Source organism: Lethenteron reissneri, chromosome 46 (genome assembly GCF_015708825.2).
Source record: "Lethenteron reissneri isolate LAM-NWPU_2019-01 chromosome 46, ASM1570882v1, whole genome shotgun sequence".
Lineage (NCBI taxonomy): Eukaryota > Metazoa > Chordata > Hyperoartia > Petromyzontiformes > Petromyzontidae > Lethenteron > Lethenteron reissneri.
In genome coordinates, this window is record NC_083824.1 from 5,209,238 (window position 1) to 5,353,416 (window position 144,179).

The following is a 144,179-nucleotide window of genomic DNA, read 5'->3' on the forward strand; positions in this document are numbered from 1 at the left end:
ATGCAGTTCATACTTGCAAACAGCACGATCTTTTGTGGCTGCTGTGTACATACTCTTTTGTTCTTTCGATAAAGTCACATAGGTATAAAATGAAATATATTTAATCACGACGTTTCGATTGCAACACAAGCAATCATCATCAGGTGGGAAAACCACATCAAGAACATGTTTTGCTGAAGTGGGAGAGATAGTGTGTGCTGTGTACAGTTTTTATTTAATTTAAAGGTAACTCATTTGGAAAACAATATGAACAATTAATTTGCTAAAGCCTTGGTTATGCTGTTTTGGTGACGGATTTTTCTTTAGAAAATCATCACAATGGGTAATCAATGTCAATATAAATCCGCGTGTGTCACCCTCAGCCAGAGATCGCGTTGTCTTGCCACGCCTCGAGCCAATGGTTGGAAATTCCACGTTTCCCTTGGCAGGGGACAGTCCATCCATGGCATGACCATGAGGCAATTGATTCTTACGCACAGATACACAGCGTGGAACTTGTGCGTGTAATTATGTACTTTGTTTTTTTACAATTTGCATGCCAGGTTGCTTGCAGGCAATGTAGAGTGTAACAGCGTTGTTGAGAATCAATTGATTTGACCATTTGCCACACGCGATGTGTGGGCTGTATCTGAAGAATCAAATACCGATAAATGACGTCACGCACCTGGGGGGGGGGTCAGACATTTGTGACGATGTGTGACGAGGAGGGGGGGGGGGGGTTTGAGAAATGTGACGTCACATCAAAATGCGCAACTTTAAATAAATATAAACAACACGTTCTACTGAATTAAATAGACTTTTTGATCAATGTTTTCTCCTACAACATCAGAGTGCAGCGCCACATTAAATACGCACTACAATGACAATCGTTTAAAGCGATTTGAAGCATGTTTTATTTTGGGGGGGGGGCAGGGCAGAGTTTTGTAACGTCATATTTGAGAGGGGGGGGGTCTGACTTTTTGTGACGCCGTGTGACGAGGGGGGGGGGGTCAAAAATCGTCCAAAATCGAGTGACGTCATTTATGGACGGCCCCAGACAAGAATTGAGGAATGAACTGGAACACGGTTGCAAGTCAGCGAGGTGAGATGCAAAGGGCAGAACGCCATACTTCCGAATAGGAGCGACTTTTCCCATCGTAGAGGGAGAGCCGATAAGAATTGTGTGGAGGTGTGCGATTCTCATCCTCTCCAGCAACGCGACGTAAAGTTGCGTGGTTCAAATGCCTTAGACGTTTATTAGTCTCCTAGAATTACACTCAGGAATCTCGAAACACTACAAGTTAACTATTATTCAAGTATACGACCCAACGAGAAGCCACAATGAGGAATAAATAAAACACATGCTTGAGGAATAACCCGATCACTCAAATGACAGCATCGTAACGGGGCGACTGGACTGCAAAATAATGGTGCAAGAGACAAGAAGAGGCTGATTGGTAAATGTGACCTTGGTGATTGCGGATTAGGAGAGGTTGAGTGGTCTACTCGACTTTGCAGCAAGCGCAGCAGGCGTTCAAATGATGATTATTACCTTTAATTTAAAAATAAAGGATCTCGGGAAAGAGACGTGCAGACGCCAAATTGGTGACTTTAGGAACGACGTGAACTTTATTCTAACGGTCAAACCCCCAGGAACGACAAAAATGTCTCTGACCTCAACACATTTAACACGAGAAGCGACCACAGTTTGGCTCGATACAAGTTGCAATGCAGCATAGCCGCAGAGAGCACAACTAATTGATGCTGTAGTTAACACGTCAAATGTGCGTATGTACGTTAAATCTCTTTCTCGTCGTATGTAGCCGACCGTGCTAATCGGAGGTGAAGGGCACATCACTGATTTTTAGATTAAATCTAGACAGATTAAAATGCTTAACGGATCAAATCTATTAAACTGATGCCATCACTTTAAATAATTGATTGACCGGAACGGCAATGGATATAGTGCGTTGAAGGTCATAGTAAAGGTCAGAACGCAAAGGTTGTCAGCGTTTTCGGTACACTCATCGGGTACTGAAAGTGAGATTTTTCGACTTCGCAACAAACGGTTTCCAAATTTCACTCAACTCAAGTCGCGTCTGACAATGGCCTTTGCAGTGACAGAAGTGGCTGAGGCGTGTGTGTCTGTGTGTTAATGTGTGACGATTAATGGGGGCTCTGGACGGGTGCGAGGGGCTGGTAACCCCTCCACCTTCAATTAATTACCACTAAACCACGACCATAAAATTCAATAAATAAGCTTGTGCCGGAGGCCCCGCGGGGACATGCGTCTATGATGTCTCTTGGCCAAATCCCATTTGGCGGAGCCAGGAGACTGAACCCTTACCCTCGGGGCTCCTCCAGAAACAACAAAAAACCACTACGTGTGGCCACGTGGAATGTTCGAACGCTCACTGCGGAGGATAGGCTGCCACTCCTCTGTCAGGAGCTGGAACGGTACCGCCTGGATCTCTGTGGTATCCAGGAGGTCCGGTGGACCGGCTCTGGCTCCTGCCACCATGAGGGGTGGACAGTCCTCTACTCGGGGCAGGAGACTGCCAAACAACAGGGTGTGGCTCTTCTTCTGAATACAATAATGAAGGGGGCGTGGCAGTGAGGTGTGGGAAGCTGTAAGTCCCAGACTACTTTGGACTCGCCTTCCCATCAACCAGAGGTGAGGAGTGGTGGTCGTGATTACTTATGCCCCCACTGAAGACGAACATCCGTGGAAGGATGCAGGGAAGGCCGATGAGTCAGATGCCTTTTATGACCTCCTGTCACATGTGCTAGCTAAAGTGGCCCCTCGGGATAGAGTCATCTTGTTGGTTGACTTCAATGCCTGAGTTAGTCATGATGCTGGTACCTGGTCTAGAGTGATTGGAAGGCATGGGCCAGATCAGCTCAATAACAACGGCAGGAGGCTGCTAGTTTTTTGTGCAGCCCATGGGCTTGTCATTACCAACACGCTGTTCCGGCATCGGCACATCCACACCACATCATGATTGCATGCCGGGTCCAAGCAAGAACATCTGCTGGACTACATAGTGACGGAACAGCGGATGCGGGCCCATGTCCTTGACACGAGGACCTACAGTGGAGCTGATCTGCCCACTGACCATCGACTTGTCATCTGTAAGATGCGCCTGCCATTCTTCCACTCCGGTCGTGGGTGTACACCCAGGATCCCATTCAAACCCTTAATGGCATGGTCTCAGCGAGCTGATGAAAGTTGCAAGCGAGAATTTCATAATCGCTTGCGGCTGGGGATGGCATCGTCCCCCACTCATCCTGATGTCGAGGGGTGGCTAAAGCACAGCAAGTTGGCACAGTAGGGGGCACAGGTGGTGCATCAGCCAGTCGTCTCAGTCAGTCGACCTGTGGCATCTGGGTCTGCCCCATGACCTCCTGCCAGCGGGCGTTCGACACTTCACGTGGCCTCAAGGTGCACATAGCCTGGCACAAGCGTCGTGGTGATGTCACCGCCACTTAGTGGCGAATGGCGGTTGTTGTTGTTGAGTGACGATAATCTGAACGGGTCCTGGGCCTCTGCTAGGTCGACTCAGCCTCCAATGAGTACCTGGTGCGGTGTGTAAACATTGCCACTGGGGAGACAAAGGGCGGTCGGGCGTGGTGCTGGCCACCCACCCCCTCGTGTGTCGTGCCAGCCTTCATAGGTGCTCGCTAACAGCACTTGCCCCAGCAGTCTGTTAAGGCTATATTGGGGATCGTTGTCTTTGTCACCTAAATATATTTGAAAATCCTATACGGTGCTTGGTAAGAAAAAGCTTCCACTCCCCCCTCGCTCTAATCGTCCCATTCCCTGATCGAGAGTCGCCGTGGTCGTAGATGTCAAACCGGCATGAGTTCAAATCCCAGTCGGGGCTTGTCTCAACACATCATCAATCCGGGGTCAATAAAGCGAACGCAACATCACGGGACGTCAACGTCAAGGGACGTTGGCCCACCGGATGAACTGACAAACCTGCTTGGGGTTCATCTTCTTGGTTCTTTCGGTAAAGTCACGTAGAAGGGAAACAATAAAATAATAAAATAAAAAATTTTTAATCATTTTATTGTTTCCCTTTTACGTGACTTTACCGAAAGAACCAAGAATATGAATCCCTGCAGTCACGAAAGCTTTAAATCGAAACTGCTTGGGGTTGTCACGTGTTTGGGCTTGATCTGGGCAGTCCGAACATAGAAATTTGTGTTCGGTGACAGAAATGGATTTGCATCTAGATCTAGTTCCCGCAACCGGTTTCGTGTTGAACTGTATTGTATTGCAGAAGACTGCATACTTTTTATAGACATCGGCTGGCTGAGAAAAGTGCCTGGGCTTGGTGAGTGAGAGAGAAAGGAAAGCCTCGCCCTACCTATTGGAATGTGGAATTTCTGGTCTGCCCATCGAGGGGAGCAGGAAGACGCTTTGATTTGATGTTCATATGGAAACCGGAGTGTGTTGGGTTCATTTGAGATGAATATTAATCAAAACTGACATTTCCTCTTTCAACCTGTGACCAAATCACCCGCCACGTGAGTAATCTTATCAGCCCTCGGAAGCTAATGATGATTTTTTTAGTCTGGAAAATCAGACCGGGCTCCAGGGTCATCTTAATCCATGAGCCCCAGACCAGATATCTCGCTGGTCGGTACCACCAGCAGGGGCATCATTTTCGTGGCTGCATTTTAATCGCCGCAAGTACAGAATGTTGAACTTTTTTCACACCGTACGCAGCCGTGGTGCGGTGGAAGGACAACAAACTAAACGAAAAAAGCTGTTCAAGAGGAATGAGGTTTCAACGTCGATTTCAAGTATGTGGCCCAATCGCAGTAAATTAATGATTCGCCGTATAGCGGACATCACCACCTGAAGACGGAAGCTTGTGCTGCCTCCGAAACGTCGTGATTTTTATTTTATTTTACTTTTTAATGTTTTTACCTACGTGACTTTACCGAAAAAACCTAAGAATATGAATAAGACTGAAGTTTTGCTACCTCGGGCGGCATAGGGGGCCGTCCATAAATGACGTCACGCACCTGGGGGGGGGGGTCAGACATTTGTGACGATGTGTGACGAGGGGGGGGGGGGGGTGAGAAACGTGACGTCACGTCAAAATGCGCAACTTTAAATAGATATAGACAACACGTTCTACTTAATTAAATAGACTTTTTGATAAATGTTTTCTCCTACAACATCCGAGTGCAGCGCCACATTAAATACGCACTACAATGACAATAGTTTAAAGCGATTTGAAGCATGTTTCATTTTGGGGGGGGGGGCATAGCTTTGTGACGTCATATTTGAGGGGGGGGGGGGTCTGACTTTTTATGACGCCATGTGACGATGGGAGGGGGGAAGGTCAAAAAATCGTCCAAAATCGCGTGACGTCATTTATGGCCCATGGACGACCGCAGACAAAGGGAGTGAGGCTCAGAAGAGCTGTTGAGTGGAGGGCCACCATCACAGTGACTCCCCGCTCGGGAGAGTGAACTCGGATGGGCCAAAGGGACATCTGATGGCCCAGGTGCCCTATCCCAAGCACCCCGCTGGAGCCGGCCCTGCTCGAGGGAGCTTTGTGCCACCGACGCACGCCCCAGGGTGGTCGTAGGCAGGAGCGCACGGGGCTTTGCTAATAGTTGTGGACCACAGAGGGCAGTGCATAAGAATGCATTTTTATTGTACATGGTGGTCCAGATGTCTTGTGACCCGCTCATTAAATCCCTAAAAGGCTAAATCGTAATCTTTTTTTAAGAGTAAGGTTTATTTAAAACGGAAATGAATATTCAAATAGAAAATGTTCGGGGTCGATTAATTGGGGGGGAAAAAGGGGGGAGGTCACAGGACATCTGGACCAGCCTGTACTGGACTCTAAGTTTTTTCCTTAAAGTCACGTAGGTAAAAAAATTAAATTAAAATTAATAAAAAATAAAATAATAAAAATCTGTGATTTTTATTATTTTATTTAAAATTAATAAAAATCAGTGATTTTTATTATTTTATTTTTATTAATTTTTATTTCATTTTTTTTTACCTACGTGACTTTACCGAAAAAACTAAGAGTATGAATCATTGCAGTCACGAAAGCTTCAAATCTAGAAGCCTGTACTGTACTTCGCTTCTATGCTCCTACATCGATGCTCCCCGCTTTCACCAACCGGCACTTTACCAGCCGTGCTGAAGCATAGCTACAGAAGATATCCCACGACCCATCCAGCAGTGGTTTGAACCATGGGGGAGCCACGTGTACCTTGTAAGTGTACCATGAGCCTAAAGCGCCCTTAGGAGGAAGCCCTACCCTGCACTAACTCACCGAAACGTCCAAAACTCCCCTGAGTTTCGGGGACGCAAATGTCGCTTTGCGGTCGTAATTATACATCGTGTGTGGGGTGGGAATTTCTGGTGGCTCAGGGCAGTCGAAACTGCTTCAGGGAGACAGAGCCGAGTCACCCGTTCTGTGATTCTCCGGCGTAACGAGTGGACTGGTCTCAGCCTGCTGTTCCATCGTGACCTGGACGAGGGCCGGCTCGTGTCAATCCACTGCTGGATGACGATGAGCTCCCTACGTCTACCGGGGGAGAGAGGGAGAGAGGATGACCAACCCTCCACGGATTTGCCGGGAGTCTTTGAAAGCAATCTGGAGATTTGAATAGAGGGGATTTAAAAGATATATATATTATTGGTTTTTTCGGTAGTCACGTAGAAGGAAAATAATAAAATAAAATATTTTATTATTTCCCTTCTACGTGGTTCTTTCGGTAAAGTCACGTAGACGGGAAATAATAAAAAAATATATTTTATAAATAAAAATATTTTATATATTTTATAAATAAAAATATTTTATATTTTATTATTTCCCTTCTACGTGACTTTACCGAAAGAACCAAGAATATGAATCCCTGCAGTCACAAAAGCTTTAAATCAAAATATATATGTTCAAACATCTCGAGAAATAGTTTAGTCAAAGTTGGTAATCCAGTTGAGGGGTAGATTTTACCCTACCTCACTCACCACGCTGGTCTGTGCAAGGTTGGTGGAGGTGGGGGGGGTCTAAGTTTGCAGAACAAGACCAGGGTGTTGCTGCAATGCCCTCTAGTCGCCAGAACGCCCTCATTACACGTGTCCTTCTACGCGTGGTCATCATAAGAATTGGGGCTGAACGATTAATCGATTTCAAATCGAAATCGCAATTTGAAAAAATGCGATCAGCAAATCGCAAAGGCTGCGATTTTTTGAGATTTGAAAAGTCCTGTTACTTTCTTATTGGAATTGTTTAATTTTTTATTATTATTACTTTTTTTTATTTAACTTAACAATTGTTCTATATGTTTGTTCTATTTCAATTAAAACATTTTAATAAATACATGTTGGAAGCAATTCATATCTATTAAGTTATCATCCTTGCATTAGAATATGTCGAGCAGTTCATATTTTGATGGTACCACGTGGTCATGCTCCATCACATGTTTTAAATCTATTACACAGTGGAAATTTAACTGAAGCTTGACTTCAAAAAATTGTAATCGCAAATCAAATCGCAATATCTGTCAGAAAAATCGCAATTAGACATTTCCCCCAAATCGTTCAGCCCTAATAAGAATCTCTCTTTATCCTGGAAAAATCCGATGAGCTATGAAGCTCTTTTCAACTGATGTTCAGTAGGTGTCGGGTCAGAAAGTGATTGCTCAACCCATCCAAGCAGCACCATCCATGCTTACTAGCCAGGCCATAAACCTGCTTAGCTGCCGATAGGTGACGATATCCAACATGAGGTGTATTCCCGGTGATGGGGCATTGCTGCCATTTCACTGGAACAAACTAAATTCCTATTGATATGCAAATTATTTTGTTAAGGCGCACCTTCCCGCTCCAATCTAGCTTAAATAGACGCTCCAAGCCTGGGGCGTGTCATTCAGACGCTGTCTTCCCGACAGACCTGTTTCTTCACCTGAGGACGGCTGCTTGCGTTGTGGCCGAAACGTCGTGAGAATTATTTCATTATGTTTTATTTTTATTATTTTATTACTTCCCTTCTACGTGACTTTACCGAAAGAACCACGAAGATGAATCTCCGCAGTCACGAAAGCTTTAAATCGAAAAAAAAAGATCTGTTGCTAATGTACAGTTTTGTATTATAATCTTATCGACTGCTGGATTAAGTTGTTTCCCACATGCTCTCCTTCGGCTGCTATTGCAGTCACCAACCTCGTCCATCGGACCATATCCTTTCTGGCAACGTGCTTGCTTCTCAAGTCAGTATGTTGAACTTCTATCGCACCCCACATAGCCAACCATGCTAATCGGAGGTGCATTTGGTTTGTGTTTGTTAGCTGGCTGCATGTGTTCATCTTGCTGTCCCCCAGATATTTAAAAGCAGGCATCTTTACAAACTCAAATGAGCACTTTAAGTGTTTTGGTTCCAGTTGATTTGCTCGTGCCCACGCTCCTGATCCATAGGACACGGCTGTATGAACGATGAATTCCATCCCACAGGGCACACAACTTTAAAACAGGGATATAGTTATTAGAATGTATCGACTTTCCCAAAACCAAACCAACAAAGAATTACTGTCATTCAAGGTATTTTTTTAGGTTATACAGGTTTATTGGTTCGCGAAAGCCCTACGTGTTAAAAAATAATTTCTGCAAAGCAAAACGTGGCTGTGTGAAGCAGGTAATGTTGCAGTTGGCGCGAGTGGTTGCTTGGTGTGGTGAGCACTTTTTAAATCCTTTATATTAAGTTCGCTTGCTTGCTTAGGACCGTGCAAATCTTTCGGTCGTTTTTTAACACACTTCCCGTGATCCAATCGAGCTGACATTTTCCACCCAGACTCGTTGTGCGTGACAATTAATGTTCGTGAATTTTTTCCCCCAAAATTTTACACTTTTTAGGACAAAAATATTATATTTAATTACCAATTGCTTAATGGTGCAATGCAATCATCTGACCCATAGGTGGCAGCCATCTCAAGCCAGAGGACGAGAGGACTCTAGCCGCCACGCATATAAAGGATTTATAGTGAAAAACTTTGTTTTTACGGGTTAATTTTGTTTAGACCTCGGCACTTTTCTGGGAATTTCCCTCCCACCCCCCCCCCCCTGGGTTTGACCGTGGAGCTGTCATTTAAACGTTTCTCTTTCGTGTGGGTTGAGAGAGATAAGCCAGCAGCTGGCAGGCAAGCTGGGTGTCTTTAAAAAGGCCGTTTGGGGTTGGTGCCTCAGTCAGCCAGGTGTCTCAGCGCTCAATCCACAGCCGAAATGTCATGATGGATACTGTACACGTAATTCACATGCACTTTGGATTTTCACGGTTATTGCCTCCGTCTCCCTCCGTCTCCCTATCCCTCCCCCTCCGTCTCCCTTATCCGCCCCACGCCCATCCACTTTGGACACCATGGGTGTGTGCTGTCATTTGTGAGCAGGCTGAGACGATTTAATCGCGACTCGAGAACCCGGTTCAATGACGGGTTGCTGAAGCCACTGGAAGCGGTGAACTTTTAAATCGAGATTGAAAACTCGCTTCTTTAGAACGGCCTTTGGTGTTTCGCGTGTTGTCCCACCCTCCCCGCGCACCTCCGATTAGCACGGTTGGCTTCGTACGGTGCAAAAGAAGTTCAATGTCCACACCTGGATTCAAACCGCAGGTCCTCCAGCGATGCCGGCTCCTGGTCTCTGAACCCTGAGCTATATGCGACCACCCAAAGGATACTTCATACTGGTAGGAACGAAGTGAACCAGCCTACAATAGATTATATCGTCCGTCCGTCCAATGTCCCATTAGGTGTAGCAACATCGCCCCCTACTGCAAACACTTGGCAGGACCCTACAAAAACATTTAGACTCAGTGAGGCTTTCCTGGCTAAACAAGTGTAACATTCCCTTATAATTCCCTGAGATAGTTTTTAATTAAACCATTTAACTTCTTGGTTCTTTCGGTAAAGTCACATAGAAGGGAAGCAATAAAATAATAAAAATAAAACATAATAAAGTGGCTGGAAGAGGTACGTAGACGACACTTTTGTCATCTGGCCACATGGCAGGCCTACTCTCGACCAATTTCTCGACCACATCAATTCCATACACCCAGCCATCAGATTCACCATGGAAGTCGAAAAAGATGGCAAGCTACCCTTTTTGGATGTCCTAATCAAAAGGAGACCTGATGGTTCAATGAGCCATTCTGTCTACAGGAAAGCCACCCATACGGATGCTTACTTAAAACCGGATTCCCACCACCATCCATCCCAGAAGAATTCCCTCATCAAGACTCTATATCATAGAGCCCAATGCATCTCCGACCAGGAACACATTGCCAGTGAACTCAAACACGTACGCCAAGCTCTTAAGGCTAATGGTTACTCCGACTACACAATCCGCAAAGCCATCACTCCAACCATCAAGAAGGATCTTGTTGAGGAGCCTTTCAAGACCATCACCTTACCCTACATTGCTGGGGTCACAAAAAAGATCTCCAAAATCCTGATTAAACACAAGATCCAGGTTCGATTCAACACAGTACATAAAATCCGTGATCTGGTACCGTTTGTAAAAGATGTGGTTCCAGACATACAGTACCCTGGCGTCTACAAACTAAGTTGCCTCTGTGGTAGCAGTTACATTGGGGAAACCAAACGACATGTCTCGGACCGCATCCGTGAACATAAAGCAGACTTGAAACACGGTAGGACAAACACCTCAGCCGTGGCAGATCACTGTTACAACTCAGTGGGCTCACATGACATTGACTTCTCCAAGACAGAGGTTCTCTGCAAGCCATCTGGCTATCATGAGAGATTCGTTCATGAGGCGATCCACATATACAAACACAGAGACAATTTTAACCGAGAAGATGGATTCTGGCTTAGCAATCATTGGAAGGACGTAATAAACCATTTCGGATCTTAACTGATTGTGTTCACGTTTACGGTGACTTTCAGACCGCGTTCCACTCACTGGCATTGTATTCTCCGCAGGGAATGGATTCTTTGCTCCGCTGCAAGTTTCCCCCCCACGACTCACCCATTGATACGACGGTCAATGGTCCAGCGTATAATAACAAATAGTATAACATTTATATGCTTAATACAATGTACAAAGTAATATATAGTATCGTAATTGTATAGTAAACATATAGCAGTGTGATACACATTAGGGTGAGTAGAATAATACATAGTGTTATATTAAAATGTATAAGGTATAGGGTGGTTTATAGCAATACAGTATATAATTTAATGTTGGGTTTATCTATGGCAGTATATAGTACGGTGTATGCTCGTGTGATGTAAGAGAATAAAGTTTAGATGGAAGCATATTATATAATTTTTTTACGACGTAGAATTGTAATGTATTACTTGTTGTTAGTAACTCAGCTTATTGTAGAGTATAGTAAGTATACTGATGGTGCTATGCAGTTTATACTTTAGTTTTTTATGTAGTTTATACTTTAGTTTTCTACGTTGTTGTTTAGTAACTGCAGCTACATACTATTAACATTCTTTACCTTTGTTAATGCTACTGCACCCCCCCTTGGTGCTGTTGATCCTGCATAATGCATGGGCATAATATGACTATGAAACCCCCCCCACCCACCTCCTACGCATTTCCCATGAATATGCTAAATTCCTCTTCATATGCACATTCTTTTTGTTAAGGCGCTCTTGCACCTCCAACGCAACGTATATATTAGCTCCTAGCTTGGAAATGTCTCATTCTTCACCTGAGGACGGCTGCTTGCGTTGTGGCCGAAACGTAAAAAAAAAAAGAAAGTGAGAATTATTTTATTTTATTATGTTTTATTTTTATTATTTTATTGCTTCCCTTCTACGTGACTTTACCGAAAGAACCAAAAAGATGGATCCCTGTAGTCACGAAAGCTTTAAATCGAAATTTAAACCATTTAAATTAAAAATTAACTCACAGCGGCCTAAAGCCTAGAACTAGGCCTCAAACTCTCCCTTCGTATCGTACCCCCGCCATTTCATTTTATTATAGCCATTCATTTGTTCGTTCCTACCAGCCCACCCCGCAGGGACCTGTTTATTTATTGCAACAAACTCTGGAGGGAAGGTGATCCGATGAAACCAATAACTGGGATTTGAACTCAAGAAATTCCTGTTGGGAGTTAGAATCTGATTTATCCTGGAGGAATCCGATGAACTATTAAGTTTTTTTTCAGAGATGTTCAGTAGGGGCACGGGGTAAGAACGTTACAACAACAAACAGTATCAAAACACGATAGGAGTTCAAAGAATAGGAAAGGTAAACAAATCACAAAAAAAAACATTTTTATTTTACCAGGTGAAGCCCAGAGGTATTCGCTTTTTTTTTACAAGCGACCTGGTCACAAATGATAGCTCAACGAAGTGGATTATCAAGTGTGCGTTTATAGCAACCACATTTGTGAGTTGAGTGCTTTAACGAATATGCCACCTGGAAGTTCTGAATGGAATTATAAATACGTATTCACACAAAAAAACGGTTTGTCTACGCGTGTGTGTGGAATAATGGGATTGCAACCGGCATCTAAATGATGCCGGCACTGCTCTCAGATACGCAACCCCCAACCCAGTGCTTGAAACTAGCAGTATCAGGTGTTAGGCTCAAACGTAGTTTGTTTATCTAATTTAATCTACGTATATATTTCGATTTAAAGCTTTAGTGACTGCGGGGATTCATATTTTTTGTTCTTTCGGTAAAGTCACGTAGAAGGGAAATAATAAAACAATAAAAATACAAAAATAAAATTCTCACGACGTTTCCATTGCAACACAAGCAATCATCATCAGGTGTGAAACCACAGCAAGAAAATTTGAAATTGTTTTTTTTTTAAACCGCCACTTTTTTCATATTTTCTTGCTGTGGTTTTCAAACCTGATGATTGCTTGTGTTGCAATCGAAACGTCGTGATAATTGTATTGTTTTATTATTATTTTATTATTTCCCTTCTACGTGACTTTACCGAATGAACCAAGAATATGAATAGATTATTTAGTAGCACCTATCTGGCTTACCTCCCCGTCATTCCGGCTATTTCGAGGCCAGCTTAGAGAGGGTTTTATTGTGTATATGTTTATGGAACCTTTTTGCTAGTGTCAGATGAACAAATTGGAATAGGCTTCACCATTTCTGGAAATAAAACAAGTGTTAAGATCTTGATTTAAAGCTTTCGTGACTGCAGGGATTCATATTCTTGGTTCTTTCGGTAAAGTCACGTAGAAGGGAAATAACAAAATAATATTAATATTTTGATTGTTTTATATTAATTTTATTATTTCCCTTCTTCGTGACTTTACTGAAAGAACCAAGAATAAGTGTTAAGATGTTCAGACACCAAATGGATATATCTATTGCAAGGCATCAAGTCTGCGTTAACCACACACTTGTGGCAAAACACGCGAACAAACATGCTCTGATGATATATCAGAGCATTTGTCTTTGAAACTGTTTCCATGAAGACGAATATCTTGTTTTTTTTATATATAATTATGCTGTGCACCACTGACAATGCAGCAACATCGCCAAATCATTTGTTTAGATACAGGAAGGGGGCAAGATTGTTCACTTCATTGTGAACTAAATAAAGCACGTGAGCTCCCAGACGTAGCTGCGATTTAAACTCAACAATCGAGCTCGTATCTTCTTGGTTCTTTCGGTAAAGTCACGTAGAATTGAAATAATAAAAATAAAACATAATAAAATTATGTTTTATTTTTATAATTTAATAATTTTATTATTTCAATTCTACGTGACTTTCCCGAAAGAACCAATAAGATGAATCCCTGCAGTCACGAAAGCTTTAAATCGAAATCGAGCTCGTACTTTGAATCGCACACTGCCATCTGGTGGAATAATTCACAGCGGCCAGCGAGGATCTTTTCCCGGCTCAAAAAGAGCAGCAATGTCCAACCACCCGGAATGAGGTGAGGGGCCGTCCATAAATGACGTCACGCACCGAGGGGGGGGAGGGGGGTCAGACATTTGTGACGAGCAGGGGGGGGGTAGTTGAGAAATGTGACGTCACATCAAAATGCGCAACTTTAAATATAGAAAACACGTTCTACTTAATTAAATAGATTTTTTAATGTTTTCTCCTACAACATCAGAGTGCAGCACCACATTAAATACTCACTACAATGACAATAGTTTAAAGCGATTTGAAGCATGTTTTATTTTCAAAATGGAAATGTTTTTTTTAGGGGGGGGGAGAGCTTTGTGACGTCATATTTGAGGGGGGGTCTGACTTTTTGTGACGTCGTTGTGACGAGGGGGGGGGGGTCAAAAATCGGCCAAAATCACGTGACGTCATTTATGGACAGCCCCTTGCCTAACCATTCTCTCGTCACATTTTGGAAGCTTTGAGCCTGGGTAGTGCTTGGAACGGGCGCCCAATAAGCACGAACCAGGTTGTCATCGATTTCTCGCACCTCCGGTTGGCAACGTACGGTGCAAAAGAAGTTCAATATACGTACATGCATACGCTATTTGGTGGCCAGCAGACAAGACAAAGATTCCCCCCATAGCCGTAACAGACTGTTTGGGCAAGTGCTGTTAGCGAGCACCTATGGAGGCAACGAGGGGGTGGGTGGCCAGCACCACGCCCGACTGCCTTTGTCTCCCCAGTGGCGATGTTTACACACCGCACCAGGTACTCATTTGAGGCTGAGTCGACCTTGGAGAGGCCCAGGACCGGTTCAGATAATCGTCACCGGTGTTGAGCCGTTAGCAGGAATCGAACTCGGGTCGCCGGGTTCGTAGCGCAGCGCGCTGACCACGACGCTGCCGCTCCCCGCCAGTGCAACACAATCAATTGTTCTGTACTTCTATGCTCCTCCAACGCTTACTGCTCCCCCACCTTCACCAGCCCGCAAACGGACCAGCGTGGTGAAGTATGGTCAGATCGTTTCCATGGCAAGACAGTTGTGGGGAGGCCCTCATCCAATCGCAGATGTGTGGGGGTTAAAGATATTGGTGGTTCCGAGATCATCTGTGAAAATAAGTCCCATCCGTGAAATAATAATTACAGATTTACACCGATAATATGATTTTGCCGCGCAACTTTAATCACCAGTGAATTATTTCGCGGACAATAGGCTACATTGGCTGCTTCTGACAGGACAACTTTCAGGTCACTCGTTGTCCATATGCACGAGTAATCCACGAAACATGTGGGAGTAATAGGAGGACGTGGTTGAAGTGTACTATGAGAGCAAAGGATATTTGCTGTTAGCAAGCGCCTATTAAGGCAAAGCCAGCCATAGCAACACGTGAATGAGTGGTGTGGCCAGCTAACACGGTCTCCCAGTGCTGTAGTTTTACACGTCGCACCATTTTAGGCGGAGTTAATCTAGGGGAAGCCCAAGACAGGTTCAAATGCAATGTGCAACTGATGGTTGTACTTGATCGGGAAATGCAACTCCAGGTGTCTGGGATCACAGCACAAACCGTTGCACCACCGCTCCTATGCCAATAAACGCACACGTTCGTTACATTTTAAATTCTTTATTCGAGTAAAAAATATATTGTAAAGTTTACAGTTATCCCTTCACTAAAATCAACATTTGCACTTTTAAAAGCATAGAAGTCAGTGTAAAATATTTTTTTAGTGCACCCAAATTTCAAGCATTTTTCACGGTAGTATCTATTTCAGTTTTAACAAAAGCAGAAAGTTTGAGATGAATGAAAACGAGATTGGAGCAGTAGTCTCGCTTTGCAATGCAAATCGTGAATCCAACACCGCGCTACCGTACTCTCCACATGATAAGACGCACTTCGTTTCAATAATTTTACAGGTTGGTGAGTGCATCATAATCCAGCATGTGGACTGAAACCTGCCACCTGGACATGCAGAGTCACAATTGCACCCAGCTTCAAGTCTACGCGCCACTCTGTCTATGTGCCAGTCGGCCTATGTGCCACTAAATCTGTGTGCCATTCTGTCTACCCGTCAGTCAAAGTGCCACTCCGTCTACGTGCCACCCACCCAGTGCTGCAAACGGATTTTAGAAAGTGCCTGGAGAGAAAACATTTTACTGGTACTGTATACATTCATAAATAATATATATTAAAAATATATATTTTTTACTATAAACAATATATTTTAAAAATATATTATTTACATGTGAAGGCACGGGACTGAGTTCAGCTGATATTCTTACTATCACAGTCCAGAGGTTTTTAGGTTAGATCGCGTAAATATAAATGTGCCTAAATTTCGATTTAAAGCTTTCGTGACTGCAGGGATTCATCTTCTTGGTTCTTTCGGTAAAGTAACGTAGAATGGAAATAATAAAATAATAATAATAAAACATAATAAAATAATTCTCACGACGTTTCGGCCACAAACGCAAGCAGCCGTCCTTCACGTGACTTTACCTAATAAACCAAGAAGTATAAATGTGCCGTTAAATCCGCCACCACCCGACACAAGTAAGGTTCGTCACGGTTTACTCTCCAACACACCGGTGTGCTGTACCCGTAACGAATTGGCATGTTTTTTTTACGTCCCAAACCTTTTTCAGTGGCTGCCAGGTGGTGGCAGGTTTAACGACACATTTGTATTTACGCGATCTAACCCAAAAACCTTTCATGGATATTGGTCGCGAAAGCCTACGTGTTAAACTGACAATCACAGTGTTGAGACTGGCACCATTATGCCCCACTTGTAATGTTATACAATGGTTGTGCCGAGTTTCATATCAGGTACTACAGCCCTCGCAAGCTGTATGATGTCACTGCCGTAGTAATCACCCACATATACATGTTGTTTTACTTAAAACGACCCAACAGTTTTGGGTATCTTCCTGTGCCTCTTTTAATCTGGGGAATACGGTAGCACGGTGATTTAAGGAAAATGCGACCCAAAAATAAACAGCTATTATAATAATCATCATCATAACAATAATAATCATGAGTATATTTGGTAGTCATGTCATTGTCATAGTTCAAGGCATATCTCTTGAAAGTGCCGTTTAACAGCTGGGTTGTAATCTGCCAGTACAGGGGGCGCGATGTTGCTGTGTGTGCACATTTTCCAAATTTGGAAAAATCTACGCCAGCACGCATGACCTACGCGGTTTTTTTGTCGTAAGGTCACGGGATCTTCAATGCCTCCTCTGTGAAGCACAGTGTACAGGGACTCCTCTACTTACGAACAAGTTAGGTTCCCAAAGGTCTGTCCGTAAGTCGATTTGTTCGTAAGTCCAACTTTACTCCTGTCGATTCTAAACACGTTGTAGGGAATGTACACTAAACACGGGGAATGACTTTAAACGTTCTGCAGATGTAGGTGCCACCGCCATCTATTGGGCAGTGGTTGAAATTACGACTCTCGGTCCGAACGGGCAATTGGACATACGGACCAGGTTTGTTCGTATCTCTGAAAGTTCGTAAGTCGAATGTTCGTAAGTAGAGGAATCCCTGTATGCCTTCGGTTAATACACCCGCAGTATTAACCAGGGTGGCCGCCAAGGATCAAACCGCAAAACATTCTGCAGCAAGTGGCGAATGTGCCACTACTTGGCAATGCCACCGCTGCATTGCCACGGAGTAATGTCGCTTTGGCTTACACCTTCATTCACAGAAATTTCAAAGCCAGCCCGAAAAAGTTTCTTCGAATGGAGTCAGCGTTATCTATGGGACATTTTTGCAGTATCAAAATTATGCAAAATAAGAAAAAGGTTTCACCTTTGTTACTTTACAAGGGATTTTACCATTTCTTATTTTTCTTATGTGTGGTTAATGCAGACTTGATGACTTGCAAAAGGTTTCTATTTGGTGTTCGAACATCTTAACACCTGTTGTATTGTCAAAAAGGGTAAAACCTCTACTTATGTAAACCAGCGTTCGTTATCATCGCTAAAGAATGACAAGATTTAAAACAATATGCGGTCTGGTTCCTCTGTTAGCGAGTACGCAGTTCAAATCCTTACTGGGGGCCAACTCAGCCGGTTAATAACTGCAGGTTGATAAAATGAGGACCAAATTGTGGGTAGTCAACAGCTGTCAATCTACAGAGAACTTACCCCCCCCCCCCCCCCCGCTGCCCCATCATGATGAACTTTCAACCTCTGGGTTAGGGTCTCGAATAGAACTGAACACGAGCAATTGCTCGTTTGGGGAGCTAAACGCTTGAGCAAGGCTTTCACTTGAATTATCAATGGGACATTGAGTTGTGCTAAATCTCTCTCTCTATTATTAGGAGGTAGGCAGACCAGCTGATACTGGTAGGGACCTCCTGGTTACACCAGCCCACAGTGGATTATTGTGTCCGTCCGTCCGTCGTGCATCCAAAAATGGGAGGGGTGTCGCTGGGTGGATAGGGAAGGGTGGGGAGGGGCTGGGTGGGGAGGGGAGGGGCTGGGTGGGGAGGGTGGGGAGGGGCTGGGTGGGGGGTGGGAGGGGCTGGTCACCCCATGGTGCCCTTATAAAACTCAACGTTTAACCTACTCACGCCGGCTTGTGCCCACCCTCACAGTCGGCCATATTTCCGGAATACACCACGCCGCCGTTGACCCTGGCCATTGACTGAGCAACTCAACGTTCCTACCAGCTCCCTCCGCAGGACAATGTGTTTATTACACCAGTGGGTAGCTACCAGCAATAGCGATGCCGCACAGGTTGTTGTCATCACGAGCCATGCGCACGTATCCCTTCTCTCCCCATTGGACTCCCCAGCTGCACACGCACACACACGGATAGACAAAGACACAATCACACAATCACATGCAGACGGAGAAGACAAGCACTGTCAGTAGCTATTTACCCCGCACCTCCGATTAGCACGGCTGGCGACGTACGGTGCGAAAGAAATTCGACTTGCGTACATTACAGTCGGTAGGTCACGTAGTGGCAGTGGTGAGGTCAGCACCATACCCAGCCACCTTTGCTTGCTTAATGCGGATGCTTACACTGTGTGCGTGTACAGTATATGTACATTCCTGTTGTCAATCCGCTGCATAATCTGTATTTAGACTGGAGGAACCCGATGAGTTATGAAGCACTTTTTCACAGATGTCCAGTAGAATTTCGATTTAAAGCTTTCGTGACTGCAGGGATTCATCTTCTTGATTCTTTCGGTAAAGTCACGTAGAAGGGACTTTACCGAAAGAACCAAGAAGATGTCCAGTAGTTTCACAGATGTCCTCACTGGCAAGGACAGAGCCCATTTTTCACCCGGGCAACCAGAAAGCGCAGACTTTGGTATTTCTTGACTTATCGCTATAACTAACAAATGACATATATATTTTAAGCATCCACAACTTTTAAAATAAATAACACACGTGCAATTAAGAATGATAATTCCAATAACATTGTTTAAAACTTAAAGCCCTATCAATGATTTCTCATACTGTCTGGGACACTATTCCAATGCCGGTTCGATATTGGAATAGAAGTCACAATTTAATGGTGCGGTACAAAAAAGGTGAAGTTTTACCTTGAGATGATAAACATTTGGGTGAAACAAAAACCGTGACGTATAAACAGGATGAAGGGACTCCGGTTTAGAGGCGTGCGGTCTTTTGTGTAGAGCTAACCGTGCCTCAAGGCAGAGAAGCCTCTCAGAGGCCAATGGCACCCTCAAATGATGAGGGCGGCACAGTGGCGAGATGTTGACTACCTCGTGTGGTATACAGGAGGTCGTGGGTTCAATCCCTACCCTGACACCTGTAAATTTGGAGTTTGCATGTTCTAGATTTGAAGCTTTCGTGACTGCAAGGATTCATATTCTTAGGTTTTTTCGGTAAAGTCACGTAGGTAAAAAAATTTAAATTAATAAAAGTAAAATAAAATAAAAATCACGACGTTTCGGAGGCAACACAAGCGTCCGTCTTCAGGTGGAACCGTCACAGCACGATTGCTGTATCAAGTACTTACTTGATACAGCAAAACGAAACGTCGTGATTTTAATTTTATTTTTATTTTATTTTACTTTTATTAATTTAAATTTTTTACCTACGTGACTTTACCAAAAAAACCTAAGAATATTTGCATGTTCTCCCTGTGGCCACGTAGATTTTTCTTAAGGTCCTCCAGATTTTCCCTCCACATTCGAAACATGCGTTCCGAGTATTTGGCTCATGTAAATTGCCACATAAGCCCACTGTGTTTAGATATAATTTGCGGCCAAGTCGCTTCTGAAAAAGAGCTATATAGCTCAGTGGGCCTGACCTGGTAAAATAAAAAAAAATTGCGTATAGTTTATAGATTAGCACCATTGGCTACGTACGGTGCGAAAGAAGTTCAACATACATACATACTACTGGGCAGTGGAACCCTGGGTAATCAGTGGAATCCTGGGTACTCTGTTTATTACAAAAAATCCTCTCCATTGACCAAATTCGGCACCCACTACAGAGCAGTGTCACCATCCGAGGCGGCGCATAGGGAGGCCTTTCCTCCAGCAGTGGGTTTGACAAAGGGCCATAATTTTAGTTTTAATGTTGTATATACGTTTGCGACGATTTAGTGGCTGCTCTCGCAGCAACACACCTGTTCTTGACGAGCCAGAATTTCTGTCCCTTCTCATCCACACCGTAGCCCACAACCAACACGGCGTGGTTAGTGCTGTGGCTGCACAATTTGTCCTTGTAGATGCCTAGAGGTCAGAGAAAACACCACAACAATAATAGCAGCCGTAACCTCCAGTTTATTTGCACGTACAGCGTTTCCAATATCATTTTTTATGGTTACATTTTTTTCCTCCCCATCCAAATGTGTACAGCCCTTTTGTTAATAAACTGCAGAATGAAGGCCTCTCCCATTCCGTGTCAGTCATGGAGGCAGTTTGGCCATACGTCAAACTGGTCACAGCTGGTAGGTAAAGGGGAAAATTCTGCACTCGTTGAGATATATCTTTCCATTGGCATTAGCGGTGTTCCACTGCACTGCCGCTCCATCCCCGCGCTAGAAGCAGGAAAATGGTGAATACGCAGTTAAAAATAGGTATTCGAGGGGACCAATGTGGAGAAGCCCAAAATGTGACAAAATTAAAGACGAGATTGACTTCCTTCTCAAGGACAGACCCCCATGACGTTCAATTAAAGGCCATCTCTTCCGCCTGGCATTTCCCACAATGGCAAGTTACTTTTCTTTAAACTGTCCCTTCCTCCCCCCAAATATGGAAGCTTCTCTTCTCTCAGATTTTCTTTCCTCATTTAGCATGCAAAGCTTTGAGAGAAGGGGTGGGGGGCAGATCTAGAAACTTGACTTGACGGCATGGTTTGGCACGGTTTGGGCACGTGTCAGGTCCGAGCGGGAACTTTGGCCCACTTGCGCATAAATGAGCACCCACCGGAGATGTAGTACGTGAAGGAGTTGAGGCTGGCGTCGATGGCGACCGACACCGGGCCCACGGAGGCCACGGCGTTCTTGAGGGCCTCCTCGTCCCCTTCGGGAATTTCCACGTAGCCGGTGACCTCCGCGGCCTTGTTCTTGGGGTCGTACTTGCACGTTTCGACCTGTGCGACGCATACACCGCGTATTACAAACACCGTCAGCGTTGCCATTGTAAGCCTTGAGGCTTAATTGATGCAGCAGTCGTGCTGTGACGGTTCCACCTGAAGACGGAAGCTTGTGTTGCCTCCGAAACGTCGTGACTTTTATTTTATTTTACTTTTATTAATTTTAATTTTTTGCCTACGTGACTTTTACCGAAAAAACCTAAGAATATGAATCCTTGCAGTCACGAAAGCTTCAAATCTAGAAGCTTCAAATCTAGCCTTGAGGTGTTTCTGATAGGGGCTCTAGACAGTAGGCTGACAGACCGATCTCTAGAGCAGTGTTCTTCATTGCAAGGCCCGCAGGCCACTTGCAGCCCCTGATGGCCTTTAGTGCGGCCCCTGGCGTTCGGCCCCCGGCAATACACATGTGAAAACACCCTCCCCACCATCGTACTGCTGTCAAACCCAATGTGTGGCGGCCCTCACACTGACATCTTATTGGCAAAAGTCCCCCGCCCCCTCTGAAAGTTAGTGAAGAACACTGCTCTAAACGATAGTGACAAACTGGTCTTTCACGGTGTCTCTAGACCGGTGGTTCTTAACCTGGAGTGCCCACACGCCCTGGGGATGCCAGATGCCATTTCTGAGAACCAAAGGGGTGCAGGCTGCAGTGAAGAACCACTGCTCTAGACAATAGACTTCACTACCTCCAGGCACAGGCTCACCAAACTCCCTCACCTGTCCCTTGTACGGGTACGACTCCTCCGAGTCGATGCCCCCGTTCTTCTTGATGTAGTTGAACGAGCTGATCATGAGTCCTCCATTGCAGCCCTGATTGCCCTCGGCCAAGGAGCAGTCCACCACGTTCTGCTCGCTCAGCGACACGAGCACTCCAGTCTTGCGCTTGTGCTGCCCCTCGAGGGAGCCCGTGGTGCTGAACGAATAGCAAGAGCCGCAGTCGCCCTGCGGATAGACAGGTTCACCCTCTCCGTTCCAACTGATGATCTACGTGTACGTACGTGTACGTACGTCATCAGTTTTTCTTCCCTTTCCGTTGACGTACGCACACGCATAAATGAGCACTTGCCTTCCACTTATGTCATCGGAACGGAAACGAAAGAAAAAAGAAAATCACTTTATTGGTACCGAGGCTCCCACAAGGTCATGCGGGAGGGCGTTTGGCACGGTTTGGCGCCAGCTATCGTAGAGTGCAGTCGTGTCGCTACGGTTCTCTGCGGTGAGTACAGCATCTTTGAAGACAACGGCGCTACTATGCCTCTCTGAATAAAATTAATGCCGAGCCGCTTGCCCGTTCCGAGATTCAACGGTGAACGGGAACAACCCTGCAACCTGCAGATGTCTTGGAGGACTCTGAAAGAGTTAGCAGTGCGGAAAAGTGGAAATGAAAGGACGATGACTCATTGTGACACGGGCTCAGGCACACACATGGCTGAGCCCATGTGCATCATGTTCAAGGGTTATGAGAAAGCAACCTTGTGTCCTCTAGCATTACAATTTTACGTCAATCCACAGATTAACTGATTCATTAACGCTTAGTAATTAACTGCAGATGACAGAGTTCTGCAAAATGTCTGCCGAGGGGTACAGATTTCCGGGAACAAATCACAGTTCTTTATGACCTCCGCTAGCTGTAGGTAGCTAGGGTAAGCAACTTTGACAATTTGAAATGGAACGTCGGAAGCGTTGTAGATGTAATCAAGATGGGGGAAGGGGGAGGGAGGAAGAGGTTGTGAGGGGTGGCACACGTGTGCAGTGAGGAGGAGGGCAGGTTACCAAGGCAGGCCTTGGGTGTGGCACCCACAGATTGGCGATCAAGAGGATGATGACCTATGCTGCATTGCCATGGGCCGTTGTAAGGAAGGCCCAGCACAATTTTTTTACGGGCCAACACTTGTAAGAGCTACATGTTTCCATTCGACTCAGTCCGTTAAAAACAAACAAAAACAGGCTCCACGGTCTGGTTGGTGCTAGCTTGGCCGAGCAAGGCTGCCATGGCACCTCTGGTTTAAACCAACCTGGCCCGATTCATAAAATGGACAGGAACGCTTCCCGGTAGGTTGCGGGAACATGGTAATGTAATAGTAGCGGTAGGTTGTTGGTTGTGTAACATTATCAGGAATGCAGTGAATCTTGGCCACGACAATGACCATTTAGTTTTTTTTTATTCACCGGCACATTCGAGCCATGCCAGTGTGAGGCTCTATTTGGCGTGCCAAGCCAGAGCCAAACTACGATATACTGACCTCATAAGACCATCTGCATCTGGCTTGGGGCCAATCTGACCCAGGGGAAAAGGGCTAATGACGTGTTCATTGCGTGTGACATCACAATCAGTACACCGAAGACAACGACGTCACCGCATCATCCGCACACTTTTCGACGAGTTAATTGTGCTGTGTGTGGCATCAACGGCATAGCTCGGCTTCTGCAGTGGAAAAAACCAAGCGGGCTGATCCTGTGCTGCGCTGCGTTTTTTTTTTTTTTGCTGCACGGGCCCCCGATGCAGCTCGATTGTGCCATGGAGAAAGAGTTGCTTGATCTTGACCTGGACTGGGCGGTACCTGGTTCTTGATGTCGGTGACGTAGCCCTGCTTCCTCCAGTCGACGGACTCGGGGGCCTCAAAGAAGGCGGGCGCCAAGAACGTGGCGCCGCTGGAGGCCTTGCTGGTGCCGTTCCAGCCCCTGAAGCCCAGCATCACCTGCTGGAACTCCTCCCCGGTCTGAACGAGACGCGCGTTCACAGCGAGCGGACATAGATTACCACGACGATAGTTAAAACCGGGTTATCGAGTGTCGTCAGCTTCATGGTTTCAACGTTACTACAGCCCTTTGTCAATCCACTGCTGGGTGAAGGCCTCTCCATTCCGTGTGGGTCCTGACGGTTGTTTGACCATACTTCACCATGCTGGTCAGCACGGGTTGGTGAATGGGTGGGGTTCAGAGGTACAGGACCGGTTTAGACATCACTCACTACTGACGTTAGCCGTAGCTGGTAATCGAACGACGCAGGTCAGCAGGTTTATAATGCAGTGCGCTAACCACATCAGCACCCTTCCTCGTACCATCTCAGCATCAAACTAGTCCCATAATTCCCTGCTCACGTGAGCATTGGGCGTGGCTCATCTTTGTTGTTGGTGCTGAAATACTTTTGGGAATTCCGCATTCCTGTGGTGGGAGCCTGTCTCTCCATAGGGGGAATCAGTGTCAGAGGGATGAGGGACCTGAGTCAACATCTAGATGAAAGGGCGGTCTGCAGAGGGCTCACCATGTCCCCGAAACGGTTCATGCCCATGCGCCAGGTGTGCTTGCCCATGGAGTGCTCCAGGTTGTGCATGGATATCTTCTTGAGGTTCTGCTCCCACACCATCCTCCTCCAGCCCTCCTCATTCTGCAGCAACAGCAGGCATAGCGACACGTCAAGGGATGCGACGCATAAGCAACCAGCACAGTGTTAAGGTATTATGTGGCTTCACAGTTTGGGATTATAGAACGAATAAATATTCGAGACATCACACCGACCGTGGAGGAGAGCTAGTTGGTTTGTGCACCTCAGATTCGCATGGTAGGCTACGTGCAGCGCAATTATGAAACCTCTGACCTGGAATTGTATGCAATGGAGAGGATGAACACCATGGAGATTGATGCCGTGGTGGCAAGATGTTAACTACCTCACCGGCTATGCAGGAGGTTGTGGGTTCAATCCAAACCCTGATGCCTGTATATTTGGAGTTTGCATGTCTCGGTCTCCCCGTGGTCTCGTGGATTATTCTGTAGGTTCTCCAGTTTTTCCCTCCACATTTAGAATCAATGTGCATTCAGACTATTTGGCTATCAATTTCTGAATAGGAGCTATACAGCTCAATGGGTCTTACCTGGTAAAATATAAATAAAATATTTGTTTAGTTTATCTCCGTGGGCATCTCTGAACAAAGAGCTGCTCTACAACGCTCTACAACGCTCGTGCGGTGCGAGCACACGGCCGCGCCATGCGAGCGGCGCCGTGCGTCGTGGTCGCGACCGACCTCGCCGTAGGTCTTGCCGTGGAACTCCTTCCAGGACTCCCACTCGGGCGACAGCTCCGGGTCGAGGAAAGAAGAGGCCACGGCCGCAGAGACCACCGCCACGAGCCCCAGCAAAGCGACGAGCAGCAGCTTCATCTTCGTCGTCTTCCCGTCTCAGAGTCAGAACTGGCTGCAAGGCAGGAGACGGCAACAGAGAGAGGTGAAGGACGTCAATCGCAGCGTTCTCGTGGGTCGTGATGTGGCTGCGTGGCTCTGTATTTAGACCACTCTACTCGCAGTTGGGATCGTGATGTCTCTCTGTCGATGAGGCTAAGACTGGCTAGGGCAATGGCTGTTTCAGTGTTGACACATGGGATGCGGAAAATGGATATATCATGAAGGCCACTGAATGGCGCTTTAATGCGTCTGGGAAGCGTTGCCTACGTGAGATCTTATTGCCCAATGAAAGTAGCAATATAGAGGTCAGAGAGAGGATGCGGAACAAGAGGCAATCAGTGCTTTTATAAAAAAGAGATGACTGCAATGGCTCGGACATCTGTTAAGGATGGATATCACAGAAGTTTTGACGAAAACTGATGGAGTGGAATCTGACACGCGGAGGATGTAAAAGGGAAAGGCCAGCAGCAGATAGGCAGAGAGGAGACATAGACTCGGCACAATGGGACCTAACAATGGCAACAGCAATGGAGGAAAGATCGGGAAGATATTAGAAAAGGTGGGGCGAACTGGTGTTGATAGCACATGTGGAAACGCATCATGCTACCTTGTGAAGACATTTAAGATTTTAAGTTTCGACTTTTAATGCGAGACAGATGGCTCAGTGGTTTAATAATGTCCAGGATAGATCACACGGAGCCATACGCACTGAGATTCTGGGTTCACATCCAGATCGTGATAAAAAATGTAAAACCAGGCTTAAGTGTCGGGAATGTTGATGGCTCAACCTGATAACCTGTGCCAACGTGAAAATGCCTCACATGAATTTGGTTTCTCACATTGCCACGCAAAAAAACAAAAATAAGGTGTACATAAATAAACACTTATGCATCAGCAAACAAACATACATGCACGCACACACTAGACACCAAAACACACTTGCATTTTAATACATATATCATCAGCTATAAGCAACTCATTCGGAATGTACCGGATCTCAGAAGCTTAAAAGGCTTCCCAGTAAACATGCAATGTTGGGCCAATGTTGCCACGTGGTTGGAACCATTGGACCAACGTTTCATGTTTACTGGGCTGTGCCTCGATAATGCTTGGATGGGTGACCAGCATGCATAAACCAGGTGTTCTAGGCTGATGTGGGACTACGTTGTGGACAGCAAAGGGGACTACAGCAAAATGCATTCTTGTACTGTCCTTTTATGTCCCCCCACCCCGTCAATGCTCCCTGCCTTCACCAACCATTGCAACCTCATCTTCCGGGTCACAGTATATGTACGGCTCTTTCCTGTAACGTTCTAACCAAACTTTTAAATCGCTTTCACTTTCCTGCCGTGCCGTTTTCTGGCATCCTCTTTATGCAACTACAGTACATTACGTGTATTCTTAGAGGCCAGACTTTTACTTTTTGTTTTTTTGTTAAAGTTCAGATCTCTGACAGCACTTTTCTCACTTTCATGTTCTTGCCTGCAAAGAAAATGTCCCAGGACAACAAACGTAAGTGAACCAAATTTGTTGATTTGCTTATGGCAGCTTTTTATGTGATACCATCTCCATTATGGGCCTCCTAGTGCCTAAGGGACCGTCCATAAATGACGTCAAGCACTTGGGGGGGGGGGGTGTCAGACATTTGTGACGATGTGTGACGAAGGGGGGGGGGGGTTGAGAAATCTGACGTCACATCAAAATGCGCAATTTTTTCATAAATATAGACATGTTCTACTTAATTAAATAGACTTTTTAATAAATGTTTCTCCTACAACATCAGAGTGCAGCACCACATTAAATACGCACTACAATGACAATAGTTTAAAGCGATTTTAAGCATGTTTTATTTATTTTGGGAGGGGGGGGGGGCAAAGCTTTGTGACATCATATCTGAGGGGGGGTCTGCATTTGTGACGAGGGGGGGGGGGTGTCAAAAATCGTCCAAAATCGCGTGACGTCATTTATGGACGCCCCTAATACAAATTATTTACAAAGAACCTATCTCACTACACGCCCTTCAACCAAAGACTTTGCGTGAAGAGAAACATTCAGTCAAAGCGACGTCTCCAACTCTCTTTCTGTTCCTGACCCATGTGTTTCCTCTTTGCGCAATTGGTGTTCCTCAATAAATCAATCTTTATTTCTACTTGTCAATATCCCTCCTCGATAACTGTGGCATCAGTGCACACTACAGCGGAAGGGGGATGTTACAAGAGGCACAGAGAAACCGGCATGACAAAAGAAACCCATCACGGCCTCAGCGACTAAGAGTGGCCGTCCTATAGAATGACCTGTCCCAACCATGGGAATGTGGAATTTCCTTCACTAGGTCAGGGTAGTCAGTCTCATTCTATGACGCGTAACCTCGCCTCTCCCCACATGCTTCCTTGTGCACTTTTAATGTTGTTCCGCTCTGTTGGCGTCCGTGTTTCTGGTCCGCATGGCATCGTGGGTGATAAAGTGCAACTATTGAAAATGTTAACTCTTCAGACACAAGTTGATGGTCATGATCACATTCAGCTGTTTTCTCTGTGGTCAATGCAAACATGACTCCTTGTAAAAAGGTGTCAGTTTTGTTGCCAGATAAAAGGGTAAAAAAACAATTATCATATTTTTCTACTGGCAAATGAGGTTCCAATGGTGTAAATGCTTACCCCGAGCTCTCATACTCTGATGGTGCATTGTCTTTGAGTTGTGCGCCTTTTGGCGTCATCTGGTCCAACACCAGGTGAGACTAGGCTCTAAGGAAAGCTGTCTCGGGTGCGGACCAATCAACTTCAAGGACAGTGCATACATTATCAGAGTTATGTTTTTTTTGCATTCCGACTGCAGGTATTGTGGTCAATGCAAACATGACTCCTTGTAAAAAAAGGTGTCAGTTTTGTTGCCAGATAAAAAAAAAAACAATTATCATTACCCCGGTTATTTCATTCATGAAATCCCAGTCCACCTTTAACAAGTGCCCTGGGTTTAGTCTGACTGCATCACACACGTCATTGTTGTGCATCTGTGTGAAATCACAACACCTTTGTCAATCCATTGCTGGATGAAGACCTCCCCACGATCACCGCGTCTGCCGAGTGGAATGTTTGACCATACTTCACCACACGTGGTCAGAGCAAGTTCAAGGGGGGAGTCGGCATGGCCTAGGGCTGCTACTTTTCCCCGCAGACCAAACCCACACTCGGTCTCCCAACACACCACTGGGAAAATAAAGTTCAACACAATACCTGTACAAATCTTTACTTGAAGCTTTCGTGACTACAGGAATTCATATTATTGGTTCTTTCTGTAAAGTCACGTAGATAGGTGAATTTACCGAAAGACCCAAGAATATGAATACCTGTACATTACGAGATCTCGATACAATTGAATAAAGTTCAACACAACAATACCGGTACAAGACCTCGGCACAAATCGAATTCCTGCCCACACGAACACAGATGCTGATTCCCTCCCCCAGGACCTGTTCATACTTGTTGGTTCTTTCGGTAAAGTCACGATAGGTACGTAAAGCCAGTTTTTTATTTTATTTTATACCAACGTTGACTTTACCGAAAGAACCAAAGACTATTAATTCCTGCAGTCACGAAAACTTCAGATCAGTTTTTCCACACGCCGGTGATTCCTGATCTTAGCCGAGGTTGGGAAACCAACTCTATCGATTGTGCCACCACCATTCTACCACCACACTTAAGAGTGCGGATTTCAGCGTCGTTCTGAGGTCGTGAATTGAGGGCATCGGAGGAGGAAGGCGAGAGGGGGAGGGACGGATGCAGTTGAATGCGGGGATTTCCAGGCTGCGTTTGTGACTACGCACAACGAATCAGGGTATATATGGATCTACCCAGTAGTATTTGTAGTATTTTATGTTTGTTCTGACTATGTACAACAATCAGGGTATATATGGGTCTACCTAGTAGTATTTGTAGTATTTTATGTTTGTTCTGACTATGTACAACAATCAGGGTATATGTCTCTACCCAGTAGTATTTTGTTTGTTGTGACTATGTACAACAATCATGGTATATGTCTCTACCCAGTAGTATTTTATGTTTGTTCTGACTATGCACAACAATCAGGTTATATGTCTCTACCCAGTAGTATTTAGTTTGTTCTATGTACAACAATCAGGGTATATATGTCTCTACCCAGTAGTATTTGTAGTATTTTATGTTTGTTCCGACTATGTACAACAATCAGGGTATATATGGGTCTACCTAATAGTATTTGTAGTATTTTATGATTGTTGTGAATATGTACAACAATCAGGTTATATGTCTCTACCCAGTAGTATTTTATGTTTGTTATGACTATGTACAACAATCAGGGTATATATGGGTCTACCCAGTAGTATTTGTAGTGTTTGTTGTGAATGCGTGTATTCTGTTTGTGTCTATGGCATTATGTATTGAGTGGTGTTTGATGACAAGTGATGTCTGAAGTAACAAAGCGCTGTGAATGATTATTAAATTATAACGACTGCACTGTACTGCATAAGTTACCAGTCCATCAACTCAAACGAGTGGTTAGTGCTACTTCATATCTGTCAACAGCCCGTCACAAACGCTGCCAATTCCACATTCGCATGGCGCGACCCAGTATTTCCACAAGGACCAGCGCTGTTTTTCTCTTCTCACTTACAGATGCCCATTTGTTTTTTCATTTAAAAAATCATCCCAGGAGAGGCGACAGACCGAGTTAACGCCAAAAAGTGGCTGCAATCTCTACGACCTCGGCATCCACGCAGAGTTGAACTCTGGCCACGCGGCGGGCAGAGTTCGGTCACCCGAGGCCCTCTTTTAACGACCTGGCGCAGTATCTCTCTCTGTCTCTCTCACCTCATCTCACCCCACCCCACTGCAACTTTTACCTGCGGTGGTGGTGGTGGTGGCCGGCAGGGAGAGAGGCGGCGCTGCTGATGCGAGGCGAGCGAGCCTCTTCCTCCTTTATAGAGGCGGGGGATGCCGGCTAAAATCCCCGCCCCGACGTCGCATTGGTCGCCTTCCCACCGCCACCGCCACCCCCCCAACACCGAGTGACTTAACGGGTGGCTGAAAAGAATCGCAAGATCTTGATGGCCAGGACGATGAAGAGGCGAAGATGATGCTCGTTGTAATCACACTATGTTACACAATTTTTGGTGTTCCTGGGTACTAAGTGTTGTTTTTTAATTGGTTATGCCTAAAAAGTCTAGAACATGGTTATTTCCCCCCCACAAACTTTGCTTTTGTGACCAGGACTTAATGTGAACGAAAGACATGCACGCCACGTTTTCTCATTGAAAATAGGTAAATTTCTAAATATCACTGTCCTGGTCACAAAAGCAAAGTTTGTGGGAAATAATAGCCACTTTCTGTACCTTTGAGGCATAAGCAATTAGGAAATAACACTTATGACTCAGGAATAAAAAATATATATATCGTTTGTTACACAGTGATATTAATGGAGTGGATTATTAACTTTGCTTTTGTGTCCTGGTCACAAAAGCAAAGTTTGTGGGGAATAATAGCCACTTTCTGTACTTATGAGGCATAAGCAATTAGGAAATAACACTTACTACCCAGGAACGCGGAAATGGCCAAGGTGTACAAATTGCCTTCCGAATCTCGACGAAAGTTCATGCAGCTCAGGCAGTGGAGTCCCGAGTTCCTCCTGGCCTCCCGCAGCGCTTTGATGGCTTTGGCTGTGGCCGCTTACCCTGATGTCAAGCAAGAAGTCCTCGACTCGTTGATTATGGAGAGAATGCTGGCTTTGGCAAGGGACATGAGGGTTGTTCTACCTGCTTGCAGTCACGAACCGCAGACGTCCCGACGGGCCGCTAGATGCCTGAACGCCCACGAGAACCTACAACGTTGGGCACAGATGGCTGCATGGACCGGGGATCTCAGCCGCGACAGTGAGCCAATAGGTTGGTCACCAACTAAAGTCGTCCACATTCCGGAGGATGCGTCTTCGGAGGGAGACCTCGCGGCGGCTGTTCCTCGCTGGAATCGACGGCGGGGCGATGCTACGTTCCGCGGCGGGGTCACGACTGACCAGCTCGCCGGCTTGCCGTCACCTGCTTCAAGTGTGGACGGTTGGGCCATTTCGCACGGGATTGCCGGTGTCACCCTCGTCCTCCGACTCCGCTGGCTGCATCGACTCCTTCTCCGACGGGCAAACATCCTCCCATACAGGTGAGTCGGTACACATCGGACACCCGGCCAAACTTGTCGCCTCATGCATCTCACATCACGTTGTTCGTTTCACGATTCGGGAACGGTTACTAAAGGTTGGCCTGTTTCGAGAACGCAATGGAAAAAGGTGGCACGTCGCGTAGTCGCGGTGGCCACGGGATCCTCAACAGTACCTGGCTCCATTCAGGGCGTTGATGTTCGCGTCCTCGTCGATACAGGGGCTTCCGCTACTATCATTTCCGATGTGATTTTTCAACTTCTATCCATTCCCGCCTCCTGTGTTCGACCGGCTTTTGAGGCTTGCGTTGCGGCTAATGGGGGTAGCATGGGCATCATTGGCCAAGTAGATGCCCATATTGTGATTGGTGATGTCGCTGTCGGGGCCGGTCCTTATTTCAAGGTGTGCCCTGCTTGCTGGGCACCGACTTTCTTGGGAGGATGCCTGTTAAAATTATTGTAGATTAGGGCTGTTTGAAAATGCCCTCCGGTCGTAAGCTTTATTTTCTTCCGTCCCCGCTCTTGCATTCGTCGCAGTGCGCCGCTGTGCAGGCACTAGCAGACGTTACGGTCGAAATTCCACCAGGTTCACAGATGCTGGTGCCATTGCGTTACCGAAAAGGGATCTGTAACAATGATGCGACAGCCGGGGTCCTTCTGACCCCGTCGAATACGGCGACCCGGAATCTGGCGCTTGTTTGCGCTCAGACGATTGTTCGATCCGGACAGGCACCCATTTTTGCAAGTCCTGAATGGGGGTCCGGATGACGTGGTTGTTCCTGCCGGTACGGTGCTGGCTCATGCCACCACCAACCTTACAGACCACGACATGGGTGTGTCGCGTGGTTTAGTGGGGACAACTCAGTCCGCATCGGCGTCAGATGATCGGTGGATCGCAGAACGGTGTCGGGAGAATATTCGAAATTGGATTTAAATAATATCTGTATAGTGCACACGACGTTGACCCATGTCATTGTCTCAAAAGCATGGCCACAAAAGGAGAAGTGATAACGTTCCACTGTAGTCCACTTCCTCCACAACAGTTTGCGCGATATAACATTTTACACTTCCAGTGTAATGGTATCGTAGTACAAAAGAGATATCCCCGTATAGTCTTAAGATTGTCGGGACAAGTGCTGTTAGCAAGTACCTATGACGGCCAGCACCACGCCCGACCGCCTTAGTCTCCCCAGAAGAAATGTTTACACCCGAAACTGGGTACTCGAGACCCAGTCAACCTCGGTGTGGCCCAGGATAAGTCGCTGGTTTTGTAGCAGTGCACTAAACCCACGACGCTACTGATGAGAATAGAACCCTCGCATAACGGCTCTGGGTACCACCATACATAACCTATACTACTTTTAAAAAGGAGAACGAATTGACCAAGCCAACATTTTTCAAAACACCCTGCCCAAATGAGTGCAATGTTTCAGCTCTTTGCAGCCCGCATTGGAGAAGTCTGCATCAGTAACAGGAACTAATTTCCAAACAAGACAACACTAAAATCGATACTCAAAGCCGTACTCATTGTGTCGACCGAAGTTGATGGCGAGCTCAACCTTCCAACTGGCAATTTTTTTTACTCATCAATAAGTTTAATCATGCGTTCGACCAATTCCACTGCGGCAAGGCCAGAGAATGAATGCAAACAGACTCAACGAAATAATTTTTTTAAAACATTTTTTTATTTAAGATCAAACAAAACTGGCCATGTTTTGGCAACATGCTAATACAACCTCAAAAAACACAATTGCACTCGCTTCAAGTGTTTCTGGTCCAAGGGAGGTAGATTCATTAAAAAAAGAGGCAATTTTAAGATATTAGCACCATTCCAATCATATCAACACTATATTTTAGACAGTAGACCTTGCATTGAAGTTGGTAGTAATCACCAACACTTGTTGCATTGACATAAAAAGCCAGTGGCTTAACATAATAAAGAGTGGATAAAACTAAAAACTTAATTCTTGTAAAAGAGTTGAACAAACACTAACAGTCATGTGTATGCTTGCACACAAGTATGTGTGCCAGTGTGCATGCATGTGCAGAGACAGGTGGTTATTACACCAGGGGATAGCTTGCAGCAGTGGCAATGCCACACAGGTTGTCCTTATCACGTGCCATAAGGATATATCCATTATCTCCCCACTTCGTTCCCCAGCTGCGCACGCACACACAGAAAGAAGTTCCATCAATGTTACAGAACCCTAAAACGAATAACAAACGTCGTCGTTAGCACGCTCCTGTTGAGGCTGGCACACCCGCACCACAAATGGCCACCTTCACCTCCTTCCACCACTACCGTTTAAAGCTGCACCAGGTACTTAAAGGCCTAGTTGAGACGTAAGAGAGGCCCACCAGGAAGGGTTTTGATAACCGCTTGTCATGTGCGTTATCCATGAACACAGGTCGACAAGGAATCGCGCAGTGCTGGAAATATCGCAAAGAAAGCTGCTCACATGCAGAGAAAGGCATTTTCCTTGCGTATTAAAAACAAGGCCAGAGCCGTTGGAGAGCACCGAGTAAGGGCAGCACTGCACACAAATGGGATGCGGTGGTCAAAGTAAAACAAATGTTTATCCCATGCTCAGGTGAGCGCGAGAGAAAGTGTTTACCGTTATAGGGCCCCCATGCCAATGTGGAAATTCCACATTGAAGGTAGGGTCCTAGCCTATGGATGACCATCGTTGCCATTCAATAGCGTAGTACTCGTTTATCCCCACATACATCATACCCTTGGAGTCTTCACGAAGCATCTATTTAGCTTATGTTTAATGGGTAAGTTCAGTTAGCAAGTAGATATTTAAAGATACAGCGCATAAACATGCACACCCTGCCACCTTGGTCTCCCCCCAGCATTGATGTTCACACCACCATTGCACCTATGCAGAATTTATTTCAGTCGGGTACCTGCGATACTCGTGTACGACCAAGCCATCCTAGGGAAGTTCGAATCGCAAATCACAAACGGGTGGAGGATACACGCTGCAGCATTGCTAAGGTAACTAACTGGGTGTAGGAGCAGTGTGGCAACCACACCACCTCGCCAGACATGATATATTACAATGCAGCTGTGATGTTTGTAGCCACGCACCTGTTCTTGACGATCCAGAATTTACGTTCATCATCATCCACACCATAGCCCACAACCAACACGCCATGATCAAGGTTGTCGGAGCAATCGCTGTCACTGTAAATGCCTGAAAATACACCGACAGCACACGTACCCACGAGTCCATAATGTTACATAATATATCAAATGGGATGGGAGCGAAAACACAAATAACCAAACCGTAGTTGTCAATAACACTGCCGCCAAAAGGGAAAAAAAACATGCAATTGGTGCCATTTTTGACCAATGGCCCTTCATGACAAGAGATGGCGGGGCGGACTGCACTAAATGTAACGTCATGATACATATTTTTTCCCCTCTTAGGGAAGTGTTATTGAACACATGTCAAGTGTCAATGATCTCAAGGAGGCACCCTACGTTACATGGGCTGAAGGTTATCCTGCCAGCACTAATATTCTGGGTTTGAGTGACCTCAAAATTAGAGTAATTAAGCGTAGCAAGTTGACGACCTATAAAGGGAGGTCCAAAAGCGATCTCTTAAAAATTTGGCACATTGCACCGTTTTGAACAGCCAAACATTCTGATGGAAGCTCCAACAGCACGGGGGAGCAAAATATCGAACGGATGTCGTGCAGAACACCTTGCAGCAATACAACTGTGGGGAAAAAGAAAAAAATCTACTGCTGCGGTTATACGAGCGTTGCTTTGGAACTGGTGCCTTCCTGGAGCGGTCACTCACCGGAGCTGTACAACTGGAAGGATTCGAGGCTGGCGTCGATGCCGACCGACACGGGGCCGACGGAAGCCACGGCGTTCTTGAGGGCCCCCTCGTTCCCGTTGGGGATGTCCATGAAGCCGGTGTCCTCGGCAGCCTTGTTCTTGGGGTTGTACTTGCAAACCCCATCCTGCATTCGCGCGCGCCACACGTCGTTAGCATCAGACACTCCGCCCCACCCCCGAACATATCGTCTAACCTCAATTATCTTTAAAAAAACTAGAAAAGTACTGAAAAGTGGCCCAAGTCATCCGCTGAAGAATGTTCTGGCACATGGAAGCAAAACAATGGGCGAATAACACGTGCCCCCCCCCTCCCCCAAGCTGAAAACACATTGGAAGGCTATGCCAACCATTTTCAAATTGAAAACCCTCTGTGGCCTTAGAATTTGCATCATTAGCAAGCACCAACTGCTATTACATCCCCGAAATTGATGGGGTTGGCAATGGAGCACTTCAGGAGGCCAACAAGACACATGGGGGGGGGGGGGGGCAACTTAGCCATCCATAAATCTGGCCACATTTTGGAGTCACAGTCCTGTACTCATTCGGAGGCCCTACATGAAAGGTTCCAGACCAGTTCAAATGCCACACCGGTGTTAGTTCCAGTAGAGAACGGACCCAGGTGTGTTCAGATCAGGATTGCAGTGAAGTGCATAACAGACCGGTGTCAACTGGGTATAGACAAGATGCCACTACGACCTGCAGTCACCGACCTCAAACCTATCCCTCACCTTTGCCGTGTACGCGTACGACGCCTCAGAGTCGATACCATCATTCTTCTTGATGTAGGTAAAGGCCTGGTCCATGAGTCCTCCACCGCAAGCCGTTATTGCCCTCGTCACGAGAACAGTCCACCAGGTTCTGCTCGCTCAGCGACACGAGCACTCCAGTCTTGCGCTTGTGCTGCCCCTCGAGGGAGCCGGTGGCGCTGAACGCCCAGCAAGAGCCGCAGTCGCCCTGCGGAGATAAAGATCACCATTTAGAGCAGTTGTTCCTAACCTGGGGTGCACGCACTCCCTGGGGGTGCGAGATGCCCTGTGCGAATGCAAAACAGGCCAGATTTTTTTTTTAGAAGGTAAATTATAAAACAAATTGAGCACGGGCACGCAAGTACAACTACTTTGTTACAAACCTCTGTATTTATTCAAATAATATTTTTTTTTACGATTAAGAACCAAAAGGGATGCCAAGGCTGCAGTAAAGGTTAAGAACCACCGATTTAGACCGACAGGCTTGGAAGAGTTCATGCACCAAGCGAGCACCGCCATTGCAACACAACATGGGCGGCAACAATCCAACAACCATGTCCAGGTCTCCCCTTTGTCTCCCAATTGCTGATATTGGCACACTGTGCCCATCTTGCAAGATGAGTTCGTGAGGACCCCCCCCCCCCACACCGTTACAACCGATTGCTACATTACCCAGCACATGCAATGTGTAAGTTTTATAAAAGGGAAAGCTGAAATCCACAACTATACTGGGTCGGATGGTCCACCAGCCATGGTGTTTTGAGAAACACCGCCTCCTCCGCCATCTCCTGGCCACCCTCATCCCAGACGGCACAAGAGTCGGGCGTTTGAAAGTTTTATCCGAGCAAGCCGCAGAGACCCCTCAAGCACGCCGCTGGAATCGCAGGACGTGCGGCAAGCGGTGCGGTACCTGGTTCTTGACGTCGGTGACGTAGCCCTGCTTCCTCCAGTCGACGGACTCGGGAGCCTCGAAGAAGGCGGGCGCCATGAACGTGGCGCCGCGGGAGGCCTTGCTGGTGTTGTTCGAGCCCCTGAGGCCCAGCATGGTTTTCTGGAACTCCTCTTTTGTCTGAGCGAGATGCACATTGACAAGGGAGAGTAAAAACGAGCGCTTTAACCAGTGCCACCCCTTGCTGGTTATTTGTGCCTACAGCACGAATCTTAAAAAGCTGCTTTTTTATATTATATATAACCAAAGACAAAGATCCCCTCTGTATAGCCTGTAACACAGTAGCGAGCACCTATTAAAGCCGGCACACGAGGGGGTGGCCAACACCACGCCCGGCCGCCTTAGTCTTCCCAGTGGCAATGTTTACACATCGCACCAGGTACTCATTCGAGGCCAAGTCAACCTAGGCGAGGCCTAGGACCGGTTCAGATAATCGTCACTGGTGTTGACCGTGAGCGGGAATCGAACCCGGGTCACCAGGTTCGTAGCGCAATGTGCCAACCGCTACACTACTGCTCCCCTAAACATAAACACATATTACACCTATATATACACACACACACAGAATAAGAGCTCTTAGTTGCAGTTTGTAGTCTGCCACATTCATGTAAGAGTTCACCCCCCACCACCATTCACTTGCGAAATCAACATGGAAGCCGCTTGCGTAAAGGCATGTCATGTTCTGCCGCAAAACGGAAGTGGGCTATTTTTTCAGGAGCAACACACTCAAGTGCATCGATCAGCACAGTCTAACATTTGTGGAGTGCATTCACGACATCGTGGCCACAAAAAAGAGCTCCTGTCCAGGCGACTAGAGGCACCATCTAGTAAGGGATGAAGATGTCCTGGCTTACCATGTCACTGAATTGGTTCATGCCCATGCGCCAGGTGTGCTTGCCCATGGAGTGCTCCAGGTTGTGCACTGCGATCTTCTTGAGGTTCTTCTCCCAAATCATCCTCCTCCAGCCCTCCTCCTTCTGCACCACAAGAGGCCAGACAACAGATTGGTTTTTTTTTTAAACGCACCATTTTAGAAAAGTATGAACCTGAAAAACAAGGAGCTGCGATCCAAGCAAAGGCCACACAGACGAGCTCTAGATCCTGGGCTGTTCCCACGTGAATTTGAAGCTTCGATCAGAGTAAACAACTTCTAGGTGCGGCAGGGATGTTTGCACAGCGGTAACAACTTGTGGCTCAGGACTAAAGGGCCGAGATTAAAGTCCCAACTGGGGCCCATTTTCTGTGGAATTTGAATGTTGTCCATTTGTCTGCATGGGATGTCCCCTCCCATATTCTCTGGCTTCACCCTCCTTGGCAATAAGCAACTGGTAATGGTCAAAACAAATCGCAATGCTGAAAAAATAAAATAATCGACATTCAAATTGGGTTTTTTACACGACAACAATCGCCCCATACCCGACCACCACCAAAACTGGCAGGACCCTCCTGAGGAAGAAAATAAATTCCTCGAGAGTTCTTGAGGCTTTTCTGGGTAAACGGGAAGAATAATAAATTACTACAGAGCCAAGAATGTCTGCGTGTAACGCGCGTGGCATCACACCACATGCCCCCCCCCCCCCCCCATTTATATTCATGAGCGGGTGCGATTTTTACACTAGTGATATATTTTTTTTTCGCAAACTCGCTTTAAGTTTGACATTTCTTTATTGAAAGTGAATCTAATAAATAATTATACGCAGCAACAAAGTGGATTTGATGTCTTTATTTATTTATAACTTGAGCCAAAAAGCAAGTCTAATTAAATGCTTCTACATTATGGTAAAATATATTTCTCGGTGATTTTCCATACATTGTATTGAATTCCAATGTATTTCAACCCCAGCGACCGAAAGCAGAAGAGAATAAAGTATCAGAGCAGCAAATTGAACAAATTGAAGGCCAATTATATAGTGAAGTGGTGTTTTACGACGTAGTTTTGTGTAAGAATCACTACCATTAATACTGCTAGTGAAATGCAGAAGTGTTTGACGACATTCTTGCGCAAGATTCACCGCCATTAAATTTTACACAGAATAATTATACTCTTCTTGGTTCTTTCGGTCATTCAGACTTTCTTCTCGACAGACCTGTTCTCCACCCGAGGACGGCTGCTTGCGTTGTGGCCGAAACGTCGTGAGAATTATTTTATTATGTTGTATTTTTATTATTTCCATTCTACGTGACTTTACCGAAAAAACCAAGAAGATGAATCCCCGCAGTCACGAAAGCTTTAAATAGAAAAATAATTATACTGTTACATTTTTTCGTAAAATATTAAAGCTTCCGTCCTAGGACGGGCAAAGACGCTCGTGATAAATAAAATCGGGTGCCTGCTGCTGATCACAGCGCCCTCTCAAGCGATGCCACAGCGCCCTCAAGTGACGGTATTGCAGTGCAACAGCTTCATGCGCATCACGCAACTTGGAGTTGGGTGGATGGCCTTTAAACCAAGCAGCAGCGGTGCGCGGTGGGCGAGCGTGTGCGCACGTGACCACCCTACCTGGTCGTATGTCTTGCCGTGGAACTCCTTCCAGGACTCCCACTCGGACGACAGCTCCGGGTCGAGGAATGGCGAGGCCACGGCCACAGAGACCGCCGCCACGAGCCCCAGCAAAGCGACGAGCAGCAGCTTCATCTTCTTCCCGTTAGTCAGGACCGGCTGCAAGGCAGGAGGCAATAACACACGGGGGGGGGGGGGCGTTCACGTTAACAATGTGACCCTCATTAGGGAATTAGATGGGCTTAAGGGTTAATATAAGTGGCATGTGTCAGAACAGAAGCCCACACACAAGGGGACCCATGGGTTTACCAATCTCAGTCTTGGCCACCACGTTAAGTCTCCAGGTGCAGGGAGTAAGGGTTGTAGCCTATAATTAAATCACTCGCCTAGAAAAAAACAATTGTGAAACTTTTGGAAGCAGGAATAATTGGTTTGAAAACTTCTTCGGTTTTTTGGGATGTCCGGCATACTGCACATAAACATGTATAATCGATGCTACTTTTAAAATTATATTTGGGATGCAATTAACGCAAGACGATTATCATCATGTGACAAATGTACCGACACTTTAATATTTCAAGTTAAACAATTAAAGTGTCTAAGTTGAATCCGGTTCACTATTATCTGTATGCCCTTTAAAGATGTGAACATTGGAGAAATAAAAACGCTGCAGGATAAACTGAACCCGTTCATAAATAACAGGCATTAAGCATAAATAGCACACGAAATTATCATGCTACGATGGGGTCCGTTGCCTGCCGCGTATCTAAGGACTAAACAGTTTTCCTACAGCCACAGTACTGATGACAAATGTGCACCATGAATGTTGTTATTTGTGCACCATTCACCAGCCGTCAAATAATGTGTTTACTCAAGGACAGGTGCTGGTACACACACGGCCACACGCCAACTGGGAACACAATGGGGGTGGGGAGTGACTGGAGCCTGGCATCTGGCACAAACAAAGGAGGCTGCCATCTGCATACGCATCTATTATGGATAGCGGTGGATGCTTGTTGCTAGCCGTATTGAAGACGTTTGCAATCACGAGGTAAAACATTAACAGGCTTTAGTTATGCGATTTAATCATTCATCCAAAAAGGAGTCAAACCACAACAAACAAGGCATTACAAGGGAGATGATGGCTCAAAAGTCGAAAAGGTCTAAAAAAATCTCACTTTCTGGACTGCCATGCCAGCCTATTGGGTCTCGGTTTTAAGAGCACAACACCATCTGTGTGATCCATCAACTGTTGCTTAAGCAGCGCACATACGTGCAAACACCCATTGTTGTATTCTTAGGTTTTTTTCGGTAAAATCACGCAGGTAAAAAATTCTATTTAAAATTAATAAAAGTAAAATAAAAAATATTGTATTATATAGTTTTTTATTTTACTTTTATTAATTTAAATTTTTTTACCTACGTGACTTTACCGAAAACCTAAGAATATGAATCATTGCAGTCACGAAAGCTTCAAATCTAGAACCCATTGTTGTTTTAGTATACCGTAATGGGTGTATTTTTTAACAATACCAAGCAGCAAATAAACCTTTAAAATGCCACAATTCAAAAGCGGCCCCAAATCGACTAAGAGCTTTCTGACGCCGTTTCGCATTGTACCGCGAGTTAATAAGCAACGGCCGACGTTTTCTTACAGGTGCTGGGTATCTTCCAAATTAAACTACAAAGAATTACAATTTCTCTTTTGAGACGGATAGAACTTTAAAAAAACAGTACGGAATTAACCCCGTGAGCATTTAAAAAAAGGGTTGTGTGGCAAGCTCGCACACAATGGGGCTTGAGGTCCCCCACCCCCATCCCCTTTTGTTTGTGGGGCACTGCTCCAAAAAGAAAGGATTTTGTGGTGAACAGCTGGAATTCTATCCCACCCACACCCACCTCCATTGCACGCTCCGGCCATTTTCAATTAAGACTCTTGGGCACGAAAAACCAAAAAACGTGTCGGTGGACACTCGCACAAAGAGCGATCAATAATTCTGTGGTCCAATTTAGTAGCAGCAGCGGTGGCACACGTTGGGTTAACTACAATTTTCCCCATTGCTGGTAATTTTAATTACTGGCAATTTCACCGCAATGTATAATTAAACTTCCATCACCGAGGCGTTGTTGACACTGCCTGCCTTGTGTTGACTAAAAAAATAAAATGGCGAAATGTGTAAAACGCAAAAAAACCAGAATAATCAGTTACAAAATTCCGAATAAAATCCAGAGAATCGCCACATTCACCAAAGCTGGATCCCAAGCGCCTTCCACAAATTAAAATAATCGCTTCCCGACAAAGTTAATTGTATCGTTACCGATGAAGCTGCGAGAGAGGAGCGATTTTAGGGGGGGGGGGTGGGACAAAGGTCATCTGGGTGGCGATGGAAGGCCTTGCTTGCTGGGACCTCAAGCGAAATGCAGTTTAAAAAACGAGACCATTTATTCATTAAAAGCCACTCCTCGTGGCTTCCTGCGTCAGCAAACAGTATTCCTTTACCTCTGGCATTTATTTTGGCGACGTAGGAAAAAAAATTCTACGAATATAACCGAACAGATTCCAACCACAAGCTGCTGGCACAAACGCTTAGAAAACACATTACAAAAACGGTCGAGAATGTGTTTCTACAGTTAAACCCAATGTTACTGAAAATAAAAACATATCCAGAGGGTCGTGTGGCTGATGGATGTGTAAAGTGGTATAATTTTTACGTAGAAGGGCAGATAAAGGCACATTGCTTGATGATCGTCGTTTCGAGTCTCAACAAAAGTTAAATATTAGTTTGTTCCTGGAAATGTGGCTACACCTAAAATGCCAAAAGGGATGTATACAGTACCTTCTGACCGCGCCTCGTGGAGGTAACCGATGTAAAGTCGATAACGTTCATCAGGACGTATTTTTTGCCATTAAAAATATATATTTAATTTATTACTAAAGTTATTTATTTCTCTTTATACGCGACTTTACCGAAAGAACCAAAGAGTAATTCCTGCAGTCACGAAAGCTACAAATTAAATTAAACGTTTGGTTATTTAAAACATTAACCGTGACCACAAAACTGTAGTATAAAAATAATTCCAAGAGGTTCTGCAAGCTTAGCACGTAGGCTAGACGTTTCTAAAACGGCACAACTACGACATTTGTACGAGCCACCATGATCCAATATGCAATATACGAGGGTCATTTTGTCCCAAGTCGCAATTATGCAGAGTAAAACACTTTTAGGCCGAACAAGTAAATAAAGTATCCCAACTCTTAACGCCTCTGGATGTGCCATGAAGCGGGTTTATGGACTATTGTCGCCTATTATATGTAATGCTTTTGAAGGCAATGTTCGTGACGATTTTTTTTAAACCCACCAGAGATTGCATCTATACTTTTACAATGTCTCGTCTTAGTGGTATATATGAAAAATAACTATATATTTAGGTATAACGTATTATATACAAGACAATCATATTTCTGAGCCAAAGGAGCACAGGGAAATAAAATGCACCTCCTTCCCCATAATTAGTCTCCACATATAAAAAAAAATCATCCAAAAGATTCAGACACACACACAGCCTTTGATGAGAGTGCAAAAATTACAAAAGGCATTAGTTCAACACTTCGCATCCGTGGACCGATTTCGACAAAAGTGTGTGCCTCGTTGACGAACTACACAATTACACATGTAACCAACGTGGCCAAGTCAGTAGCATACAAAGCACGTGGTCGACACAATGGAACAGCGCCTCTTAAACAAAGCACCCCCCCCACCCCCAATCCCTTGGTGTTGCTTGCAGCCAGCACGCAGCAGCTACCTTGGAGCAACGTGGAGGATTAAAGCCCAGCGAAGACGGCGGCGGCTCAGCGAAGTGGTGCTGTAGAGATTTCACGTGCGAATTGAGCCGCCTTTTAAGGGCTGCTGGGGAAGCGCCGCGATTGGTCCGTTCCCCCGGCTCGACTTCAGGGGGCGTGGTAGCCGAGTCACGAGTCACGAGACCCCATCGGAGTGACGAGATGATGAGCAAACAAAGACAAAGAAGCCACGAGCACAACACAATGGTGGTGGTGGTGGGGGAGGGTGGGTGATGCCACATGTTTAAGTTGTCACGACAAACACACGCAACTTCTTGGTTCTTTCGGTAAAGTCACGTAGAATGGAAATAATAAAATAATAAAAATAAAACATAAAATAATTCTCACGACGTTTCGGCCACAACGCAAGCAGCCGTCCGCAGGTGAAGAACAGGTCTGTCGATAAAGACACCTGAGGACGGCTGCTTGCGTTGTGGCCGAAACGTCGTGAGAATTATTTTATTATGTTTTATTTTTATTATTTTATTATTTCCATTCTACGTGACTTTACCGAAAGAACCAAGAAGATGAATCCCTGCAGTCACGAAAGCTTTAAATCGAAACACACGTAAGTTAACAATTGCGCCCCGCACCGATCTTAAATTCATATACCGTACCGTACTCGTGTTTAAGGCCGAGTAGACCCACGGGAGGCCCAGAACCGGTTGAAATATTCGCCACTGTTTTGTGATTGGTTGTAGGGCGGGAGTCGAACTCTGTTTGCTGAGTTCGTGACACCGCTCCTCTCGTATATTACAGTAGAACCCCTGTTGACGACTAATCGCTTAACAAAAGGCCTCCATAGAGCCCAATGTGTGGTGTATCGTAGCGTATAGTGTAGTGTAGTGCCTCCATAAAGCCCAATGTGTTGTGTATTGTAGCGTATAGTGTAGTGTAGTGCCTCCATAGAGCCCAATGTGTAGTGCATTGTAGCGTATAGTGTAGTGTAGTGCCTCCATAGAGTCCAATGTGTGGTGTATTGTATAGTGTAGTGCCTCCATAGAGCCCAATGTGTTGTGTATTGTAGCATATAGTGTAGTGTAGTGCCTCCATAGAGCCCAATGTGTTGTGTATCGTAGCGTATAGTGTAGTGTAGTGCCTCCATAGAGCCCAATGTGTGGTGCATTGTAGCGTATAGTGTAGTGTAGTGTCTCCATAGAGACCAATGTGTTCGCTTACCGACCATTGCTCTGTTCATAATGCAGGGTTTTTGGGGATCGCGTAAATACATAAATGTGTCGTTGCACCCGCCACCACCCGACACGGCCAATTAGCAAGGTTTGTCTCGTAAACAGAACGTGCCAATTCGTTACTAGCACAGCACACCGGTGTGTTGGAGAGCAAAGCCACAACGATCTGAGTACGACGTTTCGCCAGTAATTACAACTGGCATCATCAGGCGACAGCCGGATTTTATGAATAAATCCTGTCTCTTTAAAGTGTGGTTCTACGGTGCTCTGCTTTACTGCGGTGCCCACAATAATCACATCACACACGAATCCACGTGTACACACACACACACACGTGCTCACACATAGACCCAAACCCGCGTGTATACAGACTGTTGGGGCAAGTGTTGTTAGCAAGCACCTATTAAGGTCGACACGGCAGACGAGGGGGTGGGTGGCCAACACCACGCCCGGACGCCTTTGTCTCCCAACGTGGCGATGTTTTACAGACCGCACCCGGTACTCATTTGTAGGCTGAGTCGGACCTAGGAGGAGGCCCACGACTGGTTCAGATAATCGTCACCGGTGTGTATGGCCGTGAGCGGGAATTGAACTCGGGTCGCCGGGTTCGATGCAGGTACACACCACCCATTAAAGCCTCTTCGACAGACTATTGGAACAAGTGCTGTTCGCAATGATAGGATCTTAGTACACGCAAACCCAAGCCCCCAAATCTGCGACCCTCGTTATTCGAAGCCTTCAATTTATCCACGAAAACAAATTCTGAATTTTGTCCAGAAGTTGTTGACTTACGATAACTTTCCTCACTTTGTTGTGCATGATCAAGATGATTGAAACATTTCCAGATAATATGATGACGACAATGTATTGGTGTACCGTACTTCAATGCTCCTTTCACCACTGAGCAGCTTGGCGAAGCATGGTCAAATAAACTCCACGACCCTCGCACTCATCCGTGGGTTTGCGCATCTTTGAACGGAGATTCCCCTTTGAAACACGAGCAGGAATTGGCACCAACAAAGAATCACAACTCGTGACCTTGGATTGGGTGTCTTTCCATCTTTAACCGCCTGCAAGAACTGGCTGGAATTGAACAGGGAACAAGATAATACCTGCCTGAGGCAGCTAGCTGCTCACCCATCCCCCTCCTCCAGTCCAGGCGAGGTTCGCATTCCTTTGTCAATACACCCGAAGCTTCGGTTGAGCACTCGGTTCATAGGATTTTACTCCGGGTGGACCAGTTTTTAAATATCACGAGACTCTGTCCTGTCACGATCGGTATACGGGAGGTCGTGGGTTAGATCCCGACCCTGACGATGTCTGTATAATAATTGATAATTGGTTTTTTACCCTTCTATCTGGCAACAAAACTGACACCTTTTTACAAGGAGTCATGTTTACATAGACCACAATACCTGCGGTCATAATGCAAACAAAAAACATAACTCTGATAATGTGCACTGTCCTTGAAGTTGATTGGTCCACACCCGAGACAGCTTTCCTTAGAGCCTAGTCTCACATGGGTTGGACCAGATTCACATGGGTTCGACCAGATGTTTGCATTAGGACTGCAGGTATTGTGGTCTATGTAAACATGGCTCCTTGTAAAAAGGTGTCAGTTTTGTTGCCAGATAGAAGGGTACAAAACCAATTATCATATTTTTTACTGGCAAATGAGGATCCAATGGTGATGTCTGTATATTTGAAGTTTGCGTGTGTCTCGCTCCCCGTGGTCGCATGGATTCTTGTCGGGTTCCTCCTGGTTTTCCCCTCCACATTTAGAAACATGCTTTAAGAGTATTTGGCTGCTATACATTTCCACGCGATAAGCCACTTCGTTGAGCTATCATTTATGGCCAGGTAGTTTTTGAAAATAGCTATTTAGCTCATTGGGCCTTACCTGGCAAAATAACAAGTATAACCCGTAAAAACAAAGTTTTTCACTATAAATCCTTTATATGCGTGGCGGCTAGAGTCCTCTCGTCCTCTGGCTTGAGATGGCTGCCACCTATGGGTCAGATGATTGCATTGCACCATTAAGCAATTGGTAATTAAATATAATATTTTTGTCCTAAAAAGTGTAAAATTTTGGAAAAAATTTTCACGAACATTAATTGTCACGCACAATGAGTCTGTGTGGAAAATGTCAGCTCGATTGGATCACGGGAAGTGGGTTAAAAAACGACCGAAAGATTTGCATGGTCGTAAGCAAGCAAGCGAACTTAATATAAAGGATTTAAAAATACACTACTTTAGTTTAGCCGGAGTTAGCTTTCTTTGGCTGAGCCGAGTATCAAATGGTGATTCGCCATTCGGGTTGTTGTTACACATCCCATCGGGCACACTGCCTTCTGGGGAAAAAACAACTTAATAGCGCATCGGATTCCTCCAATATAAATACATATTCCGATTCAGATTTTCAGTAGCATTGGTTTAATACAAGAAATCCCTGAATCCGTTTCGACATTCAGTGGATTAGCAGCAGTCAGACTTCGCTTAAATTAATGCTGGCGAACTGACAGATTTAACGACACATTTATAGGCAGGCACCCTGTTAGATATGGGTCATCTTTTCAAGGTAGCGGTTCTTTAAAATCGGTACTTCATCCCGGAACATTAAAACACCATTTTGTTAGTGGCGTAAAAAATACATCACTAAAGACAATGTACTGTGAGATACAATTCTTCCCATGAAGTGCGCAAACCCAACCACTCTTGCGCCGGCTCGGAGCGGTAAATTGATCGTGGCAGATAAGTGGCGAATGGATAAGTGGCGCTGTGCTCCGCTTTAATAAGAGACTGGCGAACACTACGACGCTGCACTCGAACTGCGATCGGAACGTCGATATTTTGTTCAAATATCTGCCGGGGTGACGCGCCCATGTTGAGGCGAGAGAGTCATCTTTGTTTTCGTCGAGTCAGGAGTTGATGATCACTGTGTAACCAAAAACATGTTTTTTTTTGTTCCTGGGTAGTAAGTGTTATTTCCTAATTGCTTATGCCTCAAAAGTACAGAAAATGGCTATTATTCCCCGCAAACTTTTATTTTTGTGACCATGATAGTGATACTTTGAAATTTACCGATTTTCAATGAGAAAACGTGTGCATTTGTGTCTTTCGTTCACTTAAAGTCCTGGTTACAATAGCAAAGTTTGCGGGGAATAATATCCATTTTCTATACTTTTTAGACAAGCAATTAAAAAAATAACGCTTAGTACCCAGGAACAAAATTAGTGTTACACAGTGTGATGGATGCCTGCCAGCAGTTGCTGGGCAAAGCTTTGTTGTGAAACGCAGCTTCAGTGGAGTGGGGAGTGAGCTACCAGCCGGTGGGGGCGGGAGCCAAGGAGCCAACAGATTTCCCAATTATCTCATCGCATTCCTCTCTCGTGACGCAGAGGTGAGGGGGGGTGGAAGAAATCCATCAGTAAACAAAAGCAGTGGCCTCCACAGCCAGGAATGATGTCGGGGTGGGGGCGTAGGTGTTGTTGCTGGCTGTATTAGGTGGCAGACTGTTACCGGGCAAACTTTCGAGAGCTCCAACACCGATGATAGGAACGCCACTGTGTCGTAAATTGTTGGGCAAGGTTCGTACGGGCAGCACAAGGCTGCTGGGAAGACGACATCATGGCAGGGGCAAAGGTCACGGAGGTTTGAGATGATGTGAAAGGTTAGAGCGATGGATGCTAACGAGGGTTGGAAGGGGGGTCTGGAAATTTGAAGACGTGCTCAGAATATGATCAGTCGATCTGCAGAGGATGTCAAGGAGGTTAAGAGATGAGCTCGAGTGGGGGAGAGAGATGGTGCTCAGGAGGGGAGGTGATGATGTGCTGTATGGGGACCCAGAGAAAAGCACCGGAGGTCTGGGTGGGCTAAGGTTGCCACCTCTTAGATACAACAAAAAGCGAGGCATAATGGGAAGAAGAATATCCCATAACTAAACTGTATATTTTATTTTAGCAGGTAAAGCCCACGTAGATGTTAGCTTTTTCTTTCAAAAGCGACCTGGCCGCAAATGAATTGGCTCACACTCTTAGGTTTTTTCGGTAAAGTCACGTAGGTAAAAAATGTAATTAAAAGTTAATAAAAGTAATAATGGAAATAAAATAATAAATCATTACTTTTATGAACTTTTAATTTTATTTTTTACCTACGTGACTTTACCGAAAAAACCTAAGAGTATGAATCCTTGCAGTCACGAAAGCTTCAAATCTAGAATGAATTGGCTCACCATGTGGAAATGTATAGCAGCCAAATCGTCTAAACGCCGTGATGTTGATCATACATTTGGAGGGAAAAACCGGAGGACCCGGATAAAAATCCACATGACCACGGGGAGAGAGACACCGGTACCTCCAAATATACAGCAGCAGGCGTCAGGGTCGGGATCGAACCCACGACGACACTGCAAGAGGGGAGAGTAATTTGGAAATGCATCGTGCTGAGTGGCGTCCTGTATAAACAAGTGACCGCGCTGGATTTTTAAACTGAAAACTTCTACAAACTTCCGAGGATAGCTGCTTCGAGAGGAGAACTACCCTGGGAGAACCGGGACAGGCGTCAATGGATGTACTGTACTGTATGTTGAAGTTCTTTTGCACCGTACGTAGCCAACCGTGCTAATCGGAGGTGCGGGGGAAATGCAACAAACTAAACATACGATTCATACTCGTAGTTCTTTCGGTAAAGTCAGGTAGGTAAAAAATGAAATTAAAATTAATAAAAATAAATTAAAATTTATTTTAATTAAATTTTTTACCTACGTGACTTTACCGAAAGAACTAAGAGTATGAATCATTGCAGTCACGAAAGCTTCAAATCTAGAATTAAACATACGATGCTCGTGGGAGGAGGCGACGGTTTATATATTATTATTATTTTATTAATACAGCCACTGCTGGATGAAGGTCTCCCCTCTGTGCAATTTGTGTCGGTTGTGTTTTTTTGACAAAATTTCACTATTCTGGTCGGTGCTGTTTGGTGACGATGAGGAGCGTGGATGTAGGAACGTTAAAGTTGAGTACAAAAACGACTTTTCTGTACCGTATACCACCTAGCCCCGCGGCCCTATGAAAACCTGTTTGTGGCTGATGGTCACCCATCCCAAAATTACGCTTTGCTAGCCTCAAAGATCTGATTAAATCGGGTTAAAAACCAGTGAAGTCTGCTCCAAGAAATCATCACACCCAGAGGCAGTCTACGAGCAATACTCAAACATACATTACACATAGATCATCAATATTTCTTTTTTATTCTGCTGCCATCTCAAAAACCACTGGTTGTTGTGAAGTCTCGCGCACGCCTCACGGTGATGCAAATGTGATCCTAGATTTGAAGCTTTCATGACTGCAAGGATTCATACTCTTAGGTCACTATATATAATTTTATTTTTATTATTTTAACTTTTATTATTTATTTTTACCTACGTGACTTTACCGAAAAAACCTAAGAGTGTGTAAATGTGATCACTCGCCATCCTCCTCCGTCAGTCTCGTAACGTGGCTGGTATGGGCCCTGGTATAAGATAATAAAATTGGGACCCCCTTGTGCAATGTTCGTCTGGCAACTGGATGCATCGGGTGCAGTTGCACATGCTGCACACTACTACATAGCTAAGTTACCCTCCTCCTAAGCATGGCAGCACAGCATCGCTAGTTTTTAAATGCTTTATATTAAGTTCACTTGCTTGCTTGCAAATCTTTCGGTCGTTTTTTAACCCATTTCCCATGATCCAATCGAGCTGACATTTTGCACACAGACTCGTTGTGCGTGACAATGTATTTTCGTGAAAAAAAATTAATTTTTTTTACACTTTTTAGGAAAAAATAAATTATATTTAATTACCAATTGCTTAATGGTGCCAGCCATTCATCTGACCCATAGGTGGCAGCCATCTCAAGCCAGAGGACCAGAGGACTCGAGCCGCCACGCATATAAAGGATTTATAGTGAAAAACTTTGTTTTTACGGGTTAATTTTCTTAAGCCTGTGCTCTCGCCAGCTGTACACATAACAGCCATTCACTGTGCTAACGGGGTAAATATAGGCTCTAGAGTATGAAAACAGGTTTAAATACAAGGACACTGGTTTATTGAGGCAATTAACGTGCACCATAAAGTCGATGCTGACTGCATCTTGGTTTACCGCCGCTGAAGAAAAACACCCAGTTTTTTTGGGTTTCCCGTGCAGTTTCGTAAACAGCTCACACATTTGATATTGCAAGTGGAACAGGGTCACACCAGGGCGATGACTCGTTTTAGCCATTATTGTATAAATTAAACAGCAGCTGTACCACATTCAGGAACGGCAAGCACACAAGGCGTGCTCTCAAAATACTGGGCTAATTCAGGGCTGCGGTGCCTTAATCTGCGTTTTTTTTCCTTCACAAACACCCCATTGTCTATTCAGAGCTAATTTTGTAATGTGCACATTCTTCACTCCGTCTCAAAGAGAGAATTACTCAAGAGGCGTGAGGAACCAGACACTCGGCGAGCCGGTGCCAGCAATTGCCTAAGCTCTGCAGCCCTCTGTATATGACGGCGTTATCGGCCAATTGAGCGTTTACGTGGGAGGAAATTGGAGCACTCGGGAGAAAACTTGGAGCGGCGCGGTGGAGATGTGACCGACCTCGCCTGGTATATAGGTTGTGGGTGTAATCCCAACCCTGATGCCTGTATATTTGGAGTTTGCATGGTCTCCCCGTGGTTGTGGATTTTTCTCCAGGTGCTACGCTTTTCCCCTCCACATTTACAAACATATTGAGTATTTGGCTACGATACATTTCCACATAAGCCACTTTGTTGGGCTATCATTTATGGCCAGGTCGCTTCTAATAAAGCTACATAGCTCAGTGGGCCTTACTTGGTAAAATAAACACGTATTTTAGTTTAAAACCGACGGGTGCTAGCAGGAAACACTCCATCCTATACAGCAGCGGTCCCCAACCTTTTTGGCACCAGGGACAGGTTCCGTGGAAGACAATTTTTTCATGGACCGAAGCTCTCCAGCGACGTTTGTTTTTTTACTCATTTTGGCTACTAGGGGTTAGCTTGTGGGCTTACCACAACTGTGACAAGTGCGCAGTGCGCGGACATAAGTGGTAAATAAAATAATGGGCGGGCTACGCGCGGCCTAAAATACGTGTCGGATGCCGAGTTCTCATAAGGAGCGCGCAACCTAGATCCCTCGCATGCGCAGTTTACAGGAGGGTTCGCGCTCCTGTGATAATCTAATGCCGCCGCTGATCTGACAGGAGGCAGAGCTTAGACGGCAACGCGAGCGATGGGGAGCGGCTGTCAATACAGATGAAGCTTCGCTCGCTCGCCCACCGCTCACCTCCTGAGTGCGGCCCGGTTCCCAACAGGCCACAGACCGGTACGCGGCCCGGGGGTTGGGGACCCCTGCTCTACAGAATCTAACAGAAGCAATGGAAAAATGTGAAGCCACCAAAGGGCAATGCCTGTCATGACCTCTTAACCTTTACAATGACAGTTCTCTATCACAACACCCCAAAAGCACTGTTGTCACACACATCCTTCACAATCAACGGCAATTTTTTTGCTGCATAACCAAAAGACGGTTGTGAATTTACACACATTTTATTGCAACAGTGCAACACGACTCCAGACCAAGACTGATGCGTTAGTTCCCAGAAGACCAATGGGCAGAACAAAACAAAATCAAATATCCACCTCCAGTGAATCACAACATCCAGGGATAAATGAGCATGCTTTTCATTTGCCGCCTTGCACACTTTTCCAACACGATCGTAGCGATGTAGAAGCAATTCTAAAAGCTGGCTTAATATACAAAATTGTATCTTTTCCATCCACCATCGGTTTACAGACCCAGCATTCAATTCACAAAGTATCAACACACAATTACATCCGTCGGGTGGTGCTTAGCCCATCAACCCACCTGGAGTGGATACAAATAAGTACTACACTGTGAGAATGTGGACTAAGGGTCATCGCCAGAGGCGAGTGCTGCCCCAATGCTCACTAGAGCAGGGAGACACGGACTAGCCTCAACGTTCCTCATTGTGCGGCTGCTTCTGCGATCGCGCAAGACAAAACAATCCCAATACCTTTGTTAAAAAGTGAAAAGACCCCAAAAGAGGAGAAATGAATTGGGAAATATTTAAACGCTACAAGCGTTGGGGGAGCAGCAAAACCGATAGGGTCAATACAGTCCAATAACACGATCTGCCCAAAGGTTGAAGCGAGAGGATAGCATTTGAAAGACAGGTTAACAGTACAGGGTAAGCATTGCCAATGTGACCACTCTTAACCATTGAATTATACCACTGGAAAGCACGCTGCTAAATGCGATTGCTCATAAACGCACGTCCACTCATCATATCGCGTCTTGGTAGCTTTACACTTGCAACTCAAGCCAAGTGTTGGCGGAAACGTCGTTCCCATCAAGTTTTGGTGGAAAATAGCCAGCCTGACAGAAATGGTGCAAATAGGTTGTTTTCTCCACCAAATATTGGCAGAAAATACCTTTTCGCTTTTGCAAAATTCGAGTCCCTGGTGTGAATTGGCCTGGGTTGGTCTGGTATCTGAATGTCAGCCATGAGGGTGCAGCATGCGGGCGCGCAGATGTGCAACAGGAATATAACAATTCACCCCTTCACGATTCGGTCATTAAGACTCGAGGTCACAAATCCATTGTTTGTATATACGGTGCACGTGGAATACACAGTGGCTACAGTTCTCATGCACCAAGCCTATTCAACACAAACGAGGAACCCATTAACTTTTTACACGCTAGGTTAATCGCGTGCACCACCGAGTGTGGAACTGTAATGAATGAATTGTCACATCCTTGTTGTGTAAGCGCGTATACACGCACGCATGAACACTGAAAGCTGCACCGTGTTGCCCCAGAGGCAAAATATCCTTGGGTTAGACTCCTTCTCGTTGGCGGAGTCTACGCCTCAAAGGTGGAGAGGAAAGTCTGGACGATGCTCTTCAGCTTAGCGTCAGTTTCATCGGAGATCTTTCCTTCGTTGCTGCAATCAAACATGCGCGCGCACAAAGGTTAAAGACGCAACCCACAAAACAGTGTATTAAGAGCGAAACAGCTGGGCTGTGTGTACTGAACTGCAACTTAAGGAAAATGTATTGATAAGAAAAATTAATGTGGTTCAATCTGTCTCCACAAGGTTACGATTTGAAATTTTTAAATAAACTTTCAGTTTTTCTTTCATGCTCCCATTGCTTGTTGACATATTTAACACATTTATGTTGGTGTACTTATTCTTTTCAAAATGGTTTCTGTACAGTTCTATAGAATACATGCCTTGTTTGGGTATTTTAATAAACCTTCAATACAATTTCATCACTCATTCCACTTTTAGGTGCACCACTAAAATGCCCTCTTAGCAATGTGAGAAACACGCTCTAGTGCCCCTCACTTCCATTCGTACGGCGAGGGGAGCCTGTGACCCTGGCTACATCACAAAATTTGGCACATGCCTCGTAAATTATTGATTACGTAACGCAGTTTTAGATATATAGAACTGATGCCTACCGGATGGTGGTGAGGACCTCCTGCTGCTGGCTGCGGATGTGCGCCAGGAAGGTGCTCTCAAACTTGGTGATCTTGCTTGGCTCCAGCTTGTCAAGGTAGCCACGCACGCCAGCGTAGATCACAGTCACCTGCTCCTCGATAGCCATGGGCACTGCCAGCGGGAAAAGGGGAACATGCAGGAATCAGGGGGGCACAAGGGATGGGTTGAGGACAAGTAATGAGCAAAGCACGTACAATGTTTACAAAAATTATTAAGACCATATTAGAGCAATAAGTTGACATCAATTTTGGGTTTAAATCTGAATTTCAGCCATCAATGATGAAACTGAGTTCGCAAGTGAAATGTGAGATGGTGGAGTCTGGTCACCAATGACTGTGGGTCAATGCTTTGCCTTTCTACGAGCCTCTAATCTATCCACTTACCTCCGCATTCATTTCAAATTAACAATCGTCACGCAATTGGGCATTAAGCACATGCATATCGTGCAAGAACAAGTACTGTGAACCGACTGCTTGTTTCCCGCATTGTAGTTATACATCCATATTGCCTTGGATCAGGCTTAATAGAAGTGTAGGGCTAAAGACCATTTGCTACGCTGATTTCACAACATTTTTGTGTGCGTGCCATCCCCTACATGCGACCGTGGGGAGCTGCCCAACAGACGTCAGATTGTTGAGGGCTGCCCCTTATTGTAACAAATAAGACAGTGAAATGTAAAGGTTGCAATTTAGTGGTGGAGTGATTTGGGCATCAAGCAAACGCAAAAAAGTGATCATGTACATATGCTGAACCTCTTTCAACCGTGCTAATCGGAGGCTCTGACAAGAGGCGTACACGTCAGCCAAGCTTCACCGCTCACCGTACTGCCCCTGCTTGAGCAGCTCTGTAAGGCGGACGCCACGGTTCAGCAGCTGCTGCGTGGACGCGTCCAGGTCAGAGCCGAACTGAGCAAAGGCAGCGACCTCACGGTACTGAGCCAGCTCCAGCTTCATGGATCCTGCAACCTGTGGGGAAGTGATGGCACACCGGTTAGCAAAAAAGCAAAATGCACTATAATCCCAATGACTGCACTCAATTCCTGATTCTGTATATAAATCTTGATTTGAAGCTTTCATGACTGCAGGAATCCATACTCTCGTCACGGCAGCTCTCTCGCCTACTTCCGCAGTTTTCTTGCTGTAGTTGTCTCACCTGATGACAATTGCTTGTGTTGCGATCGAAACGTCGTGATCTATTATTTTTTCTACCTACGTGACTTTACCGAAAGAACCAAAGAGTCTGTATATCAAATTGTATCCGCTATGTTGAGGCAAGTGAAAACATCAGTCGTGGGAAGATAAAGGTGACCAAACGCAGCGCTCGGCTGCCTTTTTCTCGTGTAGACTACTCCACAATGGGACCTTTTCCCGGTGCTGTTCGCCTTTTGGCATTCTCTGGTCTGACACTGGTGAGACTAGGCCCTAACGAAGACTGTCTCTGGTGTAGGCCAATCAGTTTCAAAGACAAAGCGATAATCAAAGCATGTTTGTTTGCATGTTCACCACAAGTACGTGTGGTTAATGCAGACATGATTCCTTGCAAAAGGTTTCTAGTTGGTGTTTGCACAAAGGATAGTAATAGGATAGTAACATCTCATCCTGTGTTCTTGGAATCCATTTGAACATCTTAACGCCTCCTGTTTTATTGCCAGAAAGGGTAAAACATGTTCTTATTTTTTCAGACGACTCCATGACAGCAATACTCCCATTGAGAAGTCTCTACATTGTAATTATGCGTTACCATGCGCCTTCAAAGCTGATCAGCCACACACTCACAGTGTTCGTCTACTAACCTGCTTCATGGCCTTCGTCTGAGCAGCAGAACCGACGCGAGACACGGACAGACCCACGTTGATGGCCGGACGGATGCCCTTGTAGAAGAGCTCAGTTTCCAGGAAAATCTGCAATGGATGCCACAAAGCCACGGCAATGTTAAAAAAGCGAGGAAGGACCAATGTGTCTTTTGCAAAGAAAGCAAGCATGCTATACGCAGAGATCCCATATTTAACCTCACTAAACCCTTGTGAAGAGTCAAAGCTTCATATTTCAAGATAATTAAAGTTCTTAAAAGGGGGTGCAAAATTCGCCAAGCGTGGACAAAATGGGGCATGATTGCATCCGAGATGACTCAGACCTTCATGTGGCGCGACAGGCCAGGCAGCTTAAAAATAGCATTAAGCAGCTATTTCGAACCAACACAGAGCATGCCACGAAGAGGTGGGGCAGACACTCCGACACACACCTGCCCGTCGGTGATGGAGATCACGTTGGTGGGGATGTAGGCAGACACGTCTCCGGCCTGGGTCTCGATGACAGGGAGAGCGGTGAGGGAGCCTCCCTTGAAGTTGTCGTTCATCTTGGCCGCGCGCTCCAGCAGACGGGAGTGCAGGTAGAACACGTCGCCGGGGTAGGCCTCACGGCCAGGGGGGCGACGCAGCAGCAGCGACATCTGGCGGTAAGCAACAGCCTGGGGGCGCGGGGCACACACACACACAGAGGGTTGGTGGTGGATCATGTAAACTCCGAAACTCACTCGGCTGGGAATCAAGGATGTGAATAAACAACATCGGCAGCCCATTACAAAACACTAGATGTAGCTGGAAAGTCTATATAGTAGAATGTTAACTACTTCATACAGTTCCTGAAGAAGCTCCCAAGCACATGAATCAACACGAGTCAGACATCGTGCCAAACTACGAGCAGAACACATCAGGGAGCTATATAAACATGCCCACAAGCCCACTGAAAGATACGAAATGGGGAAGACTCAAGTTAAATGGTGGTGGGAATGAGACCGATTACAAACTTAGAGGTTTTCACCTGTGCGATCTGGCAGAAGATGGAAGCAATGGTGGAGTATGGTGGCACATCAATGGGATTACCCTAACCACTAAACTAACCCACTGCCAACCAAGTGGAGCTGTGGTCAGAGTGCTAAACTCAAAATTGGATGTTTAAATTCTGGCTAGACAGGTCTATGAAATTTATCACCCCCTCCAGGGCCAATAGGACAAGTACATCTCCTGATGGGAAGATCTCAATTCAGTAATTGTCAGGAATTTCAATCACTGGCCTAGAGCCACCAATTGAGATGGTCACCTTGCCAATCAATACTCGTCTGAAGCATGGAGACAGCATTACTCTGTTCTTTGATTGCAAAATTGCACCTGCTTGGAGAGATCGTCGTAGATGATGAGCGCGTGCATTCCATTGTCACGGAAGAACTCGCCCATGGAGCAGCCAGAATAGGGAGCCAGGTACTGAAGGGGAGCAGCATCAGAGGCAGTAGCCGACACCACAATGGTGTAGCGCATTGCGTCTGCGAGGGACACACGTAGAATGACCACCACAGTTAACGAACATTATGTACCATTGGAACCTCATTTGTCAGTAATAAATATAATTGGTTTTTTACCCTTCTCTGATGGTGCATTGTCTTTGAGTTGTGCGCCTTTTGGCGTCATCTGGTCCAACCCATGTGAGACTAGGCTCTAAGGAAAGCTGTCTCGGGTGTGGACCAATCAACTTCAAGGACAGTGCATACATTATCAGAGTTATGTTTTTTGTTTGAATTATGACTGCAGGTATTGTGGTCTATGCAAACATGACTCCTTGTAAAAAAGGTGTCAGTTTTGTTGCCAGATAGAAGGGTAAAAAAACAATTATCGAACACTATGTAATGTTCAAAAATACAAAGCAGAGCAGCTCTTCTGTTGGTGGTGGCACCAAGCCAGAAGAGGACATCTATAGACATTATGTTGTAGAGGCAAGTCTCTGCATAACATGAACATTTCTAATCGGTTGTCTCCATGTGCAAATGAGCAATGCAACCATAATTATTCTTTATTGGTAGCTCTCAGCTAGTGGTGGAAGGCCCAAATTTAAACGATGGTTGGTTACCTCAGAAGATGACGCGTTAAACTTCCCTCTAAATGGCAAATGTTTTATTGACTCCCAAATTAAAAGTTTATTCGCATAACAAAGTGGAGAATTAGGAAACGCTTCCGGGACTACCAGAGACATATTCTCATCTGTACCGGCTCAACACAAATGTGAAGCTACTCCATCATTGCTCTGGTGTCAAAATAATTATTACTGGTTTGTGCTAAAAATGATTGTATTACAATGTAACTCACCTCTGATATGAAAATGTACTATTTCAACTGCTGGCTCAAGTTCGCCAAAAAAATTAGCACCGCCTCGCATTAATTTGAGCAGAACCCATGCTGACAAATTTGAAAGTGATTACAGTAATATATGTATCAGGAAACAGCAAAGATTTTACAAGGATATGGCGCCGTATGCCTCAGAAGTGGGAAGTGAACAATAAATAAAATAAAGCTTAACTTGAGAACTACTATAGCCAACCATCCGGTAGCCTTACCTATAACCACACTAGCTCAGCAAACTCTTGCTTTAACACGAACAAAAAAGGCCAGACACTGGCACCAACTTTAATGTTTGTCCTAACATCAATCTCCCCCTTGGCGCTTGCCCTGCCCAATTTTCTCTTTTAATTTGCGCACTGCAGCACTATCGGTGTCTACCCGCTTCGTACCCGCATTTGTGAGCCTCTTGACCAGCTGTGCCACAGTGGATCGCTTCTGCCCGATGGCGACGTAGATGCAGTAGAGCTTCTTCTTCTCATCCGTGCCATCGTTGAAGCGCTTCTGGTTGATGATGGTGTCAATGGCGATGGCAGTTTTCCTGTGGGGAGAACAGGTACGGTCAAACGTGTCAACTGTCAATCCACCTTGGCACCGGTAAATTCTCCAGCAACAATAGAACGGCAAGTAGCACGGCGAAAAAAACAATAGCAGTGTTCGGTGGCGTAGCAGGGAGTACAGCCGGTGCATTTACCAGTCAACAAAATCAGTTAATACATCACGTCTGTGCCTATCCTGTGACTTTTTCATCCAGTATTTACCCCTAGACAGCCTCAAAATTTCCCCCACAAATGTGTGAGTTGCAGAAGAAAAATGCCACCGTAATTAATTCAAGTAAAAACCATAATACAATGTGCTTTTATTTTATATAGCACTCTCCATGCAGAACAGTCCAGAGAACTTTAGAATAGCCCTTATCCAATTGAATCCAGCTAAAAAATAATCATATATATTGTTTTATTCATATGTTATGCCAGCATTGTAGAGACAGGTTGCATAATAACTAAATGCTCTTGCCCCTTCTGATATTAAAGGACTTTTCACAACTACCAGTTTGGCATTTATCTAAAGGTGCTAAGCGCACAAGTTGTCAGCAGTTTATGACAATTTAAAGGCCCCTCAATTACAACGTAATTTTAAGCAATAACATGCATTAAAACTGGACTGTTTAACCTAAAAGTGAGCAAGAGGTGGCTACAGCCATCGCTGCATTTACCCGGTCTGCCGGTCACCAATGATGAGCTCACGCTGCCCACGGCCGATGGGCACCAGGCTGTCCACGGCCTTGATGCCGGTCTGCATGGGCTCGCGCACTGAGATGCGAGGGATGATACCGGGTGCCTTGAGTCCGACTCGGCGACGCAGCTTGGCTCCCAGGGGGCCCTGGCGGAGTGACAGAGGAAGTTTAGCAACAGGATCTGCACTATTGGACCGTCCAACTACGTGCTGAACACACCTCCATAAGCAATTTAAAAGAAGACGTGACCTGAAAAAAATTGCGTTGTGCGCAGCAGGGGCACTCCAGCAAAAATCCATTGCTGTACTGTATACATATGCTCTCACATCTATGCTCCTCGCCTTCACAAACCTTTACTGACCAGCATAATAAAGTAGGGTAAAATAAAAAAAAACCCACAACCCACACGAGAGCGGAAGGCCCTCACCCAGCAGTGGGATTAACACACCCGACCGCCCCACTGTCAGTTGGCACAAACTGAATGAACACACATATGCACACACGCACACACATATGCACACACGCACCTTGCCATCGATGGCGTTGCCGAGGGCATCGACCACGCGTCCCAGAAGCTCCGCTCCGACGGGCACGTCCACGATGGCGCCCGTACGCTTCACTACGTCGCCCTCCTTGATGAGCTTGTCGTTACCGAACACCACCACACCCACGTTGTCTGGCTCCAGGTTCAGCGCCATGCCCTGCACGTGAGAACCAATGCCAGAGGACAGCAGGGTCATTTGATGGTGCGACAGTAGTTGTTTACAGTAGATCTGGTAGACTGTCACGTTTACGCGAATGGAATTAGGTTTTGTTATTACAGTTAAATACAATTCCGAATTTAATTGTGGGATTGGCAGAATCGTGGTGGGCCAGGCTACATGGAGTGTGCTGTGGCAATCATATAAGGTAAGCCATTGATCGTTTAGCCACTGCCTAGCTAACACGTCAATGGTGATTCTTGTCAACCCCTGCTGGTAGTAATCCACCTGGTAGAGCATTCTACCTCGATTGTCTATTTATGAAGACGGGCCATACTTCCTGTTATTACTGATGTTTTTTATTGTTTGTGGTTGTGCGCCACCACCACCAAATTATCAGCAAATTAATTGCTTAGCCAAGTGAAAGCCTTCTTTAAAAAATGCCGATGGAAAACATTGCAATGAATCTAGTCCTTTTTTTGTTTATTTAGTAATATATTTGAGTGTACCCAAACATCTGGTAAGACTTCAGTCCAGGGGAGAGGCAACCATAGCAAGGATTGGAGTCCCTTGCCTTACAAAACCATATCAGGCCAAGGCTCACCTTCAGGCCTGAGGAAAACTCCACCATCTCCTCAGCCTGGATGTTCTTGAGGCCGTAGACACGGGCGATACCGTCGCCGATGGACAGCACGCGCCCAGTCTCCTCCAGCTCGGCCGACATGTCCGCGCCCATGATCTTTTCCTCGAGGATGGACGACACCTCGGCAGTGCCTGGGATTCAATAAAATCGTTGCCGCTCAGGTTCACTCAATGAAACCCGCTCAGACCAACGCAGTCTCTCAGTTCAGGCCAGTCGTCCAGTTAATCCCAGAGCTCATAAGTTAAAGCCAGTCACTCACTTAATCTATCGTGTATCAGTTAAAGCCAGTCACTCAATTGATCCGAGACAGTTAATTCCACTCAAAGCGAGAGGTGACAATAAAACCCCGAGTAACCCAGTCCCAACTCACTCAGGAACATGCCAAAAAGTCACTCACATCAACAGTGAACACTACTCACACCTCGCATAATTCACCACTCTCATCAATAGAGTAAAATAATTAAGCATGCATTATGTACTGTATTGTGTTTATTACCAGTCTTTTGCACAGGGGAGGGCATGGAAGTGTGGACATTTCTGCTGGCCACAAAACCTGCCGCCAAGGCATTCCTTGCGACCTGAAACAAGATGACCAAAATTAATCACATGTTTACAAAACTCCAAATGTGCAAATTGACAATCTTGGCAGATCCGAGGGTTCAATAATATGTTTGACTGTTATGCCAGTAACTATTTGCAGAGGTCGATACTGAATGACATGTACAATCAATATCTAAAACTGTAACTTTCACATAAAACTAAGCAACAATATAAAACACCTGCTTTACAGGACATTTAAATGTTCCATTAACGAGGTAGAGTATAGAACAAGAGATTAGTAGCCAATGACCTTAACAGTGCTGTACTTGCAAAGTAAGTGGTTAGCGGACCGCTCTACAATCCCAAAGTTCCATTCCCGGCCACTGCAAACGTCAGTGGCGAGTTGGTATATCTGAAGCCGCCCATTCAACCAAGCCGCAATGGACCAGCGTGGTGAAGTATGGTCAAACAACACCCATGACATAGAGGATTGACAAAGGGTTGTTGATTAAAACTAGTGTGATTGCAAGGGATAGTAACGGTACTGTACAGTACTGTACAAGGCCTAGGTAGTCAATGACCTTCACTCGCAAATGACAACAGCCCCTCTCAGAAGCGCGCTTCCGACCACTTACCTGACATCGCAACGAGACAGCGAGCGCACTATTTAAATGCACGCCTCAGCCGAAGCAACGAGAACAAACTTAAACTAAACAATTAAAAACTCTCCCGCTGCAACGCTGAATCAATGGGGGCCTGGCTGCAGCCTGGGGTCGCCTAAATAATTTAGGGCGGAGGGAGGGCAACCGCGATTTCTATTAAACCTGCCAACGACGCGGACGCGACGAACGATGCATAATAACCACGACAACGACGCGCAATGGAATTAGTCGACGCCGAACGAGCCGAGGAGCGACGCTTACGTGCGGCTGCCTGGAAACTCCGCGCAGGAGCGAAGCGGCGAGGCGTGCGGACAACATGGCGGCGGCGGCGGTGTAGGAGCTGGCGGGGGGAAATGGCGGCGGTCACGTGACGTGGGGGGCGGGGCTACCGGGGGGAGGGGGGGGTTGAAGGGAGGCCGAGGGGCGGGTGGGGGGGGCCGAGGGGCGGGTGGGGGGGGCCGAGGGGCGGGTGGGGGGGGGCGAGGGGCAGGTGGGGGGGGCAGGGGGGCAGGGGGGGCCGAAGGGGCTTCACGCGCCCCGATTCTGTGGCAATTGAACCGTGTCTCTGTGTCTTGTCTCTCTCTCTCAAAATGTTCACACTTGACTTCTAATTTAGCAATCTTTGGAAGAACGTAATCAACCAGGCTACGAGTTAATTGTGTGTTGACCAACTCTCTGTGTTGCATTGTCACTCTCTGAAATTTAGCAATCTTTGGAAGAATGTAATCAACCAGGTAGGGTGTTGACTGTTATGTTAGCCGACTCTCTGTGTTGTATCGCATTATATTTCTAAGTTTGCTCGGTTTGTTTTCTCTTTCATTTGTACCTGATGATGATTGCTTGTGTTGCAATCGAAACGTCGTATGCTATTATTAAATGTATTTTTTCTTTCTACGTAATGTTTACCGAAAAAACCAAAGAGCGATTCTAAAAAGGTTTTACTGGTAGGAACCTCTTGGCTATACCAGCCCACAGGAGATTCTTGTGTCCGTCGTGCAGGGAGGGAGTGGCTGGGTGGGGAGGGAGGGGTGGGGAGGAAGGGCTGGGTGGGGAGGAAGGGGCTGGGTGGGGAGGGGGGGGGCTGGGTGGGAAGGGTGAGGCTGGGTGGGAGGGGCTGGGTGGAGAGGGGAGGGTGGGGCGGGGCTGGGTGGGGGGTGGGGGGGGCTGGGTGGGGAGGGGAGGGAGTGGCTGGGTGGGGAGGGAAGGGATGGGCTGGGTGGGAAGGGTGAGGCTGGGTGGGAGGGGCTGGGTGGAGAGGGGAGGGTGGGGAGGGGCTGGGTGGGGGGGGCTGGGTGGGGAGGGGAGGGAGTGGCTGGGTGGGGAGGGAAGGGATGGGCTGGGTCGGGAGGGAGGGGCTGGGTGGGGAGGGGAGGGTGGGGAGGGGCTGGGTGGGGGGTGGGGGGGCTGGGTGGGGAGTGGCTGGGTGGAGAGGGGAGGGTGGGGAGGGGCTGGGTGGGGGGTGGGGGGGCTGGATGGGGAGGGGCTGGGTGGAGAGGGGAGGGTGGGGAGGGGCTGGGTGGGGGGGTGGGGGGGCTGGGTGGGGAGTGGCTGGGTGGAGAGGGGAGGGTGGGGGGTGGGGGGGGCTGGGTTGGGAGGGGCTGGGTGGAGAGGGGAGGGTGGGGAGGGGCTGGGTGGGGGGTGGGGGGGCTGGGTGAGGAGGGGCTGGGTGGAGAGGGGAGGGTGGGGGGGGTGGGGGGGCTGGGTGGGGAGGGGCTGGGTGGAGAGGGGAGGGTGGGGAGGGGCTGGGTGGGGGGCTGGGTGGGGAGGGGCTGGGTGGAGAGGGGAGGGTGGGGAGGGGCTGGGTGGGGGGTGGGGGGGCTGGGTGGGGGGTGGGGGGGCTGGGTGGGGAGGGGCTGGGTGGAGAGGGGAGGGTGGGGAGGGGTGGGGCTGGGGGTGGGGGGGCTGGTCACCCCGTGGTGCCCTTATAAAACTCAACGTTTAACCTACTCACGCCGGCTTGTGCCCGCCCTCACAGTCGGGCATATTTGCGGAATACACCACGCCGCCGTTGACCCTGGCCATTGACCTTGCAACCAAACGTTCCTACCAGCTCCCTCCGCAGGAATGTATTTTTTGTCAACACGTAGTGGTTGGTCGTAGTGGTAGTAGGAGGAGGCTTTCGCGAACAATAGTATCCATGATCAAGCTTGTAATTTGTTTTGGTTAGATCGCGTGTCGTCGAACACGCCACCACCCGACGCAGCCAATTAGTAAAAGTTTGTCCCGTGAACAGCACTAACCGGTTGTGTGTTGGAGAGTAAACCCACGACATTTATCATTCAAGCACTGTGACGTTTCGCTGGTGATTACAACCGGCTTCATCAGGCAATTAACGAAAATTGAGAAGAAGTATTCCTGCTTCCGTCTTAATTAAACGAAGCTATTTTTTTTCTTCATAATCAACGTTTTTAGGTTTAGATCGCGTTATTTATAAATGTGTCGTAGCCCTCCACCACCCGACACGGCCAATCAGTAAAAAGTGTAACGTTGACAAAAGACAAATAGTTCACTGCTTTAGCCCATCGGTGTGTTGAAGCGTGAATCCACAACATTAAAAAAAAAAATTACGACACATTTATAAATAACGCGATCTAAACCCAAAAACGTTGATTATGAATAATATTGGTCGCGAAAGCCTACGTGTTAAACTATTTTTTTATGTTACCAGGTAATGCCCACTGATTCTAGACTTGAAGCTTTCGTGACTGCAAGGATTCATATTCTTAGGTTTTTTCGGTAAAGTCACGTAGGTAAAACATCAAAATTAATGAAAATAAAATAAAAATCACGACGTTTCGGAGGCAACACAAGTCTCCGTCATCAGGTGGGACCGTCACAGCCGGATGAGCTGCATCAAGTGAGGCAATGATTCAAGATGTAATCCCTTAAAAGTAAGTTGAGGGGGGAGGAGAGCTCCCCCCCCCCTCTCCGAAACGTCGTGATTTTTATTTTATTTTCATTAATTTTGATGTTTTACCTACGTGACTTTACCGAAAAAACCTAAGAAAAATGCCCACTGAACTATATGGGTCTTTATTAGCAGTGACCTGGCTATCACATATGATAGAGCTCAACGAAGTGGCTTTGGGGCCGTCCATAAATGACGTCACGCGATTTTGGACGATTTTTGACCCCCCCCCCTCGTCACGCTGCGTCACAAAAAGTCAGACCCCCCCCTCAAATATGACGTCATAAAGCTCTGCCCCCCCCCCCCAAATAAAACAATCTTCAACTCGCTTTAAACTATTGTCATTGTAGTGCGTATTTAATGTGGCGCTGCACTCTGATGTTATTAAAAAGTATATTTAATTAAGTAGAACGTGTTGTCTATATTTAAAGTTACGCATTTTGATGTGACGTCACATTTCTCAAGCCTCCCCCCCTCGCCACACATCGTCACAAATGTCTGACCCCCCCCCAGGTGCGTGACGTCATTTATGGACGGCCCCTTATCATCATCTGGAAAGTTTATAGCAGTAGCCAAATACTCTAAACGCCGTGATGTTGATTAAAAATGTGGAGGGGAAAAACCCCGAGGCCCCAGGGGAGAGAGAAACCACAAACTCCAAATATACAGCAACAGGCGTCAGGATTTGGGATCGAACCCACGACCTCCTGTGTACCAGGCGAGGTAGTTAACAGCTCTAGATATAAACTCAGGGTCGCAACTACGAGGTTATGCGGCGTTATGCGAAGCATCGGGGCCTAGTCGGCCACAAGGGGGCACCGAACCAACAGATATGTTAATGAAAATGATTTTAAAAGATTATTCAAGCCACCATAAATGCCAGAAAAATTGTTATAAATGAAAAAAATGTCATAAAAATACACACAGCGTAAAATAAAGCAGCGCTACTGCTGGTGTTTGTTACTGAAGACTACGAGACTTTTTTGCTAACTGACATGCACATGAAAACAAGACGCATGATGACTGAATTATGAGCATTGTACCTTTAAATATTTGTATTAATACTGTCACTGTGAGGCTTGTCTTCCTCTAAACCCAATACACGGTGCAACAAAAATAATATATTTCTTCTAGTTATAGCCTACGTAATTATTGTATATGGGTTAAAACCATCCGTAGCTATTTCAGTGAAAGTGAGTCGGGAGAAATGAGAGGGGCCCCCGTTGAGATAGGTAGCCTGTGTATATCAGGCGAGGTAGTTAACATCTCGCCACCATGGACATGATCTCATTATGGGAAAGTATCCCAATCTGTGGGGATTGATCCCATTGTGGGTATTGGTCATCGTAAGATCCCAACGCTTCCTCTCATGCGAGCAATTGCTAGTGATCGTTCTCACTCACACTACACCAGGCTTTTCCAATTTGAGCATTGTGGAGGCTGCTTTTTCTGTTTTTGTTTTCGCTTCGGTCCATCAAAACTAGCGTGCAGTGAACTGTAAATAAAGTTCAACACAATACCAGATCTCGGTGCAAAGCAATACCTGCCACCCAAACACAGATGGCAATTCCCGGGAATTCAAGTCAAACCTGAACAGGTGGCAATCCTAAGACACATACCAAGTGCATATATGAAATCTGGATCCCGACTATAATTATTAAATAAATTACGGATCTTTTTTCAGTAAACTTCAGAATGATCAGGAAAGCACTGGAAATGTAAAATTATTAAGGTTATTTCCAGATTTTTCTGAAGACCCTCCAACACTTGTTAAAGCCATGTTTGACTCTAGTTACCACACTGGTAACTGCAGGTTGGTGAAAGGGTGATGGGGTCACCACCAGTTCAACGATCACTCACCACTGACATTAGCTATGGCCAGGCATCGAACTCAAGTTCACCTGGTTCATTTTTCAGTGCACTAACCATTGTGGCACCTTTTCACTCCAGAATGTGTGTAAACCTTGAAAATGATCTCATGTCCTATACTGTGTGGATCAGAAGTCACGATAAGGGACCTCAGAGGTAGGTCTATGATATTTGCTTCCACGGGCCATTCTCTAACATGACAGGTCGCACTTCTACAAGATTTCAAATTGGTTCTTTGTCCAATAACCCAAAACTGGTAAAACAATCGAGTTAAAATGGCAAGAGAAAAAAAACATTCAAGGAGATATTTATTTTTCAAAATATGCACAGCAATGTTGTTTGTTGGTCTTCGTTTCATTGTTTTAATCATTGCACGGTACAACAGACAAAATCGTTCGCGGAACACCATTGGATTGTCTAATCATTCACCATACCTCGTCCCAAAATCACAATAGCTAAACCAAGCTAAGCAATTTTATTAAATCACTTCAACAAAAGGTCTCAAAGAGCCCATATTGTTTAATTAAATCATTTAAATTTACAAAAAAAACACTGTTGCTTAATTTCAACGCGCGATTGGAAGCATGCGAAATTAAATCCTGGTCACAGGGCGTTAACTCAACCCACCATCAACATCTCTGTGGTCTATAAAAGGAGTACCACTTTGTGGAAAGTTAACAGTAGTTGTGCTGTGGATATATTGGCTCCCTGTCATAGGAATGTGGAATTCTAACCACTGATTCAGGACCCACAATAAATGCTATGAACTGCACCATACTCACTTGAGCATGAAGGCACTTTGGTCAGTGAATGAAAAATGCTCAGAGAAAGATTTAGCTTTCCAAGGCAACAAAAGATGCATTTGACCTTTTGACTATTAACAGCGACATTTCAATTACAACTTGGGCGTGAATATCTGCAAACACAACCTTTGTGATCACAGTCAAATCTGATTCGTCGTCAAGATAAAGTTTTTCACAGCTGCGCAACGGGTCGATCATATTTTCTTCACAAGTCAATTTTGTTTCAGTTTCAAGTTTACTTTATTTAACCAGATGAGAACTCAAGACACCAGAAGAGTCTCATTGGCAAGAGTGACCCGGATTGGTGTACGATTCGTGTAATCTCCCCACCCCCCACCCCGAGTGTGTAAATTATACAACCGCCAATTACATTTTAAAGCTACTTGCAATTACAGACTTGTAGAGAGAACACCTCTGCGGTTGATTGGACCTCTCCCAGCCCTGGACCCCATCCACTCCTCCCACCATCAGCCCCCCACATGCACCGATGTCAGCCGCCCCCCTCCGCACTCTATTTGGCCGCGTGCTTCTTCGCGATCTCCATGAACTCGGTGACGTCGTCTGGCGAGCCGAGCACGATGGGCGCGCGCTGGTGCAGCGAGTCGGGCTGGATGTCCAGGATGTGGCGTGTCCCGTCCGTCGCCATCCCTCCCGCCTGCTCCATGATGAACGCCATGGGGTTGCACTCGTACAGAAGCCGCAGCTAGGAGAGGGAATGCGGCGTTGACAGTCGTGCAGCGTATTCATTTGTAATTATAATAACATTAACGCAATTTGTAACACGCACAATATTTCCCAAACGAACGTCACAGGGTTGAACGCCATGGAATTGCACTCATATAGCAGGCGCAGCTCGGGGTGTTGACAGTTGGGGAGTGTATTCATTTATAATATAACTAATGCAATTTGTAAGACGCACAATATTTCACAGACACGAACCTGGGGGCGGTGGATATAGATCGAGCGGTAGCTGGGTTTGCTGATAATTGCAGAGGTTCGCGCTTCAAATCCGGCAGACTGCTGTGGTTATTTACCGCGGCTGTATTAATCATAAAATACGGATGGTTCGCTTCAGTGGATGTTAAGGATTCCCTGACGTCATTGTAAACGAGTTGGCCATTGTGTGCCGGCATCGTGGTCCTAATTTGAAAAATTGCACGCAGTTCACTCATGAGGGTTGATACGTAGCAAACATCGCCCCCAACCGGGAAGACAAACGGCAACGAAGCTCACGGTCCACCCTAAACCGCATCCACCGCACAAACCATGGCAGATGCGGACACGTGATGCACAAATGGACAATTAAAAACTCTCTATTGTGCGACTGTGGGATCATCCAGAACAGACCATACACAACAAATAAGAACGCAATGCCCGATCCACAAATATAAGACATCGCAGCAATACACTCCACTGCTCCTGACGCGGTTATCTGGTTTGACCAACCTGAATACGAATTTGTAGTTGTTGCTCTGCGTCTACATCAGCCGTACAAAAGAAGAAGATGGACTTGATGAACAGACAGGCGAATGCATTCACCAAAGGTTACATTCACACACACACTCATTCGAGTGACTCACCTTGCCCTTGGGGCTCTTGCTGTTGGCGGGGTAGAGGAAGATGCCGCCGTACACCAGTGTGCGGTGCACGTCCGCCACCATGGAGCCCACGTAGCGAGCGCCGTATGGAGAACTGCCATCCTGCAAGACAAAGACAAAACCCCCCCCGTATAGCTGTAACAGACTGTTGGGGCAAGTGCTGTTAGTGAGCACCTATGAAGGCCGGCACGGCACACGGTGAACACCATGCCCGGCCGCCTTTGTCTCCCCAGTGGCGATGTATACACACCGCACCAGTACTCATTTCAGGCTGAGTCTACCTGGGGGGGGGGGTGGGGAGGCGGTTTCAGAAGAACTCCGCCACGGCGTGGCCCGGCATTGGCTAAGCACCCACGCCCTCCACGTGTGTGTCTCTGTGTGTGTGTCTCTCTGTGTGTGTCTCTCTGTGTGTGTGTCTCTCTGTGTGTGTGTCTCTCTGTGTGTGTGTCTCTCTGTGTGTGTCTCTGTGTGTGTCTCTATTCAGATGATCGTCACTGGTGTTGACCATGAGCGGGAATCGAACGTGGGTCACCAAGTCCGTAGCGTAGCGCGCTAACCGCCGCACCACCGCTCCCCACTGCCATCCTGAGCATTTGGCTGCTATAAATGTCCACATGATAAGCCACTTCGTTGAGCTATCATGGCCAAGTCGCTTCTGAAAAATAGTTATATACCTCAGTGGCCCATATCTGGTAAAATAAAGAAAATTGTTTAAATAGCGAGTGAGCGTGCCACTTTCTTAACTTCGCACCTCGGGGAACTTCTTCTTCTGCACGTACTCCGTGACGGCTGGCTCAAAGTACTTTGCGTAGCCCTCGTTGAGGCTGTAGATCTTCCCCTTCTTCTTGATCCTCACGTTCTTCTCTGTGAGGATGAACTCTCCGATGGCCTGCGGTGGGACACACGAAATAACACGAACCTCTCCCGCTTGCCCGCAGAGGCCTTTCAAACAAAAGCAACCCATAGTGTCGCTCTGTACTCCTGGTATCTGCGCACCAATTCATCGCTTATTTTAGACTCTTATATGTTTTATGTAGCTGGCTCGAGTAAACCATGCCCAGTCACTAGAGGCGCTACATTCTCCACAATGTCAACAATATGCCCCCTACCCACCCAGAGATTTGATGAGTTGTCACAACTTAGGGTCGGGCGGCGACGTGGCCTATCGGTGGCGCATTCATCGCTTTCCGCAATGGTCACGGTTCAAATCCCGCGGCCGCCCTGATTATAATTACTCTGCGGTTGCAACAACTATAATAATACTGTGTGCGATTTGCTGCACAGTGGAAGTTAAAAATCCCCCGTCATCATTCACAAGAGTAGGCCATTGTGAACTGGTGTCAGGGTCCAAATTTGCCAAATTCGAAAATTTCCCGCAAAATTACTCATTTGGATAATACGTGGAAATCATAGCCCCAACCCCCCCCCCCCCCACCCCTACTGGCAGACTGATACCTCGGGTATCTCTAGCAGATGAGACCATCCTGATCTCGAATTCTTACCTGCTTAAAGAAACTACAAACCGAAACAATACAATTCAGGAATCCACGCTTTATTTCTACAGTCCTTGTTCATTCCAATATAACTGCGGTCGCTCAATATAATTGCAAGTATTTTTATATTTTTTAATGATACGCATGTGTGCTAGGGCGCCGAGGTAGTCGCATACCGGGTCCAGCATGAAGCAGTTGACACCCTGTCCCGTCGAGAGCGTGAGGAGCGTGGCGCTGCCGTACAGGGCGTAGCCGGCCGCCACCAGCGTGCGGCCGGGCTGCAGTGCGTGTTTCGCCGTGGGCTCATCGTCCGTCGTCTGCAACGAGCGCGAGAGATGGAGAGAAGTGGGGGGCGCTGGCTCACAATGGCCGTGTTGGATCAAAGTTCAAAGTTCATTTATTAGGTATAGCCCTGTGAGCCATTCGGCTCTTGAATCGGGTGCAACCGCAACAAACAAAAAAACATGAACAAGAAAACATCTTAAAGTGACTATGTGCAAACAGAAAATCCAAGAAAAGCCAGGATAGTGGACTGAGCTAGCAAACGAAGAGGTCCCGGGGTTTTAAAAACTGGTTCCAGCCTCCTGTGATATCACCGACTTCAAATTGCTGTTGAGTGCTTGAATTGCACTGTCAATTTGTAAATAATATAAATCGTAATGGCCTATATTTGCCCAGGCTAGCTTGTCAGCAAGGGATAGTGCAGCCAAAATGTATTGTTGTAACATACTATGTGTTGTCCATTGCCCGCGCTTACGATTAGCATGGTTGGCTACGTACGGTGCGAAAGGAGTTCAACATACATGCTCCCATATATATTCTTTCCGACTTCACCAACCCACACTGATCAGCGTGGGGGAGTATATACAATCCGGACGATCCTCGTGGCAAGGGGAGGGCCTCATCCAGCAGTGTATTGACAAATGGGCCGTACATTGTACATTTAGCCAGGAAAGCCTCTCTTACTTTCAATACTTTTTCAGGGGGGACACTGAATAGAGGTGTTTGGTCAATTCTATTGGTGAGTATTTTTCATGTACGGGGTAAACAGCTCGAGAACCGGGAGAAACCCCTCTAAGAGAACTATGGCGTAATACACAAAGATCTGCATAATAAAAACCATCAACTGTTGTACCGCTACTTCCTGGCCACTTTTTTTTGGCTAGGCATCAAACAAAGGTGGTCACTGCAACGCGCACTTTCAGATGCGCTTCTGCGGCCATCTGGAATGATCTTCCTTCCGATATTCGCAAGCCACTGTGGGAGCTATGCACTTTCAAATCTAGCTTGAAAACTAATACTGGTAGGAACCACCTGGTTCCACCAGCCCACAGGGGATTATTGTGTCCGTCCGTCGTGCATCAAAAAATGGGAGGGGTGGGGCTGGGTGGAGAGGGGAGGGTGGGGAGGGGCTGGGTGGGGAGGGTGGGGAGGGGCTGGATGGGGAGGGGAGGGGAGGGGCTGGGTGGGGAGGGTGGGGCTGGTTGGGGGGTGGGAGGGATGGGGCTGGGTGGGGAGGGGCTGGTCACCCCGTGGTGCCCTTATAAAACTTAATGTTTAACCTACTCACGCCGGCTTGTGCCTGCCCTCACAGTCGGGCATATTTGCGGAATACACCACGCCGCCGTTGACCCTAAGTCAACATACATACCTTGGCAGCCAAAGCTTACAACACTTGGTATTTCTTTGGCTGCCACTTCACCGTCAAGTCTTGACCAACTGCCATCATCCTTTCTAGTGATGCGTCTTGTCCAAGATCACTACGTTTACTGAACGGTTGATGTCATGTCTCTCAACTCACTTGTGTTCTCTCGTACACGCGTTTTACTCTTCCTGTCTCTCAGTGTAATTCCCAGCATGCACTTCTCCAACGCTTCTCTTTGTGCGCTTTTAAGCTTTTGTTCCACCTTTCCTTGAATCGCTGTCCATGTTTTCCGATACACGCATCATCGCAGATGATATACACTCGTTAAAAACTTTAACGGAATTATCAAAGACCGTTATGCCTAACCTTTACCGACGATTAAAAGGCATTTGACTCAAGTGGAACGTTGATGTGTGTTGAACTTCTTTCGCACCGTACGTAGCCAACCGTGGTAATCGGAGGTGCAATGCAGTCATGCAAGCTCCCACAAACCCAAGGCCTTCGTGACAAAATATATATTTGCAAATAACAGACACCATTTACAAAACAACAACAGCTGAGAGCGTTACACAATACAAACTAAGAGAGGGAGTTGAAAAAAAACACTCAAAATCCCTAAATGGTGCACAGCCTTGGCTGCTCACCAATGCAACACTCCGTTGTTGAACTTTGATCCACGAGCTCAGCTTTTTTTCCCAACAAAACGCCCACAATGATCATAGCACAGCGCAATGGTCGCAAGACTATAGTCCGAGCGCGCCGGACGGGACACAAACAAGATAAAGGGCAGAGAGCAAATTACATCAGATAGCCCATCACAGGTTCAACAAATAGACCCAGCAAATTGGCGAAGCGAGACAGCGTCCCTCTGAAAATTCTGTAAATAGGTTTGAGATTCAACAAAAAAAATTTATTAGAAAAACACACAATGGCATAACGTTTTATGGTATGGTACGGTGGTGCAGTGTAATCTTGCGTATCTGACTCGCTGGTATGGACGAATATGTGAAAGGGACGGATGTCGGAAGATTTATAGAAAATGATAGTTACACCGTGCACAATTCCAGTAAATGTGGAACCATTGGATCAACGTTGGGCTAACGTTGGTCTATATGTTCCAATCACATGCCGCTTGAAACATGGGAAAATTGCTTTACTGTGCTGTATAAGTACGGGAATATAGGAGCGCTTTAGAACACATGACACTGTAAAGAGAGATACATTCAAGCGAACGTTTTAAACTCTTTCCCGCACTCCCTGCTACAACAAGGTATTCATCAGATGGCAGTCATATCCATATATTGTTTTTGTTTTCAGAGCTGGAATAGAAGCTAATTTAAGTTTGAAACTAATTTTAATGATCGTTTTTGTGTGCAGACATTGGTGACCTGACTATGACCACCAACTCGCTAAACTTGAGAACCAAGATTATTCGTGGGCAGCCGAAACCTCAATTCAATCCCAAGAGCTCAGCTGTGACTCTTTTACAGGTGGCTTCTGCTAAGTTTCACAGTTGGGTGCGATGGTTGCTATGCATCATCCCAGTGGGGTAATTTTTTAAATTCGGACCATGACACCGGCACACAATGGCCTACTGTTGCGAATGACCATCACGGGATCTTTAGCGTCGACTGCAGCGGTCTTCACTAATTTTCAGAGGTGGGACATCAGCATTGTGAGGGCCACCACACATTTGAAACCATTGGGTTTGACAGCATTATGGGGTAAATCTATGGGACCTTTTTTCCAGTATCAATAATTATCAGAGCACGTTTGTTTGCATGTTTTGCAGCAAGTATGTGGGGTTAATTCAGACTTGATGCCTTGCAAAAAGGTATCTATTTGGTGTTTGAACATCTTAACACCTGTTTTATTGCCAGAAATGGTAAAACCTATTCTTATTTTTCATCATTATGGGGTTTTTCACATTTGTGCATTGTCAGGGGCTGTACGTCAGGGGCCGCACTAAAGGTCACCAGGGGCTGCCAGTCGCACGCAGGGCCTTGCAATGAAGAACACCGCTCAATTGTGAAGAAAAAGAAAGCACTATTTTTAAATCCTTTATATTAAGTTCACTTGCTTGCGCGCTTACGACCGTGCAAATCTTTCGGTCGTTTTTTAACCCACTTCCCGTGATCCAATCGAGCTGACATTTTGCACACAGACTCGTGCGTGACAATTTATTTTCGTGAATTTTTTTTTCCAAAATTTTACACTTTTTAGGAAAAAATAAATTATATTTAATTACCAATTGCTTAATGGTGGCAGGCAATCATCTGACCCATAGGTGGCAGCCATCTCAAGCCAGAGGACGAGAGGACTCTAGCCGCCAAGCATATAAAGGATTTATAGTGAAAAACTTTGTTTTTACGGGTTAATTTTTTATGGTTAATACACTCGCAGCGTTAATCGGGGCGGCCACTGGATTCCAATCGTGAACGCCTGCGACAAGCGTTACCTTTGGTTACGAAAATAATTAAACAAATATAAAAAAATTTACAGAAGTCCACTGTACATTTCACCACCCCGAAACGCCGCAGTTCCATGTCACTTCAAGCGAGAGTCCCGCACTCACAAATAAAAGCACACCCTCCACTGTTCGAGAGTTACAGGGTGTGCCAGCAGGAAAAGCAGTGATGGTGTGGTGGGATCGACATCGTTAGCTATGATGACCTCTTGACTGTGAAGTACCTTTTTGTAAATGGCAAAGATGGTCCCAATGGAGGCCAGGCAGTCGATGTTAGGAGGAGCCGTCCAGAGGGTCAAAGCAGACCACGTATTTGCCCTGTGAACGTCACAAGGCGACACGTTACACAACGTGGGATTACACCGCGGCTTTTTAGTTTTATTATGGGACTAAACCAGGGGTCTATGGGCCAAACGCTTGCTAAATGGGTGTGCTTCCTCCTTCTTGAGAAAACTCAGACTTTTCATCTTTCTTGGCTGGCAAACCTTCACGTACATCGGTGTTTTACACAAAATACAGAGATGTGAACACGTTTAGGGTTGATTTTATTTGGACCATCCTGGTGGGTTGTTTTATTAGGGCCCGGGTTGCATATAGCCCGTGACCCCATTTTATGTAATTGTCCACAACTGGTCTTGAACAAATACTCCTGCTGGACTGTGTTCCGGGGTTGTTTACCAGCCTCTACCTTCCAATCCCCCCCCCCTTCACACTTAGACTGCGGCACTGTCTCTCTCACATCTAAATATTGAGCGGATACATCCAACATCACGTGATAGAACGAAAAAACAGTCGCTACAGACAAATATAATTTTTACGGGCCTTTTCCAAATGGTAGGCCTCACGTTGCCTGCGGAATCGTGTGAAATAAAGTCTCAGGCCGGGTTATAGCTCATGAACCTTGCAGGTTCCCCCACCCTGATCAATCAATCAATCAAGTCTTTATTTCTATAGCACTATTTCGTGCAAAAGATGCAATTCAAAGTGCTGTACAGGTAAAAGAAAACATTGTTAAAAGACTGAATCAAAAGAACAATAAAAGCAATTTCCATACAAAAGTAAATTGCGTTATAATAAAATGCTAGTGAAGGCATATAAAAAAAATATAACACTATAAAAGTATCCCAAATAAAAGCAAGCTAAAAAAAGTACGTTTGTTTATTTAACTTAAAATTGCTTAATGATTTCGATTTAAAGCTTTCGTGACTGCAGGGATTCATCTTCTTGGTTCTTTCGGTAAAGTCACATAGAAGGGAAGTAAAAAAATAATAATAATAAAATAATTCTCACGACGTTTCGGCCACAACGCAAGCAGCCGTCCTCAGGTGAAGAATTCTTCACCTGCTTGCGTTGTGGCCGAAACGTCGTGAGAATTATTTTATTATTATTTTATTATTTTTTATTTTATTACTTCCCTTCTACGTGACTTTACCGAAAGAACCAAGAAGATGCTTAATGATTGTGAAGCCCTCAGATGCCCTGGCAAGCTGCTCCACAGGCGAGGACCATGCACACTGAAGGCCGCTTTCTCTGGGAGTTTTGGTCCTGGGCCTTGGGGTGACTAAAAGACCCGAACCGGAGGTTCTGGGGGATCTTGTTGGTTCACATCTCAACATCATGCAAGACATGTATGCTGGTGCCAAACCATTCAACGATTTAAAAACCAATAAAATAACTTTAAAATAATTTCTACTGAGTGACTGTCAGCCAGTGCAATGACCAGTAAAATAGGTGTTACGTGGGTGCTCTTTCTGGTTTTCGTAGGTCATCCCTCCCTGACCCGCTTTTCGGCTTCGATGATGATGGCTTCCTGGTCCTCCTCGGACACGAGAACGCAGGTGGCGAAGGAGGCCCGCAGCAGGTTCACCACGAGGTCGTTGGAGAGGACGTCGAGCTTCTTCACCTGGTCGCCCGTCGTGTTCGTGCTGCCCGCGATCCCGTAGCTGCGCGGGGATAGATCGACGGCGATTCATATTACAACGTGGAGAACACGCAAACTCCAAATATACAGGCTTCAGGGTCGGGATCGAACCCACGACCTCCTGCATACCAGGCGGGGTAGCGAACATCTCGCCACCACGAAATTACGGATGTTTCTGTGGTGCAACGGTGAGCATGTACGCATGTTCAACTTCTTTCGCGCAATAAGTAGCCAACCCTGCTAATTGGAGGTCCAGCATACTGGACCCGCAATGCAGAGGTCGCCGGTTCGATTCTATCCCCTGGGTACGCGGTTGAAACATCAGTGCAAGTTTATTCAATCTTCCGCACCGCCTCCATGCACCCAACAGTATAAATGGGTTCAGCATACCATTGGAACCTCATTTTTACAAGGTAAAATAAAGGTGTCAGTTTTGTTGCCAGATAGAAGGGTAAAAAACCAATGATCATATTTTTTACTGGCAAATGAGGTTCCAACTGGTGTAAATGCTTACCCCGAGCTCTCATACTCTGATGGTACATTGTCTTTGAGTTGTGCGCCTTTTGGCGTCATCTGGTCCAACACCATGTGAGACTAGGCTCTAAGGAAAGCTGTCTCGGGTGTGGACCAATCAACTTCAAGGACAGTGCACATTATCAGAGTTAGTGTTTTTTGTTTGCATTATGACTGCAGGTATTGTGGTCTATGCAAACATGACTCCTTGTAAAAAAAGGTGTCAGTTTTGTTGCCAGATAGAAGAGTAAAAAAACAATTATCACGGGTTCAGCATAATTAGTGGACGGGCAGGTTGTACAGCCCCCATTGTCGATCTACTGCTAGATGAGGGCTTCTTCGCACTGTGTGGGTTGTGAGGTTCATTCTAGATTTGAAGCTTTCGTGACTGCAAGGATTCATATTCTTAGGTTTTTTCGGTAAAGTCACGTAGGTAAAACATTAAAATTAATCAAAGTAAAGAAAAATAAAATAAAAATCACGACGTTTCGGAGACAACACAAGCTTCCATCTTCAGGTGGAACCGTCACAGCACGATAGCTGTATCAAGTGAGAGAAATACCAAGAAAACAGTATTTGTGGGGTTCATTTAATCATTCACCAAGCAGGTCAGTGCGGGTTGTTGGAGATGAAGAGCATAGTTATTGTTGCATAGTGCAGTATATAGATGGCCTTTGCTGGAATGCCCTCTACTGACAATGTAGCCCTGCAGCAGCCTATAGCACCTGCTTTATGCACTGTGGTCACCCATCCTAGCACTATCCAGGCTAAATTCTGAGAAGCTTATGATGACACCTGATGAGATCGGGTACTTCCCAGGTGATTTGGCCACGTGTGTACACTTGTATGTACCGTACGTAGCCAACCGTGCTAATTGGGAGATAGTCAAATGCATATGTAGCGTGCAATTGTAATAAATTACTCTAAATTAATGCTTTAGTATGTATCGTACGTAGCCAACCGTGCTAATCGGGAGATACTGAAATGCATTTGTAGTGTGCAATTGTAATAAATTACTCTAAATTAATGCTGCTGCTGTGCTGTTACAAAGCGCTTAAGTACAAATGAAACAGGTTTAACTTGCTTTCACACACATTCCCATATGTAACCTCTGCAATTCCATCCGTCTCCTACTTCCCCACCCCCTTCAACTGCACCCACAGCCCCGAGTCTAATAACCGACTCAGCAAGGGCAGAGGAATCTATGTGAGGGGTTGTCAAGTTACTTTGTGGTGCGGTGGTGCAGCGGTCAGCACACCCCCACAACGGAATCGGAGCACCACGTCTAACTGCCTGCCGCACTCACCGACGTGGCGATGTATACGGTCAAGCAAACCCAACAGACACAATGTGGCGAGGCCTTCATCCAGCAGCGGATTGTGACAAGGGGCCGATGCGGTTTCTAATGGAGGCCCTTCCACCAGCAGTGAAGAGAACAAATCATTGATTAGTTGCACCTTTACTTTTATGTTCTGACTTGGTCTACTCTGTGCTAAGTGCGCCCCACAATTTGTGCAAACGGGTTAGACCAGCGGTCGGGAACCTGTGGCTCGCGAGCCGTATATGGCTCTTCCAGTGACGGCATATGGCTCCCAGACAATTTTGAGTTGAAAAAAAAATCAGTTTGGAACTGATTTAAAAATACTTAAATAAATTTCACGGGTCACGCCTGCATGAAGCTCAACCTCATCACGTATGAACCAGACTACAAGGCCATCAGCAAAAACCATGCAGCACCAGAAGTCGCATTAAAAGTAAGACATATTTAATTTATTATACGTTAAAAATACTATATGGCTCTCAATGAAATATATTTAGAAATATTTGGCTTTTATGGCTCTCCCAGTCAAGAAGGTTCCCGACCCCTGGGTTAGACGAATCTGCCTTCGAGCAAATTACATGACTTGAGTTTACCGACATTCCTGTCATTCTCCTCCTTCCACTGCTGTTGCATGTCCCTGGTAAAGTCCTGTGGAAATGCCCGCCGCTCTGAACCGTCATCGCACTACTCATCCGCACTGGAAACACCCAAACCCCTAACACAAACAGCACCGCTCCAGGATCTCTCGCCGAGCACTGCCCCGGACTATTTACCCGGCACAAAGATACCGAAATCTATGCATACACGTGGCCATCTTAGGGCCCTTTGTCATTCTACTTTTGAACGAGTCTCCCCAAAACCATGAAGGTCCTGGGCGTTTTTTAACCATACGGATTGGTTAAGGTGGAGAGCGTAGACACAGGAGCATAGTACAGTACAACAACTGACCTTGATTCCACTGCTGCTCGCCACGTAACCCTGCAGCATCCTACAACATCTGTAGGGTATGACCGTTGCCCACCCAATTAGAACACAAGCTCAATCCTGCTGAGCTTATGAGAGATCTGAAGATTTCATCGCAAGCGAGGATACAAATAGGTTGGTTGCGTCGTCACGTTTCCTAATTTTCAGCGGGAATTCGGTGCATATTCTTGGTTCTTTCGGTAAAGTCACGTAGAAGGGAGATAATAAAATAATATAAAAAATAATCAGGTGTGAAATCCACAGCATGAAAATTTTCTTGAAAATTTTCTTGCTGTGGATTTTCTTGAAAATGCTGTGGATTTTCTTTAAAATTTTCTTGCTGTGGATTTCACACCTGATGATGATTGCTTGTGTTGCAGTCGAAACGTCGTGAGAATTTTTATTGTTTTATATTATTTTATTATCTCCCTTCTACGTGACTTTACCTGAAAGAACCAAGAATATGAATCCCTGCAGTCACGAAAGCTTTAAATCAAAATTCCGTGCATGTTACAGGAACTCAAGAGTCGGCCACCATCCCCGTGTTAACGTGAGCAGCGAGGACACAGCGCCTTCACGCCGATGGCTGGTGACGTTCGACGTGTATTGCTTAAAATAAACTGAATGCCACAGAAGGCAAAGAACTTGATGGCTCACTTTCATTTTTGTCGTTGTTGCAAAAGTGAATTGCAACAGTCTGAACGGTTGAATGCGTTTAATGTTAAACTGGTCGAAAATGTTCTAAACATTAACTCTGAATGGCATTCCCTTTTTTGCAAGCTCACCCTGGTATAATTGCTCTGAACAATAACCATCTGGCGATTACTAGATTTTAAGTTCGCAGCATTTGTTCTACAAGCCTGACTGCCGACGAGACTCAGGAGGATCGAAAGCAATCCACAGTTGCCTTGCTGTGACAAATGATGCTCGATAATATCGGTCTGGAAACCCAATCGGCTGTTTAATCGAACGTATTTGTATTCACGACTGGATACAGAACCGATTTCTTCTGCTTATATTTGCTTGTATAATATAACGCAGTTCAATAGAGCCATGTACACGAGAGATAGTGTGGGTTAGCACCATTCGCAGCCACCTTTGTCTCCCCAATGATGATATTTACACACAGATCACCCAGGTACTCATTTTTTGGCCAACCTGTCCTAGGGGAGGGGAGGTACACAACTGGTTCAGATAATCGCCACCGTTAGCCGTGGCATGGGGATCGAACTCACATCTGCGGGTTCGTAGCGCCGCATGCTAACCACAATGCTACCCAAAACTACCGAAGCATGCACACACACATACTAACATGAACACATTCTCATGCTCACACACACAAGTGGATGAACGTTACCACTGGTTACTAATTAATAACACAGTAAATAATAATTCACGTCCCTTAGTCAATCCACTGTTGGATGAGGGTCTTCACACTGTGACGAGGTTACTCATTACTCTTACATTTCACTCCAATCCATTGCTTACTCTGAACAGTCGCTGCTGCAATGTCAAAAGGTCATTTGTTAGCCAACACTGCCCAGATCAGGCCAACTTGTATTGCAGTACTGTATGACACAACTTACTACTGAAATTCTAGATTTGAAGCTTTCGTGACTGCAAGAATTCATACTCTTAGGTTTTTTCGGGAAAGTCACGTAGGTAAAAAATAAATAATTATAATAATTAATAGAAAAAATAATAGAAATTACTACTGAAAGTAATTCCTGCTCGATTGAAGATCGAGGCGGTACTCAAATCCTGTTTACCCCCCCCACCACCAAGTGATGGAAGTTCCACATTCCTACGACGGGAGGGCGAGCGAGTCTCTCTATAAGCCAAACCCACAAAGTGGTAATCAATGGATGCAAACAAATATCTGCGTCTCATCATCCTCCCGATGCCACTGCGTCGTCTATGCTTGGCTCGTCGGATGGATTTTAAACAAGATTTTACTTTCAGTTTAACACGTAGCAGGCTTTCGCGACCAATATTATTCATAATCAACGTTTTTGGGTTTAGATCGCGTTATTTATAAATGTGTCGTAACCCTCCACCACCCGACACGGCCAATCAGTAAAAAAGTGTCACGTTGACAAAAGACAAATAGTTCACTGCTTTAGCCCACCGGTGTGTTGAAGCACGAAACCACAACATTTACAATTTGAGTACGACGTTTCGCTGGTAATTGCAACCAGCATCATCGGGCAATTCGCCAGTGGGGCACTGTTTGCCCCACTAAGATAATTTTTGTTGTTGTTGTTCACCTTGGAAAATGTATTCAGGTTTATTTCACCGCTCGCCGCATCCCGAGCGGTGGCGCAAAATCTCTTGGCTACTCGGTGGAGGAGAGTCCTCGAAACACGGGGAAACTTTGCACATCGCGGGGGGACCAATCGCTCCACCAAAATTTCTCATAGCTTGACCTCGGGGTGTGTGACCTCGGGGTGTGTGACCTCGGGGTGTGTGACCCCGGTGTGTGACCCCGGTCTGTGTGACCTCAGGTGTGTGTGACCTTGGTGTGACATCGGTGTGTGTGACCTTGGTGTGACCCCGGTGTGTGACATCGGTGTGTGACCTCGGTGTGTGACCCCGGTGTGTGACCCTGGTGTGTGACCTCGGTGTGTGACATCGGTGTGTGTGACCCCATGGCCGTGGGACTGGTGACCTTCGAGGGTCGCCGTGCTTACAGGTTTGCGAGGCCGGCCTTGCGCACGGCCGACGAGATGGCCTTGATGGAGGTGCAGAGTGCGTTGAGGAGTTGGGTCATCTCGCCCGTGCCCTTGGCCCTCCTGCCCTCTTCCAGCACGAAGCGGGTCAGCGTCACCACGTCCGTGTCGAAGGGGGCTTGGTCCGACATGGTCTGGGAGGGGGGGGGTAGCGAGTTACGGTAAAGGAGTTAGTGAGTGAAGGAATGAGTGAAGGAGTGAGCAAGTTATTGGGTGGGTGGACGAGTGAAGGGGTGAGTGAAGGGGTGAGTGGGCGAGTGAATGGGTGGATGAGTGAGTGGGAAAGTGAATGGGTGGATGAATGGGTGGGTGGACGAGTGAATGGGTGGGTGGACGAGTGAAGGGGTGAGTGAAGGGTGAGTGGGATAGTAACAAGGTTTGCCAAGTGGGTAAGTGAATGATAGAGTGGGTGGGCGAGTGAAGGGGGTGAATGAGTGGTAAAAGTGAAGGGATGTGCTGAGAGAGTGGGGTAAGTGAATGGCCAATTGAATGAGTGGGCGAATGAAGGGGGTGAATGAGTTGGTGAGTGGAGGTATTTTGGGTAAGTGAATGGGTGAATGGGAAAAGTAAAAAGGGGTGGATGAGTGGGTTAGTGAATGGTGAAAGTGAACTGGTGAATGAGTGAATTTCCGGTTAGGTTAATAAAGTTCAATAACGATCTTTACTGCATCCCGTGCAGAACGCGTGTGTTTATATGACTGTGTATGATGTACATGATGTGTGTAAACTGTGTACGTAGTGGGCATAAAAAGCCAGCCAGCAACAAACAGCACTATCAGAGTTGTAACATACAAAGAACAAATTAACACGTGTCAAGCACAGTACATGCATCGTGTATAACACAGCACAGTCGTTTGTGTGTGTATATACATAGTAGCTGATAGAGTTTATGTGTGTGCATACTTTGTGTACTTCTGCACAATACATAACTTTATACGCGTTCGTAACGTGTCTTAGTGGCTCACGAACACACAACACGTGGCTTGCAATAGTTTAACATTCACATCCCCTTACATTCTTACAACAAACAGCACGGACATGCACCTGCCCCACCACTAAACGCGAGCACGTGGCACTTGTTACAACAGCAAAGATCTGTACGTAACGTTGCAAAAACAGCGTGTGTATGGGTGCACCTAGCCTGGCACGTGGTGACGAGCGTTTGCTATTGTATCGGTGTGTTACTACTGTACTGTGTTGTACACTAACACTCGATGCACATGTACTGTGTGTACTGTAGACTGATACTCTGTACGTATGCTGAACTTATTTCGCACGTGTGCGTACGACGTGTGTGTGTGTTTGTGTTGGTACACGTGTGTGTGTGTGTACTGTGTTTGCAACTAACACTCCATGCACGTATGTGTGTGCACTATGCGTGTGTTGTATAGGTATGTGTGTTGCATAGGTATGTGTGTACTGTGTGTGTACTGTGTGTGTTGTCTGTGTGTGTTGTCTGTGTGTACTGTGTGTGTACTGTGTGTGTGTAGTATAGGTATGTGTGTACTGTGTGTTGTCTGTGTGTACTGTGTGTGTGTAGTATAGGTATGTGTGTACTGTGTGTTGTCTGTGTGTACTGTGTGTGTGTTGTATAGGTATGTGTGTACTGTGTGTGTGTTGTCTGGGGGTGTATTGTCTGTGTGTATACTGTGTGTGTGTAGTATAGGTATGTGTGTACTGTGTGTTGTCTGTGTTTTGTGTGTGTACACTCAGCGTGTGGTTGCACGAACAACGCCAATTGCAACAACAAAAACGTCATCTCGAGCAAAGTTAAAATCGCACTCGAACCGCGGAAGAAGTCCACGCGCTTGAAGCGTGGCGCTGCTGGCAGAGAGAGGAGAGAGACGAGATGAGAGAGAGATGAGAGAGAAGGCCTCCACACAGAGAGAGAGATGAGATGAGAGGTGAGAGAGAGATGAGAGGTGAGAGAGAGATGAGAGGTGAGAGAGAGAACTCGCGAATCGTGGCCCCCTCTCGAGATGGCGACGCTCGCTTGTGGCTGACGTGGAGAGCAGCGAGAGAGGGGGGAGAGGCTGTGGGGGTGGCGAGAGGAAAGTTTGCCCCCTGGGGAGGAGACACACACACATACACACAGACACACACACAGACACATACACACAGACACACACACACACAGACACATACACACAGACACACACACAGACACACACACACACACAGACACACACACACAGAGACATACACAGAGACACACACACAGACACACACACAGAGACACACACACAGACACACACAGACACACACACAGACACACACAGACACACACACACAGAGAGACACACACACAGACACGCACAGACACGCACACACAGAGACACAGACACACATACACAGAGACACACACAGACACACACACACAGACACACACAGACACAACACACACAAAGACACACACACAGAGACACACACACAGACACACAGAGACACACAGACACAGACACACAGAGACACACACACAGAGACACACACACAGAGAGACACACACAGAGACACACACACACAGAGACACACAGACACACACACAGAGGCACACACAGAGACACACACACAGACACACACACACAGACACACACACAGAGACACACACACAGAGACACAGACAGAGACACACCAACACACACACACACAGACACACACGTGGAGGGCGTGGGTGCTTCTCAGCCAATGCCGGGCCACGCCGTGGCGGTGTTCTTCTGAAACCGCCCCCCACCCCCCCTCTAGGTCGACTCAGCCTCGAATGAGCAATTGGTCGGGTGCGTAAAGAAGGCCACGAAGGGAGACAAAGGCGGTCGGGCGTGGTGCTGGTCGCCCCCCGTTCGTGTGTGCAGTGCCGGCCTTCACATCGCTGTAAATCCCTTACAGACCCCTATAAGTGCCCTACTTGATTACTACAGACCGACTCAGACCTTACTGCTCACCCCGTGCCCCTTAAAAATCTCAGCGTTCGTCCTACAAAGTCCCATCACAAGGGAGAGAAACACAAACAAATAAGACGAAACAAAACAAAAGTGGTTGCCCACATTGAAACGGCTGGACCTGAAAAATAAATATTCCTGGACAAGGATATGGGGTAAAGCGTATGGGTCGACACCTATGTCTTCATAGGTGCTGCTATTTCTAGCTAACAGCACTTGCCCCAACACGTTTGTTAAGACTACACGGGGGCACCTTTGTCTTTGTGTAACCCCCACGAGTGCCCCCCCCCCCCCCATCTTTCATAAAATCCACGCTTCCCCATTCCACAAAGTTGCCAAATCGCCTCCCTCCAACCCACCATAGCAGAGGTCGCAACCGGGTACCCGATACCCGTACCCTTCTTCTTGGTTCTTTCGGTAAAGTCACGTAGAAGGGAAGTAATAAAATAATAAAAATAAAACATAATAAAACAATTCTCACGACGTTTCGGCCACAACGCAAGCAGCCGTCCTCAGGTGAAAACCAGGTCCGTCGAGGCGACAGAGTCTGAATGAAACAGCACACGAGCTTGGAGCATATATATAAGCTGGGCGCATTGACAAAGGAATTTGCATATCAAAAGGAATTTAGCATATTTATGGGGAATGCAGGAATGTGATTAGTCCTGCATATGCATGTGCATTATGCAGGATTAACAGCATCAAAGGGAGCTGCAGTTACTGCTGCTGCTGAAATTACTGCTGCTGCTGCAGTTTCTGCTGCTGCTGCACTTGCTGCTGCTGCTGCACTTGCTGCTGCTGCTGCACTTGCTGCTGCTGCTGCTGCACTTGCTGCTGCTGCAGTTACTGCCTTATCCATTTTAATATAACACTATGTATTATTCTACCCACCCTAATGTGTATCACACTGCTATATGTTTACTATACAATTACGACACCATACGTACCCTACCCGATACCCGGCTACCCGTACCCGGCCGGGTACGGGTAGGCCGTGAGTCACTGGTGAGTCACCGTTTGTCACTCATTTCCCAACGTCTTGTCTCTTCTCACAATTCAAGTTCCTAGAATCAACCCACCCGCGCCTGCAACATGGCTTCATCCCAGAGGTCGCAACCGGGTACCCGATACCCGTACCCTACCCGATACCCGGCTACCCGTACCCGGCCGGGTACGGGTACGGGTAGTCCGTGAGTCACTGGTGAGTAACTGTTTGTCACTCATTTCCCAACGTCTTGTCTCTTCTCACAATTCAAGTTCTAGAATCAACCCACCCGCGCCTGCAACATGGCTTCATCCCAGAGGTCGCAATCGGGTACCCGATACCCGGCCGGGTACGGGTAGCCGGGTATCGGGTAGGGTACGGGTACCCGTTTTCGATCCTGGTGACTTTACCGAAAGAACCAAGAAGATGAATCAAAACCGGTTTGCGACCTCTGCCTGTGCCCACACCCTCCCATTGCGACGCCCGCCAGAGGGTGGCAGTGCTGCCAGGATGCAGGCAGGGGAGAGAGTAGTGGGGTTGGAGGTCAACGGGGTCTGCTGTGAGCCCCCAGAGGGCCGGCCAGGAACGGTGGCCCAAGTTACGAGTTAGGGCCCTCTTGACAACTACCATGATGATCTATATTTTCAGCAACAGTGTCATAGAACAAATTTTTTATTTAGAACGCGGTTTAAAAAAATTACATTTTTGGTTTATGTAAACGCTTTAATTTACGTTCCACGTTTAATTTTCTTTGATTTAACTAGATCAGTAACTACTCTTTGGGTTTCGATTTAAAGCTTTCGTGACTGCAGGGATTCATCTTCTTGGTTCTTTCGGTAAAGTCACGTAGAAGGGAAGTAATAAAATAATATAAATAATAATTATATTATATTATTATGTTTTATTTTTATTATTTTATTACTTCCCTTTTACGTGACTTTACCGAAAGAACCAAGAAGATACATGTACTCTTTGGTTCTTTCGGTAAAGTCACGTAGAAAATGGAATCAAATAATAATAGAATACGACGTTTTGATTGCAACACAAGCAACCATCATCAGGTAGGAATGAATGAGAAAAAACAGACATCGCAAACTTAGAAATATAACGCAGTACAACACAGAGAGTCGGCGAACACAACAGTCAACACCCCACCTGGTTGATTACGTTCTTCCAAAGAATGGCAAACAGAAAGACAGCGCCACTGTGTGGAGGCCTTAAATAGAGAGAGGGGGGAGGGGATTGGGGTAGAGAACAATGAGTCATCTTCTTGTTTCTTTCGGTAAAGTCACGTAGAAGGGAAATAATAAAAAAAGAAAACATAATAAAATATAATTAGATTACTATATTATTTTATTGTATTTTTTTATTATATTAAACATAAATAAAATAATATCATAAAAAATATAATAAAATAATATAGTAATCTAATTATATTTTATTATGTTTTCTTTTTTTATTATTTCCCTTCTACGTGACTTTACCGAAAGAACCAAGAAGATGAATCCCTGCAGTCACGAAAGCTTTAAATCGAAACAATGAGAGAGTTGTGTGGAATTCCGGACCATAGTGGCCAGAGGAGAGACAATGGACTATAAACAAACCAGCACGGCAATACTTAGAGCAAGAAAATCGGAATCGAAACGTCTAACACGCCCCCTCAGTGAGGCCACGCCCCCTCAAAGAGACCACGCCCCTTCGGTGAGGCCACGCCCCCCTCGGTGAGGCCACGCCCCTCAAAGAGACCACGCCCCCTTAGTGAGACCACGCCCCCCTCAGTGAGGCCACGCCCCCCCTCGGTGAGGCCACGCCCCCCTCAGTGAGACCACGCCCCCCTCGGTGAGGCCACGCCCCCCTCGGTGTGTGACTCTGGCTCTGACACGAGCCAGTGCCTCCCAAACCATTGACTTCACCCCGCACGTCACTGGTGTTGACTTGTGTTAGCCGACTCTCTGTAATGTATTGCATTATATTTCTAAGTTTACTATGTTTGTTTTTCGATTTAAAGTCACGTAGAAGGGAAATAATAAAATAATAAAAAGAAAACATTTGATTTTTATTATTTTATTATTTCCCTTCTACGTGACTTTACCGAAAGAACCAAGAAGATATGTTTGTTTTCTCATTCATCCTTACATGATGATGGTTGCTTGTGTTGCAATCGAAAGGTCGTATTCTATTATTGAATACATTTTCTTTCTACGTGACTTTACCGAAAGCTTCGAATTGAGTTTTAAAATCCTTTATATTAAGTTCGCTTGCGCGCTTACGACCGTGCAAATCTTTCGGTCGTTTTTTAACCCACTTCCCGTGATCCAATCGAGCTGACATTTTGCACACAGACTCGTTGTGCGTGACAATTTATTTTCGTGAAAAAAAATTCCCAAATTTTACACTGTTTAGGGAAAAATTTGTAAATATTTAATTACCAATTTCTTAATGGTGGCAGCCATCTCAAGCCAGAGGACGAGAGGACTCTAGCCGCCCCGATGCCACGCATATAAAGGATTTATAGTGAAAAACTTTGTTTTTACGGGTTTACTTGTTAGATCAGTAACGTTTGGCTTCCGCAAATTACATCTTGGGGCCCCACCTGACCGTTTGCCGCACCGGCTGAGCTGATAATGTGCTTACCTATGAAGTATGGGAATTGACGGCAGGAACTTCTTGACGGGAACACACTTTTATTAAATCTTTACGTATCAAAATACAACGTGTAGTCTCCTTTCTTCCGACTTCACACTCCACTACTCTCGTGTAAACTCTAGGCCTCTGGCTACACACGATACCCTTCACTCGTGTAGACCCTACGCCTCTGGCTACACAATACACTCGACTCGTGTAGACCCTATGTCCCTGGCTACACAATACACTCGACTCGTGTAGACCCTATGTCCCTGGCTACACAATACACTCGACTCGTGTAGACCCTATGTCCCTGGCTACACAATACACTGCATTCGGCTCGTGTAGACCTTACGCCTCTGGCTACACACACTACACTCGCCTCTGGGTTACACAGAGTCCCGGTCCCGTTAGGACAGCGGGACTAGGTACCGCAGGGCCCTAGGTCTTCATCCCCGTCTTCATTCTTCGCTGGTTACCCACTGCCCTCACGCCTGTGTGCATCCCCTTTTATAGCCCCTGCTCACGAGAGGCGGAGCTGATGCGTACTTCAACGTGAGCATCGCTCCTTAATGAACCAATCACGACGCACTCTCTCTACGATCCGTTTTCCCCAGCGCGTGTTAACACTCCTCCACCAATCACACCGCGCTGCCACCCGATCACTCCCTCTCAGCACGTCACCCGTCCACAGCCAATCAGTACCCCGTAACCCACGACCCCGCGCTGACCCCTGATCCTCCACCGTCAGCGCACGTCACCACCTACACAGCCAATCATTACGCGCTGGCATACGATCTCTAATCCCAGCGCGTATCACCTCTACATCACCCCCTCCCACATAGCTTGCAGCCGGCCCGGCTGTTAACCAACAACACAACCTAACGTCAATGCAGTAACAAAGAAACTCCACCTCTCAGTGTGCCCCGTAACGCAACAACAACAACACAACACAACACTTAAATATGAAGCAATATACAGCCCGACGAACAACACAATAAAAGCGAACACCGGAAAACGAACACACTAAAAGCGAACACCGGAAACCGAACGCGCCAAGTGTCTCTGTGACTAAACGCAGTGCCGAGGCGCTCCGGCTGCCTCGACTCCTCACGTGGCAGGTCACACAAAGTAGCGCGACCTAGCGCGAGTCCGTCTGGCCGGTCCGTCGTATGGGACGGGACGTTGGCGACCGTCCGGTGGCTCCGGCTGCTCAAGATCCGGCCGCCGGTGGTCGGCAGCTGTCAGTTCCGAGACACCTGGGAGCGGATCAGGCGGAGACATGTGAGGAGCAGGCAAAGACAATTCCCCCTCAGGGTCGCTGGTCACGTCACATGCTCGGCCCTCATGACACAAGGGGAGGCCATACGGAGGCGAGAACGGTTTCAGTCGGGAGGGGTGGACGTACCAACGGCGTTTTCCCCATTTTATCTGAACGCACTGGGGGCGTGCAACCCGCACGACCTCCACGGGTCCCCGCCACGGCTTCAACAATTTAGGCGACGTAGCCAAAGGTGCCTGCGGGCAATGCAGCCAGGCCCTGTCACCTGGTTCCCAATTGTGCACGGACACCTTCCGTGCCCGCAACCGCTCGTTTGCAATTTGGCGAGCCCGTGAATTAAGCCGTGCGGCCTCCCTTGCCTCTGTCAGCTTATGAATATTAAATTTAATATGCTCTGCCAATTTCGAATTTGCTCGTGGTGCGGACAGACCCAGCTGCGTTTCCATGGGCGGGTCGGCTTCCCGACCGTACATCAGATAAAACGGGGAAAATCCCGTAGCTGCATGGGGGGCCATTCTATACGCGGCGAGGACCCCAGGGACCTGCAGGTCCCAATCAACATGCGCCTCACACACCTGCTGGCACAACATAGAAGTCAATGTCCTGTTAAGCCTCTCCACCATCCCGTCCGTCTGCGGGTGGTACGGGGAGGTACGCACCTTCTTGGTACCCAACAGGTCGCACACCTCTTGCAGTAATTTACTCGAAAAATTCTTCCCTTGGTCAGTCAGCAAGCGTTCGGGAGCCCCCTTGTCCAGGACGTAGCCCTGGACAAAGGCGTCCGTCACAGCCGCCGCCGACTGGTTGGCGAGTGGCCACGCCATAGGCCACCGGGTAAAATATTCGACCCCCACCAACAGGTACTTATTACCCCTAGGCGTGACCGGAAAAGGCCCCAGAATGTCGAGTGCAACGAGCTCGTTAGTGCGCGAGACCTGGATGGATTGCAGCGGTGGATTAGCTGGCACAGGCGGTGGTTTCCGTCTGGCGCACTCAACACAACCCTTCAGAATGTTCACCACGTCACCCCCCATTCCCGGCCAATAATAGTCACGCTGAAGCAGGGCAAGCGTTTTGTTAACTCCCAAATGCAAGAGGCGTTCGTGTGCGGCCAAGACAACCTTCCCCCTCACAGCAGCAGGCACCACAATCGCATGCCGCCGGGACAAACTGTCCCATCTCATCAATAGGCCTTGCTTAAGCTCGTAGGAGCCAGTTCGGTCGTGGTTACCTTCGGAACCCCCCGTCTTGCGGCGCAATGCCAGCAGGGAGCTGTCCGCCATTTGGAGACGGCCCCACTCAATCAATGACATTGAGAGCAGCGAGTCCTGACCCCCAGGGGTAGCGGGACCATCCCCAATTGGTGTGCTCGCGGCCGCAACCAACGCCTCCCTACCTTCCGTAACCGGCGGTTTACAGCGCGCCGATCCCGATAAGCACGCACATTTGTGACAAGGCAACAACCGCGACAGGGCATCGGCATTTGTATGTCGCAAGCCTTTACGGTACGTAGTCGTGAACTGATAGTCCTGGAGGACTTCCAACCACCGCGACAATTGGCCCGAGGGCTGGGCGACCCGCAATGAATACTGGAGCGCCGCGTGGTCCGTCCGGACCGTGAAATGACGACCATAGAGATATGGCCTGAATTGTTGTACAAAAAAAACAATGGCAAGCAGTTCGCGACGGGTGACGCAGTAGCGCTGCTCTGCCGGCGACAACACCCTGCTACCATAGGCGACCACTCGTTCGACCCCTCCAACGACTTGGGACAGCACTCCCCCAATGCCCGTGTTGCTAGCATCCGTGTCTAGCAAGAAGGGACTCGCGAAGTCCGGATAGCGCAAGGGTGGGGCCCTAACCAAGGCGTCCCGGAGGGAGCAGAATGCAGCCTCCTCCTCCGGTCCCCATCGGAACTTCACTCCTTTCGCCGTTAGAGCGTGCAAGGGTTTTGCAATGGTGGCAAAGTGCTCAACGAATCGGCGATAATATGAAGCAAAACCGATGAAACTGCGTACGTCTGACACTGACGTGGGCGTTGGCCACGAACTGACACAGTCCGTCTTCGCAGGATCGGTAGAAATCCCCGAAGAGTCGACAATGTGACCCAAGTACCTCACGGATTTACGAAAAAGGTGGCATTTGGCCGGTTTAAACTTTAATTTAGCCGATCGCATTCGCAAAAACACCCCCCTCAATCGCTGGAGGTGTTCTTCAAACGTTTTACCGAAAACAATGACATCGTCAAGGTAAATGAGGCACGTATCCCACTGCAAGCCCGACAAAACCAATTCCATAAGACGCTGAAACGTCGCCGGAGAGGAGTGAAGTCCCATGGGTAACCGGTTAAACTGAAACAGGCCCCCTGGAGTCCGAAATGCGGTCTTAGGCTTAGACTCTTCGTCGAGTGGCAACTGCCAGAATCCGGATAATAAATCAAGAGTCGAAAAGTATCGCGCACCAGACAATGCGTCGAGAGACTCGTCCATCCTGGGGAGCGGATACGCGTCGGCCACAGAGATCTTATTCAGGCGACGGAAATCGACGCAAAATCGCAGGGACCCGTCCTGCTTTTTAACGAGCACAATAGGCGCTCCCCAAGGACTGGAGGAAGGCGAAATAATGTCGGCTTCTAGCATATCGTTAACTGCCGACTGAACATGTTCCTTCTCAGCAGGACTCAGTCGGAAGGGATTTTGCCTGACCGGTGCCGCATCGCCCGTTTCAATGTGGTGGCGTAGCAGGTCCGTGCACCCAATGTCATACTTATGTTTACTGAAGACATCCGAAAATTCAATGAGCAACCCGCGCAGCGCACCCAACTGTACCGCTGATAAATCGTCAGAGTCCGCGCACAGCGAATCAACCCAATCGAGGTCCTCCTTCAATGTAACGTTTTTCGTGGGACTCGGATCCGCCTGCGCAACCAGCCTCTCCTCCGCAGGGACCCGCGCCGCGTGAGCTAGCACGGTGCCCTGCTGAATGACGGCCGGCCGCGCCCCAGCGTTTAAAACCATCACAAACGGATCCCTGTCAGCCCCCACCAAAGTGTGAGCCACCGACAAATCGAGACCTCCAACAGCCCTATTAGAAGGACCCAAAAGCATGCCCTGTTCCGAGGCCTCCTTCACCCATGGCTTCCGCAACCGGAGGGGAATTAACATTTGTGAACCCGGGGGCACGTGCACGGTCTGTGTCGCTAACGCCTGTATGGTAGCGCACGCCGTCCGAATTTCATTAGGGCTCGTCAAAAATGAAATACGGCGACCCGATGGTAGTTCAATGCAACGCTGATCAATGAGAATTTTGATGGGAATTTTTGCCAAAAAATCAGTGCCCAATAGACAAGGGACCGCCAGGGAGGACGAAACAAAAACGGGTCCCGACAATTTGATATCACCAATGCAAATGGATGCCCTAATCTGACCGATAATGCCCAAGGATCCCCCGTTAGCGGCGTAAAATGGCACATCCACCGGAAGAAGCGGACGACATTGTACAGGGAGAATATTATAAATGAGATCCGATATAATAGTCGCCGATGCCCCCGTGTCCACTAACACCCTGACCTCGACCCCATCAATAGATCCGGTAACTACGGATGAACCCGCTGAGGCAGCCACTATTCTGTGCCCCAACTCCGACCATTTAATGTCTCCCCGGTCCCGGCCGAATCGCCCTCTCTGAACCGAATCCCCGAACTCTACTCGGCTCTCCCCCGCCGCAACGCGACGACCCATATGTGCCGAGTATGCGGGCCGAGCATGTGAGGTGCCGCGACTTGCCGGGGTTTGCAGGGACGACTTGGGGCCTTGGTCGTCGTCCAGCCGAGGTCCCATGGCGCGCTGACGTGGGGCGCGGCAACCGGAGGCCACGTGGCCCCGGAGGCCGCAGTTATAGCAGGTGATGGCAGTCGTCGGAGATCTCGGTTGCTCCAGCTTGCGGGCCGCTCGCAGAGGCGAACGACCCCCCGATCTCCAGTCCCCCGGTCGTCCCGCGATGAACGCCTCCTCTCGTGGGCTGACGACTTGGGGCACGGTGACAACTGGGCCCGGAGTTGAGGCCACGGCAGCGTTGCAGACGACTCCCTGTTTACGTTGAAGGACCTCGTGCGCTTGTATGCTTGTGGCGACCCGTAAGGATGAAATATCGGTCTCATCGGCCGTGTTGATGGGGACCCCCAGGTCCTGCGCCAACTTGAGCAGCTGCTCCAAAACCATGGCATCTTGGCCCTCCTCGTCCATACGAGGGAACGCGGCGTCGGCGAGAGCAAGCAACGCCGTGCGGTAGGCGAGCACGGTCTCCGTGTCCGCCTTCCGTCTTGCATAAAAATGATGGCGGCACGCGGAGGGAGGACCATAGACCTTGGCCATGAGAGCCAGCGCATCTTTGAGCGTGGAGCGGTCCGACCTGCGTGCGGACGTGAAGGCCGCGAGCGCGTTGTCATCCAGCATGGCAGGCAGTGCCCGCAGTGCCGTAGCGTCGGACCAGGCGGACATCTCCTGATGCGCCAAAAATCTGCGCTGAAATTGGCTCCAATCCCCGCCTTCCGCCTTGAAGGCTGACAACGTGGGAAGGCGCTGCTGAAAAATGAAGTCGTCCTCCTCCTCGTGCTTCCTCTCTGCCGCCCCGCCGGTGTGTAAGATGGCGGCCCCATCGGCGGGTGTGTGATGGCGGTCCGCCGCGCGCGTTGGTGACGTCAGCGGGCGCGCATGGAGAACCGCTGCCACGTGGTGATGGCCGTTCCCGCCAAAAGTCGGTGCAGATGAAATGGCGGCCATCGCCAAATCGTTTTGGCGGGAATCTGCAGGGCGACCCTGCAGAACGTCGGCCGCCGTTCCTGCTCCTCCCGACGAGCTGATCTCCGCCAAGATGGACGCGGCGGCGAGCAGCAGCTCCGCCAGACGGGAGTGCGCTTCGCGAAGCACGGCGTCAGTCCCCCGTGGCTCGTCCGGCGCCGTCGGCGGATCCTGCCCCGTGGGCAACTCCTCTTCCTCACCCCCCGATGCCAGTTGACCCGCGTCGTCGAGGTTGTCCCCGTGGTCAATCCCGTGGGTCCGACGGTTCCTCCTTGTATCCATGCTTGGAAGACCGTTTCACTTCTGACGCCAGTTGAAGTATGGGAATTGACGGCAGGAACTTCTTGACGGGAACACACTTTTATTAAATCTTTACGTATCAAAATACAACGTGTAGTCTCCTTTCTTCCGACTTCACACTCCACTACTCTCGTGTAAACTCTAGGCCTCTGGCTACACACGATACCCTTCACTCGTGTAGACCCTACGCCTCTGGCTACACAATACACTCGACTCGTGTAGACCCTATGTCCCTGGCTACACAATACACTCGACTCGTGTAGACCCTATGTCCCTGGCTACACAATACACTCGACTCGTGTAGACCCTATGTCCCTGGCTACACAATACACTGCATTCGGCTCGTGTAGACCTTACGCCTCTGGCTACACACACTACACTCGCCTCTGGGTTACACAGAGTCCCGGTCCCGTTAGGACAGCGGGACTAGGTACCGCAGGGCCCTAGGTCTTCATCCCCGTCTTCATTCTTCGCTGGTTACCCACTGCCCTCACGCCTGTGTGCATCCCCTTTTATAGCCCCTGCTCACGAGAGGCGGAGCTGATGCGTACTTCAACGTGAGCATCGCTCCTTAATGAACCAATCACGACGCACTCTCTCTACGATCCGTTTTCCCCAGCGCGTGTTAACACTCCTCCACCAATCACACCGCGCTGCCACCCGATCACTCCCTCTCAGCACGTCACCCGTCCACAGCCAATCAGTACCCCGTAACCCACGACCCCGCGCTGACCCCTGATCCTCCACCGTCAGCGCACGTCACCACCTACACAGCCAATCATTACGCGCTGGCATACGATCTCTAATCCCAGCGCGTATCACCTCTACACCTATGCCACTGGGACGGGTACTGTAATTCCATAAAATCGGAAATCCGACGAAATCACCGATCAGAAATGTGCCCATATATGGTCTTGTGGATTCAGAACAGGCCGTACAACAAATAACGACGCAAAGCACCGATCCACAAATATGAGCTATGTAGCTTTTGAAAGAAACAACCTGGCCACAAATGATACCTCAACGAAGTGGCTTATGACGTGGAAAGTTATAGCAGAAATGCTCTAAACGCATGTTTCTAAACGTGGATGGGGAAAACCGGAGGACCCGGAGAAAAATCCACGCAACCACAGGGAGAACATGCAAACTTTTTACAGTCATCAGGGTTGGCATCGCACCCACGACCTCCTCTAGACCACGAGAGGGAGTTAACATCTCGAACCCGCGATGTAATCCAGCCACATGTCCCATCACGAAATCGACGCCGATCTGGTATCGTGGACTTGCTGCTGTTGTGAAATCCACCCGACTGAGGACAGTGGAAGGGAAATACGAGTTTTTTTTCAAACGCCATGCAAAAGCAAGAAAGAATTAAATCAACAGTGCAATTTTGGCAGTGGTTGTCCAACATCGATGCCACCCCCACCGCCATATTCACCAAACCCACACTGACCAGTGCGGTCAAACATGCTCAAGTAACCCTCGTGGCACGGTTGCCACCTGCCCTCGGGTTTTCCCAGGATCGCCCTCTTTTTGAGGCACATGCTGTTCCTATTGGACAGCCTCTAAGTGTTTGTTTTCGTCAATTTCATATTGGCGAGTTGAGGACATTTGCAGGACCGTGAGAATTTTCGACAATGTGGGCAGGTATTCATCCAAGTGGACAGACCATGGCCCACTGATAACAATATGCAACCTGCACATTTCAAGGTGCTGCGTGTTGTGCCAAGCGGAGACATTTGCTACAGCGGGAGGCACTCACAGAACGCCCAAATTGCCGCACGTTAAAGTTGTTTTTCCCGATGAGTTCTATTGCAACACTCAAACATTCGAAACGCACTCATCTGGAAACTGCAGTGTTGGGTTTCTTGCAGAATTAATCAACTCTGGTACCAATTACTGGGTGGAACAAAGCAAAAAAAAACTAAAACCGCCGAGTAAACGAATACTGTATACTGAACATGAATTCTGGGTGCTAACGTCTGGAAGTGATAGGGTGTTATTTTACAATGGCGCTTGTTGCTGTTGAAAATGAGCAGAACGGGTCATCAGTCAGATTTTGTTTTTGTTTACTTGGCTATTGCAAGAGCCGTGGTAAAGTATTGACACGTTGCCAGACCGCGTGGCTATGTTCAAAATGTTTTCAGAATGAGACATTAAATCAGGCCTCTTACCAAATGACACGGAATACATACAACCCCAGGCAGACCTTGAAAGTTAAGCAGCGTTGAGCCTGGACAGTCCTTGGATGGGTGACCAGCGTACACAAAGGACATGTGGTGGGCGTTGTGGGCAGTGGAGAGCAGTGCAGCACTTGACCCACCATCACCAAGACGCATTGACCAGCGTGGTGAAGTATGGTCAAATAGCCGTCAAAGGATGCCAAGGCATGGGCAGGTCCTCTCCTCATCCAGCAGTGGCTGGAAAACACGCTGTATGGATTTACACAAATTTACATCGACTAATTCAGTACATGCTTCAGATTATAGTATGGACATGTAATATTAATGTTCTTGCAATAGCATTGTACACAGCTGCTACGTTGTGTAATACAGGGGATTGTGCAAAGGAGTTTGAGACATAATTAAATATCCGCGTAGGATTTTTGATGCATTACAATAAACACTTCTTTTTAAGTAGCAGACTCGTCAGCTTGGTGTTTAAGAATGGAGTAATGCCGATGTCACTGCACGGGTCAAGAGATATGGACTCCAAACAAAGACTTTTGGAAAGGAAGCATCTGGGCTTTGAGTGAATCCAAGATCACGTTGAGGATGCTTGAAGTGTCACAATAAAAAATTATAATAATGAAAAACACGTTTCAATTGGTGGGGGACGTGTGTGCTGGATGGAGGGCAGACCGCCGAGATAGGTAGTGGAGTGGCACCCACAGGTCCGAGACCAAGAGGATGACCTAAAGCCAGATGGTGATGATTTTGCAAGGGAGGACCTCAAAAGTCTGGTATTAACACTGCAACAACAGAGGGACCAGGCAGAGGCACGCAATGGCAGGGTGTGTGTATGTAGAACTTCTTTCGTACCATACGTAGCCAACCATGCTAACCGGTTGGCTACATACGGTGCGCATAGGCAAAGACTTTCTGCAGCAATGTTAAATGATTTTGATACAAGCACAATTGTAATACAACTGGCGACTAAAACAATCTGCTTGTTTTGTAAAGTCAACGAGAAGTATGTGCAGTTTGCTATAACAGCTTCGCAAATGCATGTTCTCACAACCCATTTATCACATCTATCAATATTCTTTGACGAAATACAAAGTTGCGAGACGTACAGAGCACAAAGCGATGGTGATAGTGTGTCTGTGCCTAGAAACGTAGAGACTATAAATTCACATTCGGATATCACTCACGTGGGATGCGATTCCCAATAATCAGGTACGCACACATTATGCAACGACAATTTATATTTGAATGGAAATTATTATTAAATGTGGAAAGGTGCACTGGTGGGTTGCAAGGACTGATGTTTTGGCGAGCCCTGCGTAATCAGGCAGACGCCAACGCCGTCGCAACACAAACAACAAAACAACGATTGATAAATCCTCTTCAGACCTTTATTTAATTGAATTAAAAATGATTTATACACAGCGCGGTAATGTACAGAACACACACAGGCAAGACTTCCCCCCCACTGCGCGCGAGGGATCAAACTGTTGCCGAGAGGTTACAATCAATTCCCGATCTCGGAAAAAAATCAAAATCGCATCTCGCCGACGGACGAGAACCTTGAGAGCGTTCGGTTTGCTCTTTTCCTTCCAGATTTCCTCACCAGACTTTGTTAAAACGTTACACACGATGCTCCGTTAAGACTAAATAAACATGGGGATGACAACAAGCTCCAATGTCTTTGGTCAACTAGTGCAAAATACAGGCTCAACATGCGTTATGTTCGACTTGAGCAACGGCTGGTCGCCAAACATCTCGATCAACGTTGTCATCGCTTATATTGTGGCTTTCGGCGGAGGCGGGAAATACAAACCACCACCCCCATCCCAGATTTGCACTGCAGTCTGCTTCACAGGCACTTTTTTTAATTTCCAAAATGTACAGTCTTCCGTAAAATTAAAAGTACACTGAAAAAAAAATTACATGAAAATAACGAAGAGTACAACAGGATGTTACGAATATGAAAAACAAGCGGAGATCACTCTGTGCAAGCTCATGGGTTCTCGCTGTACAAGTATCGGGAAAGGAAATGACAAAAACACGTGGTTAAAATAAAAGCCTAGCGGTAACTGCGTTTTGTGCTCCATGGACAAAATAATCCGTCAAATGCCGCATTCTTGTTCACAAAATGGTTTGGACGGATAGCGGTGTGAGAAAATAAATGAGGGAGAGGACAGATAGAAAGGATGCAACAGAAGCCACAAAAAATTTACCCAATAAAACGTAGCCAAAACACAAATTCCACATGGCGCAGTGGCACATTATATCGTGTCAAGTCTTCGCGGCACAGTCTATGTTTGCAGAGCATCTCTCCCTCTGAGATTTCACCGCATGCCCAAGTTATGGACACAAGCTTCAAATCCTCAAGACCAAATGTGGACCTTAAAAATGACAACAAACGTCGAGAGAAGAAAAGCAGCGGTTATGGCTCACGGGAAATGCAGCTGCGATTTCCGTGGGCAAGGTCAGGTGGCCGGGACGCTGGTGCCGGGCTGAGCTGGGTTGGAGGTGAAGCGAAGGGTAGTTGGGTGGGCGTGGTGTGGGCAAGGACGACAGAGGGGGGAGGGTGAGGGGCTGGTGAGCGGCTGTGCTGGGAACCAGTGGGAACGTTGCATTGAGAGGGGGCCAGCTCAGAGGTGCTCCTGCAGAAAGTGGAGCAGCATGATCTCGTAGTGCTCACCAGACTCGGCACAGCGAATGCTGTGCCTCTCGTTCGGGTAAATCTGGCAGAGAGACAGGAGGAGGAATTCACAAACACAACGGTCAATATGTTTTTATTTGTCAAGCAAGGAGATACGAGGGATAACCACCGAATAAGGCGGCAAGCTAAGGCTTGCACAATCCTCACTCACGGCTTCCTTTACAGAGCACCCAATAACGCCCGTCTATAGGGCATTTTGACTACTCTCCCACACTGGCCAGATGTCTCGGAAGGCGGTGGAAGTTTCGATATTAGGAAGCCGCTGAAGATATGCACTTTTCAATCTAGATTGAAAACTCAATTCTTTAGAACCGCTTTTTGTATTTAGTTTGTCGTTCTTCCCCCGCGCCTCCGATTAGCATGGTTGGTTATGTACGGTGCGCGAAAGAAGTTCAACATACATACAAGTTCCCAAGCTTAAACACCACCACACATGACCTGCTGATCAACTAACCTCTTAAATGCCTCCTTTCCTCAGTATTGAGCTGATGCAACATTTTTGAACGTAATTCATGGAAATGTCATGAACATTGGGTTCTTTTTCAACATTATCTCCATCCTTTTCAAGGCTCTTGGGCTCACGCTGAACCAGCGCCAGCAATCCATCACAGTAAAAAGATTCATGCAATCATCAGTTTCGTGTAACCACTTATGAAAATTATCTTGTACAATGGTAATTATCCAAAATGCTGCCCGCAGAAGGCCACATCCCTCAAAGGGCTGAGTAGCTGAAAATGTAACGATGCCAGATCGAAAAAACGATCATTTATTTACCAGGCAAGGCCCACTGAGCTATGTAGCTTTTTTTTTAAGCAACCTGGCCACAAATGATAGCTCAACGAAGTGGTTTATCATGTGGGAATTTCTAGCAGCTAAATGTTATAAGCGCATGTTTCTAAACATGGAGGGAAAAACCGGAGGACATGGAGAAAAATCTAAATATAAAGGCATCAGGGTCCGGATCGAAACCACAACCTCCTGTATACCGGGATAGGGAGTTAACATCTCGCCATCTGGGCTGCATAGCAGATGGAGCAGCACAGTAAACCCCACCTGCAATTGCATCTGATGTAAAAAAGAATGAAATAAAAATCACGATGTTTCGATCGAAAATCTAAATCGCGACGTTTCAAATCAAAATCACAACGTTTCAATCGAAACGTCGCGATTTTCATTTTATTATTTTTTCAACCTACGTGGCTTTACCGAAAGACCCAAAGAAGACGACTTCCTACAGCCACGAAAACTTTAGGTCAAGAATTAACAGAATATACTAAATACAAATTACGCGCATGTATACAAAACACAATGAGCAGATGCTGGTTAAATTTGTGCCATGCCAGGTGGCTCATGGGCTACAAGAGCAATGAGTGAGCCACTGCAGTTCTGCCTTTAGCTCTCAAGACGGCAGTGCCTGCCCAGCATTCACAGCTGTGACAGTGCCACCGTGTCCACAGGAGGGCCGAAAGCCCCGGAACAAATTATAATGCAGTGCAGCCGCACAGTCGCGCGCTTGGAACGTTCTCCAACCAGGTCAATCAATGACAACTCATTTCCCCGCTAACTCAAATTACATTCGGGGGCCCATCGGACGCTCCAATGCGACTCTTGCTACACCTCACACCAACAGGTCAATTATGTTATGCAAGGTGTTTTTTTAAACCGAAGCTGCCCACCCCACCCCCACCCCCCCCCCCCCCCATTTCCCGTTTTGCTAAACAAATTTGTATTCAGCTCATGGCGTGCACGCGAGCGGGCGTCAGCATGAAGGCGCAAATCTTCGAGACAAAGAAAAACGAATACCCCCCCCACCCCACCCCCCATTTAGCTTCACGGCGGACTGTCGTCAAAGTATTAGCGAGTAGCTGCTAAGAACCGTGTGTGGGCCGGCACCACGCACGGCCGCCTTCGTCTCCCTAGTGTTGATGTTTGTACGCTTCAGCAAGTCCTCGATTAAAGGCTAAGTTGACCTAGTGGAAGTCCAGGACAGGTTCGGACACCACTAGCTACCTCGATGTCTAAGCTGGGAAATTAACCCCTTGTAACCTGGATTTTGAAAAATCGTGCTCCTCACTGCGCCACCACTCCCCACAAAGAGAAAGACCCTCCCCCGTATAGCCTTAACACACTGTTGAGGCACCAAGTACACATTTGAGGCCGAGTCGACCTAGGGGAGGCCCAGGATCTTTGTTGTTGTGGGTGAGTGTACCTGAAGCTGGTAAGGCTTGCCCACTCGCACGAGCTGAGACACCAGCATGTTGGTGTGGAAGAAGTGGACATTCTCGTCGAGAAAGCCGTGCAGGATCAACAGACGATTGGGCCTATTGCAGGGGACACACACGCACACACGTTTTCACTACAACCCAGAGGCCCCCCATTGGGGTTGTTGCTTGTACATATCCATCCACTCCATTGGTGAACATGTAACGTCAACATATCACTTGTATGTACTTGGAATACATCTTCAATAGCCGCCCTTGAAAATTTGATGAATTGCTTTTCACGAATCAACATGCCAACTGCATTACATGCAGTCCTTTAGCACCTACAAAATTATCCCATCCTAACGACACCTGTGATAAGAGTCACACGGGACGTTACCTTCCGATGCCGTATCACTCAAATTAAGTGGATATAATAGAGTATTTCCAAGCACAGTTTAAATCTATTTAATTTATTCTCAAATGTCGTGTGTATTGTCTATACCAGGGGTCGGCAACATGCGGCTCCGGAGCCGCATGCGGCTCTTTACGGGCTGCTTCTTGACGATATGTACGTATGTACAGTATGTACATAGATGCATTGCGGCTCTTGAAATACTGAATTTTGTACCGAATTGGAAAGAAATGGCTCTTGTTATTTTGGTTGCCGACCCCTGGTCTATACCATTTTTTTCCCCCGCAATTGATTTGGTCTGCTGTCAGTTCCTTCGTGAGCTATTATCTCCAAAGCCCCATTGTCCTAGTGCCTCGAGATGTAATGCATGGTGGAGAAGTACGATAAATACTCCATGATTTTTATGATCACGATAAAATACATACTAAAATATACACGCTATGCTACACACACTACTAAATACAATATACTACACACCAAGACACACACATGCTATACACTAAACTATACACACTATATACTAAACACCAAGGTTAGCACTATATATACTTTACATTATGCGACATGCTATCCACGATATACTACACTATACACAACACAATCCACACTACTCTTACAAAGTTCTGCACACTATATATGGCCCGCAATCACTTCCTTACCGAGTAACTATCTCGAATACACAATAATTCTGGTGCCAAGATGTAGTGCATGGCAGGTGCGGTATATAAAATAATAATCGACATTGACGAGGAGGTTTAAAACCAAGCGACCGCCACCGTGGCTCGCGCCCGGGCCCAAGGGCGTCACTCACTCCTTGGGGAGCTTGTCGACGTGCCACACGATGGAGCTGGTTTCATAGCCCGACGCATTCTCCTCTGGGGTGCCCAGGTAGCGCTCGGTGTAGCCCGTGTCGTAGGCCATCCACACGGTGACGGGCGCGCCCGCGATCGCCACCTACGTCGTGGGGCAGAACGACACCGACGATTTGGTTTATCGCAGAGCTGCCGCCCTCCGATATGCCGGGGTGCCTCCAGAGGGGCGGTTGTCCCGATGCGCAACCAAGGTGATTTAGTTGCCTGCCCAGAAACAAGGTTATTAGTCTGCCAGCAGGGAGCGATGATTGCTACGCGTAATCCTAATAGAGTAATGTAACGGAAATTTTCAAACTTGGCAAATTTGGACTGTGATGTTGGCACGCAAAGGCCTACTCTAGTTTAGAACCACATCGGGGGGAGATGTTTAACGGCAACTGTGAAGTAGACTGTCCGTAGTTTATGGTTAATGGGCAACCGCAGTAATAACCAGGACAGCCGACCGGGTTAAAACCGTGAACATGTAGAACACAAGCGGGGAACTCGCTACCGCTGGGCCATGTCACTGCCCAAAAGCGGCGACCGGCGGCGTCAAAGCAAAGCCATCGACACCCCCTGCACTCCTCAAACTGGTTCACTCGTGGCCTACTGTACAGATATCGCAACTGTGCCGTATAGCACTCTGCGATGTGTTTTCAGGTTGTACGCTCCCAAAACATGAAGCAAAACTTCAGACATCATGATAGCACCTACGATTAGCACGGTTGGCTACGTATGGTGCGAAAGAAATGAAACATACAACATATTAAACTCATCACAAGTATCATCGTTATCATCGTCGTCGTCACCGTTCGCGCCGCGAGCCACTGCGCTTGCCTTGAAGATGTCGGGGCGGAGGGCGAGCGCCATGAGGGAGAGGTACCCGCCGTACGACCAACCGTGGATGGCGACGCGACCGAGGTCCACGAAGGAGTGCCGCTCGGCCAGGTAGAGGAGGCCCTCCACCTGGTCAGCGATCTCCACCTCGCCCTGCGCACGCAGCGGGCCGACACAGCCGCACGGAGCCACACCACGCGTCTCAGGTTGAGATTTCACTTCAAAATCAGAATATGTATTTATACCGGAGAAATCCGATGAGCTATAAAGCTCAGTATGGGCGGGTCAGAAAGTTACAACAATACAAAAACACAATAGGGGTGCACAGTATAGGAAAAGTCAGAAAATCAGTAAAAACACATTCCTGCGGAGGGAGCTGGTAGGAACGTTGGGTTGCTCGGTCAATGGCCAGGGTCAACGGCGGCGTGGTGTATTCCGCAAATATGCCCGATTGAGGGTGGGCACAAGCCGGCGTGAGTAGGTTAAACGTTGAGTTTTATAAGGGCACCACAGGGTGACCAGCCCCTCCCCACCCAGCCCCACCCCTCCCACCCCCACCCTCCCCACCCAGCCCCACCCCACCCTCCCCACTACCAGTAAAATACAAATTAAACTAAACTATTTTTTTATTTTACCAGGTAAAGCCCAGAGCTGTTAGCTTTTTTTCAGAAGCGACCTGGCCACAAATGATGAGCTCAACGAGTGGCTTATCATGTGGAAATTTATAGCAGCAAAATAATGAAAATAATTTAAGGCATGATACTGCAAACTCATTAACAGACCAGAATGAGTCCTTTTCAAGAGTGTCTTGGGTTGCCAAAATGACAAAAAGCAAAAGGGACAAAAATAGAGCAAATAGAAATCGGAGCTAAAAAAAAAAACCCGAGTTCCAGAAGAAATCGAAAACGGTACACAAAATAAATATTTAAATTAATGAGGTGTCCGCAACGAAAGTTGGCTCGGGCAAATAATTTTTACCAAGTCATACGAACTGGAATAGAAAGGGACAATTATTATTACTACCATTTTAAACTTGTTCTAGACATCCTCGGACGCGCAACCTGGGTGTACAGCTGCTCGGCATCACAAGCAAAATTAGGGAATTCTAAGGTCGCGATACAATCCCTTAAATAGATAAATTAAATTAACATTGGCAATAAAAAAAATTTAAATGTATACATATATTTGTATCGCATAGAAATACCGCACACGCCTCCAACACCCACCATGCGGTGTTTCAGCGCCCCCTCAAAGCTGAGGCCGCGGTGGCACGAGCCGCGGTTGTCAATGACGACCACGGCGTAGCCCAGCGACGCCAGCGTGTTCAGCCGCATGAACTTGGTGCCCTTGAACGCGTTGCTCACCAGCTGCACCTGCAAGAGGGACGGCGGTTCACAGACGACAGCGAGTCAGCGGGCTGCGATGCCAAAAGTGCCACTCGCAGAAAAATAAAGATCCCCTCCGTCTAGCCTTAACAGACTGTTGGGACAAGTGCTGTTAGCGAGTAGCACCTATGAAGGCTGACACAGCACACGAGGGGGTGGGTGGCTAACAGTTTGTGTTGCATGGCCACAGTCGCACATTAATGAAGGAGATGTAACCATCGGCCTGTCAATGTTCTGATGCGGTCAATGGTTCCACCAGTGTCTTTGCAGAATGTCAAAAGCCAGGAAGTGTAACATTTGGGTCCTGAATGAGGTGTTTAACCTGAACTTACGTTTTACGATGTCGAAACACTTGTGTAGCTTTATCTACTTTAAGTATATATTTTTAGCGATTTGCTCAACTTTCCTATACTTTGCACTATCGTTTTTTTTATTGTTTGTTGTTGGAACTTTGACCCGCCCTCGACTGAACATTTGTGAAAAAGAGCTTCACAGCTCATCGGATTTCTCCAGGACAAGTAAAGATTCCGATTCATTGTTCCGACACCGACCGCGACACCCGGGCACAAAGCGGCGATTCGTTTGCACTCGTTCAGAAGTTACCTGCGGCCCCCCGTAAACGAAAAGCACGGTGGGGTGCCGGTGTCCAGGCTGCAGGTTATGCGGCTTGTACAACATGCCGTAGAGGTCATGTCCAGAGCGGCCCTGGAAGCTGAATATCTCGGGTGCTCTGTACTCCGGGGGGCAGCCTGCCCAGAGGACACCGCGGGGAGAGAGGCAGAGAGCAACAGAGTTATTACATCAACATGAATCTTCTTAAATTTCGATTTAAAGCTTTCGTGACTGCAGGGATTCATCTTCTTGGTTCTTTTGGTAAAGTCACGTAGAAGGGAAGTAATAAAATAATAAAAATAAAACAATGTTTTTATATTTTATAAAAATAAAACAATGTTTTTATTTTTTTATTTTATTACTTCCCTTCTATGTGACTTTACCGAAAGAACCAAGAAGATGAATCTTCTTCTTGTCGTATGGCTGATGCGAGATGCAGAGCAACAACTACAATTTGATATTCAGGTGGTCAAACCAGACAACCGCGTCAGTAGTAGCAGAGTGCAACATCGCTAGGATGTCTCCTTCGTATTTGTGGATCGGGCATTGCGTCGTTATATGCTGTATGGTCTGTTCTTGATGACAGTCGCACACGTTAGTGGAGAGTTTTACATTTTCCATTTGTGCATCATGTATCAGCATCTGCCATGGTTTTTGCGGTGGATGCAGTTTAGGGTGGACCATGAGCTTCAACATGAATAGAAAATGAAGAGTAAAGGTGCAAGCCCAGCAATATCGTGCTCACGCCACTGTTGGTGGAAGGGCCCCTCCTCCACTAAAAGGGAGCTCTGGAGAGCCCCTCAATAGTATTTGCCCTCTTCTCCACGCTGGCCAGACGTGTCGGAAGAGGTGGTAGTAGTACCCACCCTTTACCCCCAATGCGGGCGACCTGCCGACAGACTGGTGTGCCCATTGATACTTCTGGGTGAACGGTAGTCGGGGGAATTTGCCGCGCCAGGATGCTTGGGTCAGCCGGCATGAGCATGAGGAATTCGGGCAGCTGTGAGATTGAGTGTCGAATTGTGGTCACGGAGGATTTTTTGATGGGGCGACAAAAATCCACTTTGAAAGAGTCGAGAGGTCTGTTTTAGTGCCAAGAGATGGGTGTCAGTCTTTTATTGCACAGTTTATAGAGCTTACTTTAAACTAAGGCACAAGGAAAGAAGTCAAGTATTTTTTCCCCAATGATTCCAGATGGAAAATGATCACTGGATATGCCTGAATAATAAGCATCAGAGGAGGCATTGATATGAATTATGTTTTTAGTCCATCAGCCTTCCAAACCAAAATTATCAAGCAAGCAAACCCTCTGGACCCGTCTCAGCCCTCGCATCAAATGAGCGCCTGGACTGTCAAACTGCCAGATTCACTGATGTTTTCGGCAAGGACACTCCATATCAACGCTATGGGGGCCACCATTCAGACACACGCCAACCCATTTCTTTAAGAACTGCTTTTTGTGTGTCAAGTTTGTTGTCCTTCCCCCGCAGCTCCGAGGAGCACGGTTGGCTACGTACGGTGCGAAAGAAGTTTAATGTATGCATAGACAATTACTACCACTTCAGAAATTGATTGTGAGTCGAAGGCTCTTAAACTGACCACGGACAACCTCTCTCACCGAAAACTGTTTCTTTAAATGGCAGCGTGCCAGCGACAGTGGTGACGATTTTGTTTTACTGTCTGCGCACACGCAGTGCGTAACAAGGTAGACGTAGACTCGGGGGCAATGATGCATCGAAGCCGCACTCTGAAAATCCCGTGGCAGTCAGCAACCGTGAAAATAACGAAGGGCGTTTCAATGGCATTTTAACATTCACAGCCCTTCCACGGAGGCAGGCGACAGAATTTAGCGTGCTCATTAGCACCTGCTTCAGCCACATTTATATCTCGCCCCCCCCCCCCACACTCATCACAGAAGGAACAATTACACAGAACAGTGGTCGCTCACCAAACCTAACGACTGCGACGTAGGCGATTGCGGTTGTGCTGCATAGATAGCGCTGCACTGCGCATTGTTTGCCGTTTCACTGCAAGTCCTGGAGAGCTTCTTCAAAAGTTCCCGAAATGTCGGACATCGTGCAGAGCAACACGCGACGCAACCTTAAAACGTAGGGGGCGCCAAGGTGGCGAGACATTCACTCCCTTGCCTGGTATGCAGGAGGTCGTGGGTTCGACCCCGACTGATGCCTGTATAGTTGGAGTTTGCGAGTTCTATCTCCCGGTGGTCACGTGGTTTTTCTCCGAGTCCTCCGGTTTTTCCTTCCACGTTTCGAATCGAAGTGCACTTAAGAGTTATTTAGCCGCTATAGATTTCTACGTGATAAACCACTTCGTTGAGCCAACTTTTGTGGCCAAGTCACTGCTGAAGATAAAAAAAGAGCCATATAACTCAGTGGGCATTACATGGTAAAATAAAACATTGTTTAGTTTTTAGTTGGAGTATTGGAGACCCCGTCGGTTCTACTCACGTCAACTTCGAGGGGTTTCCCTCCTCTAATCAGCTTTGGATGGTGGAGCTCAAATCTCTGTTGCTGGGATGGTAAAAGATGTTGGACTAAATTGATCCCCGATCCGAAAATTAACATGAGACCTTTAAATTATGAGTAGCACAACACCACTACTGCATTACTATGTATATTTAAAAACTTGAGAAAGCCCACTGAGATTTGCTATCCTGTTTGCCAGGAAAGGGAACCCAACATTCACTGACACTATTATAGTATTCACACAACACTTCATATATTTCAACCATTTCTAAACTTGGCTGTGCGATTCTCTCTAAGGATGCACTTTCATTTCTTCAGGGAATTTCCCAAAGCACAGCAGCGTTTTTGCACGCTGGGCTAATGTGCAACTTTTTGTGAATGGCTTTAAATAAAAGTAGTCTTTAACACAAATCTTATCCTGCGCTATCCTACATCACGTTACGAGACGAAGAATTGATTCCCATATCTCGTAGAGCAGGTCAGCTCTTCGTGTTAGAGAACAACCCCAAGGAAGCGGATATCACCAATCTACTTATGGTAAAGTCACGTAGAAGGGAAAAAATAATAATAATACAATTCTCACGTTTCAGCCACAACACAAGCAGCCGTCCTCAGGTGAAGAAACAGAGCTGTCAGAAAGACAGCGCTCCAATGAATTGGAATTTTATTATGTTTTATTATTTATTATTTTATTATTTCCCTTCTACGTGACTTTACCGAAAGAACCAAGAAGATGAATCCCTGCAGTCACGAAAGCTTTGAAGCGAAATCTACTTCTGATTATCACTTTAAGTGACCCCCTGGTCCACGCAGTTGGGAGCAGCACTTTCACACCCATTCTGCCAATTGGAGTAATGTTCATGACGTGACAAGCCAAACTGATATTTATAATTCTGAGAACTGGAATTTTTCTAAATTATGCACCGTCATTGATGACCACAGGCAGAGACTATCAACTCACTACATCAGAAAGGGCCCAGTGTACTCGGGCAGCCGCCTGGATTTGAGCCCAGCATTCTCAGTCGTGTCAACTCGGCGCTATGATCTCTGAAACAGCCGATCACCTCAACAATATAATACTTAAAAAATAACATTTCGTCCTGAAAGGTAAAGTTGTGTTGAGTGCGATCGAATGCGAATGGGTGCGTGCAGGCATGCGTGCACCGAATCCGTCTGCGTGTTATCGCTTCCATGTGCACATTTCCTTACGCAATCAAATCTCCTTAGAGAACAGATGCTCCCTTAATAGACTGGTTTGTCAGCTTGTAATTATCATTAATATCATTTTGACAGCGTAGAATGCTTCACACGGCGCAGTCCATGGGAAATGGTCAAACCTCCCAATGTTACTATTCACCCGAAACAAACATTGACTCTAAGGTTTTTTTTTTTTATCGAGAAAGTAAGGACTTAATGTATTACCTTAACATTAGAGTGCAACACTGGGTCCAAGAGACCTGGCATGATGAAATATTTGGTTATACACGTTACAGGCTTTCCATGACCTTATACAAAAGACCCTTAAAAGCTTATTACATAAAAGGATCAATAATCCATCTTTTGTGAGCATAAACACACGATTATCTGTACGGGTCTCCTAGATAAAGACCACTGGAAGAGTGGAGAGTACGAAGGGCTGTATCCTAGGGTTGATATTCCGCGAAGTGGCCAAACGACTTGGTGGGGAGGGGGGGGAGAGGCATGTCGGGTTACGCGTGCACTCGCACGCATTTCCCTGCACAAGTTGCTTTGTGCAGTCAAACCCTCGGACGAGACATAGGCTGCTGCTCGCTTCAAGGACTGGCTTGCCAGCTTATCACATTTTAAAATGGAGGCTCCCTATAGGGGGGGCCCCTTCCCTACAGCCATCATTGAACTGCGCTCAATTGGTGCCCGTTAAATCCAGCTGTGCGACATCTGACATAGCTGTGCACCGCATATTTGGTTGTTATTTTTGTTGCCGTTTTCTCCCATCGCATGTCGCTTTGTCCCCAAGTCCCTACCCCTTTCCCCTTCTGTGTGTTCATTGTTGATCGAATAAAACAAAAATTAGGAGGCTCCCCGAAATGGCTCTGGCGTGCCGGCCTGCCACACCTCAGGCAGCTTGTCGAGTGCGTGTGTGCGTGCGTGCGAGCCTCAATCCATCACCACACCTGGCGACTCCATGAGGCTGGACCAGAATTTGGCACGCTGATGCAGCGGGTCGTCATCGGACGACGACAGGCGGAAGAGATGCACGCACGGCGGGTTCTCCACGTTGCTGAACTGGGTCACAAACATGTCGAAGTTCTGTCGCCACGGCAACGACGATGGGAGAAGGGAGGGAGAAGGGAGGGGGTGAAAGGAGGGGAGGACAGGGAGGGAGAGAGATGAAGGCAGGGAGGCAGAATGATGGGAGGGGAGGTACAGTGAGGGAGGTAGAGTAATGGGAGGAGATGGTTGAAGAGAGGGGAGGTGGTTGGGTGGGGTGGGGGGGAGATAGAGACACGGGGAGAGGTAGGGGTATTCAAGGGCAGACGGGACACGGGCACAAAAGAAATAAATTGGAAATGCTATCTTACAAATATAAGCAGGCAACGCAGCAGATGTGCAACACTACACAGATACCGCATATACGTTCATTCAATGTCACTTTACATAGTAATGTTTAATACCAACAGTGTTTAATATTCGCTTTGTTGAATGCGATGTCCGAGTACATCAGGTTTAATTTCATTAAATTCAGTCAAAACCTTAGGTGGTACAGCAATAACACAACTGGGGGTTGAGCGGTGGTGAAGTGGGTAGCGCACTGCGCTATGCATCAAATGAAGCAAGTTAGATTCCCGACAACGGCTAACATCTTTGGCGAGCAATACCGGAACCGTTCCTGGGCATTCCCGATCACAAACCCGCTTTAACCAGCGTGGTGAAGCATGGTAAAACAGTCATCATGACCAACAGCGAAATGGGAAAGCCTTCACCCAGCATCAAACTGAGAATAGGATTTTTGTTACCAAAAATGGCACTGTAGTTCACAGTAATTTGCAAAGCCCATCAAACCCTCTAGTTCAATAATATGATATCCCCGTGAGGGGAAGTCAACAATGGAGGTACTGGCCATCCACCATGTGACTGTAGAATTTCTTTCACGGGCTCCGGGCTACCGATGGAGAAGGGCACCTACCCACGTTTAGTGGAGCAGAGGATGCATGCTGGCTTTTTTTTTTACGCGATGCATATCCCTTAGCCTAAATAACAGCTGCGAGTGTAAATAGGGCAATTTGGTCGAGGCAGCTCTTTGCATGCCTCGTGCAAAAATCTTTCAGCCATAATCATTGAGAAGCACATTCAAATCCAAGGCTTGCTTCCAATAAAAGCGTATTCTCAAGTGTAGCGATCCGCTTTAATGGTCTAAGCTCGGTCGCCGATAACTCAACTACCATGCTCTTTTGTCTTTTCTCTCTAATTGTACCCCGATTGTACTCACTGTCAGGACACGAGTATCCATTAGGATCTCGCTCACAAAGCAGTGCAACCCCTTCGGGTTACGGAATGGCCCGCAGAAGCGGGATACCAGAGCTACCACGGAGATCCCTTTAAATCGACGTATATTCTACAAAGCAGGGTGCAGCACATTTCCACCCATCGCATCACTGCAAAACCGATAATATATTTTACCAAGAGCTGGACATTAGCCAAATTAATTGCACAACAAAAATGTAGATTATTTATTGTGCAGTCAATGGTAACCGGGCTGAGACCATGAACTCGCTCCACTCCAGAGCAAGATTTAATCACAGGCGGCTAAGAGCTGCTGAGCCAATCCATAGGCCACCTCAACAACAAAATGTAAACATTTACATTGAATTGACTCGAGATCAGATTTCCGAAGGTCATCCTTGTAAAGAGGCTTGCTTGCGATATCATTCCTGGGTCATGTCATTGACCAAAGTGGCCCCTGCTGTCAATATGGGGCACTGTTTGGATTCAGAATCAGGAATATTTTTACTACAGGAATCCGATGAGCTATAAAGCTCTTTTTACAGATGTCCAACAGTACAAAAACACGACACGAGTGCAAGGTCTAGGAAAGGTAAACAAATCACTTACAAAAATACACAAATAATTTTTTTTTATCATACCAGGTAAAGCCCACTTAGAGCTGTTACCTTCTTTTTCAGAAGCGACCTGGCCACAAATGATAGCTCAACGAAGTGGCTTATCATGCGGAAATTTATAGGCGCAAAATTATTTCAATAGAATTGCTCTGCTTAGGAAAAACGCGAACAGAAAATGTTAACACAAAAATGCATGAATATTTATGTGACAAAACAAATAAGCATTCATGGAATGCAACTTACAGGACACACACACGCAGAAAATACTCAAAACACACAAAGAAATACACAGCAATAGATGGGGCAAGTGCTGTTAGCTAGCAGCTATTAAGGCTGGCAGAGGCATACAAGTGGGGAGGTATGGCAGGCACAATGCCCGACTGCCTCTAGACAGTATGGATGTTTACACACGACACCAGGTACTCGATGAAGGATGAAATGACATCGGTGGAGCTGAGGACCGGTTGGGATAACACTTGGCACTTTGCATTTGTGCACGTCTGAGATTGGAACGCAGGTCTCCTCCGGGTTCTTAGCGCGCAGTGCGTGAACCACACTGACACTGCTGCGCGTGCGTACAGATGCCTGCAGATGCCCACAGAGACACCAGTGGCGTTCTGCTTAGCCAAGGACCAAATGTGGATCACAGGGTTAGGAGCGCAGTGGCGGGGGCAGTGGCGAGCTTTGTAACCGCGACCCACACCGCACACACAGACCACACGAAAGACAAAGATCCCCCTTATAGCCTTAACAGACTGTTGGGGCAACTGCTGTTAGTGGTCATCAATGAAGGCCGGCAGACGAGGTGGATGGTGGTCAGCAACGTGCCCGGCCGCCTTTGTCTCCCTAGTGGCAATATTACACATCGCACCTGGTACTGATTCGAGGCCGAGTTGGCCTAGGGGAGGCCCAGGACCGGTTCAGATAATTGTCATTGGTAGGTGGTGGCCGTGAGCGGGAATCAAACTCGTGTCGCTGGGTTCGTAGTGCAGTGTGCTAACCACCGCGCCATCGCTCCCCATTAACACGGAAGACACACAAACACACGTGCACACACAAATGCATTACCAGGAATAAAATTAAAAACAATGTACGCAAATGCATGCACAGCGCAAAGCGCGCGCATCCATACATAAATACATACACAATTGACAACAATCACCCAGTGCCCATAACACAACACCACACAAGCACTCGCACAATTCACAACACGCCCATCGCAATACACGGAAAAGCAGCTCTCGTGTCAAAACCACCGATGCACCACATCGGCCACGGGGTGGGTGTCTGATCACGGGCGCCCTCCGTAGGAATTTCAATCTGTGCCGTGCCGCACTGTACGGGCTCTGCTAGTTGCTATGCGCTCTGCAGATGCTCTCAGTGGGGAGGGTGGGTGATGGTATGGGGGGGGGGGTCACAAACATCCTCTCGGTCCAATCATAGCAGGGGCGGTTCTCACATGGGAATGGGTGGGTGGCAGTGGGGAGGTGAGGAGCTGGTTAGTAACTGGTGATGGTTTGGTGTGGGGGGGAAAAGACGATGGGAGGAGGGAGACGGAGGCAGTGAGGGATGGCCAATGTTGGTAAAGGGCATTGTTCGTAAATTACTAACAAATGAAACAGCCAGGTTGCTTATTACCGTTACCAAAAGCCAGGGTCAATCCACTGCTGAATGAAAGCCTCTACATGCTCATCACCAGCTCTCGCTCACCGTGCTGCACCTCCGCGATTAGCAAGGTTGGATACGTACGGTGCAAAATAAGTTCAACGTACTTATGTACAACGATCCATCGAACACCTGCACACAAGCCAATTTCATTCGCTCCGTCCCTGCGTTTGGCGTTCTCTCATTTGGCCGCCACTCCGTTTTTAGTCTGGACCTAATGGCCCAGTCCCGTTTGACTTTTCTTTGTGCTCACTGCAAGGGCACTTGCAATGGGAAGTTCTTCATCCCATGATGAGACGTTAACAGCACAACTGGAATATAAATCAGGATTTCAATAATAAAGGCGGTCACCGACATTAAATTAAAAATAATTAAAATCACATTAACAGCAGAGTGCTGAATGGAATGTTAATTATGTTGAATGCAAAACAATCCAGTCATGGGTCTTGCGAAACAATGGTGGTTTCATTCTCCAGTGTAATTCTCCAGCATGTTTGCAGGGATTCAATCAAAGCTTAGACAACACAATCTTCTCCCTGGTGACACTTATCATCACCATTGGTCAGTTACCAGCCAGGGGTGGAAATGCCACATTCCAACGTGCTCACACACGGATGACTTCCCACCACACGGTACCCATTTTTTTATTGACCATGTAAGATCAGACGAGCTGAACAATGATGAGAGCCAAGTCCAGCCTTGCAACAACCTCGACCCGGATTTGAACTTGCGCTCTTCTGGCTTTGTAAGGCACCACACCAAGGCAGGATAGTAGGGGGGTGATGGCCGCAACAGCGTATGCAATAAATGGTTCAATTGAGAGGCCCCTTTCTTTTCCTTCCACCCACCCCCCTGCAGTAATCCCAGGGTGGTTTCACCCACAGAGGCAGTCGAGGCAATTGCGCTGCAAACAAAGAGCAGCTTTGTGGCTGGCACGAGCCTCCTGCTTGCCTTCTATATAGGAAGGCGCATTGCGTCATGGGTCACTCAATGACTCGGCCTCATATGGAAAAACTACCGCGGGCCAGCAAAAAACATCGTTACCATCTTCATCATCATCTGGGTGGGAGGTGCTGAGGCCAGAGAGCTCGGCTTATGATCGTGTGCAAGTTCAAATCCCGGTTGTGGCAAGGCGATGGCTCAAACCCATAATCCCTCCGAGGTTAATAAAATGTGCAGCAATTCTGCTTTTGCAATGTTGTTTTAGGAATGCACCAAAAAGAATGGGTGGACACTTCTGGTTCTTGTTTTTTTACATTAAAATGAAATAAAAATTGTTAATTCTCAATCCACCAATTGATGCAGGCCTGCCTCCCAATGCCCATATCAGTCACGGATATTTTTCGACCATCCTGGACTTTACAATGCTGGTCTGTGTTGTGCGGTGGAGGGTACGGAGGACTGAACTGCTGCTAATATCACTCAGATGTTGGCCGTGGCCAGGCACTGAAAGCAGGATCACGAGGTTCAGATAGCACAGCACGCTAATCACTGCGCCACTAATCCATCTAGTTGATTTTTTCCCCCATTCACACACCTTAAAATTCGTGTTGGACATCCCCAGGCACCATAACAGAAAAAAGTAAAATTCAGTGGCGTTGTGCAAAACGCTGATACAATAACGTCTTCACATGTAAAAAAAAGTTATTTTTTTTTACACAATGCACTATCAGCCGTACGGCCTTCTGGGAGTGAATCTTATCTGGAGCATTGGCTCCATACAACCAAACTATGGACCGGTTTTAAAATGAAGCAACTCATCGGCAGTCGGGGGCGTGCTTCCTTGAACCAATGTTGGTGAGAAAGGCTCGATGTTTATAGGAAAGGAATCGCTTCCGTGAGAAATGGGTCACCGGGCAGGCACATGGGTAGGCACCTCCGACAACAAAAGGTTTGCTGTGTGGGTTGCACACCCCTACATTGCTGTTACAGCTGTGATTTGTACTGCAAGCCAAGGCTGCTGGCTAATGGACTCTCTTAAATAAGCAGCAAGTCAATAAGTGAGTCACCCAGCATATGTTATGTGGGAGAGAACACACACATGCACCAACACACAACCACACACGCACACCACAGCGTTCCCAAGCAACGTGAATCCTGGTCAAGATTATTCAACTATTTAGAAAGCCGGATGTGAAAAACTAAAACAAGTCTCCGCGTTCAAGCGAGTGTGTGCGGGGTACTGCTACATTTCACCGGCAACATTAGGAAAGTGGTGGAAATTCCACATATCTATATGATGGAGGGGGCAATCTATCAATAGGACAACCACTGTTGATTTTCAACGGCGCAGGACTTACTTTAGAATACCTAGAGGGGTGTTTGTCTGGTATAAGTTAATGGTGAGTACCTTTTAAGGCTGGCGCATATGAGGGCGGATGGCGAGAGTTGTAACATGCATGCCCAGCCATATTTGTCCTTCCAGTGATGAGGTTTATGCACTGCACCCAGGTACTCAATTATGGCCAAGGCAACTTAGGCATTGTCCCCTATACGGTAATATAAAACAATCAGGTCGTCAGACAAAGAAGTGGCCTGTCCGCGCATAGAGAGGTAGGGCACTCAATTTAAAATTGGGGAGCCAAAGTTAAGCTTTGTATGAAGCCAACAGCCACACCATGCTGGTGATGCCGCCACGGTCTAACAGGCAGCTGCACAGTGAACTCGCAAACACACAGGTCACCGGTTTGAACTCCCGGCGCGGCAGGTGAAACATTGGGCAGGACCACGAAATCCACGCGCTCACCTCCCGCCCACACCCCAACCAACCACCGTCCACCCTGCAGTATAAACAGCAACACTGCAGTTAGTCGATCAGCAGGCCACGTGTGGTGGGGTTAAGTGCGAGTACTCCCCCACCTCTTCCAAGACGTCTAGACAGTATGAAAGAGAAGGCCAATGTAGCCCCTTTGTAGAGCGGCTCTGTAGAAGCTCCCTTTAGTGGAGGCCCTTCTGCAAGCACGAGCAAGACATTGCAGGGATGCACTTTTAACTTTTTCACCACACGACGCATTGTCAAGTAATGCCGACTAAAAAACATGTGCCGTCGCAGTATTTGTAAATGCCTTCTCGCACGCACACGCACGCACCAAGCTTTCAGAAACAGATGGAGTTCATTACGGCTGTCGCTTAACACAGGTAGGCAGCCCATCTGGCTCAATGTGCTCAGAGCGTGGTATTTGCATCGAGACGAGTCACATTCTTGCAAAGAATTTACACTTAAAAAACGTGTTCAAACAGACTTAAAACGGAAGGCGGCCGTGGACTTGGTGGGAGGATCTGGCCACTACTACAACAGCTGTAGTTTCATTCCTCCTTATTTACAAGGCCCTCAAACGATGGCGGTCCCTCGTATTCGTGATATTCTCCATCGCTAGGTTCCGGCTAGAGTCCTCTGGTCTTCCGTTTCTGGCCTCCTGCAGTACGTGGGCGAGGTGGAACCTCCGCCACTTGACGGGCGACTGGGCCTGCTCTCCCATGCAGTCTCTAGGCCACGGATTTTGCTTCCATCAATCATGCGGTTCACACCGGGTCTCTTAGCTGAATCAAATCCTGCCGAGACACGTCCCTTCTTCAGAGGCTTTTTGGCTTCCTTCCATGTTTTTTTTTTAGCTCAGGGGTGTTTATTGTATTTGGTGGGGTGTTGTTTTCACAAGCCATTTGCTTTAATTAGGCTTTTACTGGGTTGAATTTTTTATCGTTATAAATTGTATTTCTGTTATTGGCTCTGTCCAGCACCTTATGACCTCCCTCTCAGAGTGAGAGATGCCCAAAGGAATGTAAATGATCATCATTTCTTCTTCATCTCCGTTGTAGCGTCCGAATGTGTACCATCTCATTTGTTCCGTCTAGTTTGTTGCGTCAAGTTCATTGAAACGCTCAGCCCTAAAGGGAAAACATTTGCAATTCCAAAATAATTGATTGTTACATACACAATTACATGCATGTGTCCTTAGTGTTAGAATTAATTTTAATTTACGAATCAATGGATTGCAGCATGCCTTATGGACATGGCCCATGCCACAATTTACAGACAACTGACAAGCCAATCCATTACGTTAGCTTTCATTAGCACCGATATAAATTGTATTCTATGGTGGCCCAGAGTCAATTACATCGGGATGGGTGGCGCTACGGTCCGAGCGCTTGCTTCATGGTGGGAACACTGCGAGATAAATTCCTGTCAGGAGACGATGATGGAATAGACTACTTTTGAAGCAAAGTCCAAAGTCGGGCCTGCGATGGTAAGGAATGAGGACTTTCCACCACTGGTTATGGGCCGACTTTGTGGCAAGGAGTGCTGCCCCCCCCATTGTCTGTTTGAGCAGAGAAACAATGACTTCAGAAGAGGACTATTTCAGCTGGGTAAGCCTCCATTGAGCCAAGAAACTCTTCCCCAATGACGATCATAGCCCAAGACAGTCGGCAACGGTTTTATGAAATTTCACGGTGGGAATGTACCACCAAGAGACAAAAAAAGAAGACTTGACTTTGACTATAAACCAATTATGCTTGTGTTGGAATTGTGTTTGTGATAAACCAAGTGGAGGCATGTTTTCTGATTGTTGCAAATTCGAGGATCAAGCCCAGTGCCCGCCCTGGTTAATACTGTGGGTGTATTAACAAACAGATACGCGCCGTTTATTTCAAGTGGACGTTAAGGATCCCGTGAGGCTGTTCAGAAAAAAAAGAGTAACCCACGTGTGTCGGCATCACGGACCAAATTTGAAAATGACCCAAAATAACTTAATAGGATGATATCATCGAAACGTCGCCTCCTCTTGGCAAAGTACACCCGTCTGCAAAACATAACGCCTGAGTGACAGCCCTGTGCTATAATGAATGGCGCAAACACCAAATGCACCAACTGTAATTAAGAGCTGAAAAAACTTCCTTCTAGAACTCCCGACAGGTTAGCAGGGCCTCGACAGCGCCGTGTGGAGGAATGGCCCCGGAAGAAGATGCCACAGAGCCAGGTCCGTAGCAGTCACTGCAACGGGTGTCTCTCGCGCAACAATGGAAGGCGATCCACACAGAGCCGTTCGGTGTGTGTCACTATGTACAAATGCTATCATCGCGAGGATAAGCTCAAAGTGGTTCAAAATATAATTTCCTGTATATGATGATTTTCCTCTTCAGTCAATGGTGACCGGGGCTGAAGCCATCACAACTGGCTATACTTGAGAAGTGCAATTTGATTTAAATTGATTATATTTAATTGGATTTCTTGGGATTATAAACCAAACTAAGATACTCTCACGAGAGATAGGGCTTCTTTACGCAATCATAGACCTGTCAATCCAGTCGTTAATGGGGGTCTCGAGCCAACAGACAAAGACACCAGGTCTCTGATGAGATCTCTAGACAGACACAGACAGATGGGGGTCCAGAAACAATAGACTGGCAGAATAATCAACACAACCGCCTGAAACAAAAATATACACTACGCCTCCTTTGCCTCGACAGCTCTCCATTGTTTGCCATGGCTGCTTAATACAACCATCCAATCCCAATGACGCCATGCTACAATTGTGTACACACACACATATATACTTGTTCTTTTATAGCAGGACGGGTTCATACGAGGACAACGCCATGGGAGGAGGGCGAGCAGTGAGGGACTGGGCAAGGAGGAATGGGGATATGGGAGTGGGGGATGGGCCAGTGGGTTTTTTTTAGCAGGCAGGCGAGTGCGTGCCTTCGGAAAGCCCTGCTCCGCACTGTACATGGTGGTCCGGATGTCTTGTGACCCCCGAACATTTGTGTTCCTTTGCAGATTCGTTTCTATTTTAAAGAAAAATTACCTTGTAAAAAATAAAAATTAAGTTTTAGAGAATGAAATGGGGGGGATGGGGTCACAATACATCTGGACCACCCTGCACATTTCAATGCTTTTACATCGTTGATCACGTAAAGTAGAAGCAGTTGAAATTCACTCTTGTTAATTTACGCAATTATGTATGGAGACTTTCTTTCGCACCGTACGTAGCCAACCATGCCAATCGGAGGTGCGGGGGGAGGACAACAAACGAAACACGAAAAGCAGTTCTAAAATAAATTAGTTTTCAATTTAGATTTTAAAGTGCCGATGTTACCGAGAAGCTCATCATGCCAAGTGCAACAATAGCATTGGGTCGAGTTCACTTAGGGGAGGCCAAGGCGAGGTCAGACAGCAATTGCTGCTGGTGATTGTCTTGTATCTTGGGTTGCCCAAGTTGAAGCTCTGCATACTAACCACTGCTCTTACAAATATCCCCCATAAAACGAATACATCTTGGTGGAGTAAGCGCTGTTAGCACATTTTAAGGCCGGCATTGCAAAAGTGGGGGGTGGGGTCAGGCCAGAACCACAACCAGCCACTTTTGTCTCCCCAGGGCTCAACTTGACACACACCACGAGCTACTCATTTAAGGCAGAGGGGAGGCCCTGGACCGTTGAAGACAATCGCCACCGATGTGAGCTGTGGTTGCGAATTGAACACAAGAAACTGGGTTCACTGCGCAGTGCACAAACCACTATGCCACCACTCCCCACACTGCTCTATACAAAGACAAAGATCCCCGGTAAAGCCTTAACAGACTGTTAGGGTAAGTGCTGTCAGCGAGCACATATGAGGGCTGGCACGGCACATGAGGGGGGTGGGGTGGCCAGCACCATGCCCGGCCGCCTTTGTCTCCCCAGTGGTGATGTTTATACACCGCACCAGGCACTCATATGAGGGAATCTAACTTGGGTTCATAGCGCAGCTCGCTCGCCGCTACACTACCGCTTTATACGCCCACCGGCACACCAACACTGGAACTCACATGAGCGTGTAAGAATGCACATACGCACGCACAAAGGCATGACACCAACGAAAACACAACCGCTTGCACGCACACACACAAATTCTGCACATGCACGCACATAGCAAAGGCAAACAAAAACACAACAATTTATGTGTGAACACATACACACACACGTGCTAAAATCCGCAATTTAAGAAAAAGTTAATGAAGACCAAATCACCCGCAATGCATCAGACCTCAGATGCTAAACAGGCTTGAGCCTGGATAAGTGACCACCGTGCATGCCAGGTTGTTATAGGCGAATGCGGGGTTGTGCTAAATTGCAGGCAGCAGAAGGCAGCGCAGAAAAACCCATTGTCGTCCTGCACTTCTATGATCCCACACATCTATGCACCCGGCTTTCACCAAACCGCATTGACCGGCGTGAATTATGATCAAATAACCACCTTGCTATTGGGGAAGACCTCGTCCAGCAGTGGATTGACTAAAGTGTACGTGTAGAGGACATATAGACGAGCTTTCCTTGTTAGGCATCTCATCTATATTCAAGTGACGAGCCATTCGCGCACACATCTGCAAGTGCGACGTAGACATTATCGGCAAGGCAGGATCACTGCTCATACCATTTGGCAATTGCTAACCATCCCTCTGCTCGAATAAGCATCGAGTGGCGCTCAAACTCCATTGACGGGCAAAGAGCCCGCGATGGAAATTCCACATTCCTATGACAGTGGCCAGGTTCCCAATATACAAGAGCCTCCGACGATAAGTTCCCACTTGAGTACTCAATTAATCAGCCTTGGAAAGGGAGCAACGACGATGGGCCAGGTCCAAACCACTCGTGCACCCTTCCAACCGTGAGTTTCAACTGCAGCGCCACTCGACCAGTTCAATGCGATGAGACGGCGGTGAATGACGACTCGGGGGGGAACAAGGTTCCGTCCAGTGCCTGCAGTGCCCGAAGGTTCGTCAACCGGTGGACCCCCACAATGCCGCATGTTGCTAAATATGACCACCCCCCCCCCCCCGTCGCCATCCCCCCACCGCCCCCCCCCCCCCCACAAGAGACATCACTCACCGAGACAGAGGTACAGATTCGTGAGATCGAAGAGCAATAATGAGGCGCAGATAAGAAAAAAGATGAGCGGTACAGATTGACGGTCACATGTATAGACGCTATGATGTCACGATGCAGTGTGACGTCATTCGTTTAACACGCAGCCTTTCGCGACCAATATTATCTATAATATATGAAAAGAATGTGGTTATATCGCGTAAATATGTATCGTTAAACCCAGCACCTCCCGACACAGCCAATTGGTAAGGTTTGTCACGTAAACAGAACGTGCCAATTCATCACTAGTACAACACACCTGTGTGTTGGAGAGAAAATCCACAACATTTCCAATCCGAGGATGACACTTTCACCAGTAATTACAACTACTATCATCAGGCGGACAGCCAGATTTGTGGAGAAATCCTCCCATTTCGTTTCTTAAATAGATGGCGTCACTTGTGCGCCCTTCACGTGCAAAGGGGGGGGGGATAAAAAAAACCCTATGTTATTACATAGGATGTCACGTGACCTGCCAGCACGTGCTAAAATAGTTTTAAAATCCTCTTGTATGCCATTTTTAAAGAAAATAATAATACTTGCGTAGATATTGCGGCCATAACTTAACGTAACGTCTGAATAGCGCTGTCTTGTAGCCAAGGTGACCCTGCTAATTGGCAGCCTGTCCCCGTAAACACGGCACAAAAATATTATCGAGCAGCTCCCAACTTGTAGATACACACGCAGGCTGTGTCCTGAGCTCCCTCGCTTGAGCTTCAAAGCTTTGCAAACGTGAAGGAAAAACTTCAATTTACAAATCCCGACGTTTTTTTCCCCCGTTGAGCCAGGCTCTAAGACATGTCCTACGGTGATTGTGGTAGGAGTGGTGTTGTTGTTGCTCCTGTTGTTGTTGTGTCAATAGTGTTGTTGTGTCTGTGGTGTTGTTGTTGTGTCTGTGGTGTTGTTGTTGTGTCTGGGGTGTTGTTGTATCTGTGATGGTGTTGTTGCTGTTGTTACGTCCGTGGTGTTTGTTGTTATATCCGTGGTGTTGTCGTTGCTGTTGTCACTTTAATGTCCGTGGTCGTGGTGTTGTTGTTGTTGCCGCCGTGTCCCGGGGTGCCTCTCACCTGGCTGAGCGTGCAGGTGTGCGAGTATCCGGGCTTGGTGAGGCGCACCACCTCGCCGGCACTCTCGTAGCTCACGACGTACAGGTGGTGCTCCAGGGGCGAGTCCATCGTGCCCTGGAAGAAGACTAAGCCGCGGCGCTCGTCCACCCACACCTGCCGGCACAAAGGTCCCCCACCGTACAGCCTTTACACGCTGCCGGGGCAAGCGCTGCTGCTAGAGCAGTACGCAAAAATGGGGAGGGTACAACCGTGGACCAGAACTTTCTCTCCCCAGTGGCGATGTATTTTGACACATCGCACCAGGTACTCAATTGAGGCCAAGTAGATCTAGAGGAGGCAGCCCAGATAATAGTCATTGGCGTTTGCCGTGAGCGGGAATCGAACTAAGGTCGCTTGAACTGTGCGCACTCTCATGGCGCACGTATTATACCGGAGGCATCACGCCAGGTCTCTCTTGGACCCAGGGCTGCGTGCTACAGTTAACAACCTCAAGCGGGGAATTTAACCAGCAGGAGTCCCGGTGACAAACTGCCACCAACTCCATGCCACCCTTACCTTGGAGCCCTGCTTCCCCAGCACCTCCCAGTTGCCGCTCGTGAGCGCCACCTCCGTCACGGGGCACAGGAAGTCTTCTGTAAGGAGAACCGCATGGTGGACACCCATCAGATGGACCATCATTCGACTGCTGCCCACCAGCCAGCATGGAACCCACGACACATCTCGTACATTACACGGCTGACAGACGAGAAACTAATATTTGCAATTTTATTCAGTTTTAGCCCAATTGTGCACTCGGTGTCATGCCATGAGCCGAGTAATGAATTGAGAACTCTGGCAAAGCAGTGCAACTATATTTGTGTTTGAGAAAGGCCAACGGAAGTGGATATCAGAGAGCCACTTCCGGGTTCCCACACAGTATGGAGCAGCACTTTTCTACCTGTTTGACACTTGAAATTAACACCCGATACTTTGAATTAAACCGAATGGATTCACAAACCTGGCTCATTCAAAGGCAGCTGTCTGGACCTCAGCGGCAGTGCCAGCTCATCGCTCAAAGCCATCCGGCCACCTCAACAACAAATAATTTCAAGCACAAACCCCCGAAGATCACCCGAGCAATAGCTTGTATGTGATGTCAGTTCTGTCATTAATTTATTAAGGATGTGGATTTATCATCTGTGTAGGGCACTCAAGAGGGTAAACATTGCCGTGACCAGTGCACAAATGCAGCACACCTCTAGATTACGGAAACATGAATAACGCCGGCAAATCCCTCCACCCTGGCACCGGCGGTGGCAGTGCCGTGGGGTACCGTGCGTACCAGGTGCAGGGCTGTGATGCGCCGAGCGTCTGTAGGAGCTGGGCGCCAGTGTGGCCGTGACGCGGTACAAATGGCGGAAGCCGGTGCGGCACTCGCTCGCCCACAGGAAGGTCAGCTCGTCCTCGCGCGTTTGTGCAAACGGGTGGAATATGTCGTGCACCTGAAAGTAACACAGCCAAGGCCCACAATCGTTCATTACTCATACTTGTGCGTGCATGTGTGTGCGTAACGGTTAGCGCCCTGCGCTACGAACCCGGCAACCCAAGTTCCATTCCCGCTCACGGCCAAGACCAATTATGGTTATCTGAACCGGTCCTGGGCCTCCCATAGGTCGACTGAGCCTCAAATGAGTACCTGGTCTGGTGTGTAAACATCACTGCTGGCGAGACAAAGGCTGTCGGGCGAGGTGCTGACCACCCACCACTGGTGTACCATGCCAGCCTTCATAGATGCTACTCGCTAACAGTACTTGCCCCAACAGTATGTTAAGGCTATATGGGGATCTTTTTCTTTGCATAAGGGGGTGCAGTGGCACAATTAGTGAACCCGGAAAACAGAGTTCGATTCCGAGCGATATCTGAACCGGTCCTGGGCCTCCCGTAGGTTGACTCGGCTTTAAATGAGTGCCCGGTGCAGTGTGTAAACATCAGCTCTGAGGATGACAAGAGGGGACCGGTTGTGGTTCCGATTCTGTGTGCGTCGCGAGTGCTCGGCGGCTCACGTTGATCCACACGTCCGTCTCCTCCTGGTAGATGACGAAGGGGTTCACGTCGTCCGCCACGGGGCTCGCCCCTTCGTCCCCCTCCGTCGAGGACGGTGCCACGAACATGGCTGGGGGGATGAGCGCCAACTGCAGGCGCTGCTGGGGTCGGTCGACCAGCACCACCCACACGCTGCACGGGGAGGAGGAGGAGGTGAGAAGGGCGGCACTTGCTGCACAGATCAAACTAAACTATTTTTCTTATTTCTAGATTTGAAGTGTGACTGCAAGGATTCATACTCTTAGGTTTTTTTCGGTAAAGTCACGTAGGTAAAAAATAAAATAAAAATTTGTAAAAGTAAAATAAAAAATCACGTCTCAGCACGATTGCTGTATCAAGTACTTGATACAGCAATCCTGATGTGACGGTTCCACCTGAAGACAGAAACTTGTGTTGCCTCCGAAACGTCGTGATTTTTTATTTTACTTTTATTAATTTTAATTAAATTTTTTACCTACGTGACTTTACAGAAAAAACCTAAGAGTATATTTTTATTACTTTACCAGGTAAGGCCCACGGAGCTAGACAGAGCTCTTTTTTAGTAGCGACCTGGCCAAAAATGATAGCTCAACGAAGTGGAAATTCATCACAGCCAAACACTCTAAATGCATGTTTATTCTAAATGTGGAGGGAAAAACTGAAAGACCACCAGAGAAAAAGCTATGCATTCACGGGGAGAAGATGCAAACTCCAAATATACAGGCGTCATCATCATCAGCCACCATCAACCCACTACAGGATGAAGGCCTCCCCAAGCAATCACTATCTTTCATGGTGCTGCAATGTAACCAATTCAGCTCACACCTGCACACAACCCGACTCTATGGCTCCATCTCTATGGCTCCATCTCTCAGGTGCGTTCGCTATTATGGTTTTCAATCTGTTGCTAGTCTCGACCGCCCTACTCCCCAAAGTGCATAAAGTTCAAGAATACTTAAAAGGGCACGGAGGCGCATGACTGTGATCAAGTGTTAAGGGTTCGTGGATTATGCAAATTGGTAGAACTGTTCTCTGTCTATCTGCGACCCAGGTTCACTCTTGCCAATGAGAGTTCTCACCCTGGGTTTACCAAAAATGAACTTGAACGTATCCTGGGCTGACAAAAGTGTAAAGCTTTGTAAATTATATATAGATGTTTTTTAAAAACACTTTTCAATTCACGGTAAGATGTTAATTCGTAGCGCTCACGTGACATCACCGCTGCAATTAAACGTGCGAGGGAGAGACTTTCACGGCACTTTAACCACACCTCTGATTAGCGCGGTTGCCGACGTACAGTGCGAAAGAAGTTCAACATACATACAACCACGACCTCGATTTTAAATTAAAATATAATTCCGCTAAACAAAGCTGCCGAGTCCATTACTAACCCATCCAATACATAAACCTCGTGTTCATCGCATCATCCCGGATACGAGAAGCTGCACAATAAACAAACTAATTCCATTGGTCTCGCACATTTGTTTGAGCTCACACGTTTTAATACACGTGCCGGGCGAGGGCGCCGTTCCTCGCCAAAGGGGGCACGCGAACAAAGAGACGAGGACGCTCACTATTTCCCGTCGGGCGTCCACCCGGCGCGCGTGATGTACTCCATGTCGGGGAAGAGCTCGTCGAAAGGCTGAACCAGCTCCAGCCCGACCACGTCCGTGATCTGCATGCAGGTCACACATTTAACAAAGTTGGGAGGAAGAAAAAAGAAATATGCACACGTGTGGATTATGCAGCACACTCTGCGGTAATGCGTTTATCCTTGGAAGTATTCTATTCCGAGTTAACCAAAAAAATATATTTTTATTTTACCAGGTAAGGCCCACTCAGCTATGCGGCTCTTTTTAAGAAGTGACCAGGCCATCACGTGGATATTTATAGCAGGCAAAACCTGGAGAAAAATCCACGCAACCACTGGGAAAAACTCCAAATATACACGCAGCAGGGGTGGGATCAGACCCACAACCTCCTGTATACCAGGCGAAGTAGTTAACATCTCGCCACCAGCAGCACGGTGGCCGACAGGTAGCGGTCAGGGCAAGATGCAGTTGTAGACTTCCGAATAGTCCTTTGTGCAATGGTTTGTGTCTACAAGTTTCGGGCAATGCTTTGGTCACATTTGGCTGGTATTCAATATGGCAATTCTATAAAAGCAACAACATTATTAAAGAGTTATTTTTATAATGGAACTTCTTTGGCAAAGTTATAGTGCCCCCCAAGTTATAAACGGATTGAAATAATGTATAACGGTTTCAACCTCTTGTTGGAAAGAGTTAAACATACTTAGGCAGTGGTGCACACACACAAAATTCACCATATTCAGCAAAAACACGACATTAACACAACACGGTGACCCAGTGAATAGTGCACTGTACTACAAACCCTGGTGACCTGTGTTTTAATTATTGGCCAAGGTGAACATCAGTGCCGAGTGAACTCTGAACTGGTCCCGTACTGCACCTTCCAGCCCCCACTTCATCAACCTGTAAACCACTGACCAACGTGGCCATAATATGGTCAACAGCCCCCTTGAGTGACGATGCATGTCAGGGGTTTCAATCAGATGACGATTGACATAGGACTCATTTAGCTGTTATATTACATCTCAACACAAACCTCACCGGATGGCAAGGCACTTCTCTCTGAGTCGAGAGACAATGGGATGTATTTCCAGTTTATTTTAGGTGTGCTTTGCATGTGGCAGGAAAGTGGAGTAACCAGATATAACTCGAAGAACTTCACTGATAAGTGAGCAACCCAGTTTCTGTACTGTCATCATTTGCCTACCTGGCCCCACAGGTAAGCTCGATCATGTCTGGCTTATTAACGCAATGCCACATCCTGGAGGTCTTGTACAGTATTCAGTTAATTGCTATAAAGTCAGGATGCAAGGCTGGCACACATTTTCCAGCGAATGGTGATATCTATACCACAGCAACAACAGCCACCAATCGCCACTAAGTGGCGGTGATGTCAGAGTGATCAAAATTGTGAAAGCATGCAAACTCACCTGCCCGTCACTGCCTATACTGAATTCTGATATTCTCAGTGTGACACGGGGATTCTTTGTGCCTACAAAGTAAACACATACGCACAAAACAACATTGTAATTTCCACGCACAAAATATATACTTCTTAACAGGAAACCCCGTGTTTGTAATATACCTTCTGCTCAATACCATAACAACCTCCAGTCGTTGTTTATATGCAGCAATTCATCGCTTTCGTCTCAGGAACCAAGTTTACAGCAGGCACGTAAAAAATACATTGACTAAAATCAATGTTTACGCTCGAGATAAATAAATTGTATCAGAAGACGTGTGCAAGTATTGATTGCTTACAATGTGCAAATTATAGGCACGTGTTGCTTTTGAGCGACAAGAATGAACATGGAAGACATACGAGACATAACAAACCGACTCAACGCACAAGATTAAAAATAAAGAGACCCAACCCTTGAATAAAATCATGACCCTTAACAGCAACATTTCAAACTACAGGGAGAGTGATTCACCTCATTCTTTAGAACTGCATTTTGTGTTTAGTTAGTCGACCTTTCCCTGCACTTCCGATTACCGCGGTTGGCTAATCCTACACAATGTGGCCAATCCTACACGGTTCAATCATTTGTGCATATAACCAATTTCCATGCAACTTTCAAGTCAGTCAGAAGTAAACCAGTAATATATTTTTTAAAGGAGCGCGGGAGGGGGGCCGCATTCTCATTAATTGGCGGCAGAGCCAATCTATCCATTTTCGGGTTCCGATTGCATCTTGGGTTTTTCAACGTGCCATTTGGAGTGCGATCCACTTGCTGGGGAGCTTCGTCGAGAACCGAACTCAGGAAACGGAGAAGCTCCCGGCAACAACCGCGAAACGTCGGACATCGTGCCGGACGGCATGCGGTATGACCCCAAGAACACATCAGGGAGTCGCGCAGCACAACCGCAAAAAACTAGGCGACAAGTAATCTCTTCGTTTGACCATCACCGTCAAACTCCCATGAACCACGTCACTGTAATGCATAAGGCTCGCGGCTAAACCAGAACTCGTGTTTAGTCTTAGCGAGTTCGTTAACCCAGCACTGGCAAGCTGCAGTGTGGCACGCGTCACCTGCGCGTGGGTATCTGTAGGCGTCGGATTTCCGCTCCTCCAGCGCGGGCGAGGGCACGTGGATCACCTCCACCTCAGCCTCGTCCACCTCCTCGTACAGAACCTGCAGCCTGCGGCTCCCATCTTCGTCTGGACGACACGCACGCACGTGTATGCAGGGTTTAACTACACACATCTAAATACTGACACATAATACCAAAAAAAAAGATCCCCCATATAGCCTTAGCAGACTGTACGGGTAAGTACTTTTAGCGAGCATCTGACGGCCGGCACGGAGCATGAGGGGGTGGGTGGGCAACACCACAACCGACCCTCGTTGCACTATCGCTCCCCACTGCTCCACAAATGCAGACACACACTGTACACATGAAGATAAACAAACCATATGTAAAGACACCCTTCATACAACACCATGCAAACACAGCGCACTAAACACACAAGCGTACAGGGCACGTACGCACAATGACAAACGGTCCTTAAAGTCGAAGGAGGGAGTCTGCCCAGCGGAAGGGGCAGCGATTGTGAAGAGGCACTCACTCTGGCGGTTGGTGGGACTGCACCAGTATCCCGTGTAGCGATCAAACTCCTCCTGGATGACAAACGTGGCCACGCCAGCAGAACGGCAATCCTCCAGCACGCCACCCACTCCTTTACCATCACACACACATACAGGCAAGCACACACACGCCAGCATTGCAATCTGTGCGTCACTGCCATTATGGTGCCGAGATGGTAACTACCGTCACATGGTATACAGGGGGGTGTGGGTTTGATTCCGGCCCTGGCGCCTAGTATATTTGGAGTTTGCTTGTTCTCCACATGGTCACGTGGATTTTTCTCCATATCCTCTGGTTTTTCCCGTAGCATTTAGAAATAGGAGTTGAGTATTTGGCTGATATAAATGTCCACGTGATAAGCCATTTCGTTGAGCCATCGTTTGTTGCTAGGTTGCTTCTGAAAAAGAGCTTGATAGCCCAGTGGGCCTTACTTGGTAAAATAAAAAGTTTAGTTTAATAGTTTAGTTTATAACGATCATCTGTGGACACTAAGGCATTAAAACACCTGTGTACCCTAGCGAACCATTAGTCATTCGTGTTTGCCGAGAGCATCGGCCAGCTACACTCGAGAATCCGGTTGAATCAGAATCTGAATCTTTATTTAAACTGGAGGAGGAATCCGATGAGCCATAAAGCTCTTTTTCACAGATGTCCAGTACGGTCGGGTCAGCAAGTCACAACAGCAAAATACTATAGGAGTGCAAAAATAGAAAAAAAGGCAAGTCGCTAAATATTTAAATATTAAATAAATTCATTATATAAGTCTGATTTATCAAGCTTGGGAAAGGCAGGAAAAACAACAACAAAATAATCGCAGACCATACCACAATAACACCACAGAGCAGTTGTCCCTAAATACAATAGAACATGAACATTGAACTATCGATACTACACAGGTAATGATCAAAGTTTCACACATTTGCAAATGTGACTGCTGTATCCAGCAACTAATCTTCGGCTTCACGGTATTTTTTTAAAGAAGATTTACAACGTTTTAATCACAGGGGACTTCAACCTGCATTCAAAACCCAGGATGACGATGGCACGGGCTCACCCTTGCGCGTGTGCGTCAGGCGCAGCTCCTGGCCCGTGCGTATGTTGGTCACCCACAGGTCGCCGCTGTGAATAAACGTGACGAGGTCTGGCTCCGGCGGGCAGATCTTGGGGTCCATGCGGCTGCCCGTGCACTCTGTACGGACCTCTGTGGGCTTCAGTGGTGAGGTCTGGCAGCAGTGGGAACGTTTAAATATGTTAATCGCAAGCTCGATTGGTGGCCCCGGCTAAGAGGCGGGGGGTCTTCCCCCCCGCCACCCCCTTTCACCAACCCACACTGACCAGCATGGGGTGAAGCATGGTCATGACCGACACACAGAGCGTCACGTAAAGCTGTCAATAACGAGTCATAATAATAATAAAGGTATTGGGGTTAGATCGCGTTATTTATAAATGTTTCGTCACCCTCGCGAAAGCCTACGTGCTAAAATAACGAGTCATTAAACAGTAGGCATGCAACCACAGATTGATTTGTATGCACATTATAATGCAAAAATATCATTCTGAATGTGAAAAATGTATGCAAGTTTTTCGTTACGGTGAAAATGATTTGGCAAAAATTAGATGGACAGTACAGATGACACATACAAAACAATTGAGACAGACGGTACAAAAGTGTACATGAGACCGTATAGGTGTGACAGAAGAGTGAGTACTGATGACTGGAAACAGGTGAGAGGGGGAGACCGACCGGAAATTACAGACGGGAGACAAACAGCGAAGACGGGACACCGACCAAAAGGAGACGGGAGAGGCAGGAGACTCACCAGGAAAGTGCTGTTGCTGCCACCGTCCTGGCAGTAGAAGAGGCTGCCGCTGGCCTGGAACAGGAAGGTGCCACTGGTCTTGTGGTGGTCGTAGGAGGTGATGCCGAATGTGCCGAGCCGCTTGCGCTCACGCAGGAGCTCCTCCTCGCGCGAGTATGCGCCAAACAGCGGCGTGGCCTGCACCGCGATGGGCCGGGGGGGGGGGGGGGCAGGACGTCGATTACAGATTCGACAGCGTGCGCACACATCTATGGAGAACTTCTTTCGTAGCCAACCGCAGTAATCGGAAGTGCAGGGCAAGGACAACCAAGTAAACACAAAATGCAGTTCTAAAAAAATTAAATTCTTAGGTTTTCCGGTAAAGTCACGTAGGTAAAACATTAAAATTAATAAAAGTAAAATAAAATAAAAATCACGACGTTTTGGAGGCAACACAAGCTTCCGTCTTGATACAGCTGTCGTGGCTGTGACGGTTCCACCTGAAGACGGAAGCTTGTGTTGCCTCCGAAACGTCGTGATTTTTATTTTATTTTACTTTTATTAATTTTAATGTTTTACCTACGTGACTTTACCGAGAAAAACCTAAGAATATGAATCCTTGCAGTCACGAAAGCTTCAAATCTATAACTAAAGAAATTAGTTTTAAATCTAGGCGATTTTAAAGTCCATAGCTCCAGTGGCTTCCGAATTTCGGAAGGAAGAGCGTTCAAGACTGCCCCAGAAGCGCATCTGAAAGTGCATGCTGCAGTGACCATTTTGCGTAGCTCAACATAGCAGGGCGATTAAAAAGCCGGTGGGCCCTCTCCAAATAACATGGTCCACCACGCATTGTGTCTGGCTCTGAGACTCTGAGATGAAGAAAGAACCTAAGAATCCTTAGGGTTAATTTCTATAAGTCTCTCTTTCACACCAAGCATTTGATATGGGACCTATGAAAGAAGTATATTATAAGAATATGAATTCATGCAGTCACGAAAACTTTAAGTTATGAAATAAGTGTTCATCACATTGTGATCAAGCCAACATTTTAACGTTCAGAACTTGACTATGCATAAGTAAAATGACTAAAAATACTTAAAACGCAATGTTATTTCGCGCCGTTATTGGTGATTGGGCCGAGGGCATAAACTTCGTGACGCTTGAGAACTCGATTTAATCAGTCAACTGCCTGGATTTAAACCCAGGTTCTCTACGGTGTCAACCCAGAGCTCTAACCTCTGTGGCACCCGACGACTCACTGGGAGATAAGAATGCTTAGGTGGTTCAAAGCCTCAATGGTGTCAGCTCAGTTCGAGATGACCATACAATATAAGATTCAGCCAACCCATGTAACGGATAACTGGCATACTATGAGCTGCCGTTGTTAGACGCGTGCCTCCCCAGCATTAATGGACTCACCGTGAAGTGGTTGAGCATCTGCCGCCACGTGAGAATCATGAAGCCGTCTGGGTCGATGGACTTGGGAATCTCAGAATACAGCAAGGAGCTTTCTCTGCTGCCAAAAGGCATACCTGGACCACACACACAGACGTTACAAAATTATAGACTCGCTACCCTTGCGAGTCCTGTTTAATCATGGGGAGGATGGAAGCCGAGATCATTACTTTGAAATAAGCAACTCGGCCATCTACAGTGTAGCTGTTTTTCTTTTATAGAATTTACCCCCAGATTTATGCCAATTGCTCTAATAGTCATGCCCAAAGACCAAGTGTCCATTTGGGTGGTTCGTTGTGCATCGCACTCGTGTTACGGAATGGCCCCCAGAAGTGGCCATCATCCCAGAGCCACCTCTTCAGATCCTTTCAATGAACTGGTCCCAAGAGTAGAGAGCAGCACCTCCCTACCTAATCTGCCATATACGGGCAACGTTCCCGCTCGTCCACATGTCCATCTGAAAAGCAGCGGGAACGCAGGTGGCCACGCGGCTCTCACCCAGGTAGTAAACGCGGTGCGAGTGGGGCTCCGTGGGGGCTCCGTTCTTGGCCACGAAGATGAACTCGTGGGGGGCCTTGCTGGCGAGTAGCCCCTGGTGCTTGCGGCTGGAGCGAATCACGTCGCGCAGGCCTTCCCACGTGTGCGACGTCACGGCGAAGCGAGCGGCCGCGTCCGCGGCCACCCCCGATCCCTCGGCACCACCTCCACAGCCACGTCCGCCACCGCCACAGCCACGTCCGCCACCGCCGCCGCCACCACCCAGCCGCCCCCCATCTCCGGCAACGCTGCCCCCGCTGATGCTCGGACCGCCGCCGCCACCGCCAGCACCGGTGGCGCCAGGTCCTCCAGCGAACACATCCGCAGCCTCGGGAACCTCGGTGCTCTCCGAAAGCAACTCACATACCGCCGCCTGGGCCATGTCGCTGGTAGCAGAGAACAAATGGATGGGGAGGACAGCCAGACAAACATTAAATCACAGCTTTGCACAGTAACGCAACAAGTTCCAGCGTTAAGGCGATAATGGCCAGGGCAGGAATTCCAACACTACATTCCTCACGACCACACAAAGCTACTGCTCTGCATGTCGACCAATTTATCTCCGATCTAATACGTGTTCATTCGTCACGTTCTGCACTTGTCCAATAATTGCTAAACATGCCCAACACACACAAAGCTTCTATGCGGAATTTAATTGGCACGCTCTGTAGAATGCATTAGCAATCATCAGACGTGTAACAATTCAACTTGTATTCAAAAGGAGGAGAATCTGAAAAGTAAAAAAGGTGTGTAGCGTATTGGGCCAGGAGGAATGGAGTTTGGGAAATACCGCACTAAGGCAATCCTGAGGGACAATGACAACAGGCTTACAGCAACTATCACAACTTAGCACATCAACGGTCTAAAATGACATAATTCTGTTAAGTCAGTGATATATATGGTTGATGTGTGTATTTCATGAACAATGATTGGTCCATGGAGCACACAACCTTGGGCAGTCATGTGATATTTGTCCGCAATCCAATTGGACCTTATCATCCCAGTTGATCGATGAGTAAGAGAGCCAGGCGTGTCCAGACGTAGCAACTGCAGTAATAAATATTTTACACTAAAAAGGCATGTGGCAATTGTTGCGGTGATAACTGCCACAAAGCTGCCCCTGTGACACACAGGCTTCAAATGAGTTGTGTGTCTGGCCAAGGCAAGACCTGACTGATGCAACTGTAAAAATTGTGTAATATTACTTTACAGCGGCAAAAATAGACCACTTGGTCCTGTTGCTTGTTTCCCCACAACCCTCCTATGACCAAATCACCTGGAATGCACCCGATCTCGTCAGATCTGAGCGAGCTTGCATACTGCTTGGATGGGCGAACGGATGCGGGGGTTGATTTAGCCATACTTTGCCACACGAGTCAGTGCGGGTTTGGTGAAGGCGGGGAGCTTAGAGCCGATAGCATAGTACAGCACAACACGTATGTTGCTGCGCTGCCCTCTGCCCCACACAAAACATTGCAATTATCTTTAAAATGTGTCTTTTTCACGCAGGTTTGTCAATCATTTAAAAATGTGCATTGCATGCCTAGCAAGGCAGATGATTTAACATTCATAATTTAAATAGGCATAAAAATGAGCAACACTATGTACTATTTTCTACAATCCACAGAAGTAGTAAAACCAAAGTGTTCGAATTTACATAAATCGGTTCATTTTTTATTCGTTAATGAACGAGTCCCGACTTATAACGCGCAACAAAATTCACGCAGCGAGTGACTAAAAACACAAGTCGCTGCCATGTTGCTATTCTCCGCTTTCACACAATTGCAAGCTATTTTTGTATAATTCACGTCTCCCTGGAGATTCTCTCTCATTGGGCTCTCACCTGTTTATAAATAATTGATTACGAGTCACTTCAATAGGGTTCTTATCCACACTCGGGCCACACCCTTCATTCGCCCTACAAGTGGAGTTTGTCACTTGTCAATTGGAACATCATTGTGATTCTCAGAGCTGGAAAACGCAAAGTGAAGTGAAAAACCAAATTGAACGACGATTTCTTTGTACATTCATTGGCGACTAGGCTGAAAGCCACCTACTTGCTACACTCGAGAACCCAGCGTAATTACCGACGGCTAAAACCTCGATTCAAACTCAGGAGGATCTCAGTGCTGCAGATTCTAGTGCTCCGACCTTCCGGCCACTTTTGTACATGTGCATGCAAACCCAATGCTGCTCATGGGGAAAAAAATTACCTTAAGAACCGTACCGACAAAACGTGTTAAGAGCATTCCGCTCTCAACACCTATGGGCGCCATGTACCTTGTGTTGCTACCTACACAGTCGTCTTCAGAAAGCCTCCTCACTTTTTTTGCTGTCTGCATCAACAGCTAGGCTGCTCGGGACTCGGCGTGAGGTCAAACACCTGCACGCTGACGACGGCGGAAACACGCGCAGAGTTAAACGACAACGCAGACAACAACGTATCACGTAGTGTGCATCCCTATCCCTCCCGCCTGGTCAAATCAAATGCTGGATGAGGGCTTCCCCAACGCTGTGCAAGTCATGGGGGTTGTTTGACCATACTTTGCCAGGCTGGGGACGTGGGGGCTGGTGAAAGTCGGGGGGAGGGGAGGCATAAATTGGCGAACAATAAGAATACAGTGCAACAATGTGCATCATTTGATGGCCAAGCCACTGGGGAAAACTGAATCACACTTAGAACTTTTGGGCACACCGCTTTAGCGCGTTTCTCGTAATGTCACAGCTGGTGTCTTCTTAATGTACGAGGTGGCGCCCCATGACTCTGGCTACATCCCGACGACACGTGGTGCATGCTGGGAGCCGTGTCCATGTTATTCTCTGGAGCCCAGCATGAGGATTTGAAACCAATAAGTGGAGAAGTGGTGTAGTGGTTCGCGCAATGAGCTATGGACCAAACTAAATGAGTTTATCCTTTGCCATCAGTGGTGAGTGGAATCTGAAATGGTCATTGGCTCCTTCAATCCCCACTGATAAGCATGCTCAAATAATGGTGAAGCATGGTCAAATTGTAGCAGTGGTTTAACAAATGCATGCAAATAAGCCAAGCCATAACATTGTCACTTAAAAACGTAATTCCGTGTTAATATACACAATCAAATTTCAACGGCTACATTACCACAGATCAATATTGCTTTGAAAAGAAAGAAAATAACATCCAACTGTTTTTTTTAATGTACTTCCCATAAAAGCTCATTCATTGACCTACTCACTCTTTAAAAAAAAAACGCATAATTCTATTGATTGTATCGTTCTCATTTCACAAGACAACATATTCCATTCGCATCTCACGACAACATCCATTGGGAAAATATTGCTTCAAACATAAAATTGCGATCTGCCCAGTGTTGGGTAATCGAGGCCTATTTGAGCGAATCAAGACTTCGCTTTGTGGGACTCACCTTCCCAGCTTTGCGAGGGGGACTAGAAAAAGACACTAAGATAACTTAAGGCTTTATAAGTAATATGACAATCCTGTATTTAATATTTACAGGGTATCATCCATAAAATTGTTTTTATTCAGAATACCATGCATTTGTTTGGTTTCACTTCAAAATAGTCCTAAGAGCTGTGCCGCTAGGCTTTGTGCGCATTAGCTGCTGCCAGTCCTCAAAAGTAAGCAATGCTACTGACTCATATTCTTAGGTTTCTTCGGTAAAGTCACGAAGGTAAAAAATTAAAATTTATAAAAGTAAAATAAAATAAATTTACACGCACCTTTACATCATCCGCACCTAGTTTACACAACAAAGGTTCATTCCTAACAGCGTGCTTCAGCCGCACCGAACCTCACAAAAATAATATTCAGGGTCTACCTTGGCTCCTCCCACCCTCAACCAGCATAAATACAAATACTGTTTCTTGGAATTTCTCTCACTTGATACAGCTATCGTGCTGTGACGGTTCCACCTGAAGACGGAAGCTTGTGTTGCCTCCGAAACGTCGTGATTTTTATTTTATTTTACTTTTATTAATTATAATTTTTTACCTACGTGACTTTACCGAAAAAAACCTAAGAATATGAATCCTTGCAGTCACGAAAGCTTCAAATCTAGAATGCTACTGACACCATAAAGCAAATGTGAAATTGTTAAACTCTAATAAATGAATCAAATGTATTAACCAAGCGGTAGATGCTATGTATTCGTAACAAAGTAAAATGGAGCTAGAATAGAAGCTGGACATGAAAACACCTCTTGGGAGCAAGGGCAGCTGTGCTTATACCTCAAGTGTACTTTAAATGTAACTATTTGCATCCCCCAAACCACCAATGTAATTTCAGCACGTGTTGCTTATATAAGTGTGCTTGTAAAGGTGTGCTTATATCCACGTTGCATTGTATTATAGGATAACTACTTTCCAAAGGATGTTACTTCAGGACTAATGTCACGACTTGGATACAACTGATAAAATCGTGGGAAGACGTTCTACATGTAGTTCTCCTTGGTTAAGATATCGCTCTGCTGCTGATAACTGTGAAATGGAATGTAACCCTTGCCATGTGACGAGCCATGGCAATTGCATGAAGGGGAATTCAATTGCGACGAAATACCCAAAGTGCTGAAGTCATGTTGAGTAACCTTGGTCATATGTTTTTATTTAAAAGGGTGTAAGGCTATGGTGGCATGGTGCAGCACGATGAACGTGCGATTCTGAGGGCACCAGTTCAACTTGGAAGTTAAAACAACGAGTATGTCTCTTGAATTCCCCCGCCACTTTTCTCCACCCAGCAGTATACATTCATTTGGCAGGTTGTGTGTCGCGGGGCAAAGTGTGCGGGTATTACCACCTCTTCCAAGATGTCTGGCCAGCTTGGAAGAGTAGGCCAAATACCACTCGAGAACTTCCTGTATTGGAGACCCATCATCGGTGATGTTAAAAATCAATTGCAGGGCTGCACCTTTACCTATTATCATGTTACCTATTAAGAGCCATGAGCCAATGGCCTTTCATTAGGTAAGGAAATATATATTTTTCCCTTTGAGGCAGTATTATCGACACACATGTTGAGTGTTTGTTATTTAAGCTTGTGCACCACTGCCAAAGCAGTGCCACGAAGAAAGCATTACAAAAGCAATATTCTGTTCGAATCGTACAAGCAAGGTGTTAACTGGCTGGGTGGCTCAAGTGACGAATGTTATTGTTCCTGTCAAACCAGTGAGTCAGTACTGCTGACATTCGCTGATGTTCAGGGTTAAAGCCCCAAGCAGTGCTCAACTAAAAACAGGTTCTTGTGTACAGCTGCTTAGCCACCTATTAGTGTAAGTAATAACTATCCATCTAACACTCTTACGCTCATGACAAGTACAGTGAATATTGTGTGTGGTAATCACTGACGTTTTATTTTCATATATTTTATGTATTCTATATAATGGAGTGCTGGTAATCCTCTCGGGTGCATCCCATCTATTTGGCTGCTATTCTATCAAGTCTCCTCCCTTGGTCATAATCCCTTCGAGCAAATGTAATGTCGCCTCTCAAAGCCCACTTTTATGAAGAGTCAACATATTTCTAACTTGTGCCCTCTTATCTATCAGTTTCTCTTTCTGTCCATTGGTGCAATTTCAAACATGTTTCTCTCCATTCCTCTTTGTAAAAGAAGGGGACTCCAGCATGGCTGTGACTTCTCCAAAGGGTGCTATGATGGCACACCGGAAAGTCAAGTGGTTATGACTTTAAATGTAATATGGGTCACAACATCGGGGGGTACCGTTTCAAAACAGCACTTATGCCATCCTCCGATCAAGCTCTGAATGATTTAGCGTATACGACACATGTAGATGAAGTTACTGGGTGACTCATTTGGCTAATAATGCCCATGTCACAGCCCCTGTAAAATCCTGGTTTCTCAAAAGGGCAGCAAGACTTGATTACACCATATTCTAAAGTGCAATGGACGGATGGTCTCAGCTGTTTTCACATGTCTTTTAGGGTGGCTAATTATGTTTGGGTTAGAACTCAGGTTATTATTTTATTGTTTCCCTTCTACTGTTACTTTACCGAAAGAACCAAGAATATGGTGTGGTTATGGTTAATGTCAGAAGATAACCGATTATTGTAGTAAGAGGTAATATTAATGTCGAATTACCTTGTGATGTTAAAATTATAACAAGGGTTTCATATCTAGGTAGTATGGTTATGTGGTTAGTTTTTGGGTTACAATCTGGTAGGCCAATGTGGTTTTAAAAAAAAGAATTGTTCAGGATTTAAATGGATTGTGGTTAGGGTTAGTACTAAGTTTATAATCTGGTTGGCCAGTTGAGTTATTATTCTATTATGGGCAGGATGTAATTGTATAGTGTGGTTAATGTAGGTTCTTATGGTTGTAATGGATGACTTGTGTGTGTCATGTTCCCACTAATACCATTCTCCTTGCCCAAGTGTCACAGAGACGGACCTTACAATTCCCTCTTTAGAGCCATTTTTGTTTTATCAAATGAGGGTGTCAAGTAAAAATGTCTTTCTCAACACAGTCCTGGCCTGAACTCCTCTCTGCTGGCAGCCGTAAAACACTTGTGGAAATTCCGCATTCTATGAGCCACGCGATGGTATCATATATTGAACCATGAAGCAATGATAGGCCAAGCTGAAACACACCAGGAAATGAACTTGCGACTTTTTGACCAATCCGCGTCCTCCGACTACGCAACTTCATTCCAGTTAAAATGTCTACGGTCGTGTATTACTATAATAAATACATAGTACTTTTAGACTTGCAATCATAGCACTGTCACAATTAAATGTACCATTAGATTATTTACTGCTCATCATAATCAGTAACACTCCTCTCGAAAGTAAACAATGGTGATATTGTAGAAAGACAATCTTCCATTAGTGGAATGAGTCTAAAGTCAGGGGAATGGGGAATTTCCGAAACAGCGCATCTTATGTATTTATGTTCTTGCGCAGAATCGTTGAATGGCGTTGCATAGAGCTTGACCCAGTCGTTTAAACCCATCATCCAATTGTGGTCGATACAATTTCTCTACTTTGTGGAAAATGAAGTGTTTTCCCCACACTCCGAAGTGGAGAATCCACTTCATCTTTTTGTGGCGAGTTAAATTCATAGGGAGGTTGTTACCCCCCAATAAAATATCAGTTCATTTATTGTAGCTACAGATCTAGGCTGCGTACTGTCGGAAAGGGGCCATTCATTTAGTACGTACGAATGGAGAGGAGGTTAACCCAAATGCGTACACTTGCGTATGGGGAGTCTACTGACAATGTACGTATGCATCGGAAACGGGGGGGGGGGGGGATTAAGCCTTGATAATAACGTCTACATTGGCCTTCCAATGAGTTAGATAGTCTGGCGGTGGACTGTTTGCTTAAACACGTTAATATTATTATTCCTTGATCGTTTCTGCGTGGAATCGGAGGTGGGGGGCGTCAAGCGTACGTACGCAGGTGGGGGGGGGGGGATAAAAAGTATGCGTGCGAACAGGGAAAGGGGGGGGGTAAAGTTGACAGATTTTGTGCGTACGGACTAAATGTATGGCCCCAAATCGGACGCGTATGACATAGAGCTTGGTAAACACGAAACGTACTTTGAAAACAACCCCGGCGCGTCACAGTAACTTTAAAAACACAACGCAAAGTCCATAACACAGCACGGCCGCCACGACAGCCAACCCGAAATCAAGTCCTACTAAAGCCAGGGTGAAAGTCAACTTCGAGTGATGTTACTCTTCGCTCCCCGACTCGCCATCATGAACCTCAGGAACCCGGCACAACACAAACACCCCCCCTCCTCTTCCTCACCACCTCGCAGACGAAGCCGCCTGCCTCAAACCTCGCCGTCAACGGCACTCGCAAAAGAAGCGCACGACTGCACAGAGATATAGAGAGAGGAGGAGGAGGACGACGACTGTGATAAATACACGATTCAAACTCAAGTCCTCTTACAAACTTTTCACTCGCAACGCCGTGACGGGGGTAGAAGAGGCCCCCGGCTTTGCCTAGGCCCCACCACCACCCCCCACGCTCACCCGTCCGCTCTCTCAGCCCGCGTCGCGCTGGGGTTCACAACTTCGTGGCGCCGCGTCCGCGCGCCCCGCCGCGTTGCTCGTTAACGACTCGACGCTATTTAATTGACCGCGAGCGCCTCGTTGTTTGCTGTTGTTTGCTGCTGTTGTGGCTCAATCACGCATCTATCACCAGCAATGACTCAGTCTCCCGCACACGCCAAACGTTGCGACCTTTAACCCCGTCCCATCGCCGCCTCCTATTGGCCCGGAGCGCTTTAACGTCGTGACGTCATCGCGCAACGCCGGCGACGTTGTTGTTTTTTGACGTCGTGCGTGATGACGTCACGGCGCTCGCTTGACAGGTCGCCGTCGATCGATTCCAACCGGATCGATTACTCGTGATTCGATTTAATCGATGTTCGCAAATCGACGATGGTCTTGTCCCTGCTGGATGAGCTCACCTTGACCGGCTGTCGTAGTCAATTCTAGATTTGAAGCTTTCGTAGGTAAAAATAAAAATAATAGAAATAAAATAAATCAGACTTGTGTTGCCTCCGAAACGTCGTGATTTATTATTTTATTTCTATTGTTATTTTTATAACTTTTATTATTTATTTTTACCTACGTGACTTTACCGAAAAAACCTAAGAGTATATGTCGTGGTCAAGGCCACTTAACCATCCATTTAGAACTTGCGCAAAAGCAACTCAAGCCTTAGGGACGGTTCATAAATGACGTCACGCGATTTTGGACGATTTTTGACCCCCCCCCCTTTGTCATCACGGCGTCACAAAAAGTCAGACCCGCCCCCCTCAAATATGACGTCACAAAGCTCTGCCCCCCCCCCCACCCCCAAAATAAATAAATAATGCTTAAAATTCTTATAGATTTGAAGTTTTCGTAACTGCAAGGATCCATACTCTTTGGCATTTCTCCCAATTTAGTAAAACAAAATTGCTGTGATTTTCACACCTGATGATGATTGCTTGTGTTGCAATCGAAACGTGATTTAATTTACTTTTATTTATTTTTTATTTCAATTTTGAGTTTTATTTTAATTTTACCTACGTGACTACCGAAAGAACCAAAGAGTATGCTTCAACTCACTTTAAACTATTGTCATTGTAGTGCGTATTTAATTTGGCGCTGCACTTTGATGTTGTAGCAGAACACATTTAAAAAAAGTCTATTTAATTAAGTAGAACGTGTTGTCTATATCTATTTAAAGTTGCGCATTTTGATGTGACGTCACATTTCTCACCTCCCCCCCCTCGTCACACATCGTCACAAATGTCTGACCCCCCCCCCTCCATATGTGCGTGACGTCATTTATGGACGGCCCCTTATTAGTCACCCCGTGCCCCTTATCAATCTCAACGTTCATCCTACAAAGTCCCATCATAAGGCAGAAACACAAACAAATAGAGAAAAAAAAAATTTTTTGCCCGTATTGAAACGGATTTTCGCCGTATGGACCTGAAAACTCAATTTCCCTGTACAAGAATACGGAGTAAACCGTATGGGTTGACAGGTATGATAAGCTGATTTCACGTACTCCACTTAACAGTTATTGTGATGTCTCAAACTCTGTTCTCCAATCCGTGGGCTTACATGGCAAGGAATACTAACTATGAAAATATATTTATTTGAAGCTTTCGTGACTACAGGAATCCATACTCTTTGGTTCTTTCGGTAAAGTCACGTAGGTAAAAAAA

General features: G+C 46.8%; 5 protein-coding genes across 9 annotated transcripts; all 5 read right to left on the bottom strand.

Annotated features, from left to right (window-relative positions):
• Positions 1-15,474: 15,474 nt before the first annotated feature.
• LOC133354174 (procathepsin L-like) lies at positions 15,475-30,560 on the bottom strand. Its single transcript, XM_061570808.1, has 9 exons — positions 30,490-30,560; positions 25,458-25,626; positions 24,701-24,823; positions 23,997-24,155; positions 22,153-22,377; positions 21,267-21,432; positions 20,465-20,570; positions 18,547-18,649; positions 15,475-18,193 (listed from the first exon to the last, which is right to left on the bottom strand). Exons 2-8 carry the CDS (start codon positions 25,590-25,592, stop codon positions 18,550-18,552), a joined length of 1,014 nt encoding a protein of 337 aa, XP_061426792.1. The 5' UTR covers positions 25,593-25,626; positions 30,490-30,560; the 3' UTR covers positions 15,475-18,193; positions 18,547-18,549.
• Positions 30,561-33,455: 2,895 nt separating this feature from the next.
• Positions 33,456-43,762, bottom strand: LOC133354175 (procathepsin L-like). The gene is given in 9 exon segments (XM_061570809.1): positions 33,456-33,953; positions 34,887-34,992; positions 35,605-35,770; positions 36,374-36,463; positions 36,465-36,599; positions 37,302-37,460; positions 38,195-38,317; positions 39,841-39,999; positions 43,645-43,762. Coding segments are annotated over 8 exon segments (1,014 nt in total). The 5' UTR covers positions 39,976-39,999; positions 43,645-43,762; the 3' UTR covers positions 33,456-33,853.
• Positions 43,763-52,449: 8,687 nt separating this feature from the next.
• On the bottom strand, positions 52,450-62,781 carry LOC133354037 (ATP synthase subunit alpha, mitochondrial-like). Its single transcript, XM_061570583.1, has 12 exons — positions 62,657-62,781; positions 61,690-61,771; positions 61,155-61,324; positions 60,377-60,550; positions 59,829-59,995; positions 59,005-59,153; positions 57,614-57,765; positions 56,689-56,913; positions 56,240-56,347; positions 55,268-55,412; positions 54,408-54,558; positions 52,450-53,886 (listed from the first exon to the last, which is right to left on the bottom strand). Exons 1-12 carry the CDS (start codon positions 62,711-62,713, stop codon positions 53,805-53,807), a joined length of 1,662 nt encoding a protein of 553 aa, XP_061426567.1. The 5' UTR covers positions 62,714-62,781; the 3' UTR covers positions 52,450-53,804.
• A 4,682-nt stretch (positions 62,782-67,463) lies between these two features.
• Positions 67,464-84,657, bottom strand: LOC133354302 (fructose-1,6-bisphosphatase 1-like). The gene is given in 9 exon segments (XM_061571057.1): positions 67,464-68,678; positions 69,556-69,675; positions 70,325-70,462; positions 71,243-71,383; positions 75,403-75,453; positions 75,455-75,496; positions 76,959-77,121; positions 82,587-82,759; positions 84,414-84,657. Coding segments are annotated over 8 exon segments (1,017 nt in total). The 5' UTR covers positions 82,757-82,759; positions 84,414-84,657; the 3' UTR covers positions 67,464-68,486.
• Positions 84,658-99,107: 14,450 nt separating this feature from the next.
• On the bottom strand, positions 99,108-142,696 carry DPP9 (dipeptidyl peptidase 9). Of its 5 annotated transcripts, none has more exons than XM_061570998.1 (21): positions 142,486-142,696; positions 136,778-136,880; positions 134,459-134,883; positions 133,925-134,037; positions 132,527-132,703; positions 131,761-131,929; positions 130,687-130,797; positions 130,150-130,278; positions 129,047-129,108; positions 127,599-127,699; positions 126,006-126,177; positions 125,285-125,444; positions 124,519-124,595; positions 123,964-124,116; positions 111,383-111,518; positions 106,735-106,880; positions 105,973-106,119; positions 104,747-104,899; positions 103,870-104,012; positions 102,652-102,763; positions 99,108-100,464 (listed from the first exon to the last, which is right to left on the bottom strand). In XM_061570998.1, the coding sequence occupies exons 2-21, from the start codon at positions 136,837-136,839 to the stop codon at positions 100,372-100,374; spliced, it is 2,841 nt and encodes a 946-aa protein (XP_061426982.1). In that variant the 5' UTR covers positions 136,840-136,880; positions 142,486-142,696; the 3' UTR covers positions 99,108-100,371. The 5 variants fall into 5 exon arrangements, with proteins under 5 accessions (XP_061426982.1, XP_061426981.1, XP_061426983.1 ...); XM_061570997.1 differs by having other exon boundaries at positions 136,778-136,887; XM_061570999.1 differs by lacking the exon at positions 136,778-136,880.
• Between the last annotated feature and the right edge of the window lie 1,483 nt (positions 142,697-144,179).

Bases quoted from the DNA above. Each gene is read 5' to 3' on its own strand.
- LOC133354037 (XM_061570583.1), bottom strand. From the start codon at position 62,713: ATGTTGTCCGCACGCCTCGCCGCTTCGCTCCTGCGCGGAGTTTCCAGG. The intron at 60,551-61,154 runs GTGAGCCTTGGC...TCTCACGTGCAG, and splicing joins AGTTTTCCTCAGGCCTGAAG to GGCATGGCGCTGAACCTGGA. The intron at 55,413-56,239 runs GTTAGTAGACGA...ACTTCCCCACAG, and splicing joins AGACGAAGGCCATGAAGCAG to GTTGCAGGATCCATGAAGCT.
- DPP9 (XM_061570998.1), bottom strand. From the start codon at position 136,839: ATGCAGACAGCAAAAAAAGTGAGGAGGCTTTCTGAAGACGACTGTGTA. The intron at 106,120-106,734 runs GTAACTTCTGAA...TCCCTCTTGCAG, and splicing joins TCGTTTACGGGGGGCCGCAG to GTGCAGCTGGTGAGCAACGC. The intron at 102,764-103,869 runs GTGAGTGACGCC...CCCCTGCAATAG, and splicing joins GTCGACAAGCTCCCCAAGGA to GCCCAATCGTCTGTTGATCC.
- LOC133354174 (XM_061570808.1), bottom strand. From the start codon at position 25,592: ATGAAGCTGCTGCTCGTCGCTTTGCTGGGGCTCGTGGCGGTGGTCTCT. The intron at 21,433-22,152 runs GTGAGGGAGTTT...TGCGTCGCACAG, and splicing joins CGTACCCGTACAAGGGACAG to GTCGAAACGTGCAAGTACGA. The intron at 18,650-20,464 runs GTGTGTTGCTGC...GTGCGTGTGCAG, and splicing joins TTCTGGCTCGTCAAGAACAG to CTGGGGAGTCCAATGGGGAG.